The 144,179-nt window shown below is 43.9% G+C and overlaps 1 protein-coding gene across 1 annotated transcript; it reads right to left on the bottom strand.

Annotated features, from left to right (window-relative positions):
- Window positions 1-1,826: 1,826 nt before the first annotated feature.
- Window positions 1,827-72,917, bottom strand: CNMD (chondromodulin). The gene is made up of 7 exons (XM_069972314.1): window positions 72,837-72,917; window positions 71,054-71,194; window positions 61,170-61,310; window positions 41,976-42,089; window positions 25,860-26,013; window positions 16,113-16,303; window positions 1,827-2,542 (listed from the first exon to the last, which is right to left on the bottom strand). The coding sequence occupies exons 1-7, from the start codon at window positions 72,906-72,908 to the stop codon at window positions 2,327-2,329; spliced, it is 1,029 nt and encodes a 342-aa protein (XP_069828415.1). The 5' UTR covers window positions 72,909-72,917; the 3' UTR covers window positions 1,827-2,326.
- Between the last annotated feature and the right edge of the window lie 71,262 nt (window positions 72,918-144,179).

The following is a 144,179-nucleotide window of genomic DNA, read 5'->3' on the forward strand; positions in this document are numbered from 1 at the left end:
CCGTATTCCAACTATGCAGTGCTAAACCACTCAAGAGAGGACAAATCAGGGATCATCCCAACCCACGCCATTGAACATCTCTATTGGTGCCGGACAGTATCCTGAAACAAGAGGAACTGATCCGGATAGAGCAAAGTTGCTAGAAGCCTACGTACTCTATCTCGCAGCGCAGGTGTAACCAGGTTATTTTGGCCACCTTGCTCAACTCAGGTAACAAGGACTGGGGCTTGTGTCACCTGGTTAGTCACCTGACACTGCAGGGCAATAGGTGGTATCAATACAGAGGTTGAAACAACGGCACAAATATTCTTCTACTCTCAAGTATTCTACTTTTTCTTCTAAAGTTCCTGCAGAGCACAGTACTAAACTGGCTTGAGACTCTCGAGTCAAATTCCTCTTCACTACTCTGAACTCACAGCCAACCTAAAATAATATATCTATAGTACCGCTGCAAACCAGGTATACCCCAAAAAATATACTTTTATCAATTCCTGTGCTGTATGCGCATAGACACCATCTAGTTATCTCTGTGTTTTTGCAGGTCCATGATGTATATCCTAATACATTTAGGATGGATAGAGCGTATAACAGTTTTTTAGTTGATTGGTTCCCTTTAATCTAATTTTTCCACCTATTTTGGGTTGACATTTTGGCAACCTTGAAACCAAGTTCCAGATTCAGAAGTGAATTTTGAACCAAAATTCTGATAGAATCTACCAAAATTCTGGAACTAATCATAAGGGATATATTTTATATACACCACTGAAGCAGGGCAGAAAAAAATGCAGAAAATAAACATATTGTAGCTTTTATTGTGGATGTCCATTATTTTCCACACTTTTACACATAGAAAAACTGTGGAATAACCACATTGCATGACAATGCGAGTAATAACTGTGTAAAACTGCTCGCACATCTATAGCAAAAAATCCATATTTGATCCTTGGATTTCTGCAGCAGATTCATTTAAAAATATATGTGAGATTTGCCATAGGCAAAACCTGAATGTGAGAGCAAACCCTACCATGGCAGAACTGTAGGAGAGAGTGAAATCACATTGTAACTACTATAATAATCTGGCTTTTATACAGAGCATTATTCCCACAGAAACATATTTGTTAAAATGTGCTGTGCTGCTCGGTTGTTACATTGTCGTCGACAGCAACTAGAATAATGTCATTCATGTAAGTAAGGTAATGACTGTGGACAAAAGGTGAAATTGTAATTTTGCACAGAATTATACTTTAAAGGGTATTCAGATCTAGCAAATAAATTCAATTCTTTGTACAATATAGAGACTACTATCTAGTATTCTATCCAGTCTAACATGGTGCTCCCTGCTGCCACCTCTGTCCATGTCAGGAACTGTTCAGAGCAGTAGAAAATGGACAGTTCCTGTCATGGACAGAGGTGGCAGCAGAGAGCAGTGTGTAAGACTGGAAAGAATACTTTACTTCCTTCAGAACATACAGCAGCTGATAAGTACTGGAAGGTGTGAGTTAAAAAAAATTAGAAATTTATAAATCTGCATGACTTCCTTACAGATGATTAGAAAACTATTTCCCCCTCCAGAGTGCCCCGTCGTGTTGTAGTCATTCAATAGGAACTTTCAATGTTGATTTCTAAATAAGCAAAAACTCTTCATGATCCTGTGGTAACCACACAAGTATACAAAACTGCACTGTAAGTAGCAAGACATACATCAGTGTCTATTACATGGCCAGAAAGGATCTTGTATAAACTGGAAGTATATAAAGAAGATTCCTGCAAGCAGAGGTCTTGGACACTGTAAGGGTTGGATGCATGAAGTATATAGGAAAACTGTATTCATTACTCAAAGAAGAAGCTTTATTTGTTGAAGCAGATATATTCCCAGTGTTAATTTCTCTTATGACGTCTAGATTTTTTTTTTCCAATTTCTTATCTTATATTTTGTGATAATTACACTCAAATTCTACTGTAGAAACTGAACAATCTCTTTATTACACGTTCATATATATATATACTGTAAATTCTGCATGTCACATTGTCAACTGTTTAAGTTCAAAAATGAACACTTCTAAATTACGTCAGGAAATATGCCTCACAGCTGGACCGGTTTCTACATTAAAACACTAATTCAGAATCTATAAAATGTTTGAAGGATTCCATGGAGGAAGACTATTGCACATACCATACGCACAGAGGATCTAGGAGACCTATGTATTCCACTCAATGACTGTGGACTTCAGTTCTTAACTTAGGTCTTTATTTACAACACAGTATCAATCAGCTTTTGAGACATTTGTTCTTTTCACATAAACAATTTCTTATGTCTTCATCCATGTTACACAACTCCTAGGATTCGTGCAACCCACCAGCTGCAGGGCATGACAACTCTGCATGCAGAACGGCATCCCTGGTAGTTATATGGAAATGGGTAGTAGCCACCAAAAGGCTCACAGATTCGCTGGCAATGGGTGTAGCTTCTTCTGCATTCGATACAGCAGATGCCTTGGTGGTCCAGCATTGGGTCAAAAGTCATACCCCCCTCTCCTTCCAGCTGGTAGAAAGACAAGCAGAAAACTGGTCAGTCAACATGTTCAGTGCAATTGTATCACCAGGATTCAAGACATAGGACATTTGGCAAATTAACATGAAGTTGATAGAAGTTGTGATATTTTAGTAAATGTTTATCTATTTTCTTCTTTAGTGCAAATTGTATATTTTAGTACAATGCCACAGCTAATATTGGTACATTGGATTCCATCTTAACACATGGTGAAACTGAAATGTGTTTGGTGCCGCCTACAAGACTCATCGTCAGGATCTTATCTGGGAATCTTTGATTTACCATCTTCCTCTGAGGAAACATACATAACAGTTCAGAGTATAGGACCAAAGAATTTTTACTTTAATCACTAAGGTAAAGATAAATAAGTTTGTGGGCGCCACTAATGATAATAGTTACAGCTATGTCCCAATTATTAAAATATATAACACAAAGTATGGCAAGTTGTTGGTTGTTCCCAGTACCTACGTATAAAATCAGGAAATGGAAACCAAGACCAAGGAAGATGTCATGTACAAGGAAACAGTGAGCCCTAACTGAACCCAGACCACTGTCTCTGCCATCTTGGACTATCTGCTTTAAACAGCAGCCCCATGTGGGCTATGGTCATTATGCTGCTAAGTACGCAGGGCAGTCAGGGCAAAATATATAAAGACAAAGCAATCTGTTATGTCAAGGGCCAAATCAAAACACAGAAGCAAAGCCACAAAACCATAGACAATATTGAAGAGACAATACTTAAATTCAGGCCAATACAGGTCAATGAAGGTCAATGCAGGAGATCACGCATTATCCAAATTCAAACCTAGAGCAAAATTCAGAAGAAGGCCAGTACAAGGAGGAGGAGAAGAACGCAGGGTAAAAGCTGGTGATGGGCAGAAGAAATGTCCTTCAGTGAGAAATCATGAAATGCTGGCGCTGCCTCTGATTGGTCCGTCACTCATATGGGGTTGTATGTCTGCTGAAAGACCTGGCGAGATGCCAATCATTACTTGAACAGAAAATACACAGGTGTACAAATTTTTGAATTTTTTTTTGACCTGTAGGAAATAGGTTTAAGAATGGTAAAATTTGAAGTATGGTTAAAATTTGTCAATGATAAGGTTCCTTTGCATGTTGACGAAATTGTAACCAGCTTTTATTAAGTCTATACCTAAAATAATTCAGAAAGCCTTCATTGCTTAAGGAGGATCAACAAAATACAAAGGAGGAAAATTTATTATAATTGTATAACAATTTTCTGGCATGCAAATGTCACAACTGTTTGCCCAAGTAGCACGTTTACCTCAATGACTGCACTAAAAAACAACAAAAAAAAGTCAGTGGAGTGGTGGGGCCATAAATGTTAGAGGTCTCTAGCTTATAGCTGGAATTGTTAATAAGTCTGGCGCATGGACGGTGCAGAGATGCACCACACTTATTAGGCTTGTACATCTGGGGCATCTTATTTCAGTGCAGTATGAAGCGCGACGCACTGGTCTATATATATGTTTTTGACGGTGATTCTATCATTGTTCCTTACACTGTGTGATCCCACAATTTTTTGGAAAACATATGCCAATATTTGAAAAAATTGACTTCCATTTATTCGAGGGACGTCTCATGAACGTTCAGCTATTAAACAAACATTGTTGCATTGTTTTGTAAGATGAATTTATGCACAGAGCAGGCTGCATTGGATAAGCAGGTGGTGAGCAGGTGGGCATCTCATTCCATTACTCTTTATACAGCATATGATTGTGCCGCTCTCTTCTCGGCATCTCTGTTGCTAGTCTTTGTTCTATTATTTTAACACAAGATATAGCAAAGTAGAGCAATTTGCATCGTATACTTCCAGTGTATAAACAGAGCATTTTAATCATGGGGAGTATGTTGCAAATGCAAATTATATTATTTCATGAACAAAAAAGGCTTATTGTGGTGAGCGAGTCTGTGTGAGATGATCGGTTTAGTTATTGTGTCTGCACTGCTGGGAATAACATGAGGCACTTTGGTGAAATCATCTAACTAAGCTCTCAGCTTGACTGAAATGTGATGTAAAGCATTACACAGCAGTGCACAAAAATAGCTGACAGGAGTAGCACCTGGGAAAACAAGGGAACAGCAAGGGACACAGCAATAGCAGGAGAGACAATAGGGACTGGCACACACAGATGTACCTTATCACATAAGTGAATGGGGACAGTGCCGTTTTCACACAATGTTGTTTAATGCTCATGACAACTTGGGAAAGCATTACTTTCCTATAAACTAAGTTTTAAAAGCAATGTTTCATACAACCACCAAACCATCATGTCTTCACCTTTGTTGGATCTTTTTTTCTTCTTTGTCTTTTAGACAGAATTTTATTTAATGTCATGTAGGTTTATTACAGATGTGTCTAGGAAGACTGTGAAATAAAGCAGCAAGTGTTTCTATACTACTAGTAAAAAGCTTCAATCTTTGTCGGTAATTCATTCAAGTCCCTAAGTTTGTAAGTCGAAGTTCACACTAGCGTTATTCTCTGTCACAGTTCCGTTTAGCTGTTCCATTTTTAACTAAATTAACGTAACGTGACTTATTCGTCCAAAGGATGCTCTATTCCATCAGTGTTCTGTGGGTTTTTTTTGAATGGTAAAAAAAATCCTGCATGCGCTTTTTTTTTTTGTTCACAAAAACGCAACATGAATTTTCTTATTATAGTGATTGAGGACGGATCTAAAAAGAAGGTATTTCTGTTTACATCTGTTTGCAAGTTATCAGTTTCCATCAGTTTTTTCAATTAACATGCGCAGAAGAAGGGAGAAACCAAAAAAGGAGGAGTTTTTACTCACCGTAAACTCTCTTTCTCGTAGTCTTCATTGGGGGACACAGACACCATGGGGTATAGGCTGCTGTCACTAGGAGGCTGACACTAAGAAAAAATAAAACAAGTCGGCCCCTCCCAGCAGGCTATACCCGCCCACTGGCACTGAGCTAATCCAGTAGTGAAAAGCAGTAGGAGGAGCCGAAGGAAAAAGGAAAAACCAAAGTCCACACTCAAGGTCTGAAAACACAGGCCAAACGGCAACAACAACACAGACAACAAGGGGTGGGTGCTGTGTCCCCCAATGAAGACTACGAGAAAGAGAGTTTACGGTGAGTAAAAACTCCTCCTTTCTCGGGCGTCTTATTGGGGGACACAGACACCATGGGACGTCCCAAAGCAGTCCCTTGGGAGGGAAAGAGCAGAGAAGAACTCAAGGGGAAGAAGCCACCGCTGCCTGCAAGACCAAGCGGCCCAAACTCGCATCAGCCGATGCAAAGGTGTCCACCCGGTAAAATTTCGAGAAGGTATGCAGAGACTTCCAGGTGGCGGCCTTACACACTTGAAGGGCCGAAGCCCCATGCCGGATAGCCCAGGAAGCCCCAACCGACCGAGTGGAGTGAGCCGAGACTCCAAAAGGAGGAGCCTTCCCCTTACCACTGTAAGCTCGAGAGATAGCAGAACGAATCCAGCGGGCAAGAGTCGCCTTGGACGCTGCCGATCCCTTGCGAGGACCCTCAGGGATGATGAAAAGGGAGTCAGAAGTGCGAAATGATTTTGTCCGCGCAAGGTAGACACGCAAGGCGCGAACCACGTCTAAGTGATGAAGCGCCCGCTCCCTCGGATGAGAGGGGGCGGGACAGAAGGAGGGGAGGATAATATCCTCATTGAGGTGAAAAGGCGACACGACCTTGGGCTGGAACGAGGCCACAGGCCGCATCACCACCTTGTCCTGATGAAAAACCAGGAAGGGAGGGCGGCAAGAAAGAGCGGCCAACTCCGATACTCGTCGAATCGACGTGATGGCCACCAGGAAGACCACCTTGAAGGAGAGAATAGACAGGGGCACGTCCCTGAGGGGTTCAAATGGAGAAGACTGCAAAGCATCCAAAACCAGGTTTAGGTCCCAGGAGGGAATTGGACGACGATAAGGGGGGGCAAGATGTGCCACCCCCTGAAGGAAGGTCTTCACCTGAGAGATCGAAGCCAAGGGTCTCTGGAAAAAAACAGAAAGCGCGGAAACCTGACCCTTAAGGGAACTAAGGGATAAGCCTGACTCCAGTCCTGCCTGGAGGAAGGCGAGGAGCCGGGCCACCGAAAAGGAAAGCGGGTGCGCCGCGCAGGCCTCACAATGACGGAGGTAAGCCTTCCAACAGCGATAGTAAATCCTGGCAGAAGACGACTTCCGCGCCCTGATCATTGTCCTGACGACCGCGTCCGAGAAACCCCGGGACTTTAGGACCCAGGTTTCAACAGCCACGCCGTCAAACGAAGCGACGCGAAATGCGGGTGGCAGATCGGGCCTTGACTTAGAAGATCCGGACGGTCGGGCAGACGCCAGGGGGCGTCGACGGCGAGGTTCACTAGATCCGCGTACCAGGCGCGGCGAGGCCAGTCCGGAGCCACCAAGATGATTGGAACCCCTTCCGCCTTGATTTTTCTCAGGACCCGTGGAAGGAGCGGGAGGGGAGGAAAAATGTAAGGCATGCGAAACTGCCGCCAAGGAATCACCAGAGCGTCTGACGCCAGAGCCTGAGGGTCCCGCGTCCGACAGACAAACTTCGGCAGACGTCGGTTGATCCGGGATGCCATCAGATCCACGTCGGGCGTTCCCCATCTGAGACAGATCTGGGAGAACACCTCGGGGTGCAGGGACCATTCCCCTGGATCCACACGCGCGCGGCTCAGGTAGTCGGCCATCCAATTGTCCACCCCCGGAATGTGGACAGCCGACAGGGCCGACACGTTTACCTCTGCCCAGGAGAGGATCAGCGCCACTTCCGTCATGGCGGCCCTGCTGCGGGTGCCGCCCTGATGATTCACGTACGCCGCCGCAGTGGCATTGTCTGTCTGTACACGGACGGGGAGACCTCGGAGCTGCGCCTGCCAGTGCAGGAGAGAGAGCCTGATGGCCCGTAGTTCGAGTATGTTTATAGGAAGCCGAGACTCCTGCGGCGACCAAGTCCCCTGCGCGGTGAGAGTGTGCCACACTCCTCCCCAGCCCTGCAGGCTGGCGTCGGTGGTTACTATCTGCCAGTGGATGGGAAGGAATGAGCGACCGATGGAGAGGCTCTGAGACTGGAGCCACCATTGGAGATCCCTCCGAAGACGAGCAGGGGGACTGACCCGGCGATCCAGGGAAGGAAGAGACCTGTCCCACTGCGCCAGAAGGAATAGCTGAAGGGGACGAGAGTGGAACTGTGCAAAAGGCACCGCCTCTATTGCGGCCACCATCCTCCCCAGCACCCTCATGCAGAATCGAATGGACACCGGGCGATGACTGCAAAGGGCTCGAACCCCGGAGCGAAGGGACGCTAGCTTGTCCTCCGGGAGAAAGACCCGAGCCTGAAGCGAGTCCAACCTCATCCCCAGAAACACAATGGACTGGGAGGGAGTCAAGGAAGACTTGGGTCGGTTGAGGAGCCACCCGAAACGAGAGAGAGTGTCCAACGTTATCCGGAGGCTTTCCAAATTCTGGTCCCGGGACGGGGCTTTGACCAGAATGTCGTCCAAGTAGGGTGTTACTGAAATCCCTCGAGACCGTAAAAGAGCCATGACAGCCGCCATGGTCTTCGTAAAAACACGAGGGGCCGTGGCCAGGACGAAAGGTAGGGCCACGAACTGAAAGTGGTCCGATCCGATGGCGAAGCGAAGAAAACGCTGGTGGGGGGGAAAAATCGGAATATGGAGATACGCGTCCTGGATGTCCACCGAGGAGAGGAACTCTCCCGGCTCCAGGGACGCGATGACAGAACGCAGAGACTCCATCCGAAAATGAGATAGCCGGACATGGCGGTTCAGTCGCTTGAGGTCCAAGATTGGACGCACCGAGCCGTCCTTCTTCGGAACTACAAAAAGGTTTGAATAGAAACCGCGGAACCGTTGGGAGGAAGGAACGGGAACGACAACTCTCTTGTTGAGGAGAGACTGGAGGGCCTGAGAGAACCCGGCCGCCAGAGAGGGAGACCGAGGCAGGCGAGAAGGGAAGAAACGGTCGCGAGGAATGGAGGAAAACTCTATCTTGTAGCCCCGAGAAACCACGTCCCGCACCCAGGCGTCCTCGACATGGGAGAGCCATGCCTCCTGGAAATGCAGGAGACGGCCGCCCACCAGCGGGGAGTCGCACGGGGGGAAACCTTCAGGAGGAGGCGGTCTTGGGAGCGCCTGACTTGAAGGGGGGCCGGGAGGAGTTCGTCCTGGATTGCCAGGAAGGACGGTTCCTGGAGAAACCAGTCCTCTTGTTTTGAGAGCCCGCGTTTTTAGTGGAGGGAGCAGGCGGGAGCGACCGAAAGGAGCGAAAGGAACCCGGCTTGCGTCGGGTATCCTGACGCTTCGGGCGCTGCTGGGGAAGACTGGTACTCTTACCTCTGGTAGCGTCAGAAATAATCTCGTCCAAGCGTTTCCCAAAAAGACGGGAACCTGCAAAAGGAAGACTGGTAAGAGACCTCTTAGAGGCCGGGTCAGCCCGCCACTCACGGAGCCATAGTGAACGACGTATGGCCACGATATTAGCTGAAGCGAAGGCTGAGCTGGCTGCGGAATCCAGGGAAGCTAGACAGATATACTGGGCCGCATCTTGTATTTGCTGAGTAAGGTCAGCCAGGTCATCAGGGGGCGCCCCAGAAAGAAGACCGTCCCTCAGTTGTTTAGCCCACACCGATATCGCCTTGGAAACCCACGTGGAGGCAAAGGTGGGGAAAAGGGAGGATCCGGAGGCCTCGAAAGCCGACCTAGCCAAGGCTTCCACCCGTCTATCGGTGGAATCCTTGAAGGAAGCCACATTGTCAAGAGGAAGCGTAGTGGCCTTAGTCAAACGGGAAACTGGAGGATCCACAGAAGGGGGGGAAGACCAGAGAGACACAAGGTCCTGCGAAAACGGATACAAGGAGTCCAAGCGTTTGGGCTTGGCAAACTTTTTATCCGGGGACTTCCAGTTCTTGGTGAGTAAAGCGTCAAATTCCTTGTGGCTTGGAAAGGAGCTACGGACACGGAGGGCGCTCCTGTTGAAACAGACCTCCCCGGATGGAGGTGGATCCGCTGAATCCTTCAACTGGAAGGTATCACGGATGGCGGCCACGAGGTTATCCACCGTGGCAGCCATGTGAGAATCCTCTGGGTCAGAGGCGGAAGCCCCCTCGGAGTCTGACTGGTCTCCAGGAGAATGAGACCGTCTAGCTGGGGAGATGTGGGCAGGGGCCAAACTTGACCTAGGGGAGCCTGAAGACGACCGGGAAGAGGCCGCCCGAAGGCGTTTACGGGAACGACTCCGACCGGAGCGACTGGTGGAAGGGAGAGGGCGAGCCTGAGCTGCCGCGGAAGTGGATAGACGGTCGAGGGCAGCCGCGACCGACTGGGAAAGCTCAGCCATCTGAGAGACAGAATGACAGAGGGAACGCGCCCAAGCTGGAGCTGGCTCATCCGACTCCTGGGAAGGAGGGGGATCCTGTGCAAGGGACTGAGAAGAGCAGGACTGCATGGAGCAAGCAGTGCAGAGTGGCTGAGAATGGCCAGAAGAAGATTTAGTGTTACAGGATGAACAGAAATAGTAAGTAACAGAAGAAGGAGGTTGCTGACGGCGAGAGGAGTCAGACCTTGACTCAGACATAATGTAATAAAAAGAGAAAAAAACACAAGTGTAATCTCCTAGGCAGACAGCTTAAGAAAAAAAGGTGTCGTGGTGGAAGGATTTCAGCAGAATACCCGGAGACTGGGGACAGCCTGCAGAGGGAGAATAGAAATCCAGTGAGCTGGCAGCAAACAGACAGTAACATAAAGTAAAGAATCCCAGGGAGCTTACCCGGGAGATTCAAAGCGTCCTGAAGATGAAGCAGGAGCAGGGACACGGCGAAGACCGGCAGAAACGGCTGCAGAGCAGGGCACAGTGACGGCGTGTGGACCGGAAGCCTGTATCCTGGAGCCGACGCGCGGGAATGTGCTAGCGCGGCGTCCTCAGCGCAGTGACGTCACCGCGCCTGCCCGCATGTACTGGCGCGGCGTCCTCAGCGCAGTGACGTCACCGCGCCTGCCCGCGCGCATGTACCGGCGCGACGTCCTCAGCGCAGTGACGTCACCGCGCCGGACCGCGCGCGCGGGAAATTCAAATAGGCGCCTGAACCAAAATGGCGCCGGGACCGGAATGCGGCGTACGCCGCCGGTGGAAAGCTAGCAAGCTGCCGCTCGGGACCAGAGGACCCAGTATCCTCCGACACCGGGCCCAGGTGGAGGAGCGGCCAGGACCTGCGCGCTACAGCCGGCGGGAGAGTCGGGTGCGCGCCGGGGTCCGGGTAGCAGCAAGCACGAAGGGGACGCGCAGACGCCGAGACCAGAAACTCACCATCCGATGTCTTCTGGTCTTCTGCCGGCACTGTGCCACGCTGAACGCTCAACTCTGGGAGGCTGAGTGTGCAGGGGCTGGCGGAGCGAGGTCCGCAATGAGGAGACAGACAGCTGAGCAGGTCTGTGTCCTGGGCGCTGAGTCCGGCCGTAGGTGACCTAGGGTAGACAGTCCCTCTATATTTAGGGTCTGTTCCCTGGTCACTTGGGGAGTGGGATCAGGGTGAGTCTAGATTACTCACCGTGCCCAACCTGTAAGGAAAAAAGGGGTTGTTAGTAATAGAAAGGTAGCAGAGATGATCTGGAGCAACCAGACCTGCATCTGCCTCCTACTGACACTAAGCTAAACTGGATTAGCTCAGTGCCAGTGGGCGGGTATAGCCTGCTGGGAGGGGCCGACTTGTTTTATTTTTTCTTAGTGTCAGCCTCCTAGTGACAGCAGCCTATACCCCATGGTGTCTGTGTCCCCCAATAAGACGCCCGAGAAAAGAAAATATACTGATATGCAAATGTATGCTGACTGATGCAAACTGATGCTGACTGATGCAAACTGATAGACAGAAAGCCAAAATGCAAATGGATCATTAAAAAAAGATAATTTTGCAAACCGTTTGCATCAGTCTTCTCAGTTTATGCTTATCCGTTCAATTAATAAAGGCAGTTAGCAAAAAAAAAAAAATAAATGCTAGTGTGAACCCAGCCTAAGGCAATTTAAAGTGGAGCAGGTGTTTTTGAAAAATGTGGGGCTGCAGCCATAGTGTGGGTCTGATGTAACCTTTGCAGAATCTTAGTGGGGTTATCCAGGATTAGAAAAACATGACCGCTTTCTTCCAGAAACAGCAGCACTCTTGTCCTTAGTTTAGGTAGGACTTTGCAACTCAGTTCCTATGGGCTATGTTCACAATGTGTAGGGAAAAAAAGGCAAAAGGCAAAGGGTGTACAATTTAGACTGGAGCAAACTGCCCACAGCAACCAATCACAGCTCAGCTTTAGGCAGTGCTGAAAGGAAAGCTGAGCTGTGATTGGTTGCTGTGGGCAGTTTGCACCTGTCTAAATTTTACACCCTTTGATAAATCTCCCCCATAGTGTATTAAATAGCGGACGTTGTTTGAGCGGGCATTAAATTAATGGTCATGACAGTTATTTGCGGATGTTACTTTGCAAACAACGGGCGTTATTACTGGTTAACACATTTTTTTTTCTCACCGTTCTTTCACCATTTCTCCTGCTAATTTGAATGGCCCTTCAAAAATGAACCACACAAGGGCCTGAACTAGAATAACGTAACAACAGCCGTCATTGTAACTACAGCGCCCAAAACGTGATATGACGGACGTCATTTGGTACTCAAAATAACAAACGTCAATGTGAGGAAAAAATAAATAAAAACAGCAAAACTTTTTAATGTGAACATAGCTCTGAAGTGAATAAGTCTAATTGCATAATACCACCCAAACTAGAGAAAAGTGTTGCGCTTTTTCGTGAAGAAAGTGGCTCTGTTTTTGTAATTCTGGACAACCCATTTAAGTGTGGTAAAGAGTGATTATTTTCTGTGCTATCTTTGAGAAAGACCTAACACCAGTGATGGTTAAATGCTTGATCTATTGGTAGGGTATAAAGACAGGATTATCATGCTGTTCCCCTGCTGAAAACAACAGCCCACTTTTAGGCCCAGTTCACACAGAGCAAGAACGACGGAACTGTTCTTCAGCGTGGGGAGAGGAGCCACGCGCTCCTCCCATAGAGTGTCATTATGACACGGAGGCTGGCGGCATTCCGCCGTTCTTGCTCTGTGTGAACGGGGCCATAGGCTGTTTCTTCTTTATAGAGACTCTTTATTTATGACTAACTGACATTCACATACGCGTGCCATAGGTTTTGCAGAAATTGTGTATCTGGACTCTTCTATAGCATTTGACACTGTGCCAAATAAAAGGTTGGTACATTAAATGAGGATGCTGGGGCTAGGGGACAATATGTAAATTTAGTTTAAAGTTTAGTAACTGGTTTGGTGGTAGGAAAGATGGACTAAACATATATATATATATATATACACACATTGATGAAACATACTCTGGGTCACAGTGGACTATGAAAGGGGTTAGTTTTATAATAGGAGTCAATTTATTTTTAAATGTCTGTGAATTATTATTAGCACAAATACCCTTCAGAGTTCTCTAAGAGAATATACTGGTAGTTTATACAGTGTATAATCTGTAAAGAAGAAATATGAACAAACTGTAAAGAGACACTCTAATAATGGTATTTGGGTACCTGTAATTTTACTATATATAATGCAGTACTTAATATAGTTAAGCTGAATAACTTAATGGATTTACAGCCTGACTAATGTCACCTTACTTGTAGTACCGAGCTCCTAAATAGAAATCTTGTGTTATTTCCGTATAATTATACTCACAGTAAGGGGTCTATGATCTCATGCATTTCTAGAACAGGCACTTCTTGAGTATGTAATATATGTTATATTTTTTTTAATGAAGCTGAAAGCAAAGCTGCGCATAGTCTGCTCCTGATGATACTGTCAAATCCTATACTATTTTTTTAAAAGTCTGTTATAGCAGAAAGTGCGTTGTCTGCAGTGTCTGTGTTCTTTTATTCCAGGGTCTTGTGGCTCGATTGTAAGGGAGAAGTAGGAAGAACAATACTTTATTGAAAGGCCTGACAAGAACTCCTGCAGGGAATGAATACTGATGAAATCTAGAAATGTGAGCTTGCTTTAAATACTCACATGTTAAATCACTCCAATGACATTGATTAGGAAACCAAGCCAACACCATATTGATTTTCCACAAGGCATATCTAGTTTAGATTTCTTCAGAAGGTACTGGAGTATTTTTTTTCATATTCTTTAGCAAGAAATTCTCTTTAAATTCCCTTTAATGTACATTAGATTACAAAGATATTTTTTGAGCAAAGAATAGAGAAAGTAGTGTGTACGCATCAAAGAATTCACAATTTAAATTACTGTTTTTCAGAACATTGTACACCTTGAAAAGCATAAAATGCATAGCAATCTTAAGAAAAGAACTGTTATGGAAATTGCCTTCTACGTGGGCTTCATGCAAAGTGCTGTTTGCAAAAGTTTTGTGCGGAATTATCTGTCACGAGATCTAATGGAAAAACTTCAGCAGGTATAACGTATCTTGTACACTATTTAACATTGACTGGGAACCTTTAATACCCTGTTATTATTGGATGAATGGTGTATATGCCACAGAGGCAGCCGGCACCTATGCTATGAGCCTGGGATATGTTGGCCGCTCATAAGCATTGAATACAAAAACTATACTGTCAGTTTCTAACATGCACAGAGATGGCTGTAGAGAGTACCATATCAGACTGGGAATAATACATCACTTCCTGCAGAACATACAGCAGTTGATAAGTTCTTGAAGGCTGGAGATTTCTTTTATAAAAAAAATTATTAGTTTGTATGACTTTCTGACACCAGTTATTTGAAAATATTGTCCCCCCCCCCTCCGGAGTACCCCTTTCTTACAGGGGCTGGTTATCAGCATTTATAGGAACACTTGTTCCTGATAACTGGCACATGTAAAAAGACCAGTTACCAGCTTTAGGGTCCATTTACACAGAAAGATTATCTGACAGAATATCTGCCAAAGATTTGAAGCCAAAGCCAGGAATGGATTTGAAAAGAGGAGAAATCTCAGGCTTTCCTTTACGACCTGATCTCTGTTTATAGTTTCTGGCTTTGGCTTTAAATCTTTGGCAGATAATCTGTAAGATAATCTTTCTGTGTAAATGGCCCCTAAGAGAAAAGAAAATGCTTGTTAGCTGGGTTATTGGTCTTGTACATCCATTTAAATAATTATCAGCTGTGTAAGCAGGGGATATGTGCGTGACGTGAAGATTTTAAAGGGGTTATCCATTGAAAATCTTTTTCTTTCAAATTAACTGGTTTCAGAAAGTTATGTAGATTTGTAATTTACTTCTATTTAATTTCATAATTAATTTATTTCTGTTACATTATATATAAATAAAAAAAATACACCCCATACAGCCCCGTAGTTGAAAAAATAAAAACATTATAGGAGTCACAATTGGGCAATTTAAATAATAATTTTTTGCAAACTAAAAAAAGCTTTAATTGAAAAAAAATTTGAAAATCTGTGTAGGGCTATGTTCCCACAAGCTTTTTTTTAATTTTTAAAATAACAACCATCATTTTGCATCCAAAATGATTTCCGTTATTTTAAAGATTGGCTGCCCGTGTAATAACAGCTGTTGGTACATTTATCTAGTTTAGGTGGACTACTTGGCCTTTGGGTATGTCTTTAATTAAAATGTCCATTGAATTTTATAGAAAAAACTGAAAAAGGGGCAGTGGAAAAGGAAAAACACAACTAAAAAATAACGTCCACTGCTTGCAAAATATGTCCGAAAATAATTGATATGATCATTATTTTAACATCTGCCCAGACAACATCCATCATTTTATACACTGTGTGCATTGGACATCCGTCATTCCATTGCATTGCAGTCAGGTAAATAATATTTTTGGGGTTCAGTGATACATGTTATGGTAAATTGAAAGGTGCCATTTAGAGATGAGTGAACCTTGAGCATGCTCGAGTCCATCCGAACCCGAACGATCGGCATTTGATTAGCGGTGGCTGCTGAAGTTGGATAAAGCTCTTAGGTTTTCTGGAAAACATGGATACAGCCAATGACTATATCCATGTTTTCCACATAGCCTTAGGGCTTTATCCAACTTCAGCAGCCCCCGCTAATCAAATGCCGAATTCTTGGGTTCGTATGGACTCGAGCATGCTCAAGGTTCGCTCATCTCTAGTGCCATTACAAAGTACATCTGTTCCTGAAAAAAACAAGCCCTTACATGGCCCTGTAGATAGAAAAATAAAAGCGCTAGCGCTCTTAGAAGGGGAGGAGGAAAAAACTAAAATGCAGAGATGAAAATTGGCGCGGTCCACTGGGTCATTTTGGGCTTGGTCATGAAGGGGTTAAAGGGATGCATAAATAATCCAGGATGATTTGCATGGCCTGGCTTGCAGTTCATTCAGCCATTTAGTGCCAATCTTGATTATATTAAGCAGCGTTGACTTGTATTAAAGAGCCTTTAGACTGTACAGTGTACATTGTCTAAGAATTAGATACCTGTGTCTATATATATTTGAGTTTACAGTTTGTGCAATAGTGGAGGTAGATTGGTATAGAACTTACATGGTATGGGTTCTCTGGGTTAAACTCTGTCTCTCTCTCAGAGGATGGTTGGGTTTCATTGACTTTTTGAGCACGTCGGTTTCCCTGGCGCCTGGTGTTGACTTCTTCTGCCGCAGCCTCAAACTGGTCCAGGTTTAGGTTCTGAGCTTGCCTGACTTTCCTTCTAACATCCCTTTTACCTCGTTGACTTTCTAGACAAACAGAAACAGAGTGCACATTTATTAGCACTACATATTATTAGCACTACATAGGCCTACATAATTCTTACATCCCATGCGGGGAGGTTATACTGCAGAAATCCTGGAGAGCCAGTCTGCTGGTTGTGAACTAAATTGCCTTAAAACGGAAATGAATATAGAGCAAATTAAACAGATGAATACATCACATGTCAATTTAGACTGAAACAATAAGTGCTCACATGGTTACTGTGAAAATATAATGGTGTTAGCAGAGCACAAATTTACTAACTATCCAGGTCGGGAACTCTTTAACAGCCTAGCTGGGTCTTCCATGATTTCACACATTCACTATTGCAATTTGGAATCACGTTTAATTATAAATTATAGCACTTCTTTTGTGGAAGTAAACATCAAAGGTTAACTTTTAGGATGTTAATCCGCACAGCAGCTGATAGAATAGTCATAGTCTTGTTTCTAGGATTAGCAACTGACACTGCAGGTCTTTGCAGCAAAGCTCTTCTTCCCAGGAGACACTATAATGAGGTGGGTTAGATGGAAAGCATTTGTGGAAATTAAAATGCATCCTTTGGTTTCTTGGTTTAATTTCACAGATCCAAGAGTAATATTTCAAAGCAACTGGCAGAAACATATTTACTGATCACAGATTCACACCATCCTTATAACATTGGTCCCTCTATCTATCTATCTATCTATCTATCTATCTATCTATCTATCTATTTCTCCAATAAAGCTGATCTTGCAGATCTTAGTGAATGTACATGATGAACTTCAATAAATGAATTCTCACAATTTACTAATATTGTATACTAGAAAATGTACCCGGCGCTGCCCGGGTATAAAGTGTCAGTGTGTTAATTAGATTTGTTCTAAGGTGCCCAGGAGGCCAAGCTAAAGGTATTGTTTCATCTGAGTTAATCAGTGCAATTAGTGTATACCTGTAGTGCATAGTTGGAGGGGTTCTGTATACCCACAATGTATAGTTTTTAGGGGTCTCGCATATCTGTAGTGCATAGTTGGGGGGGCTGTATACCTATAGTGTATAGTTGAGGGAGGTCCTGTATACCTGCAGTGTACAGTTGGTGAAGGTCCTGTATACCTGTACTGTATAGTTCAGGGGTCCTGTATACCTGTAGTATATAGTTGGTGCTGTATACCTGTAATGTATAGTTGGTGGAGGTCTTGTATACCTGTAGTTTATAGTTTGAGGGTCCTGGATACCTGTAGTGTATAATTGGTGGAGGTCTTGTATACCTGTAGTATATAGTTCGGGGGTCCTGTATACTTGTAGTAAATAGTTTGAGGGTCCTGTATAACTATAGTATAGAGTTGGTGGAGGTCCTGTATACCTGTAGTGTATAGTTTGGGGTCCTATATACCTGTAGTATATAGTTGGTGGAGTTCCTGTATACATGTAGTGTATAGTTTTGGGGTCCTGTATACCTGTAGTGTATAGTTTGGGGTCCTGTATACCTGTAGTATATAGTTGGTGGAGGTCCTGTATACCTGAAGTATATAGTTGGTGGAGGTCCTGTATACCTGTAGTATATAGTTTTGGGGTCCTGTATACCTGTAGTGTAAAGTTTGGGGTCCTGTATACCTGTAGTATATAGTTTTGTGGAGGTCCCGTGCACTTGTGTATAGTTTTGGGGTCCTGTATACCTGTAGTGTCCTGTATACCTGCAGGGTTGTATTTACCCGTATGGCAGTGTTATTCAGTCACAGTGTGTCGGTATTGGTCATGTCTGGTATGGGGGTGTTATCCAGTCACAGTATGGCGGTATTGGTCAGGTCTGGTGTGGCGGTGTTATCCAGTCACGGTATGGTGGTATTGGTCAGGTCTGGTATAGCGGTGTTATCCAGTCACAGTATGGCAGTATTGGTCAGGTCTGATATGATGGTGTTATCCAGTCACAGTATGGTGGTATTGGTCAGGACTGGTATGGCGGTGTTACCCAGTCACAGTTTGCTGGTATTGGTCAGGTCTGGTATGGCAGTGTTATCCAGTCACAGTATGGCGGTATTGGCCAGGTCTGGTATGACAGTATTGGCCAGGTCTGGTATGACAGTGTTATCCAGCACAGTATGGTGGTATTGGTCAGGTCTGGTATGACAGTGTTATCCAGCACAGTATAGCGGTATTGGTCAGGTCTGGTGTGGCGGTGTTATCCATTCACAGTATGGCGGTATTGGTCAGGTCTGGTATGACAGTGTTATCCAGTCACAGTATGGCGGTATTGGTCAGGTCTGGTATGGCAGTGTTATCAAGTCACAGTATGGCGGTATTGGTCAGGTCTGGTATGACAGTGTTATCCAGTCACAGTATGGCGGTATTGGTCAGGTCTGGTGTGGCAGTGTTATCCAGTCACAGTATGGCGGTATTGGTCAGGTCTGGTGTGGCGGTGTTACCCAGTCACGGTATGGCGGTATTGGTATAATTATATCACCTGTGTTTGCAGTGAGGAGATTTTCCCATTCATCTCTATGGGGCGCCTCTCTTTCCCCTCCCCCCCCCTCCTGTACATCTGGCGGGGACGGGACCTTCGCAATAACCTTCCCGGGCATCCAATGTATCTGTGTGCCAAATTTGGGGTCAAACGGTTCAGGCGTTTGGAAGTCTATAGAGGACAGACAGACAGACAGAAGGACAGACAGACAGACAGACAGACTTTGATTTTTATGATATAGATGATACATGGGGATTGGGAAGACTGTTCGACTCCAATATCCCTTATTTAATTAGTATATTATTGAGAAGATAACCCTATGAGAAATGTTATGTGAATAGCTTTGGGTGCAGATCATAGGAGAGTTATACTTTTACTGTTTTATTAGACACCTAATTTTAGTTAACATCTACTAGGCAGATGTATGTAACAAGGTGTCCTCCTTATAATGGGATTTAAGATAAATTTTTATTACTATATGCAATAAGCAGTGTGAATAAGGTAGGCTTTATCAGTGTGAGACCTGTTTGGTTACGCAGGGTGAATCACCTGTCATTATTAAAGGGACTGCCACTCTTTTTGATAGGCTGGGCCTCCAGAATTTGTACTCCTGACTTTTGTCCCTGAAACTAAGGGTCATATTAGATGGCCCGATGCCTCCTATCACCTAGGGCTGGACGATAATGGCCTAAATCAATATCGCGGTTAAACGCACATGTAGCCGCAATAATGATAAGTGAACGATAATTATGACATACCCCTTTTTGCAAACCACACCCACTTGCCATGCCAAACTGGCGATATTTTGATTCAAAAAAGTAAAAAAACCTCACTGAGCAGCAACTCGTGGCTGTGCAATTTAGTCTATTATCATTATAATTATTTGTCATTGTAAGGGGGTCTCAGCAGAGACCTGGACATGTGTATAGAGGTATACAGCCTCTACAGGACGTGTATACACAGGGGGTCACATAGGGATAGGGGTGTATGACTATATGAGGGGGGATGGATAGGGGTGTATTACTATACAGGAGGTACATAGGGATGGGGGTACAGGACTTTACAGGGGAGTACATAGGGATAAGGGTGTATGACTATACAGGGGCCACATAGGGATAGGGGGTGGACAGGGGTGTATGACTATACAGGGGGCACATAGGGATAAGGGGCGGACAGGGGTGTATAACTATACAGGGGGCACATAGGGATAGGGGGCACATAGGGATAGGGGGCGGACAGGGGTGTATTACTATACAGGAGGCACATAGGGATAGGGGGCACATAGGGATAGGGGGCAGACATGGGTGTATAACTATACAGGGGGCACATAGGGATAGGGGGCAGACATGGGTGCATGACTATACAGGAGGCACATAGGGGTGTATGACTATACAGGGGGCACAGGCATAGAGATACAGGTGTATTACTATACGGGGGGTGGGGATGGATAGGGTTGTATACGGGGGGGGGGCAGACAGGGGTATATTACTATGCCACATATAGACACACTGCATGCTGGGACCTGTAGTCCCCTCAGTAACAGTACAGGGCTGTAGCATAGGAGGAAAGAATGGGCTCCAGCAGTCTCCTATAAATTATCCTGCCTGCTGCAGCCCATTCATTCCTCCTATGCTGCAGCCCTGTACTGAACTACAGGTCAGCCACCTCCAGCTCTGACATGCCGGTGTCTCTGCACACACAGGACATTAACATGTGCAGCGCTCACAGCCAGGTGTGGAGGAGCGCTCGGACAGGCCTGGTGAGGGGTGTGTGCATCGGACCGGACCGGTAGGGTGCTCGGACGGGATGGGTGTGAGGGGTGGCGCTCGGATGGGCGGAGGGTGCTTTGACGGGACTGGTGCGGGAGGGTGGCACTCAGGCATTCTCACCTGGACCCTGCTTCTCCTCCACCTCCCGCTCTGATACAGATGTCCTTGCATATAATGTGTGTGTTTGTGTGTGTGTGTGTGTGGGGGGGGGGGGCACTCTGACGGGACAGGGAGATAGAAATACAAAAATACCGCAAATACCATCCTGGCTAAGTTGACGTTACGGTATTAGTATTTTTGTGGTATATAGGCCAGCCCTAGGTAAACCCCTTGCCATTAACTGTATACATTACCTTTCCATGGTCCCGGTGTTCTTCTGCCCTATACTCCCTTTCCAGAACTGTCTTTGTAGTTTCAGAGCGGGTCATCAGCCGTCAGCCGTAGCAATGCGCGGTTGGTGGACAATGATTTTAGGTCAGGTCCAAAAAACGCAACCAGCTGATTTTCAGTGTCATCAGCTGATCATTGTCTCTATTAGGGCCCTAAGTAAAGGTAGATTGATAGTGGTGTGATCAGCCATGCAGCTCAGCATATTGGGGGAGGTTTATTAAACATGGTGTAAAGTGAAACTGGCTCAGTTGCCCCTAGCAACCAATCAGATTCCACTTTTCATTTTCCAAAGAGTCTGTGGGGAATGAAAGGTGGAATCTGATTGGTTGCTAGGGGCAACTGGGCCAGTTTCACTTGACACCATGTTTGATAACTCTTTTCCATCGTGTCATAAGTGATCACCTCCTAGCCCCTGAAAAAGAATTTTGATAGTCTTCCATCTTGCTGTTTGTAAATTAACCTTATTTAGGCATCAGGGGGATCGAAAAAAGCTGTCATCGATCACTTACATGTTTGGCAACAGTGCTGGAGGCTTACTGACGCTAAATACATAGCTGCATGGCCTATTTGGCATTGATTGGTTCCCTTTGAGGGTGGCCTCTGGATGATGCTTGACCTCGTTTATATCTTTGGTGGAATTCTCTCATCAGATAGGGAGCACTGATTTTGCCTGCTGGTTCCTTACTTCCTATGAATTATCCTTGGGGCCATAGCCCTGCTATTGTGTAATATCTTTAATCTGATTTTTGGGATCAGCTGAGACCAGGAGTTGTACATAGAATGGATGCAAAAATATTATCCTGGGAATTTAAAGATGACAACCACTGAGCTAGTCCAAAAATTATAAAAGTAAACAATATTTTGGCCGAGTTTAGCTGAAAGTAGATTCTTGGTGGACGGCCATACTCCTTTAGAAAAGATCTGCAAGATTTATTTGCTACTTCCTTATATTTCTCCTGGGCAAATCTTAATGTGTTAATGTGATGTTTTAGCACATCTAAATTCTGTGGAAGTGTTTGTATTCTGTCAGTTACTGCAGGGATAGAGTACAGCATAAATTTGTGAAGAATGGTGTTTGTTTAGTGGAGGACTTCAATAATTAGGAAAGGGTTATAGGTTGAACTTTATGGACTCTTGTCTTTTTCGACCTAATTAATTATGTAATTATTGCATGAGAACTTGCTGTTTTAAGCAAATCAACCCAGTCACCCTTCAAGTGGCAAATATAGCACCATAGTTAGTGCACCAAGGTTTTGTGCTTTGTGCTGAATTTGACCATTTGGTTTGAGATGATAAAAAACATTTAGAAACAACTTTATTCCATAAAGACAGAACACCTTCTGAATTATAGGAATAATGGTCTCTTTTACAGAAGATATTCCAGTGTAATTAATAAAATGCACCGTGAGACAATCAGTCACTACTGGTAGGAATTCCTCCTATTGGTAACTGGTAAGTCAACAATAAAGTCCATAGAGATAGATGATAAAAGATGATATGGCATTGTAAGGCCCCCTTCACAGTCATCTGGTGGTCTGGCACAGTGTCCACCTGGAGAAGTAGTAAAGCGCTGGAGGGAAACCGACTTTTGAACTGTCCCATTCAAGTGAGTGGAATTAGTTCAAAAAAACCAGCACTCAAATTTGTACACCGGATTGTCAGACACGAAGGATGGAAGAACGCATCCTGCAGCGTTCTTTCATCCCTCTTGTCCAGCAACTGATGGGTAATAAAAAAAAAGGCATAGGAAAACTTATGACAACTGATGTATTTTTACCATCAGATGTGGCATCAATGTCATCAAACGAATGATGTACAGTATGTAAACCTGGCCTAGGAGTCTACAATACTCCCATTGGTGAGGTGCAGTTGTGAACATGACACAAATGTTGCAAGTCAAAACCTATTACTTTACATGTTTCTGATAGTTGGACTTCCAAAAGTAGCAGGAGAGAAATTTTTGTGTCTAAATCTCTTTTTGACCTGCAAATTTATAGTCATTAATTCATTTTAAACCTGGCAAATTTTAGATTACTATAGCCATTTGGAACCACTGTTTGATCTGCCCTGATCCTTCAAATGATGATTCCAGTCCTTGTAAGCAGCAGTGATGACTGGGATCTCAGAATCTCATAATTCTTCTCTGAATAGGTCAGACTATGAGCACAATGGTATAGCAAATCTTTCTCACAGTCTTTGAGATAGAATTGCCCCTACTGTACATTCTGAAGCATCCAATTAAAGAGAGTTCAGGGTAAGGATAGTCGCTGTTGTGAATCATGTTTGCGTAGAAGAAAAAGCATCCCATGCTTGAGAAACCAAATGAAAGTTATCCCTTTCTTTGTTAACTTGGTTCTTGGTGCAATTTTCCCGAATAATTCTTATAAAATAAATATAAAACAAAAAAAAGTCTAGTAGCTTAAGTCTCCTATAGTCTTGTGTAATAAGGCTAGCGATTAGCCAACAAACACTCTATCAAATCTTTAAAAAAATTGAATTAATAAAAATGCTGGGCAATGGCCGGAGCATTGTAAAGTCCAAAAGATATAAGAACATATATTTATTATGTCTACAATGTGAACTAAATGCTGTTTTCCATTTATAACTAGGCTTGATCCATCAGCGGAAAAAGCAAGGTTCGATCGAATTTGAACCTAGCCGGACATTCCGCATTTAATTCCTGATGCCTTCATGGTCCGTGCTGAAGGAGGAGACATCCCGGGGACCGCCTGGAATTCCGGGATTCAGCCTAGGTAATAGGCTGTATCCCAGAATTGCAGACGGTTCCTGGGTCCTTATGGACCATAAAGTCTTCAGCAATCAAATGCGGAAGGTCCGGCTAGGTTTGAGTTCAATCGAACCTTGCTTTTTCCTCTGTTCGATCAAGCCTAGTTTTAACTTGCTCTCTTGCAAACCAAATTATATGCACCTCAAAGATCTAATTTACTGTATTTTCCGGTTTATAAGACGACTGGGCGTATAGGATGATCCCAGACTTTTAAGAAGATATTCAGGGGTATGTCTATTATGCCGGAAAACGTTAACCCCTGCCTGATCACAGCAGGGTTTACCAGCTGGAGTCCTGCTGTGGTCAGGCAGGTTTTTAAGTGAGGCTGGAAGCAGGACCCCCCCCGACTTCCCCACTGAAAAAAACAAAACAAAACCTGTTGCATGTTCCTGGCAGCTCCGGAGGAGGAGAGAGGTATAATACCGTGTTTTCCCAAAAATAAGGCAGTGTCTTATATTGTCTATTCCAATTTTTTTCTTCTAAAGAGGCACTATGTCTTATTTTCAGGGGATCTCTTGTTTTTCCATGAGGAATTGACACTTATTGTTGAACAAAAAGAAATGAAGATTTATTATATACTGTATAGTAGTTGTCATCACAAACCAGCCTAACCAGCATAATCACATAACCAGACAAAACAACCACCTCCCCCTGCCTGTGCCCCCCCCTTCCCTTAGCAGCATGGAGGTCTTACTTTAGGGGGATGCCTTATCTTCAGGGGATGCCTTTTTTTTTAACTATCCTGTAAATCCTGCACTATGCCTTATTTTCAGAGGATATCTTATTTTCGGGGATACAGGGTAGTATTGGGACTACCTCCATCGGGTGAATGCATACAGTATGGTGGGAAAAACTACAGAGAAGGTAGGGAGGTGTAAAGTATGGGGGGGGGGGGCTTACTGCTGAGGAGGAATATATACAGCATGGGGGAAAATCTAAGGGGGGAGGCTTTGGTATGCAGTGTGCAGACTACCAGAGGGGGGACTGTATACAGTTTGGGGAAACAGCGACAGAGGTAGGAGGGAGGTATACAGTATCGGGGGCCTACTACAGAGGAGGGATATATGCAGTATGGAGGAATAACTACATAGGGGGAAGGAGGTATACAGTATAGGGACCCCCTGCAGGGTAGGAATAAATACAGTATGAGGGGACAACTTTGGAAGGGGGATGTATACAGTTTGACGGGAATACCTACAGAGGGAGGAAGGAGGTATAAAGTATTGGGGGAATTACTGCAGAGGGGGAATGTATATAGTATGAGGGAGGAACTAAGGAGCAGGAGGTATATAATTTGCGGGGCCTTACGTCATAGGTGGATGTATATAGTATGGGTGGCCGCTCAGCCGGGAACCCGCAAAGCAAGCTGGAGCATGGAGCAGGTACAGTATACTCCGGCTTTCGGGGGGTTAACAGGGCTGTCAGTTACATACTCGCAGCGGGATGTCAATCCCAACATTCCGCTACGATCATGTCCACTAATAGGACCCAACAGGAAAGGATCCGCAGCAGATTTCGCTGAGAAATTCGCTGTGGATCCAGCCTGTGTGTTTGTACCTGTAATCTGATAAAATGAAAGCTAAGCTTTGATTGGTTGCTATGGGCAAATCACTTTTTAAAGATCTGATATATGTGGGTCCCATCTTTGAGATCAACATATCTGAACTGGATGCCCCTTTGCCCCATGCAGACTGGTTGAGCCTGTGTGAACCCATTCATTCATGTAATCCTTAAATCCACTATAAAACAGATGGCAAACATCATATTGCTACACTCAATGGGCTTCTAATATGATGAAGTGCTTATGATAAGAAGTCCTACTCTGCCCAGTTAATGCCCATAGCTCAGTTGATCTACAGCAAGACCATAGCAGCAAACAAGGTGACATATGTAATAGAAGTTTTTATCTCTTCTTGATACAGAAGATATGTCCATATCAGATGTAACAGTAATCCTAAGGCAGATGTAATAGTAATCCATTAAATGTAACATATGGCACACAAGTAAAATGCAAATGTGTTTGTTGCTGTGAAGACTCTGAAAATCCATTTATTTTCTATAGTCGGACCTTTCTTATTGAGTTTATAAGACAACCACCAGTTAAGATACATGCAAAAGTAGTTAAAATCTTGGCAGTCTATATATAGAAAATTCACCTTTGGGATATGTTGGTCGGAGCCAGAAGATTGGGAGATCTGCGCATAGGTCCAGGATCTTTGAGCTCAGGAAGCTGTTATCCTTCACAGGCTGGTCTGCAGCCACCCAGATAAGAGAATTCTCATCAAACTTAGCTGGCATGACTTCATCCTCCTGGCAAGATACAAAGGGCATGCAAGCTTTTAAAATACAATCTGTATATATATGTATGTATGTATGTATATATATATATATATATATATATATATATATATATATATATATATTTCTTGTAGTTTATATTACTGTTAACGTACAATGTGAGTGTTTGTAAAATTAGTATTTGGTCTAATGAGGACCATAATAAGTCCTACATTTATTAAAGAGAGCAAGGGGTTTATGTCTTATCTCCCATTTATGCAGATGGGAATTAAACCAAGGCGTAACATCATTTTTCAAACTGGGTCTTGATATTTTATCTCTAAATTAAAACTAACACACTTTAAAAAATGACATATGAGTTGGTAGAATATAGGTCAAATGAGTCTCCATCTGAAGTATTCAGCGGTGGAAATCCTTGAGGACTGACCTTAATATGTGTGTGCTCTAGATGTGTGTGCATGCACACCAGTTATTGTGATCTTACACTTACATGTACTGTATCAGATGATGTATTACTACTGGGGAAGGGGGGGGGGGGGCTGAGAAATTAACCCTGTCTCCTTAACACCATAAGGTATGACTTTTGTATATAATGTATTATTACTGTATATTTCACATCTCTTCCCCTGCAATAGTAGCATTTGTCCCTGCAAGGTGATGCAACATTAACTCTACATACCCCCCCCCCCAAAAAAAAAATAATAATAATAGTCGAATGTAGTTTATATTAAACCACATTGTGCAGAGCATGCCCAACAGAAAGGAAGCCCATAGTAACATTACAATGGACTCAAACTGGATTCTAGTTCAAACCACCATACCAGAAGGGCTTGATGCATGTTCATGTGCAACCTTAAATGGACAATGTCTTTAAAAACAAACTTTGGGTTTTGGTGCTCAGACCCTCTCCAGTCACTAGAAATAGTAAGGGGGAGTGCTCACTAAGTGCGTCCTTTTCTCTCTCTCCTCATGGCAGGAGATTAATTTTATAGCAGTGTATGGGCCCATCTCCTGCAGTGAAACAGGGAGAGAAGCACTCAGTTCATACTTCTCCCCAATGGTTACAGCATCTGGTAGGTATCTGAACACTCAGATCCTGGCCAATTAAGCCTCTCGATTTGTATTCAGCACATGAGCCCAATTTATAAAACTCTATTACTTTATTATTATGATCCAGAGGGCAGCAAAACAAATGAAGTTGCCCATTGGCTTATATAGGATTATTGTTTTTAACTGCCTCAAAAGAGTGCCATTTCCTTTGATTGTAATGATGTAGTTTTTTTGTATTAAGACTGACACACAAGGTAAATAAAAATACACCAAACACTGCATAATTCCAATGCTTAGTATGTGGGCTGGAGATAATGGATGAATCCTAAAATCACATTGGTCTCTTGTCCAATATGATGCGGTAGCTGCCATCTTTGAGCTTCTAAAACAGGTATCTCAATGAGATATAAGCAGGAGAGGTGGGTTATTGGGTGGGTATCTAATCTGTAGTGGGTATCTGTGATGTTACAGTCTTGTGATTTGCTTTTGAGTTTCCTTGACCATCACATGACTGACTATTGAACCATTTTACATTCATGGCTGGGTTACTTTGAGGAGACATGCACTATAAAATGCCTGCTTCCATGTCTGGTCTCTGCTGCTTGATGTCCTTGATTGACATTAGCTGAGGGCACACCCTGCATCGCATCCTCCTCTGTACTGAGGAACACACAGTGACAGACATACAAACAAGAAAAAGATTTACCGAGAGCCAGAGGCTTCTCCTGACATACTTTTCCCTAGTCCACTACCTCTTGTTGTCATTGTAGACTCTTTCTAAGTACAGATGAATAACAGGATTGACAAGAAAAGGAGCATCTCGTGCATCCCTCTTCTCATATCTCTTTTGATACCTCATGTAAGGTCTTTACCCCATACTTCACTTGTTACTATCTACCTAAAAAAGAGGAAGAAAATCAGTTTGTGCCTGGAGGCCGATTTCCATGTAATCTTCAGGCCCCATAACAACGACGGCCTGACCAGTATATGATGACATGTGATCCTGCACTCAATGTAAAAGGCACTTGTGTGTTATGTCTAAGTATTGGTCTTCACTCTACCATCTTTACACACTATTGCATAGAAATGATGGACTCTCATCATACCCACTTGACATATACTGTATGTTTTGTGTATTGTTACATTCTTTTCTCTCTAGCTTTCCTCCCAAGTGCCTTGAATACAGGTTGGTTCCTGTAACCAACTCATACAGCTCAGAAAATATCCTCACTCATGGCTCATCTGGCTTGAGCTTGTTGATCCTACGTATTGTTCCAGTGTTTGTGTTATTTGACAGATACTATAGCAAACATACTTCTTTGTTTGGTAATAATAACTCCACTCTAGTACCATTAATAACTCCACTTCACATGAGGAGCGGCAGGGAAAGTTATGCATTGTGTCCTAGGTGTCCTTGTGGATCAAAGTGATGTGACAATAGAAATACTGACTATACCTTTAAATACTGTATGTGGTGTTTAAGTTGCAATACAGTAGCTGTTAGCTCAACCCCACTGTGAATATGGGTGCTTATTTCAGGTCAGAATGCTAATGTGATCAATGGACAATAAACTTATCTAGTTGTTGTCAGGGGCGTAACTAGGATTCACAGGGCGGGGACCCCTCTCCCCTACCCACAACACAAAGCACAGCGCATATATATATATATATATATATATATATATATATATATATATATGTTAGGGATGAACAAACTTTTGAAAAGTTTGGTTCGGTTCGATCCGGCGAACTTTAGTGAAATTCGTATTCGGCCAAACCGAACCTAAAGCGAACCTTACATTAACGGCTGAATAATTGCAGCTACAATAGTGGGAGTCTGATAGGGTATAGTTGTTTAGTTGCAGTTGCTATTACAATAAAAAAAGTGGGAAAAATGTGCAAAAGTTCAAAAGTGCAAAAATAGTGAAAAGAAATTAGCCAAGGTGTAAGTGATTACACGGGACATAGGACACAAAGTTCCATGGACCCAGTAGGGTGGAAAACAGACATTTGACAGTGGAACCAGCAGCAGTAATAGTACTGTATTGGACCCAGTGTGGAGGAGGGGGAGGAGGAGGCAGTAGCACTTGATTGCAAACAGCCCAGTATGGTTAAAAACTAGACTATTTGAGGAGGAGGAGGCAGTACCTGATTGGAGGCAGTACCTGATTGCACTCAGGCCAGTATGATTGTGAACAGACTGGTCATGGAGCAGGAGGATGTTCATCCTTGGAGTGGTGGCCTGGGATTCCTCGCTGATGATGTTGGTTACCGCACTTTCCAGAATACGGACGAGTGGGATGATGTCCTTGATGCCTGCTCACAGAATCGTGTCCTCAAAAGGGATCAACAATTGGCACGACATGTTCAAAGAAACCTGTGCATTATGAAGTTTATCACATGTGCCATACAAAGTGTATGACTGCCTGCTGCACTGCAGAGACCATGTTCCTGCCATTGTCGGCTACTACACTTCCCACCGTTAGTTGACCTGGGGTCAGCCATTCGTATATCTCCTTCTCCTCCCTGATGGTCCGGAAGAGCTCCTGCCCAGTGTCGCTTCGTTCACCCAGGCTCACAAAATGGAGGACAGCCTCAGAGCTCCGGGCCTGACATCTTTAGTAAGACACCGGGACAGGTTGGACTGCAGTCAAAGCGGTGGATGGTTGCAAGCTGGTGGAGGAAGAACTTAAGCAGAACTGGCCCCCTAAAGCCCCGGGTAGGTGACAGTGGCAAGAATGGGCTAACTTTCTGGTGGTCTTCTGGGGGAATGTTGACCCAATGGGCAGTAACAGACATGTACTGCCCTTGCCCATAATTAAAGGACCAGACATCAGCACTGGGGTGCACGGTCTTGAACACCAAGATACCCAATGAGTCGCCAACATTTTTCTACACAACTGTGCAGTGATGGGACAGGCGATGGGACAGCTGATGTGACTTTTTGGGGGGATTTTTTTTGTGTCTGGGACAGTGATGGGACTTTTTTTGTTTCTGGGACAGTTATGGAACTTTTTTTTGGACTTTTTTTTTTAATTAACTTTTTGTTTTTGCAGCTAAACGAGATTCTTCTATTTTTTGAACCTGATTTTAAAGATATGAACTGATTTTACCTTAATAAATTTGATAAGTTTGAACTTTGAAGTTGCTTTCATGTGTCTTGGTTAATACTCACAGACAGCTGTCACATTACATTTTTGATTAGGCAGCACCCAGGTATATCTGAGGAGACTAATTTAAGGTCTCACCCTAACAGGGGTGACGTAATTCATCTTGATATTCACACAAAACCTGGATACAAGGGATTATAGGAGTAATAATCCCTTGTATCCTGGTCTTTTCTGTGAAAAAAGTAAAATTTTGCGTCGCCGTTGTAACTTTTAACAGATTCGGAAGGAACTTTCTCAAAGTTCGGTTCGCTACTGAACTTTTTGCAAAGTTCGTAACGAATCTGGTTCGTAACGGTTCGGTTCGCTCATCCCTCATATATTATATATATATACATACATATACAGACACACACACCACATAGATACAGTGTATGCTCTGTGATGTGGCCAAAAAATGTAATCTCTTGGGGCCAGACTGGCAGAGCAGAGAGCCAATCGCTGCTTGCTATGATAGTCCCCATTTTTTCCTATAAGGGCCCATTAGGAGCTTATGGTTAAATACATAGGTGCAGCAGCAGACTACCTTCTGCTTAACCCCTTATGTACTGCAGTGTGTAAGTGACCCAATGTTCAGAAGGAGATATCTGCCTTACTGCTCTTGCACTGATAACCCCTGACCTCTGCACATTTTCCTTTCCTACTTGATTGTGCAGCTGGAGAACAGAGGTCAGAGGTTATCAGTTCAGTGAAGCAGATATCTCTGTCTTCTGCTTGTTAACCCTTTTTTTGTGTTGTAAACAGCATGTAAGTAAACATTGGGTCACTTACATGCTGCGGTACATAAGGGGTAAGGCAGAAGGACACATGCTCTTACCGTCTGCACGGGCCCCATAGCAACTGCCTACCCTGCTTCTATGGTAGCTACTACACTGGTTGTTGTTTATTCTCCAAATGTTCTTTTTGCTGACATCTGTATTTAGGGAAGTTGGGGGACCGTATACATGTCAAATTATCAGCTAATCCTGACAATACAGCTAATTCACCATCTTTTCTCTTTACTGTTGCTTTAGTTATACAATTTAAAAAGGGTTTTGTAATTCAAGCACCTTGTGATATCAAAGTCTGCTCTATATGTTTTCCCACTGACCACAAGTAAATTTCTTAGTTACTTACCTAACTTATTTCAAATTCACATCTGCATTGGAGATTCTGCTTGGTCTCCATCACAGATAACGTCATGTTTGACAGAAAGATTAGCACAGCATACAGTTCCTCCATTGATTTTAATGGGATCTTCCATGCAGACACTGTTATTGGTACACTTTTTCCCTGTGTCAACATGCCCTAAGATGGATGGGGTGGGATCATCAGTGTATCAAATACTTATCTTCCCCACTGTATATGACCCCAGTATTATAAATAGCAGACAGAGTTCCCTAATACAGATTTTGCATTCTAGCCCATGGACTATACGTTGCATGGCTGGTTTAGGGCTGTTATGGCTGACTTGTATGGGCTGATTTTTTTGGAAAACAGTTACTTTCCATTTATATAATTACTAGAGATGAGCAAGTAGTGAAATATTCGACTTTCAAGAATTCGAATCGAATAGGCACCAATATTCGACTATTTGAACGAGTATTCAATCCCATTATAGTCTATGGAAAAAATTTTTGCGGCACTTAGAAATCAAAATTCAACCACTTGGAGGTCATCAAGTCCCTCATAAAACCTCCATAAACGATGCAAACACCTCCAGAATGACACTGGGACATTAGGGGGAGAATTCCTGGGTGCCCCTAACACCCCAAAATCGCAGTATAATGCCACTCTCTGCAGTTGTGAAGGAAAAATATTTGCGAACGCTTTACTAACATTTATGGCAATGTTCACACATTTCGTTCGTATTTCTTGCGCAGTGTTACATACATAATTCCAATGTGTGTACTGGGCTACTGAAACAGTATATATCAGGTGCCCTTAGTGGGCTACTGGAACAATATGTATAACGTGCCCTTAGTGGTGATAAACAGGGACACTATAAGTCACTTGTACACACAGGGTACTGGAATGAATACACCTGCTGATGCTGCTGTTATATAATCTATTTGTTAGCACTGAGAAGTGCTTTTGATTCAGAGATTACTTTTTCGCTTGATCTTAGCCCTGAAAAGGACTTTTGGGTTCTGTAGTAACCCTGCCTAACCAAAACACTACTAAAATCTATCTCCCCCTGCTGCAAGATCCTTCCCTGGCTAGGTTGAAAGCTCATCTGCGGTCGAGAGGCGGGAGCCAAGTATTTAGGATTCAAGGTCATGTGGTTCAGCTATCCAATGAGGGTAGACACCGTTTTCGCGGCCTCCCTGCATGGTCATTGGATTAAACAAAGCGCCAACTGAGATGGGAGGGCTTTCGAATGTTTCTCGCGTATTCGCCTTACTACTCGATTGAATTTGAATCTTTCGAATACCGCAATATTCGATCTAATACCTACTCGATCGAATCATATTCGCTCATCTCTAATAATTACATCATTCATTTACCATTTAAAAAACAAACAACAAAACAGAATGAAACAAAAACCTGATACAATTAGTTAGTGTTTTCATAACCCATCAATGGGGCATATGGAGGAGTGGGAATGAAGAGTGGCCTCTATTCTGAGGTGTGAAAAGCATGCACATTGATTATTTATATCTTAGTAAGAGTGCTGGCAGGCATGAGACATGTAACACTAACTAAACACACTAGTTAACCTTCTCTCACAAGTATGCGACAAAGTAATAAGCCATAAATTTTTTTTTAATTTTTTTTTGTGAAGCGAAGATCAACGTCCACTGTGCTGCCATCTGTGTGTCTCTATTTATGTCATTGTACTTGGGAAAGGATGGGGCTTGATGTATCTCACTACATATGTGTAGCTCCAGTGAAGCAAGCGAGAGGGAATTGATCAAGAACAGAACCTGCACAATAATACATTGTGCATCTAATATATATGATAAATAGAAAAAGTTCTGTAACCTATATATCAATATTTTCCTTTATAACAATGTACATTTGTGTTTAGTTGCACAGCAGGGAGTAAGAAATTGGAATTGCTACTATCAGACATTGTTGAATGAAGGATTTGTACAAAGAACTAAAAATACCACCTCTACTCAATAAAATCATAGAAAGTAGAAGAATATATATATATATATATATATATATATATATATATATATATGCTTTATTTTTCAATGTAATACCCATCTCTCCACCATAACACTGAGGCATAATGATAACATCAGTGGGTGTAGGGAGAGCTCTATCCAGGCTGGTGAGGTAGGGAGAAGCCACCAGGGGCTGCCCCCTTGTCTGATGGTTAGGGCAGCATGAAAGTGATGACAGCCTCCATTTATATATCTTATTCTTTTCTTACTAGAGGTGATAGGCAGGGGCGGTCTTGGCATTTCTGGGGCCCCAAGCAAAGTTATGTCTGGGCCCCCCCCCCTCGACATGCGCTCCACAACAATAGACCGATGTGTGCTGCCCCCAGTAGTATATACCCCTTGTGCGCTACTGCCAGTAGTATATACCCCTTGTGTGCTGCCCGCAATAGTATATACCCCTTGTGTCCTGCCCCCAGTATTATATACCCCTTGTGTGCTTCCCCCAGTAGTATATAGACCCCTGTGTGTTCCCCAGTTATATATAGCCCCCCTTGTGCTCCCCCAGAAGTATATAGACCTCCTGTGTGCTGCCCCAGTTGTATATAGACCCCCTGTGTGCTGCCCCCAGTCCTATATACCCACTGTGTGCTGCCCCCAGTTGTATATACCCCCTGTGTGCTCCCCCACTAGTATATAGCTCCCCTGTGTGCTCCCTCAGTGGTATTTAGCCCCCTGTGTGCTCCCCCACTTGTATATAGACCTCCTGTGTGTTCCCCCACTTGGATATAGACCCTTGTGTGCTCCTCCAGTAGTATATAAACCCCTTGTGTGCTCCCCCACTAGTATATAGCCCCCCTGTGTGCTCCCTCAGTGGTATTAAGCCCCCCCTGTGTACTCCCCCACTTGTATATAGACCTCCTGTGTGCTCCCCCACTTGGATATAGACCCTTGTGTGCTCCTCCAGTAGTATATAAACCCCCTGTGAGGTTCCCTCAGTAGTATATAGACCCCCTGTGTGCCCCACCAGTATTATATAGACTCCTGTGTGCTCTCCCAGTAGTATATAGACTCCTGTGTGCACCTCCAGCAGTATATAGACCCCTTGTGTGCTGCCCCCAGTAGTATACAGACCCCTGTGTGCTCCCCCAGTTATATATAGACCCCCCTGTGTGCTGCCCCCAGCAGTATATAGACCCCCTGTGTGCCTCACTAGTATTTAGACCCCTGTGTGCTCCCCCAGTAGTATATAGCCCCCCTGTGTGCTCCCCCAGTAGTATATAGCCCCCCTGTGTGCTCCCCCACTTTAATATAGACCTCCTGTGTGCTCCCCCAGTTGTATATAGACCCCATTCTGATGCCCCAAGTAGTATATAGACCCCCTGTGTGCTGCCCCAATAGTATATAGACCCCTCTGTGAAGCCCCAGTAGTCTATAGCCCCCCTGTGTGCTCCCCCAGTTATATATAGCCCCCCTGTGTGCTCCCTCTGTTATAGCCACAGTGTGCTTCCCCCATTTATATATTCCCCCGCTGTGCTCTCCCCCAGTTAAACATACCCCTGTGTGCTCCCCCTTCCATATAGTCTATAACACAATAAAACAAACACTTATACTCACCTGGGTCCGGGCGTCTCCTCTTCTCTTCGCTCTTGTGGCCGCAGGAAGGGTTTTCCCTGCGATCACAAGAGGCTGCACTCCCCTTGTTCTGGCACTGATGCTCCAGTGATGTCACTGGAGCGTCGGCACCACAAGGACAAAGTGGCCACTTGTGACCGCAGGGAAAACCCTTCCTGCGGCCACAAGAGTGACTGACAGGAAGGGGGCCAATGGCTCCCGCCCTGTAAGTGCTGCTGCTGCATGTAGCTATGAGCACTCATTACAAGTGCTCATAGTTACAGTTCACATCGCAGCAGCGAGAGGGGCAGCGGCCCTGTCCAGCGGTCTTGGGCACAAGAGCAGGACGTGGGGGCCCCCCTGGATGTTGGGGGCCCCAAGCGATTGCTTGGGGTGCTTGGTGCCAAAGACCGCTACTGCTGATAGGTACAGGTTGTCTGTGAGCAGAGATTCTGTGCTGCTGCACTTTGTCAGCTAAATGTTATTATAAGAACGCTTGGCATTAGGGCGACCAATTAGAATTCTCCTGCCCAAGTAAGGGCCCTATTACACGGAGCGTTATCACTCCGTGTAATAGACACAACGATCCGCTGATGAAACAATCACATCCATTGTTACACGCAGCAATGCGCGGCCGACGGCTGATGATTGAACAGTTCATACCTTACCTGTTAACGTTCCTGGTGTTCTCCTGCGCTCCAATTATGTCCCAGCATGGCACACTGCAGCTTCAGAGCAGCTTGTCTGAGCTGACAGGTCCCTCAGCCAGTCACTAGCCGCAGTGGCCCGGCCTGCTGGGAACATAGCCTAAAAGGTAAATGCACACTAGTCTGAATTGCTTCATGTTTTCAATGGGGAGGGTAAAACTCATGCCAAATTAGCCTAATGTGCACTTACCCTAAGGCACTGGATTTATTATGGTGGCTCCGGTTCTTTGATAAATCGGTTGTATCTTTAGGGTGCCTTTACACAGAGATTTATCTGATCATTGGAGCCAAAGCCAGGTATGGATTTGTGGAGTACAAATTCCAGTCTTTCTTGTATGACCTGTTCCCTGCTTATAGTCTGTTCCTGGCTTTGGCTTCAAAAATCTGTCAGATAAATCTCTGTGTAAAGGCACCCTTAGATTGTCTAGACTAATGGTGTGTTTACACAGAGATTTATATGACATCTTTTTGAAGCCAAAGCTAGGAACAGACTATAAACAGAGAACAGGTAATAAAGGAAAGACTGAGATTTCTCCTCTTCTAAAAATCCATTTCTGGCTTTGGCTTAAAAAAATCTGTCAGATAAATCTCTCTGTTTAAATGCACCATAAAGGCCCTATTACACCGAGCAATTATCAGCCTTAGTGGGTTGACAACAATCAGCTGACATGGTTTTTAACATGTTGAAAAATCATGATCAGGGGGAAGTGAGGACTGAGCTGACAGATTGGCGCTTGCTTCCCTGGAACATCATTAATATGGCCTTCAATTTAGAACATTAGTTGGCTTAAAGTGGTTATCCAGAGCTACAAAAACATGGCTACTTTCTTCCAGAGACAGCACCACTCTTGTCTCCTATTTGGGTGGGGTTTTGTAACTCAGTTCCACTGAAATGAATGGAGCTTAACTGCAAACCGCACCTGAACTGGAGACAAGAGCGGTGCTATCTCTGGGAGAAAGTGGCCATGTTTTTGTAGCGCTAGATAACCCCTTTAAACTGTGCCAGATTTTTGGTGCATTTTGGTGCATCTTAACCTATGCCGCTATTTATTGAAGCCGTGCTCCCTTTATTAAAGCTGCACCATCCCTTCATCTGACACAGCTGGAGAAGTGTTTAAAATCCATAAAAATTTTGGTGCACAGAATGTTGCAAATTCAGTAGTAAATCTGAGCTAATATGTTCTTTGTGGCTTTTTTGGGGGCCTTTCCATTGTCCTATTTAAACACAGCAAGCTGTAGGTATGGAGTTTATCTTGTAGAGTTTTCTAATAGTCTTCTTTATATGACCTAAAAATCGCTGAAAAAAAATATGCGTAACAAATGTAATCAATAAAAAAAGTCACCAAAAATGCTTGTAATAATGCAATAAATGCTTGCAATTCATGATGATTTTTTTTTACAAGTGGAGAAAAACACCCCCATATTTTTGAAGTATGCATAAAGTCCATGGAAAATCATGCACTAAAGCACCATAAAGTATAATACTATGGACCTCACACTATTTTCTCGTGGCTTCTACATCAAGGTGCCTTCATGGAAATCTTTATCATTCTTTAGGTTCCATTCATCTAGCCATGAACACTGGCCATAAGCATGACTACATCCTCACGCTGAGCACTGTTACCAGTCCCTCGCTGCTTCAGCTTCCTTGCTATAAACTAGCTGATCATCAGATGATTTGTAACGTGTACTTACTCTAGGGACAAAAAGGGATCCATTAAACTGCTATGTGTTTACCATACAGTAATACAGGATGACAGTAAGATTGGATATTATGTTTCATTATTCAGGTGACTGCAGGAATGCATGCCGCAAAAATATAAAAGCAATTTGTGTGCTATCATTGGGTAGGACAAGGTATTACACCCTGGTGAATAAGCGGTGTTACTATTCATTAGAAATGTGACAATACTACAGCATTTGCTCTCATTCCCATAAACATGACATTGGATAACTCAGCAGCGCACGCTGCCACAGTCCATTCTGTGTAAGGGATGGAAAAGTTTAGGTTGGTATGACTTTCCTCTGTGCAAGTTAATGTTCCAGGGGGTGGGGGGTGTGGATTTCTTTGTTGTACGCAATGATCCGCATTCAGCCATTAGATGAATAAGCTGGTATTTCTCAGAGAGCAGTGCATAATTCATATCCCTTTTGGTTTATGACACCATTTGAAATTAGCTGATGTTGATTTTTCTGAAATATAAATTGACTGTAAAACATTTATTACACAGATAAAGTCCCTTGGTAGGATGAAAAGACATGGTAGATGGGGAGGGGTAGGAACATACAGTTGTGCTCAAAAGTTTACATACCCTGGCAGAATTTTTGCTACTGTGTTTTCTCTTTTTAAATCACAATGACAACCAAAAAACGTCCAAATGATGAAAAGTTCACATACCCTGGTAATTAACATGCACAGAAGTTAACACAAACTGACAAACATTTAGGCCACAACTGCCAGGAAAATTGTTTGGGATGCAAAGAAAAACCCACAAATAACATCTGCTTCAATACAGGACACTCGGTGTGGCTGTTTCCGGATATACAATAAGGAGGAACTTGAAGAAAAATGGGCTGCATGGTTAAAGAGGACCTGTCACCCCCCGTGCCAGGGTGACAGGCTCCTGGACCCCCCGTTACAGCCCCCTATACTCACCTGATCCCGCTGGGTCCCGCTTCCTGATCCGATCGGGTCACGGATATATGAGCGCCCGAAGCCCGGCACGCGCGCTCACAGGAGAGTCCGATGCCCATAGAGAATGACGGAGCATCGGACTCCCCATTCATTCTCTATGAGCGTCGGACTCTCCTGTGAGCGCGCGCGCGCCGGGCTTCGGGCGCTCATATCTCCGTGACCCGACCGGATCAGGAAGCGGGACCCAGTGGGATCAGGTGAGTATAGGGGGCTGTAACGGGGGGTCGGGAGCCTGTCACCCCGGCATGGGGGGGTGACAGGTCTCCTTTAAGTCGCCAGAATAAAGCCATTACAGCGCAAATTATCTCACCTACAAAACGCCAAACAGCACAGAGACAAGCCTCAAAACTTGTGGAACAAGGTAATCTAGAGTGATGAGACAAAATCAAACTTTTTGGCTACAACCATAAACATTACATTTGGCGAGATATCAACAAGGCCTATGACTAAAGGAACACAATTTCTACTGTAAAGCATGGAGTTGGATCGCTGATGTTTTGGAGTTGTGTGAACTACAAAGGTAAAGGAAACTTTGTCAAAGTTGAAGGAAGGATGAATGCAGCAGGTTATCAGCAAATATTGGAGGCAAATTTGCACTCAATAGCTCAGAAGCTGCGCATGGGATGTACTTGGATATTCCAACATGACAACAATGCAAAAACCAAGGCGACCTGTCATTGGCTACAGCAGAAGAAAGTATAGGTTCTGAAGTGGCCATCTAAGTTTCCTGTCGTGAGTGGATTTTTTTTTTTACATGGAATCTATAAAGAGGAACACTGGCATATATATGATCCCTTAACTCCATATTCATTCTAGAGACTGTCTATTTGGTAGGTCCACATTTGCAACCAATTGGGTGTCAATATATGTACATCACAGGATCAATCATCTTCCTGCACTATTCTTGCCATCAAAAGTCAAAGACCTGCCAACAAAGGCACTGAACATTGCCATAGCAGATACAGGTACAGGTAATACTTAAGACAAAAAATGCCTCGGCACTAATATCACTGAGGGACTGGACGATGTGAACTGCTGCTAGTATGCCTGCATGCTTTGAGTAAAGACAAGTCCTTGTTACCTCCAATGATGTGACTATTTGTAATTCACGGATTGGTGAGTGCTTCATCTTTATACCATCTTTTGGATGTTATTGATTACTCACTGGTATGGGTAACAATGCTCCAAAGCTAGTAAACTTTAGAAAGCCAAATTTCTTTAAAGTGTCTGATCTAACTGAGGATCCAAGGATCCAGCATACCACTATACACTGCCGTATACATAAGATAATTGAGGGGTTCAGCTGACATCTATGCGTACAGTCACCTGAAGGATTCAGACAATCTCCTCTATCTCAGCTTCCTGAATGCACATGAGTGTGAGACAAAAGGTTTGGGGAATATTAGCATTAACTGTTCTCACATCTACATTTTTTAGCCTGTAGAACATGTTCTTTCAGTATCTACTACCAAATAATAATATACATTTTCTATACATTTATGTAGTGCATTTTATTCATGTTCATAGTGGCGTCAATTATCCTAACTATATCTCCCCCCCCTGTATGCATCAGCTATGAAAAGCAATCTTGTACAAAAATGCTTGCAAAGATTTTGAGCCGTAATTATGATTGAGAATATCACCTAGTAATTGGTTTTGATCTGTACAGAGGACAAAATAACCATGACACGTGTCTGGAGTATGAATGATGTACAATCCATGCATATCTGGTAAGAGAATCAGAAAATAAGGGTAATAAACACAATAATGTGGGTACTAACATGCCTTATGCCGTCTAATTTTACTGCTTAAAGCTGCCACTGCAGAAACATCTCTGAGATAATTTATCCAGCAAAGAAGTGATATGACCTAAAGGCAGCAATTTATATGATTTATTACACAAGCACATCAAGTGCATAAGAATATCCTTGAAAGATCAGGAAGCCAGTGGTCTGTCTAGATATAATAGACTGATTTTGCAGTACAGTGTACTAAACAGGCTCCTGACTCCATTAATTATTGCTGTTTGTGAATTCACCTGGTTCATGGTCTAAGAAGCAGTCATCTGATGTAGAAAGAAGTAAGCTCTTCTCTACACCAGGGGTCTGGATCAAGAGAAATTATCTGAAATAGCAGAAAGATGAATCTCCTATATGTTATTACTGCAGAATATGCCTTAATGAATGTAATTGCCTTTGATGTATTCAGGCTTGAACTCTCTCTCCAGAGATGGCTTAAGGAACTTAGAAAACTTTGACATGAAATAATAGTAAGTCAGATTTTTTTTTTTCATATATCATTCATCTCCATTCATACAGTCTCATTCTATTTGTAAAAATCACTCACTGCTAATGAAAAATTAGGATTCTCATTAAAGGACTCAGCAAGGTTGGTATGGGGGCCCAGCCACAAGCCCATTCCAACAAGAGAGTTGTTACTTTATTACAGTATAGAGATATACAGTATCCCAATACATTTCCTGCTTCATAGATCAAGTTAGTTATTGTGTGATTGTAGTACTGTTACAATGCTTTATTGCCTTTATTTCACATTGTGATTTCCTATATATGTTTGTGTGAATACTGTGAATTGTGGTATTATGCTGCCACCTAATGATAAAACTTTGTAAGTGCATGTGAGTTAGGTTCCCATTCCCTGACATTACACCATATACATTGCATTATAAAACTTTCTGATATGTTACAAGAACTTTATAGCATATCTGGAATCTAAAAGGGCTTTAGGTCAGTCTCAGAGCACTGTGGCTGTCTTCTCTACAATATATTTTAGGACCTACACCCCACAAGGTGCTCACTCTCCCACTAAACTCAATTATGAAACTGTATTTGAAAGTGGATCAAAAACAGCAATTGCAGAAAGGGGTATTACACTCAAAAGTAACTTTTCATGTGTCAGGGTCCTGAAACAGCATTCAGGACCATGCCCTGAATATAACCAGGCAACATTAATCAACAGCAACCAGGAACAGCCCTCAGCAAGAAGGTACCAGAAGATCAAGGCAAGAAAGAATCCAGAAACAAGTTTTAGTTGGGAGCATAACCGCAAGTCATCACCAGGAGAGCAGTCAGGATGAAACCGAACAAGGAATGCCTTAATGCATAATTATTTTGCATAGTATCATTCGTGTTAATCACAGCATCACAAGAGTTCAACAGCCAGGATCAGAGTTCTTTCCAATCATGATTGATGCTATGGCTGGTGAGCACAGTGAATGGGATGGAATGTGTGCTGGAAGGGGTTTCATTGCCCACAGTAATGACAGAAATCATCTGTACATACATAGCCCTTGATTTTATTGAAGTCATTGCTTCCCTGCAGCTAAATGTTCCCCAAATGTTCTTTGTTTTTACATTAAAATGCAAAAAAGTCCATGTTCCTCTCAGTGATTTTCTACAAATGAATAGACAGACAGAAGAGTGCAAATTCTGACCCTACCAGACGGATGTGTTATTAAAAATGAACAATGCACTTATGCCGTGTTCATACTTTTGACTTGGCTGAGAAAGATCAATTGACATCTTATGCCTAAAATTGCCGAAATCAAATGACATGTATATAAATATTTAAACGTCTGGGGCACAATGGGTTTAAACTCTGACATTTTCATTTTCTTTTGTTTGGTTCTTACCAGCTCGAATGAAAGGCTTTCCTTTGTCACACTGTCAACATCTGGAATATGAGCTTTAGCCTGGGCTTTAATGTAACACTTCTCTCCTCCAGCAAAACGAATTCCAGTAATGCCCTAGAAGAGATACACAAATTATATACAGTGGTCATATCCCCGCACAGAGCTGATACTCGTACTTCCTGAGCATGCATGTGTTATCTTTCTCCGGTGCACAGAAATGTTCAAGAGATCTCATTTAGAAGAATGAAATTTAAACAGACTGTGAAGCAGTATGCATAATGCAGCATGATGAGGAATGTAAGACCAAGCATCCATTTTGAAACCTTTTTTGTACTTAGCGAGCATTCTGATTTCTTTCCTGAATTTCTATAGAAGCAAAGTATCCATGGCTCCAGGAGCACAATGTATTGCAAGACAAGGAGGAGAGTTTTATTTTTTATCTTTTATTTTAAATAGTCCCTCCATGTAATTGTTATATATGTTTTCTAAGCCTGGGTTCACACTACGTTTTTGCAATCCGTTTTTTTTCATCCGTTTCTTTTAAAAAACGGATGAAAAACGGATGCATGTGTGTGCATCCATTTTGATCCTTTTTTCCATTGACTTCCATTATAAAAAAACAGATCAATTTGTTTTTACACAAAAATAAGGTCGACCACGTTTTGCATCCGTCAAAAAAAAAAAAAAGGATCTGTTTTTTCTTTTATGCTGCAACACAAACAAAGGGTTAATGCAGGAGACAATTAGCTCTCTCCTTTGCTACTCCTGCACTGATAACCCCTGACTGCAGGAGCTCAGAGGTCAGAGGTTATCAGAGAGCTGATTGTCTTGAGCTTATATTAATCCTTTTTTGTGTTGCAGCATGTAAAAGAACACTGGTTCACTTACACACTGCAGTACATAAGGGGTTAAGCAAAAGGACACAGGAGGCTCTTATCTTCCCTGGGCCCCCTCCCTCCATGGGCCCCATAGCAACCGCCTTCCCTGCCTCTGTGGTAGCTATGCTACTGGTGTGAACTCAGTCTAACATATCTATAAGTCACTTCATTTTCAAATATGACTACTAACCCCAGAAAAACACACACTTGCACAGTGCCAGTCTGTTCAGACCTGTACGTCTTCTCTAGCACTATGTCATGGTAGAGCAAAGAGGAGTAGGTGCTGTCCTGTGATTGACCAGTGTGATTGACCAGTGTGATTGACCAGTATTGCCAAAAAGGTAAGCTCTGGTCCCTCCATATAAAATTGAGAAAAAAATAAATAGCTTTGTACCATAGAAAGAACTTTAAGGAGCTCATTAACAGTAGTGAGTACACTAAAAGCAGCTTGTCATCACTCTGGAGGGTTAATTTGACAAAAAAAAAAAAAATAAATAAATGAAAGAAAACCGATAGATGTGCTCACCTCTACCAATGCCGAAAATCCCAATACCATAACCCATGGCACAGACCTACATAGCCATCCCACAGAGAATATATGCATGTAAGAGACCTGATCTCCAGCAATCAGATAGATAAAAGCAATGATATGCTATATACTTACCTCTTGCAAAGTAAAGAAAAAGTCTAGAGCCTTTTTTCTTTATACAGTTACACCTGTTCTAATTGTAATCCATAATAAAGGGCTGCTTTTCTATATCTGATTGCTGGATACCAAGTCTTTTATACATACTACATGGTGCCTCATGTTTCAGATTGTGCAGTATGTCTTTAATATGCATGTGGGCATACACAGTTATGAATTTCGTTTGTCAGTTCAAATCAATAATGTATATTATCTATAACTGATTATCCCAACACAAAGTCCTGCATAAAACAACAGAAGACTAGAAGACTAGTTGGTAATTAAAAGTTGCATAGTATATTGTAATAGGGAAAAAGTCAACGAGGCAGGTGTACCAAGACTGTCTAATACCTCGACTAAGTAAACTTTAACCAGGCATTGTAAGTATGGAGTCACATGTATCTGCTGTAATTGGTGGCAAACTGCATGTGTTTTACAAAGAGTTACTGTAGGTTTCTGTTGAATTGCTATAGCAGAAATCTGTATTATGTGCTTGGGAAGTCCAGAAACAACAACCCTGTGGATGCCTAGACATTTCTGTGACTGTCCCATTCATGTGAATGAGGTGTTCAGAGATCCTTGGACATGCAGCAGAAACAACCCAATTCCTACATATGGATTGGGTTTTCAGTTAAATCTTCAGTTAAATTTTGAATGTTTAGCTAGTGAGTGAATACAAGGGACCTCAGTCTTACATTTTCCTCTTTGCTCCTTTCTTTATATGATCTTTTTGTGTCAGATTCACTGCACAGCTCACACTCATGCTGTTTGCTGGCTGTAATAACTAACATTTATGCTGCTTATCTAACCACTTCCCACCTTAGCTGCTGACTTAAAGGGGTACTCCAGCGGCAGGCACAGACGGGCCCTCCGGAGGACAGAAGGTTGCCCTCAGCTCAGAAACTGCAGTGTATGACCCTAACTGTCCTGGTTGTGGTAACATTGCACAGTTAGTGAGTGCCGGGCCCCCTGCTCCTGACCTTCCACTCACTACCGTACCGCTGCAATTAGTGAGCATACTGAGCATGACACTGTTTTAAGCTGCCAGAGTCTTACACTGCTCATCACTGTGGGCAGTGGCTGCGCACCCTCACACAACAAGAAGAAAGGACTGCTTCACTTAGGTAAGTATGCTTTTTTTTATTACATAGGGGGATACCTTTAGGGGTGCTAAATAGAAGGGGATGAACTACCAGGTAGTATTACATTCAGGGGGATGCCTATACATTAACTACAATATAGTTACTTGGAGCGGCAACTAACTACGGGGGGGGAAGGGTAAAAGTACCATAGGGGATTACCAAAAGAGAGATAACAGCTACCTGCACAGAGATCCCTAACTGGTATGTGGATACATAGAGGGACACCTAACTACTATATGGAGATGCGATGCCCTGGCCCCTGGGGGCCACTTCCGCAGTGCTGGTGTTATGAGCGGGCAATGACCGGGGCAGCTGCAGGGTGTATACTTGTCACGGTATAGGCCTGAGGGCAGCACAGCTGTAGGGCCGGTCTGAGGAATCTGCGGGTGATGATGGGCATGCGATTCTTCGCTGCACTTAGTCAGGGCACCAGTTAGTGGACACCAATGCCAGGGTTCAGTAACAGCGGTTTTATTATAGATGAAGTAACTAGTAGCAACAGTTCTGTCCGGATGCAACCGGGTATATAGCAGGCTTTGACAAATAAAGCAGGAGTGGTGCTGCATAGGCTGTGCGAATACGTGCCGGATGATGGGAGTAGGAGTATGAGAGGAATAGCGTTGCTGGGTGGATTAGCTTGAGAATAATACTTGCTGTGAATCCTTGCAGCGATGAGGAGAGATAACGGAATGACACCCAGATGAGAGAGAAGAATCCGGTCACTTGAGCAGGCAGAAACAGCTGAAGACTGGTATATAGCAGCAGACTTAGTCACTCTTCTGTGGGAGAGGATAGAACCACACAACCTCCTTGCTTGGAAGCAGGGGGGAAGACTAACTTGTTAGGAGGAAGTGGGAGGTCACATGGTTGCTCCTGGCCAGAGCTAGTCGGCCATTGGAGGAACCATGGTTACAGGTCACGTGATCAACAGCCTTGCATACCACTGTACACTGTAATACACAGGAACACATGAGAATACACATGAAAATGCACAATACCAGAGAATACTAGGGTAAAACCAGCAGCAGTTGCAGTGCAAACACTTACCAGAACAGGCATTGACACAGCAATAGAAATGGCCATAATAGGAGTAGTAGTCTGCATGTTCTGGGACACTGCATACCTCCCTAGCAAATTTGAGCCGACCTCGGCGAATCTAGAAGTCAGCAAACATGAATAGACTGGACAATCAAACAACAGGAATGAATGATGAGAGTGAGTGTGATGAGGTGTGTGTTTCCCACGCCCAAGGCACAGGTGAGAAGAGAGAGAGAATGAGAAACCCTAGTGGCAGGACTTCACCTAGGGGTGCCTAACGTACTCTGGCGACCAGGTAGCTAGTGCGTGAACCATCTGACGTGTAAGCCAGGACAACTTAACTGCTGGCGGGTGACCCTCAATATTCCAGCCAGTTAGACAGTAGGTTTTCTGTTAAATGTGTTACCCTACTGGAGGAGAACGTGAAGACCTGTGTACTATCTTGGCGTGTTTGTGAAATGTCTTGGATACCTGAAAGAGAATAGAACAAAATAATAAAAGCAAGCATACATGGGGAGCTCCCTTTCATACCACTCAATCACACACGCAAGCACTCCACAGGCCAAACACACGAAAAGGCATCCAAGGTGCAATATGTATGAACCAGTGTGAAGGTTAGGTATGACTATGTGTGATAACTACTGTGTTGGGACAAGACAGAGGCGAACAAATACTGGAACCAAAAGGAAGGGAAACACAAGGGACCACAAATACTGCGACGTCTTGAAGAGAACTGGCTCACATAAATCTGAATGAAAATCTGAGAAAAATCTGAATGAAAATCTGAGAAAAATCTGAATGAAAATCTGAGAAAAATCTGCATACGAACTGGCTCAACTAAATCTTTCCAGCTATAGATATGATAATAATACACAATAATGAGACTGGATGAGAAAATACACTCCTACATAAACTGGACTTTCTCTGAGGTATATGTATATACTGACTTCTCTTACTCAGAGGAGGAGCTATCTGTCTTAGACACTGGAAAATATACTGTTTTACAAAAGAGGCACTCTACTCTGAGGCAATCTAAATAACCTTTTGCTTACTCAGAGGAGGAAATACAAATGACTCTGATAACACTGAAATGCAATAGTAGAAAAAGTGCAATAATGAAATAAGTGCAATAATACCCTGTGTGGAACACACAATCACAGGAAAGGGCATTAGGAAGGAATGGATTAAGTGTCTCTGTTAGGAAGAGTCTCTTTTAGGCAATTAGACATCGTCCATGTAAAAGGCTCTGGGACAGGCACTAGAGAACCTTTTTGTTATGGTAAGTGTCCATCAGCTCATGGCTGGTTAGTACAGGGAACTTGGTCAGGAGGACCAGGCACGAACCTTGAACGTTGCAGGAACTGGAACAAAACAGTCATATAAACAGTTAGACAACAAAACAGTTTAAGGGCTCTGGTCTCTGTAGCGAAGTGGAGGAATTCCTCTGGTAGAGCGCTCAGACCGTCTCAGCGGAGGATCCTCTTCAACAGTGATTGGTGCAGGTACCGGTGGAAGATCACCCCCAGTGTCTGGTTGTAGAGATGGAGTCGTTGGAGGCACAATTGGAAGTGGAGAAACCGCTGGAACGGGTACAGGGAATGCTGGATAGCCTACGGCCATGAGGAACGGTTCAACTTGGAACATTTCTTCCAGAGAGAGAGGTTTAGCTGGAGCTGCTGGGGGAGCCGGAGGCGTGGATGCAGGTACCGGACACGGTGCTGTAAGGCCCTGTAGGTCCTCCTTAGTGCAACGTTTTATCCTATTCCGATGCACCGTCTGTGGGGCTAGCCCAGGCTTTTTGACTTCATACACATCAGTCTCTGGGTAAGGGATAGAGGAGATGACATAGGGCTCAGGCTCCCAAAGGCTTTTAAGTTTGTGAGAGCGATGATATTTCTTTAGCCAAACTTTATCCCCCACTTGTAGTGGTGTGACATTCGCCCTTAGGTTGTAGGCATCCTCTTGGCGCTGCTGAGCCTCCCCCATCCTCCGGTCAACAATTTCCCGGGCATCCTGGATTCTCCTCTGATGTTCCCGAACCCAGTCAGTTTCAGGTAGGGGGTTGAAGGGGTCAGGAGCTTGGACTCCAAGAGCACGGTCCTGAGGAAGTTGGCCTTGGCGGCCGAACATCAGGTAGAACGGGGAGTAGCCAGTGGAACAATGAGTGGTATTGTTATAGATCTCCACTAGTTCATCCAACAAGTGGGGCCACTCTACTCTCTTGGTCACTGAAGCCGTTCGGAGCATGTTGATAAAGACCTGGTTAACTTTTTCACACAGACCATTCCCTTGAGGGTGATAGGCCATGGTGCGGAGCTTCTTACATTCATGGTAGGCACACAGCTCCTGGAAAAGTTGCGACTCGAAGGCCGGACCCCGGTCCGTCAGCAGAGACTCTGGGCACCCATAGTGCTTTACGTACTCCTTGTAAAAAGTAAGAGCAGTGGTCTTGGCGGTCAAGTCCCTGACAGGTACCACGACTACCCACTTGGAGTAGTGGTCAACCATGGTGAGGGCGTAGGTATACCCGCATCTTGTAGGGGCTAGCTTCACATGGTCCAGGGCGACTAGCTGATTCGGCCGGTGGGAGGTGATTGGATGCAAAGGGGCCCTGACTTCTCTTCCCCCAGCTTTGGAGATATTACAGGCAGGGCACTCGGCACACCAGTTCTCGATGTCAGCCCTCATCCCGATCCAGTAGAACCGCTGTCGGATAGTGGCCTCCGTCTTGTGTACCCCGAAATGACCGGACCGGTCATGGTAGGCATCTAGCACCATCTTAGCGTCTCGTCGGGGAATGAGGATCTGGTGACACCTCTCCCCGGAGACCGGGTCAAGAGAGTTCCGCAGGATCAGTCCCTTCTGTAGGAAGAGCCTCTTTCTTTGCCTCCAGAGTCGCCTTAGCTCGACATCAGGATAGGTCCTCTTTATCCGCATGGGGACCCGACCAGTAGAGAGGTAGTCATAGATCTCCCCAGGACGCGGGACTCTTCCTGGATGGTCTGCCACCTGGCCAAGTCTTGCGGGGCCCTAGGTGGAGGCGAAGGCGTTTCAGGCCTAGCTGCATCAACAGCACTCTGGGTAGCGAACCTTTGGTAGAAGGGAGGCATTTCTACATCTTCCCAATCGCTGTCCTCTGGGGCCTCTTCGCCCTTGGGTAGTCGGGACAGGAGGTCTGCATTGACGTTAGCCTTGCCACTGCGGTACTTAATTTCAAACTGGAAATTGGCCAGTCGAGAAGCCCACCGCTGTTCCAGGGCGCCCAGCCGAGCAGTGTTGAGATGCGCCAACGGGTTGTTATCCGTATAGATGGTAACAGGGGTGGCAGCCAGGTAGTCCTTGAACTTTTCGGTGACGGCCCACACTAGGGCTAGTAACTCCAACTTGAAGGAGCTATAATTGTTGTCGTTCTTTTCCGCGCCCCGAAGACTCCGGCTGGCATAAGCTACAACTCTCTCTTGGCCATCTTGAACCTGGGACAGCACAGCTCCCAGGCCTTGGAAGCTGGCGTCCGTGTAGAGCCGGAAAGGAAGGTTATAGTCTGGGTAGGCCAGGATAGGAGGCGTAGTCAACAGGCGTTTCAGGGTTTGAAAGGCAACCTCCTGCCGTTCGGACCACTCGACGGGGAGCCGTCGGTTGTAGCTTTCTCGAGGGCAACCCCGGAGTAACTCATTGAGGGGCTCGGCCACTTGGGCAAAGTGGGGAATGAAGCGGCGGTAATAGCCGGCAAATCCCAGAAAACTTCTCACCTCCTTGACGGTCTTAGGGGTATCCCAGTGTTCCACAGCCGAGATCTTCTCTGGATCGGGTTGTATCCCCTCAGCACTCACAACATGCCCCAGATAGTTCACTTGGGGTTTGAGAAGGTGGCACTTGGAAGGCTTGATTTTCAGGCCGTGATCGATTAGGACCTGGAACACTTCAGCCAGATGATGGACGTGATCTTCGTAGGTACGTGAATAGACAATCACATCATCTAGGTAGAGCAGGACACTCTGAAAGTTGAGATGGCCGAGACACCTTTCCATCAAGCGCTGGAAGGTAGCGGGGGCGTTGCACAGACCGAAGGGCATGCTGGTGAATTCGAATAGTCCCATGGGGGTGGTGAAGGCCGTCTTCTCACGGTCTTCGGGTGCCATGGGCACCTGCCAGTACCCACTGGTGAGGTCCAAGGTGGAGAAGTAGGCGGCTGACCCCAAAGCAGCAATAGACTCTTCGATCCGGGGCAAAGGATAGGCATTCTTGTGGGTGATTGTGTTTATCTTCCTATAATCCACGCAGAACCGGATGTTACCGTCTTTCTTCCTCACGAGGACAATAGGGGCAGCCCACGGACTCTGACTTTCTTGGATAACGTTAGAGTCTTTCATCTCCTTGAGCAGTTTCTTGACCTGCTGATAGCTGGCAGGGGGAATTGGCCGATGTTTCTCTTTGATAGGCAAATGGTCCCCTGTGTTGATCCGATGCTGGACCAGGTTGGTCTTCCCGAAATCGAGGGAGTGTTTGCTGAAGGCCTCGTGATACCTTTTGGCCACCTTGAGGATGCCGTGGAGGTATTCAAGTGGGGTATTGGCATCGCCAATATGGAGTTCATCCCACCAAGGGGCGAGAGCCCTGTTTGAGTCCCTTTGAGTGCCACGGATGGAACTCTGATAGGCGATGGTCTCCTCACAGATGATGTCCTCAGGATCGAGTTGGTATAACATGGCCACGGTGGTGAACTTGGGTAGGTCAGCTGAGGAGTCTCCAAGGTTCACCAGACGGACAGGGACCTGACCATTGGAGACGGTCACCAGGCTTCTAGCGGCCCTGACAAGAGGTTGCCCCTCAATTTCAATAGCATCCAGAAGGGCCACATAATCAGCATTGTTGAGGCCTGGACGGACCCTGCACCAGATGAGGAACTCACTGTTAGCTGGGATGGTGATCGGACGAGCATCTCTAGTGCGGACACGGCAGATTTCTCCTCGAGGATTGGCAAATTTCCGCTGAGCGGCGAGCACCTTTATGGTCTTCTGAACGGCTTGCCTGTACTGAGGAGACATAGCACAAGACATAGAGGCATTCAAGGCATCCAACACTTCAGTGAATACATGACGGATAATATTCATGCCTAATACCACGGTCCCACTATCTCCCTGAGCCTCAGTAACAATGATACCCTGACGCGCTAGCTCCCGCCTCCCTATGCAGACAGTGGGTTCCCAGTAACCTAGTTGCACAATAGGACGACCATTACTAGCAATAAGTTTCAGACGGTATTTTTCAACTGGACCTAGGGTTCTCAGATCCCAATGTTCTTCAAACACATGCCTCGGGATAGTGGTAACCTGGGAACCTGTATCTACCAGAGCCTCCAGGGGGACTCCGTCCACCCAGAGAGTCACATGCGGGCATTGTGAGAGGAACCTTGAGAACCACTGTGCTTCCTGCGGGCCTGGATCTCGACCTCCTGGGTGTTGGCCCTCGGACCCAGGGGTAGCCCGTTTAACTGATAGCACTGAGAGCGGTAGTGTCCATGTCGCCTACAGTGGCGGCAATAGGGGCGCTCAGGGGATCTAAGTCTTGGTGGAGGAGGCCGATCGGGAACTGAATACTCAGGGCAGGGGTCCTGTGGTGGTGGAGGTGTTGGATAGGCCCCTTGTAGCCCCCTTAGGGCTTGGCAGAGAGAGTCAACCACTTGCGTAAGGAGAGCAGGGATCGCTGGTGAATTAGCCGGGATAGACTGTTGGGCAGCTTGTATAGCGGAAACTGGTGGAACCATAGTGGGCACTGGAGGTGGGGGTATAGGTCCCACCGGATCCGGGCAATCTGAACCTGGAGTACAGCCGGCACAGGGATTGTCAATGCCAACCACCCTCAGAGCCAGAGTCTTGAAGTCCAGGAAAGGCATTGTAGGGTTTTGGGCAGCTAGCATACGCAGTTGGCTCTGGATGAGTCTAGAGTCCACCCCCTCTATGAAGCGGTCAGTGATCATACTCTCCACAGCCGAGGGGTCTATGGTATCAACCTGTCTCAGGGCCCGGTAGGCAGATTGGAGTGCTAGTGCATAGTCTCTGAGGGTCTCACCTGGCCTTTGTCGTCGGTCATAAAACTTAAGGCGGACCTCCGTGGGTGACTGTACCTCAAATTCTTTACTCAGCCGGGTCAGGATCTGTTGTACATTAGCTTTCTCCGTAGCTGGCCATGACCGCACCTCCTCGGCAGCGGGACCCTCAAGTTGTCCTAGCAGCAACTGCACCTGCTGAGTGGGAGAGAGTGAGACAAGTTCAAGGGTGCGGGAAATTTTTTCCTTGAAATCAGCCAACGTGTGGGGTTCTCCTTTATAACTGGGAAGATTGTTGGGCCCAATGAAGAATGGGACCGCTGCGGTAGCCATAGCAACGGGAGCCGCGGGAAGCCTTCTTCGGGCCGTCGGCGAACTGCCGGACTCGTCAGAGTCACTGTGATGGCCGGTGGACATGACGAGGGGTTCTGGTGTAAGGCGCCTGGAAGAAAGTAGGGGCGAGGAGAGCTTGCGGGAACAGCAGGCACCGATAGGCAGGGTGTCCGGGACCGGAGAGGAATAGGGCGGAAGTCAGCATCAACACTTCCGGCGGTCCGGGCACAATCTCCTTCCCTCCTGCAACAGAGGCTTGGATACTGCAGGGCCGGTGCGGAGCGCGCGCGTGCGCGAAGACAGTGCGTCACCGGCTGACTTGACCCCTTAGCAGGCCGCAGCGCGGCAATAGCAAAGTCTCTGGGGGGATTAGCAGTACAGTTCTGGGGACACTGACAGTTGGCACAACACAGTCTGTATCCTGTTCGTGACGCCAAAAATGCGATGCCCTGGCCCCTGGGGGCCACTTCCGCAGTGCTGGTGTTATGAGCGGGCAATGACCGGGGCAGCTGCAGGGTGTATACTTGTCACGGTATAGGCCTGAGGGCAGCACAGCTGTAGGGCCGGTCTGAGGAATCTGCGGGTGATGATGGGCATGCGATTCTTCGCTGCACTTAGTCAGGGCACCAGTTAGTGGACACCAATGCCAGGGTTCAGTAACAGCGGTTTTATTATAGATGAAGTAACTAGTAGCAACAGTTCTGTCCGGATGCAACCGGGTATATAGCAGGCTTTGACAAATAAAGCAGGAGTGGTGCTGCATAGGCTGTGCGAATACGTGCCGGATGATGGGAGTAGGAGTATGAGAGGAATAGCGTTGCTGGGTGGATTAGCTTGAGAATAATACTTGCTGTGAATCCTTGCAGCGATGAGGAGAGATAACGGAATGACACCCAGATGAGAGAGAAGAATCCGGTCACTTGAGCAGGCAGAAACAGCCGAAGACTGGTATATAGCAGCAGACTTAGTCACTCTTCTGTGGGAGAGGATAGAACCACACAACCTCCTTGCTTGGAAGCAGGGGGGAAGACTAACTTGTTAGGAGGAAGTGGGAGGTCACATGGTTGCTCCTGGCCAGAGCTAGTCGGCCATTGGAGGAACCATGGTTACAGGTCACGTGATCAACAGCCTTGCATACCACTGTACACTGTAATACACAGGAACACATGAGAATACACATGAAAATGCACAATACCAGAGAATACTAGGGTAAAACCAGCAGCAGTTGCAGTGCAAACACTTACCAGAACAGGCATTGACACAGCAATAGAAATGGCCATAATAGGAGTAGTAGTCTGCATGTTCTGGGACACTGCAGAGACACTGAGTGGGCCTAACTAGTATATGGGGGCACAGATGTGCTTAACTACTATATGGGGTCACATCAGGGCGCCTAACAACTATATGAATGCACAGAAGGGCCTATCTACTATATGTGGCACAGAGGACACCTATACTGAGTTAGAATTCTTAAATGTTTGTCTGGCAGATTCTGCAGAGATGAGTTGTGGCTGGGAGCGGTCTTCATGATGGACGGGGCAGATGGAGAAGAAAATAAAAAGTAAGCAACTCCAATGAGAAAAAAAGCCCCCTGTGAGTAACTGCAAGGTAATCACTTACTGTATATGGTGTGCAGAGCAGGTGAACCATTAGTATCTACCTCTATATGTACCAGTGTATGGGGAGATACTGGCCTTTATATAGTGGATAATATTTAGTAATGGTATGGTGGTATTAGTCACTCTGTGGTGATAATATTTGTTTATTCTATACTGGTATCATTGGTCTTGGTATATTGGATTTTAGTAACGGTATTCTGGACAAGTGAAGGTAATGGTGGTGGTCACTATGAGGTAATATTTTTTCTCATACACTAGTGCTAGTAATATTGGTTTTGGTTTACTGGATTTGGTCAGTAATAGTGTGACGGTGATAAAGTGATATATGGTAACGTTGTACATATATATTTATTTATTCTATTCCCTATTAGTGCTGTTCTGGGGTCACTGAGCCACCAATAATCTATGTATTCTGATCTCATACAAAGAATCCAGTGAAAAGTGCACCTAGGCTCTCCAACTACCACAGTTGCAAACACTACAACTCCCAGCATTTACTGGCAGTCTGCAGCACACAGGATGTGCTGGGATTTGTAGTTCATTTGAGGGCCCAAAGGATCACTTCCTCTTGTGGGCCCCAGGTACCCTAGTCTGAAACTGCTTCAGAGATTTTTTTCTTTCAAATCAACTGTTGTCAGAAAGTTATATAGAGTTTTCATTTACTTCTATTTAAAAATATCAAGTCTTCCAGTACTTGTCAGCTGCTGTATGTCCTGCAGAAAGTGTTGTTTTTTTTTTCTTTTTTTCTGACACAGTGCTCTCTGCTGCCACCTGTGTCCATGTCAGGTAGTATCCAGAGCAGGAAAGGTCTTCTATGGGGATTTGCTGCTGCTCTGGACAGTTCCTGTCACGGACAGAGGTGTCAGCATAGAGCACTGTGTCAGACTGGAAAGAAAACACCACTTCCAGCAGCTAATACTTGAAGACTTAAGATTTTTAACTCTTTGAAGACCAAGCCCAAAATGACCCAGTGGACCGCACCAATTTTAATTTTTGCGTTTTCGTTTTTTCCTCCTCCCCTTCTAAGAGCTCTAGAACTTTCATATTTTTATCTACAGGGCCATGTAAGGGCTTGTTTTTTTCTGGGCATAGAAGTACTATGTAATGGCACCTTTCATTCTACCATAACATGTATGACAGAAACCCCAAATATTAATTATGAAAATATAAATTGGTGAAATTGGAAAAAACAATGCAATATGGTAACTTTTGGGGGGTTCCTGTGTCTACGCAATGTACTATACGGTAAAAGCGACAAGATACCATTATGCTATAGGTCAGTCTGAAAACAACCATATGCAGGTATACACAGATTTTCAGATGATTTTTTTTTTTTTAGTTATAATCCTTTTTTTGTTTGCAATTAGTTATTAATAAAATGGCCCTATTGTGACTCTTATAACAGTCTTAGTTTTTCACCTATGCGGCTGTATGGGGTGTAATTTTTTGCGCCATGATCTCTAGTTTTTATTAATACCATATTTGTGTAGATCGGACGTTTTGTTCGCTTTTTATTAACTTTTTTTTATATATATTGTAACAACAAAACTGTAATCCTGGCGCTTTTTCCCCCTCTTTGTTTACGCCGTTCGCCATACGGAATGAGATTTGTTATATTTTAATAGATCAGACAATTATGCATGCTATGGTATATAATATGTTTATTAATTTAATTTTTATATGTTTTATTTATCAAATGGGAAAAGGGGGGTGATTTTAACTTTTATTGGGGGAGGGGCTTTTGGGTATTTTAAAATTTTTTTTTACTTCTTTTCACACTTTTTAAGTCCCCTTGGGGGACTTTTACATACAATTATTAGATAACATACACTGATCACTGCTATGCCGTAGGCATAGCATTGATCAGTGTAATAGTCATTCTGGTGATTGAGCCTGCCTGTGACAGACTCAATCAGCAGAGCGCCCATCGGACCGCACGGAGGGAGGTAAGAGACCTCCGGTGGTCCTTTAAAGCGATCAGGACCCCCGCAGTCACACTGCGGGGTCCCAATCGGTAAGAGAGAGGAGAGGCCCCTGTCACTTAAACGCAGCGGCGTTTAAGGGGTTAATGACCAGCCTGTCAATAACGGTGAAGCGCGCTCCTCTCCGGAGAGCGCTTAATAGCTCCCTAGAGACCCAGGACGTAAATTAACATCCAGGGTCATCTGGTGACTTCCAGGACGTACATTTAAGTCCAGGGTTGTCTAGCGGTTAAATAGAAGTAAATTACAAATCTATATAACTTTCTGAAAAATAAGGAGGTAAGGAATCCTTAAGATATAAGCCATATCAGCAAGGGTGGGTTCACACTACGAAATTCTTGCGGATAAAATCCGCAGAATTCCTTCGGCTGGCCGCGCGCACGGCCTTTCCTCCATAGACACCATTCTATGGGCCGGCGTATTCCGCTATTCGCCGAAAGAAGTGACATGTCAGCTCTGCAGGTCTCCTGGATGTTATTATGATGTGTGCACCTAAGAATCACCTGCATGTCCCTGTAGATCCTGAAGATGACAATGGCAGTATAAAAGCTTATTTTGTCATTGTTCGTCATCTTCTGTTGCCAGTAGCTACATAATATAACTGCTCTACACCATCAACACCAGTAACAATTCCATCTGCACTGGGGATCCCTTTATCAATATATTGTGTGCAGCTACACATGCAAGAGACTTTATCACACACAGTTATATGCACTAACCATGCAGCAAACACGTTTAGTTCAAGTAACAGTTTTGATCTCAGGAATATCAACAATAATAACAATATTAACTAAACAAGATTAATAAAAAAATATTTTTTTCAGGGAAATTTATATTTTTCATTTAAAAAAATCTTTAAAAATCCAGTTTTCACACTGGTGACTTGTGTAATCACTTAAAGGGAATCTGTCAGCTGCAATTCCCTAACTGCTAACACTGTTAGATAATGGTTAGATCAGGGAGACACAAGGATCCTTTCATATATCTGTCTGTGATTCCAAAGCATAGAAAAAGGCTTTTATTATATGGTAAGACGAGTCAAAGAGGCTCTCCTAAGCTCCTGAAGGGCAGCAAGCTGGAAGACTTAAGATTCCAGTTGTCAGTCAAGCAGTAAGAGAAGAGAGGATACATTCATGCTTACAGGTATACATAATAAATGCATTTTTTTAACATTCAGGAAGCACAGCTGGATATATGAAGGGTACATTGAGTCAATTTGCACTGACAGCTATCTATCATAAGTTTGAAACGTGAATAACAGCTGATAGATTCCCTTTAAGGCTGATATTGCACAGCTTCACTGTGTAGACTATGCCAGAGTGAGCAGAATCATCTCACTATCATTAGAGAGACCAATATTAATCACACCTCTATTATACTGCAGGAGTCCTACAAAGGGCAGGATAGCAAGGCCATTCATTATACAGACAAATATCAACCTGTATGTACAGTAGCTCCCCTGTCACTTCTGAACCCTGATGAAGTCCGCTGGACACAACGTGTGGGGACTCTAGCTCCATCCAGCTTTTGAGAGCAGTATTTCTTGATTTTGGGTCGTTGCACATTTGCAAACAATATATATTTTTTATCATGTCTGTCACTCTTCTCTATTTGGTTCTTATTGTGCCAGGTCTTCAGTAAGAAATTAACTGATCTGTGGAATATTATTACTATGCCAATACATGTCATCTATGCCTATGAGCAGCTTGATACAATAAGAAACTATCCTACATTCCAGGATGTTTAGAATTACACATGTCGCATCTTTAGATGAGTTCTCTTCTCATACACTGAAGTGACAGCCCAGCTAATAATAAAAAGAGGAATAGTCAGTCCTAACCTATTTCAAAAGATGTACACCACAATGATGTGCTGCTAGGTAATCCCATATTTATGCCATAGCTCCTCTCGCATTTGCTATACCCATAAGGGCATATCCTGTAGCCTAAACAACACAAGTATAAACTGGATTTTATATTCACACTTGATAAACAGCAACAGAAGCAAAAATGGGATGCTGAGTGCTTCTGGTTGTCATCAGAAAAATATAATTCCATTTTAGCTGACATCTCACAAATATAGCTCCAAGTGCATCTTGTTTGTGATGTGTAATTGAAGTGGAAGTTTAATCCCGGGGCTCATAAATCACACAGAAGCTCTAGGCCCTCCCTCATGGCTGATACAAGTGAATTATCAGTTTTTTAGCTTGTACCATGCCCAAGTTCTTTCAGAGTGTAGCAGACCATTAACACATTCTAAGCCTCCTAACATAGTGCCAGATTGGCGCTGAAACCATTTATACTGCCTCCTTTTACTGACATGTAATAGAAGTAGGTGACAGGTGCAGTGAACCCATACGGTCACTTGTGCGCATAGAAGTGACTTAGGCTGCATTAATGTGAGACCTAAAGGAGCCCATAGCTAATAAACAGACTAAACCCTCTGTAACCTACTACGTATTCTAGATTTGTCCATTTGTATCTTTCAGTACTTTGTAGACTTCATTACTAGAGTATAGTGTGCCGCTGGTCTGAGAAATAACATTGAATACGTAATGGTCCTACATTATTGGCAATTTCCTAATATATTCCAACAATCACTAGGAGCAGAACAATTAACAATTGTACGATGGAATGTTTCCCACAATGCATTTTCCTGTTGTAAGCTTATTAAAGGGGTATTTCCATCTCACCTAAGGGCCCTTTTGCACTGAACAATTATCGACCAAAGAGTATGGTCAAACTGAGTAAATCAGGCAGAAAGCTCCGCCGCGGAATCCCGCCTGTCTCACTGCTTCTCTATGTGAGAGCATGGGCTCATCCGCTGTAGCCGCTCTCTGCTCAAAAAAGGGACATGTCACTTCTTTGAGCAGAGAGCGGCGGCAGTGGAGGAGTGCGCACTTTCCGATAGACAGGCTATGAAACACTGAGACAGACGATATTCCGCGGCGGATCCACCGCGCCTGATTTACTCGGTGTGAACATACCCTTACTTGGCACAATGCACATGCACAATGTTGGCTGATCGTGGTCTTTCAATATGTTGAAAAGATTAGCAATGGTCTGCAATGCGCTTTTCCGTGTAATAGGAGTGGCGGAAACAGCCCACCACTGACTGTGTGTAATAGCACAATGCAGGGAAAGAGGGGGAAGCGAGGGCTGAGCTGACAGGTCCGCACATCCGGCTATGTAATACGGCCCTAATATAGTTATACTTAAAGGGCTCACCAAGTTAAATATTTTTGCAAATACATTAATTTGGCAAGCCTGCCTCCTTCTTCTAATATGTTTACTCTTTCTTTAAGTTACAGACCACCACTCTGCTGTAAAAGCAGTGGTCTGGCTGGTGTGTGTATAACTTTGGTGTGTGTGTATATATATGTATGTATATATCAGACAGTATACATTTACTATAGCTCTATGTCTGCTTTTAGAGCAAAGTGGTGGTTGGTAACCTAAGCAACAAGCTGTCAGCAATGGAAGGCAAAGAGCCGACATATCAGGGGGAGGCAATTTTGCACAATAAATGTATGTGCAAAAATATAAAATTTGTTGAGCCTTATATGTTTATCTTTACACCTTTTATCAGTTTGTCTACTTTTACACCAAAAATATACATGAAAAGGTGGAGCGTAGCATTTGTGACCCTTTTATGCCCCATTTTCTACAGTGTCTGGTAAGTGTCTAAAAAATTTGTAATACACATTGAAAATGCAGTGCAAATCATGTCAGGCAGTTTTATGGTGCAAATTAATGTCGGGATCACACACTGTAAAACACTGGCCGTTCTTTGACCCGGTCACAGAGCGGCTGGTGTCAGTGAAGATCATCCCGGCTGGTACTGCAGTACTGGCTGGCTAAACTTAATTTGAGCTGAATTGTGATGCGGGCGCATCCGTGTGTGCCCGCATCCCAATTCACCATAGCACACAATGGAAAAGTAAAAGTAAAAGGTGGGGTGTGTGATCTAATCTGATCCATGTTAAATTTTATGGGAGAATCCTGCTGTCTCCCGTCCAACACAGTGATAAACATGATAATAATAAACTAAGATACATAGTACCAAACTAATATGATTTAAGAGAAAATGATGCGAGAGCTATTACATATAGATAGAACCTGACAGAATATTGATCCAACATCATATGTGGATAGCGCTTACTGCAAAGAGGAAGGATTTCCTTTGGGTAGCCATAATCTGTGTATTCCATGTGACAGCTTTTTTTCTGTCTATGCTGCAGTGTTTTAGAGAAGTCATTATGTGGTAGTAAGTAATGGCGGTGGTCATAGTGTATTGGAATTATTTGTCCCTTGTATAGTGGTGTTAGACTGTGTAGGGACTCTACAAAGGAGGCAATATATTGTGTGTGTGCAGGGCCGTATTTACTATTAGTCACCCGTGGTCCGGTGCCTAGGGCAGCACCTTGCAGCGGGCAGCACCAGAGAGCAGGGGGGAAATTTATTTTATTTATTTATTTATTTTTTTAAGTCTCCCACCTCCCATTCAGACTTGTCAGTAAATCTGGTGTCTTTTCGAGTGGGGATGGGAATATGGTGGTATTGGTCAGGTCTGGTGTGGCGGTGTTAAATGTGACGCCTGGAGCCATTACCTACCGTGAAAAACCATGAAAAACGTGATTCAGACAATGTTTCTACATGTGGAGAAATGCATGTGGCCGGAACCACGCTCCCATTTCTTCATGATGCTAACTGGTGAGTGTAGATGGGGCGTCTTCAAGTTTAGTGCCTAGGGCAGCAACAGCTAGTAATATGGCCCTGTGTGTGTGGGGCACCTACAGGGCATTATACTCTGTGGGGACACTTAGAGGACTAAATATTGTTTCCTTGAAGGGTAAAGCAGAGAACAGAAATTATTAGCGTACTCCATGTAGTATATTAGGAGAGCGGTAAGTGACTCGGGAGACCTGTTGCTGGCTGCATTTACAGCTATCGTTCCTCTGAACACTGCAGTGTAAATCATAGTTTATTACAATAAGGAAACCACTCCCTATTTTTTGCTGCCTGTCATTTGAGCAACATGAAACTCCCTTGAAAAGCTTCATATAACATGACTTATTACAAAACTGTGTGCTGTAATACAATACACAAAACGTTTAATAATCTGAAAGTTAACTGCTCAGAATTCTGGATAATTCAATATACAATATTACCAAAGCCGGATAGAATAATATATAATATATTTGCTCACCTGAACCGTAAAACATTCACTCTTACCAATGTGGATCTGGACCCTAACATTCTTAGCAGCATAAGACAATTTAGGGTTAAATTATATTTTGGTTGTATATTGTGTGGATATAATTTTATCCTCATACTTAAGCCATGGATGACTGATGGGATCTGAAGGTATAAGGCCAGCTGTCACTTGTCACTGTAAGATTTATTGAAAAGCTTACTTTACACTGCCTTACTACCAGAACTGTGAGAGATAAGAGAAACAGCAATACTCACAATCTGGAAATCATGCACCTCTACCGCTTCATCATTACCAGTTCCAGTCTTGAATGTTTCTAGATTGTTCCCAGCGTCAATTTCCATTGATCCTTCTTGTATTTTGCCATTGATGCTCATAGTGTAGTGGACATTGTAAACCTGCAGATAAAATGATAAAAAAAGCATAAATTATAAAAGATAATGGAATAATATTAGGGCCATGGCGACCTTCCTATTCTGTATCACAAATATTGTTATATACTTCTGGTATATTTTAGAACATTTACACTTTGTTTTTTACATTTTCTGTTTACATTTAAAATCTACAGTAATACATTCCAACTATGACTGCTATAGATAATTTCTAAAGCTAGATATAGCTATAGATATATCGCTGACCAACTCTCTCTACAATTAAAGCTAGATATGCAATGGGCATTTTTTTTTGGCCCAATAGAATAACTAAGCTGCTGGGAATTGGTGTGTTGAACTCTTCTTGTATCACTAATGTTAGTTTTCAGTGATTTTAAAGCAACTCTGTGAGTAGGACCGCTCACTTGACTTCTTAGCCTCACTCGACTACTATGTTTGCTCAGCTGCTCCTGCTCTATAATATGCATTTTCTACAACAAAAACAGATACATAATCTTTCTTCAGTGTTTCCCAACCTGTGGCTGTTCAGCGATTCTAAAGACTATAAAAGCATTATAGGAGTTGTCTCTTTCCAACAAGTGGAGAGCCAACATTTGGGAACACTGATCCAATCAATAGAAAAACCAATAATTCACTATAGTAAACAGGGTTATAAACATTAAATGCTGCCTGAGGCTTTGTTCACACAATGTATGTTTTGCATAAATCATGTCCCTTGTTGCAATTTGCAACAACGGCTGTAATTCATACAAAACATACGTTGTATTGGAATGAATGGAATCCTGGCCGAGGCATACACACATAGTGACATGTCAGTTTTCTGCGGCCACTATTCATTGAACAGAAGCTGCACAGGCAGGTCAGTTCACACAATGGAGCCTGCGGCTCCGGCCACACGCTCCATTGTGTGCAGCGGTGAATTGGGATGCGGGCATCCGTAATGATCTTAATTAACACCGGCCGGGTCACAGAACGACTGGTGTTATATGTAGTGTTAACCTGGCCCTATAATGCACAATGTGCAATGTATCCTTATTTACATATTTACAGTAGGAATTTCAGTGGGGAAACAATTGCAAGTCCTCTCAGCATGGGGCCTTTTGGTAATTTATCTGTGCAATAGATTATGCACAATCTCAGGCAGGGGCTGTTCACCAAGCCTGGGCCCTCAAACCCCAATGTAACTATGGCAGCACTTCATAGTACAGGATAGATATTGTCACAATGCCCTGATTTGCATAAAATTGCAGTAAAAAAGCAGTGATTTTTTGCAAATCATGGCAGAACTGTAGCCAGGAGACAATACACCACTGAAAGTATGTCTTTTTGGGTGGCCGTGAGCCCCCCAGGAGCTTAGGGCCCCGGGCTACCGCACGAAAAGGACCTATTATAATCCATTACTGATCTCAGGTTTCCTACTGAAATGAATTGTTAAAGATGTTTATGCCACACTTCTCCACTCCTTCCTCCTCCTTCCTCTTCATTAATAATAAATGCTGCCCGGCCTCCTGCTCGCTCAGCTGTCAGCCAGTGTCTCTGATTGCAGATCAGTTCTCTGTAGACAGTTTATGTCTGAAGGAAACACTCAGATATAGTTGAATCTCTGATCCCAAATGTGCTAAAGCTGTGGTCTAGGGGTAACTCCCCTGTCTAGAGACCTGCCAGCAGTTCATTCTCTGGTTCAAATCCCCTGATGAAAATGAAATAGAGGTCTTTTTTTTTCTTCTTTTTTTTTTCTCATTATTGTACCATTTTAAGGCTATGTTCACACACAGTTCAGTTTTTGCTCAGTATTTTGGTCAATATTTTGAAACCAAAACCAGGAGTTGATTAAAAACACAGAAAGGCTATGTTTAAAAACTGAAATTGAGTGGATGGCCACCACTTAATGGGAAATAATTACTGTAATTTTTAAACAACGGCTGTTATTTTAACGATTTCAACAGTGTTAGAACATATCCTTTCTGTGTTTTTAATCCACTCCTGGTTTTGGTTTCAAAATAATGACCAAAAATACTGTGTGTAAACAGAGCCTTAAAAATTATACAATTAGACAGGCGAATTACCCCTAGACCACAGCTTCAAGACTTTGGGATTATAGATTCAACTATAGTTGAGTGTTTCTTTCAGACATAAACCACCTACAGAGGACTGATCTGCATTCAGAGACACTGGCTGACAGCTGAGCGAGCGGGGGGGGGGGGGGGGGGGGGGGGGGGCAGCATTAATTATTCATCGAGGAGGAGGAGAAGAGGGAGGAGGAAGAAGTGGTAAGGTGGGCCAGAGTGTGGCACAAACAACTCCTCTTTGACTCTTCATTACAGTAGGAGACCTGAGATTGTACATAATCCACTGCACAGAAAATTACAAAAAGTCACCATGCTAACTAGGGGACTGCCAGCTACAGCACACTGTCAGCACCTTAGGAGGGGCCAGTGAGCCAACTGATTCCCTTCAAACAGCACTACTTTACTTGGCAGTCTCTTAAGGATACAGTACAGTATTTTCCAAAGACTGTGTTCAGAAGGTGCATTTGCGCTTGGGAGGTAAATTTGCAATTTTCTTTTAAGAGGTTCTCTTAAAGGGGAACTCCGGTGATCCCATAAATGCCGAGACAGAGTGAGGGTTTTCAGCAGCTTTAGGGTGTGAGTAAAATGTGCTGCAGACAAATGGCCCAAATCATGTAATAGAAACATATTACAAACAAGCTTAGATTATAGCTGGGGATTGAACAGGGTTAAATCTTTATTAACCGGAGTTCCCCTTTAAGGACTTTGCATTAGCAGTTAGACTGAGAATAGATAATACTTGGGTTTTGAAAAGTATCTGGAAGTTTTAGCGAAGACTTGTACTTGGGGTGAGGAGACTTCTTGTAGGGGGAATCTATCCATATATAGCTAAACTCGAACTGCAACACATGACCCTCTCCACCAGACTTATTAGTGAGGCCTGGGACTTGAATGCTATAGGTGGATAGGCCCAGAGGTAGGGAGACAGCTGGCAAATGTCCACTCAAGCACTTACGACTGTCATATATACACTTAACCTCTAGCATCCTTCGGCATGTGTATGCTATAACAGAGACATCTAGTGGTCAAAATACAGTATTAGCAACTTCATCCACAGATTACCCTGTAGTTTACAACATCAGTGCCAACATGCATACCCAGCAGTGGTACACAGGTTTTGTGACACTGCACTACAATGTAAACTGTGGTTGTCCAAGGCACACAACTTTTTTTAAAGCTAGTCCTGACTTCATGCATTTATCAGTGACTGTGACTGATTGTCTTTGCAATATTTGGATATTTTTATTTATGTATTCAAAGGAAAGTAATAACATAACCATTTGTGGACACCCTGTCATGGTCGTGAGTGTTAATGGCCTATGTTCAGTCAGGGTGCAATGTGCATCATGTGAAAAATACACAAAGCCGGCAGTAAGATATCTCTGTGCAGTGTATTCTAATGCTGTTAAATATGCGTGAAAAGTGCTTGAAAAGACAATGGGAGATAAAAAAGATGAGTGGAGGAAGAAAAGACAGATATGTGCTATGATTTGTGAAAAATAGAATATTTAGACAAGTTGAATAGTGCACAGAGTAAAAAACTTGTTTACTTAGCATCTAATACATAAGGAAGAAAAACAAACGGAAGACCTTTGACTCTAAAACTTCTGCATTTCCATTTACATTTTTTCTGCACTAAATATTTATTCCAATGACATTCACCAGCTCATATGCTTTGACTGAAAAAAAATATTTTGTAATGTTATGTAAGATATTTGTTATAAGAAAAACATTCATATGTATGACATTCGTAATGCCTCAGAGCCAGACTTTGGGTATTAGCTTACTGTCTTTTATTACCCATGGGTAGGTCTATGGGTACTATTACTTGTAGCAGTTGGATTGTAGCAGTGCATTACCCCTTCTTAGGGTCCTATTAGACAGGCTGATGATGGCCTGATCAATATTGTAAACCAGCGACGATCTGCTATCTCTTTTACTGAGCTTATTACACGGCTTGATTATTATTTTGCAAGGCCTGCATGCACATAGTCAGTGATGTCCGTGCATCCTTTGCCCAAACAGTAAATACATTACCTGTCCACACTCCCAGTCTTCTTCTTCACTCTGCATGCTTCCTGGTTCCATGGCTGCAGCTTCAGAGCCAGTCTCTGAGCAGACAGGCCGCTTAGCCAATCACTGGCTGGGACCACCACAGCAAATGATTGGCTAAGCAGTTTGTCAGCTCAGAGACCGGCTCTGAAGCTGCAGCCGCAGTGCCACATGCAGAGCACAAGAGGAGAACGGGAGCGTGGACAGGTAGTGTGTTAAATGATTTTTTTATTTTATTGTAACTCCCAGTCGGCACCCGATGATTTTAGGTCAGAGTCTAAAGAAATGATCAGCCGTTCAACTGATCGTTGTCTTTATTACACAGCAGGGAACCATAAGCTCCCGCTGTAACAGTATATCTTGTGCCTGCAGGCAGTATCTGCCTCCAGCCACAAGGGGCCAGTCAACTGGTGCGTGTGATGTCACTCATGCAAAGCAGGGAGAGGAGTTCCTGGGGGACTAGACAAATCATACAGGTGAGCTTTTTTGTTTTAATTACAGATGAAGGGGGTAGTGGTAGGATGATGAAGGGGTAGGAGGATGATGAAAGGGATAGTAGTATGAAGATGGAAGTAGCAGTTGGTGTAAGTAGTTTGATGATTTGGCCTCTATTTATAAATCTGGTCAATGCATATATTTAATATGTACACTAGGAGCAGTCTTGACACATACAGTAGGTTATGTATAAATGCTGTTATGTATATGTTTAATATAAATGCTGCCCTAAGCAGTATAAAAGATTGTCGGCAGAAAAAGACCACTGGGTCCATCTAGTCTGTACTTTGAGAATCTGACTGTAGCCATGATGTGTAGTGGAAGAATAGAGGAGAGAATCGGCAACCTCCCACCCTAACATGCAGACTTGATGTTCCCTTGCCGGAGAGCAGGTACAAAAGCCATCAGATGTGTAGGCAGGTGCATTCTTGTCCTAGAGCACAGATGTCAAACTCAGGCCCCCCAGCTGCTACAAACCTACAATTCCCATCAGCAGCCAAAGCTTAAGGTGATGTTACGTCGAGGGCGATGTCTCCGTATAGACCTGCATGCTGCTATTGGAAACTGCAGTGCTCTAATGTTACATAACTCACTCAGTGAAGGTCAACCAGTGAAGATCCCGTTAGTGAAGCATTTCAGAACCGTTTTCAGTAATATGAATAGAAAGATTGGCGGTGAGAAATATACACAGTTAGGCTAGTAAGGGATATCTCCTTACATACATCATTGCACTACTGTATACAAGAGACTGTTCTTACAAAATCGTGTAAAGGCTTCCTACTGCCAAGTTTACCTCAGTAAAGAATTTCTCATTTGTTTCGGTAAATCTGTGCTTGGCTACACCATTGCACCGTTAACACCACTGTGGGCAAAATTTTTACCATCCACCAAACATACTACATATGGTGTAGTCAGTTTTTGTATAAAAAGCAAGATGACTATTATAAAGCCTTATAATAGATGACTATATACAGCCTTAAAAAAACATGGCCGCTTTCTTTCAGAGACAGCGCCACTCTTGTCTCTAGGTTGGGTGGGGTTTTGCAACTCAGTTTCATTAAAGTGAATAAGCCTAATTGCAAAACCCCACCCAAACTGAAGACAAGAGTCATGGTATTTCTGGAGGAAAGCAGCCATGTTTTTCTTATCATGGATAACTCCTTCACAAGTGTGTGAAGACTTGCTCTTTAGCAATCAGGGAAATACAGGTAGAGCAGAATAGCCTGGACTACGTATTACCAATGTATAATGGAAATTGTAGTCTATCACCCACATGGTCTGTGGTTTAAGCCATGTCTTCTCTTACTGGAAAAGATCACGTAGGGAACAAAAATGTGACCATAAAGGTAATGATACTGTACATGTACATGATGTAGGATTTGTGTTATACTGCAGAATGTAAAAAGGATTTTTCTATTTGAATGGGACAGCCAGGGCATTCAGCAAGCAGGCTCCATGTACTCTTCAGGCCACAGATATGAACATATGCAACAATTCTTGTGCTTTGCAGACAATTCATGAAAAAATAATACAATTTGAAAGATAAAAGGACTTTATAATAGAAATACATTTATTTTCTTAGATGAAAACAATGTAAAAAGTAATTGTGTATTATGGTTGCATTTTCTGCTAATTATTATTCCTACTTAGGCGAGAGTTTAGTTAACTCTTCCGCCTGAATTTCAAATTGTCTCTTAATTCTGTTAGATTTTTCTGTTTTATAAAGAAACAAAAAGAACTATACAATAGAAGTAGAAGACAATAAATAGTTTGGGCAGAGGCGTCAGACTAACTAACTTTAGTTAGAAGAACTTTACTAATGGTATGCATTAGTATATTAGTAGACTTTTGTAAAGCGTTGTTTTTTTGTCCTTCAGATTTGCCGGTTCTACAGATGACTGTTTTAGGGCCAGTTTGCTTTTATTTATGTCAGTGCCAAAACTGTGACTATAAACTAAGTTCCCATTGATCAACCTAAAACATAGTTGTGAGATATTAAAGGGAACCTGTCAGTAGGATTTAGGCCCTCACTGACCACTTCTCCTGGCTTTATTGTTTGCCCACAAGTATTTTTGGCACAAATTATGCCCAATTACCTGTTGCTCATTGTGTATGCTTGTTCATACCTTATTATTCAATACAGTTTATGCTGTACTTTGTATACACAGAAGTTACTAGTGTGTCTACTGGCATTGCTATGTGTTATCATGCACTTTATATTCTTATGATCCATTTACTAATATAGAGACTATGGCCCAGATTGTGTCTGATTTCTGTCTCTCAGAAAGAGCTGTGATTGGTTGGTATCTGTTTGAGACTAAAATCAGACCTATTTGCGTTGCAGGAAGATTGATAAATGTGGGCAATATATTCTTGCACTATTGGTACTTGCCCAAGTACAGTGTCTCAGGGATATGTCCCACCCCCATTCACATGTTTTTAATTGTTTAATTCTATAGTTTCTTTGTATTCAATAAAATGATGTAATTTTGTAGTAAGACCACATTTACATATCTATGGTCCTACCCATAGCCCCTAACCCTTGGCTACGGACAGGACTGCAGATATACATGTGCAATCCACAACCTGTCTAAAGGGGCACAGACCCCTTTATTCAAAATAGAGGATCCATGCTGCAAATGGGGGCCGTATTAGGGTTTGCCAGTATTTTTTGCAGCACAGATTCCCGCCCCAACATACAAATGGGTTTATGGGGCCATAGAAATGAACGGGTCTGCATGTATCCAAATTTTTGGATCTGCAAATGTGGACAGATTTAACGTATGTGTGAAAGGGTCTTCATTTGGCGTTACATAAAATCTTTATTATGAATTAGAGATAGAGATGAGCGAACCGGGTTCAAGTTCGAGTCGATCTGAACCCGAACGTTCGGTATTTGATTAGCTGGGGCTGCCTAACTTGGATAAAGCTCTAAGGTTGTCTGGAAAAGATGGATACAGCCAATGACTATATCCATGTTTTCCACATAGCCTTAGGGCTTTATCCAAGTTCAGCAGCCACCACTAATCAAATGCCGAAAGTTCGGGTTCAGATCGACTCGAGCATGCTCCAGGTTCGCTCATCTCTAATTAGAGATGCTTAGGAGTAGTAGTAGTATTACAAACAGAAGCCCTTGCGTAGGTAAAAACAAACATGTAGATAAAGTGTAGATAAACATTGGGGCAGATAATCAATGGGCAATGGGCAAATTTATAACAGTGGCTCAGCCTGTTTAAAACCCGGCACATCTTTAGACTGTCTAGTTTGAATTGAACAGTCTATTAGTTGGCTTGGTTTTACACCAAAAGTGTGTGCTAAAAAAGTGCATTTTTGTGCACATATGCTAATCCCCACCTTTGTTTCCAAAGCCACTCCCATTTTTTCAGTAAACCACACCCCTTTGTTAAAGGAGTGTGTCTAAAAAATGTCTAAAACCCTTTTTAATTGTGCAGACGGTTATGATTATCTGCCCCCCATTACCATGCAATCCTGTGGCATATGGTTATATTTTTATAGAGTGTCACTTATTAATATGAGGCCTGGGCTGTGGGGACAGTAGAAGTAGAATATTGCTATATCCTTTCCTTACTGTATCTTTGCCGCTGATAATGATATAATTTTTTACACACAGTTTGGGGGCAGAAAATCCCGCTGTCCCTAGTCTTTGTGTGATAGTGACCTTAGGTATAACCTCTACAGACAGTAAACTTAACAAGTAAATACCAAGTGAGACAGGTAAACATGAAGTGAGTAATTCAAGCTCATTTGGTTGTAAATTATCCCCTCCAAGTATACACAGTGTCCTTTACCCACAGCAAACAAAGACTGCAATGATTTATGAACGTCAGTGGAACAATGATCCGTTAAATAAAGAAGGTAAAATGTCAAATTAATTGTATTAATGGGTTACCATACTGGTGCAGTGTATTAGAGCTCTCTAATATATGACAATGTAGGTTATAATGAATGACTTTTCACACAATTATAATACAATGTACAACAGTTCCGTACAGTTTTCAGTGTATTTAGTTTTGCATAGTATAATGGATCCATTAATGTGTTTTCTTTACCTTGGGTCCCTGATTGTGAATATGTCTAGTTTAGTATGCAAGTCACTTGATAAATAGCTATGTGAGGGCAACAGCAAATGTTCCATGATATTATCAGAAGTGTCAGTGTAGGTCTATGCACAAAAGACAAAATGCACATTAGTTTGTCTGGTTAATGAAAACACATCCTGGCTGGTTGAGAAATACTGAACTACATTTATAGCATGCTGCTGAGTGAGGTAGTGCTGGGGGAAGTAACTGGCCGATATACAAGAGCTGATTGAGTCCGACATAAAGGGGCTTTTGTCTGCGAGCAGTCACCACTGACCCCAGCTCAGCCTACTAGACCATAAGCAACAGAGCCAGAGAAAGCTACCCCGGCATATATCCTTGAAGGCACATCAAAAGCTCTCACACTTTATATGAAACAACACAATCACTTAGTATAAAAAAAATCATTTTAAATACTGGATATTTTTTATACTGAGAAAGATACAGCAGCATTTTACTTGTGGCTAATTATTCCTCTAAAGCCAATTATTGTGACAAGTTACACTTCTCTCTCCGCTAAAGCTATAATGATCCATTTTAATAATTTATGTATTTATGTTGCCGCCAATTAAGCCTGCCATCTGTAGTCAGGTTAAACAGTCAGGCTGAAATATTATTATTTTATTTATTTCTACATCTCAAAGAATTCTCAAATAAATAAGAAGTCTAATGGAAAATCTTGTCAGAGTGAATAACAGCACGGTTCATACATCCAGTTCTGTGCCGCTATGCACATGCATCAGGAGATTAATTCTATATTAAAATAGCATAATACATTTCTGCATGTCAAGTACCTATTCATTTCCTGCGGAATGTTGTTCGAGCCATGTGGGATCTCATTCTCATTTATTATGGCAGTGTCACTGCTGCATGTAACAGTCTACATGTTCTTGGAGTCAGTTCAGAGAAAGTCATTGTCTCAATGGCTTAGGAGAAGGAAATGCATCAGGCACCTTTTTAAATAGGCACCTGGTGAGCATGTGGCTGCTACTCACCTGGCATTTTGTGCTTAGACATAAATTATATAACTTACATGTTTATCATTTACTTTCCAGAAGTAGAATGCACCAATTGCTCCAAAGAGAAGCAGAAGAGCACCAGAGATAAGCACCACGGCGCCGATTCGGAGTAGGCGGCCACTGTTGGATGGCTTCACTGTGATTGCTGTATAAGCCTACAAGTACATGAGACATGGCTATAAGTAACATTCAGCAAAGCAATAATTATATTGTTAACACACAACTTGACTTGTCTGTCATCAATTCAAACTCCTGGATGCACTATAAGAAGACAGTTGTAGCTCCGCCAAACTGTATATACAAGATTTCTTAAATCATCTTAATATCAAGTGGAAATGTCTGACACAGACACCAGTTCAGAAAAAACATATTTGAAGGAGGGCTAAGACATTACCAGGTTTGCATCCAGAGGGTAAAAATCTATTGTATTTGTTGTTTTTTTTAGCACCTGGGTGTATTACTGACAGAAAAACATCTTTGTTTAAGACTAGGTAACCAATGTATGTGGCATGGTAAGAATGGTAGGGGTAAAAGTGCAGAACTTGTGCAGCCTTTTACATTCTTTTAAACGATGGTTTCTGCATTAAGGTGTCAAATGCAATGCCATTGTCTGCTTGTGGTTGCAGTATATAGCACCACATTATGGTTCCTACTGTATATAACAGCTTCTAGGTTCATTTACTAGATTTTCCTATTGAAAAAACACAAAACTTTTTCTCTTACTCCCCCCTCCCACAGTTTTAGTGATTAGTGTCAGCTCTCTGAGATTATATGGCTGTTCCCTGCCTGTACTGATGCATACATTGCTATTATACCAGTGCTGTGTAGGTCATCTTATTGCAAAAAGTTATGGATTTCCAATTATATGGAAATAATCATCCTGCAATGTTGTACTGAATATTGAAAGTTTGTCACATTGCGATATGGCTCCCAACTATTAATATCAATCCTGTTCACATTTTTAGTTATAATCACAACAATAATAAAAAAAATAAATATCCACAACTAAAAGTGTATATTAACAGGAGGAAGATACTAATACTAATCTCTACATATGCAGACAGGCCAGGAAGGGATCTCATTAACCTTTTCTGGAGGTAAACAGAAATCAAACCCCAATCCTGTGGAAAACACCTAGCAAAATCCATCCAAGCCCACTCCTTGCAAACTCCTTTTTATGCCAGGCATATGGGGAATGTGAATTTACAGTGAAATTAATTGCTCTAACCTTTCCAAGTTAACGTCTTTTCCCCTCACAATCCAAATCCCAAATAACCGAGCCATTATTTCATTTTCTTCACAGCCGTTTCTGTGCAGATGCTCAAATATTTTACACACATTTGAGACCTCTGAGCATTCATCATCTAACATTGTATTGCTGTACCCTGCTATAGGAGAGGCAGTCTTAAACTTTTTATTTGCTTAAGTAAAAGAATGACAACCAGGCTGAGACTTACAGTTCCACAGCAGCTGGACAGTCAGACAGAAGCTACTAGAAGCCTTACAAGGGATACTATAGAGGCCTGTGGATATCTATTCTGATAAATAAAGCAGTACTGCCATTCAACATTTATGGCCAGATATCAGTAATATACCTGAACACATCAGGAATCCCTAAAGTGTAACATAGGTCCTGATGTCAGTACAGTATATCTTTTAGCTTCGATGTAAATAGAACGGAACTGCATATGAATTAATTAACCTCCTTCACCTCAATCACATTTTTAGATACATTTTATGAAAACAAAGAAAAAGTACTGAAAAAGTTTGTAGAGGTTCTGATGTGGGACTACTCACTGGAGGAAGGCACTGCTCCACATCCTCAGGTCCTGCTAAGGCTATAGGAACTTTCTCCGAAGTCTCTGCCATTGTGTACTGCTGATCCCAATCTGAGCCCCCAACCCAGCTGTACAACTTGTGCAGGACAGGAGAGAGTCATGTGACCACCGCCTGTCCATCAAAAGTGCAAACAGCACCTGCCCACCTACCAGAAGCCAAAAGCATCTCCTCCCTCCTTGTGCCGCATCCTGTGCATTCCTTCTTCAGCACCACCCTCCCTCTGTGGTCTTCCCTCACCTCTAGAATGCAGCAGACACACATATATGCCCTATCCTTCATTTTTAGTTCCCCAGAAAGTTTCCTCCCACATGTTTCTAAGAGTCAGATGTTGTCAAGAATATACAGAGCCAAGAGTTTCTGAAGTCTAGACAGCAGAACCATTCATTCACTGGTTTCTGCCTTTCAGCAAACATAGGCCACATTGAAAGACCCCTGTTACAGAGGCAGCTCCCGGGGTTATAGGTAGCATTTTACTACACAAGCAAGAAGCATCAACATTGATTTTTCTTTACTAGAGAAGGAAATACTCTACATCAAGAATACACATTAGTATTGAAGAAGAAGAGAACAATATATGGCTTTTGTCAAATAACGCAGATCAGTGCTATCAGTGACATCTGTATGGTGATCCCTTGTTATTCCTGAGCTCACTGTAGAAAAAAGTTCATGCCTGTAAAATTTTGGCCAATCAAATTGCAAGGAAGAGGCAAAAATAGTGTATTGGAATGGATGAAAAGAGGCATAGAAGTTCAAATGAAGGGTTTCATCTGAAGTAATGAACATTTCTCATAAATACTATTAAGATATTGATCTAAAGCTGTCTGTACATGTAAAATATAATTTGTCTGCAATGTTTAATTGCGGCCAACCATCGTTTGAACATGTTCAACCTTTTGTCATTAAAGGGATAGCTGCCCAGGTTGGTCCATCTCCTAGGTCAGGGGTGGGGAACCTCCGGCCCGCGGGCCGCATCCGGCCCCTGAGACCTCCCGATGCGGCCCGCGGCCCGCAGCTCCCCTGTGATGCGCGCCGCTCTGGAGGAGGAAGAAGCCGGCAGAGACATGCCTGATGGGGGTGATAACTAGGCTACCAGGGACATGCCTGATGGGGGGGGGATAACTAGGCTACCAGGGACATGCCTGATGGGGGTGATAACTAGGCTACCAGGGACATGCCTGATGGGGGTGATAACTAGGCTACCAGAGACATGCCTGATGGGGGTGATAACTAGGCTACCAGGAACATGCCTGATGGGGGGGATAACTAGGCTACCAGAGACATGCCTGATGGGGGTGATAACTAGGCTACCAGAGACATGCCTGATGGGGGTGATAACTAGGCTACCAGGGACAAGACTGATGGGGGTGATAACTAGGCTACCAGGGACATGCCTGATGGGGGTGATAACTAGGCTACCAGAGACATGCCTGATGGGGGTGATAACTAGGCTACCAGGAACATGCCTGATGGGGGGGATAACTAGGCTACCAGAGACATGCCTGATGGGGGTGATAACTAGGCTACCAGAGACATGCCTGATGGGGGTGATAACTAGGCTACCAGGGACAAGACTGATGGGGGTGATAACTAGGCTACCAGGGACAAGACTGATGGGGGTGATAACTAGGCTACCAGGGACAAGACTGATGGGGGTGATAACTAGGCTACAAGGGACATGCCTGATAGGGGTTAACTAGGCTACCAGAGGCATCACTGGGGGGGTTAACTAGGCTACCAGGGACATGACTTGGGGGTTAACTAGACTACAAGGGGCATCACTGGGGGTTAACTACAATAGCAGGGGAACAATACTTTGCCTTGCCCCACGTGCTGCAAACCCACGCTACTAACTGCCGCGCACAGTATGCGGCCCTCGAATGATTTTATTAATGCCCGACCGGCCCTCGACATGGAAAAGGTTCCCCATCCCTGTCCTAGGTCATATACTCCAGTTCGGTAAATACAGGGGTGCTGATGGAGATTAGGGTTGTGTATCTCTGTTCCTATCATTGCACACCGATCATACATAGTGTCCTATGTTAAAAAGCAAAGCAAAAAAATAACAAAACTATGTGTGGTATACATTTTTCTGGATTTGGCATAATGGAATAGCACTTTATTATATCATACTGTGCACCTAGTGTGAAATCAGCCTAAGCCATAAGGATGTCCATACACAGGTTCAACTGTCTAGTATGTGGGGACCCTCCAAGTCTCCACTGATGATGGCAATTTATTGACTAGCCCCTTTGTTCTTGGAGAGATATGTTGTCACCAAAACAGTCTGGTGGTGGCTTACCCCATCCCTCCCCATAGAGAACGCATGAATGTTTGGTCGTGAAGGAGGTTGAGGTGTATGGGGAGGGTAGGAGACATAACTGTCAAACGATCATTTGTCTAACAGTTATTGAAGGTGTATAGGCACCTTAAGTGCTGTACTAGATTGCAGATGCTACAGCTTTATCCGATAGGAGAAAGAAGGAGTTAACGGGAACGTCTTCTCTGACCGTAGATATTCTCTCTATTCTCTCTCCTTATCTTCTCCATCTGACCCAGAACGCCATGATGATTTTTCCTAACAATGACTTGTATACACAGAACCTGTTGGACAAACATCTTAGGCTCTGCACTTTTTTCCAACATCATCTTCACCTTTTCCTTACGCAAACCACCTTAAATGGTAACACGCCTCTTGGAAGATAGTGCCTCTTTTAGGTATCTGTCACCCCCAGTAGGTAGCTATGCAGTGTTGGACTGGAGTACCTTGGGCCCACCAGGGAATTTAATCCTAGGGGCCAACCCTACATATACCAGATATAACCAGCGTCAAGCCTTTCACATTACTATAGTGACTTTGCACAGAGCTGTGGATGTGACCAGTAATACTAGCTCACTGCTAGTAACTTGTCAGTCACACTATGCAAACAGTATAGTGTGCCACTTAAATTTCTTGAATTTGAAAGTGTCATGAAACTAACAAATCTGAGGCAGCCAGGGGGTTGCGGGAACATAATAACGAAAGTATACTTACCTGTCCTTGTGCCCTCATAGCGCTTCCTTAACGATATCCGACAGAGGCAGGCCTCCTGCAGCTTCTCCAGCTGCAGTGCCACATACTCTGCTAATGGATCACCGACTCAATCAGGGACTGGGACGGGACACTGCTGCAGTCACTGACTGGCTGAGCAGGCAATCTACCAGCCGCTCCTTGACATTGCAGCTGGAGGAGCCAGGGCTGAGATGTACGCCGAACACGGGCGAAAAATACTTCTGGCAGCTGTGAGAGAGACCCAAGAGCAGTGCTATGGGGCATAAGGACTGATGAGTATACTTTATTTACTATCTTCACATACCTTACTGCCTGCCTGTCAATTGTTAGTCTCACAAAACTTCTTCTTTAGGAAATCTGTCAGCTGTAATTCATGTTCCAAACTGCTGACACTGTTAGATGCTGTTAGGTCAAGAAGACACATGGTACCTTAAATATATTTGTCTGTGCTTCCGTAGCATAGAAAATGCTTTTATTCTATGGTAGAAAGAGTCAAAGAGGCTTCTCCCCGCTTTAGGCTGCGTTCACACTATGTATATTTCAGTCAGTATATTTCAGTCAGTATTGCAACCAAAACCAGGAGTGGATTAAAAACACAGAAAGGCTCTGTCCACACAATGTTGAAATTGAGGGAATGGCCGCCATATAACAGTAAATAACTGCCATTATTTCAATATAAGAGCCGTTGTTCTAAAATAACAGCAAATATTTGCCATTAAATGGCGGCCATCCACTCAATTTCAACATTGTGTGAACAGATCCTTTCTGTGTTTTTAATACACTCCTGGTTTTGGTTGCAATACTGACTGAAATATACATATACTGACTGAAATATACGTAGTGAAAACGCAGCCTAAAGGAGAAGTCCGGCGAAATTTTTTTAATTAAAATATTATATTGCCCCCCAAAAGTTATACAAATCACCAATATACATTTATTACGGTAAATGTTTATAAAGTGCTTTTTTCCCTGCACTTACTACTGCATCAAGGCTTCACTTCCTGGATAACATGGTGATGTCACGACCCGACTTCCAGAGCTGTGCAGGCTGTGGCTGCTGGAGAGGATGATGGCAGGGGATGCTTAGTGTCCCTCCAGTGCCCTGTGTCCCTCAGTGTCCCCCTGCCATCATGCTCTCCAGCAGCCACAGCCTGCACAGCTCTGGGAGTCGGGTCGTGACATCACCATTTTATCCAGGAAGTGAAGCTTTGATGCAGTAGTAAGTGCAGGGAAAAACACTTTCTAAGCATTTCCTGTAATAAGTGTATATTGGTGATTTGTATAACTTTTGGGGGGTAATACAATACTTTAATAAAATTTTTCACCGGACTTCTCTTTTAATTGACACTTGGACGCTGAGTCCCCGGCAGGTTAAGTATGGGAGGGGGAGTTACAAATTAGTGAACATAATGTGTACATACATATTACATACAAATATGCACAATATATTCACATATCATGCACAGATATAAAGAAATACACATTACCTATATGCATACATAGTACACACACGCACGATACATACATCAAATCCTTAGGGATTTTATGAAATCCCTGCTTTTATCTTTTCCCTGCAACATATATATGATGTATTTTTATGGTGGTGTCCATGCTGCTATGATATACTATGATTGGTGTGACCCTGTCACTTGACAAACCTTGCAGATGGAGGTATAAACCCTGCTATGCATGTTTTTTCATCAAGATTTGAGTGCCCCTTTAGTCCAGGGATACGTACATACAGGCAGGAATTCTACTGTCCACTGCTCCATCCTACTTGTACGCATTGTGCAGGTAATAGATCTGTGTAGCAATCTAGGTTTATGTTTTTGCAATATGTAATGGATCACCAACTCCCAAGCATAATAAGTTATACCAAAGAATGCAAAATAAAGACACAACACATTGTAATCAGATGTCAAAGGGGCCCAATTTTATTTTAAATTACATGACACTGAAAATGGCAGACCCCCGACTCACGAAGAATCACCCTCCAGTACTCAGGCAAGGAAAAAACCCCTGTGGGGGAAACCTCGAGGGAGCCATGGCTGGAGAATTGCCCCTTCCCTGGGCTTAGAGGGTAATACCATACTATAAATATAATAAACTGGATGAGAGAGATATGTGGCTGCAATATATGTCACCTTATTGATGGCTAGGCGGATGTATCTCTTCTCCCTCACAGATCCAGGTTCACTTCTCAAAAAGATGGAGACTTGATTGAGGGGTAGTCTAAAGCAGACCACCCCTTTTCCCCTGCTAGAACCTCCAAATTGCATCTAGGGTCAGGGGCAGTAAAGTAGTCAAGCTCAAGGTCTTCTGGCACATCCAAGATGGCACTGATCAGGGTGCGATGCATTGCTTTATGGAACCTTCTTTATGACATAAGCGCTTGTCATCACAGTGCACAGTTACCATGGTTACTGCAGGTAAACACATCTGAAGCATTAACCCATTAATGACTGGCGATGTGCTTTACTGCAGAGGTCACTAAACACACTTGTGACCAAGCAAACAGCTTATGGTTAGGCCACACTAAGAACACTAAATAATATGGGTTGATGTGGCCCATAGCAACCAATCACAGCTCAGCTTTCATTTCTCAAATTACTCTGGTAAAAATAAAAGCTGAACTGCGATTGGTTGCCATGCGCAACTTAGACAGTATAACTTGCCCATAGCAACCAATCAAGGCTAAGCTTTAATTTTATAAGAGCTTGTTAATATATGAAAGGTGAGCTGTGATTGGTTACTATAGGTGAATCAGAGTGTTTTGTCTCTGGCAGGTTGATAAAGCTGCTCCATTGCTGTAAAGCTGCTGCTGCTGATGAGAGGCAGTAAGGGACCAGGTGAAAGGCATGTGCAGCAGTGTTGGATGATAATATGTCATCCAGGAGCTGCCAGACAGGGAGGCCCACCTTCTGTTTGGGGGCCCACCAAAGGGTAGGGCCCACCAAAGGGTAGAATCCACCGGGGGATTCCCCTGCTCCCCTGTGGGCCAGTCCGAGCCTGTAGCTATGTACACCTCAGGGGCGGACACAGACTGCAGAGGGTCCCTTTGCAAAAAATGTGCATGGGCCCCCCATAAGCAAACCACGCCACCACATACTTCAACATACTCACCTGGCCTAGCGCAGTCCCCCCACATGTCACTCATGCACCTGGGAGCTTGGAGAACGCACGAACGCTGCACTGGGCAAAGTGAGAATGTGTATGGAGAAGGCTCTTGTCGCTGAGGAAGAATACTAAGAAGTGTAAACAAAAATTTAGAATATATAAAATTACATATAATGATCATGGAAACAATAAAGTACAATAAAAGGACAAAGATACTAGTAAAAATGCCGCCAGGCTCTGGGGGAAAATAAATAAATGAATATTTGGATAAATGAGTAAAGGTACCAGAACTGCGGGTTAAGTCTGTAATGGGGGATGTCCGAACAGCAATAGGCAGAGGAGCTGTAGATTAATAGGCAGCTATGTGCCACGGAGTTTGCTGTGTACAGTAGATCAGATGCAATCACGTAGTTGTGGCGGGTGGACTGGGTAATAAGAAAATCCAGACTGGATCTGGCATGTTATCCGGCAATTCTTATGGGAACTCTTATAATCAGCAAGAATACTGCCTCCAGCTGCAAGAGGGCTATATGTATGTATATGGCTGCAGGCGTTCGCTATACTAGCCAGTGTGATTGGGGAAAAGGCCCCAGAGAATTCCTCGGGGCTGTTCTGCTACCTCGATGCAATAGGGGAGGCATATCGGGTGTACGGGGGACAAGGGTGGCTCCGCTATGACGAGCAATTTCGTCAGCGGAAGGCGCTGCGGCCCGGTATTCGCTGGGACCACAAAGATATTAGTCTTTGGTTGAGGGTCACGGCGCCGACGTGCCCTGGAGGGAGTTACCAGTCCTTTCCCGGGAGCGCCGGTGGCTCTTCACAGTCCGGGCAATCGGCGGCACTGCAGAAGGGGCTGTGCTTCATGTTTAATGATGGGTCCTGTAAATATGGGTCAAAATGTAAATTTAAGCATGAATGCTCAGTGTGTGGTGGGGGGTCCCACGGGGCTTCTCGGTGTTTCAAGGCAGGACGGGGGAGGGGTGGCGGTGACAGTGTTGCAAAAGGGGGAGACGCCGGTTCCAGTGGAAGAGATGGCCCCCTTTCTAAATAGATATGCGGAAAGGGCGGCAGCTGAATTGTTGGAGAAGGGGTTTCGGGAGGGGTTCCGTATTCCTGGTGTTAAAGGGGTGACGGGGGGGGTTAGGCGTAACGTGCGGTCGCCAGTTGAACACGTGGCGGTGGTGTCCGCAAAGTTGAGCAAAGAGGTTTTGTTGGGCAGGATGGCGGGCCCGTTCCTTAGTCCGCCAGTACCGGATTTGCGGGTATCCCCGCTAGGGGTGGTACCAAAAAAAGAGCCTAATAAATTCCGGCTCATCCACCATTTGTCTTTTCCAAAGGGGGCGTCGGTCAACAATGGGATCGACCCCGAGCTTTGCTCGGTGAGGTATACATCGTTTGATGCGGCGGTTGAGTGGGTTCAACGGTTTGGGGCAGGTGCTCTTTTGGCCAAGACAGATGTGGAGGCGGCGTTTAGATTACTGCCGGTTCATCCGGATAGCCAGCCATTGTTGGGTTGTTTTTGGGAAGGGGGTTATTTCGTTGACAGATGCTTGCCAATGGGGTGTTCCCTGTCTTGCTCATACTTTGAAGCGTTTAGCACGTTTCTGGAATGGGTAATCAGGGACACGGCTGGGTCAAAGGCAGTCATTCATTACTTGGATGACTTTCTTTGCATCGGGCCCGCGGATTCGAACGGCTGTTCGGTTCTGCTACACACTGTGCGCCAGGTTATGGGGCGTTTTGGGGTACCCTTAGCTGAAGAGAAGACTGAGGGGCCGTGTACGGAACTATGTTTCTTGGGGATTGTACTGGACACGGTTAGAATGGAATGCCGGTTGCCGGTGGGCAAGCTAGAGGATCTGAGGGCGACGGTGAAGTTGGTTAGACGGTCTCGGAAGGTCACCTTACGTGACCTGCAGTCGTTGTTGGGGAAACTCAACTTCGCCTGCCGTATTATGCCCATGGGTAGGGTGTTCAGTCGGAGGTTGGCAATGGCGACGGCTGGGGTGCGGGCGCAGCATCATTTATCATTAAAAGATGATCTGGCTGTGTGGGAGGAGTTCCTAGACCGATACAATGGCAGGTCGTTGTTTGTGGAGCCGGGGCGGGATGTGGCGGATTATGAATTGTTTACGGACGCGGCAGGCAGTGGGAGTTTCAGCATCTATTGTCAGGGGCGTTGGTGTGGGGAGTTGTGGCCGGAGGCTTGGAAGGAGGCAGGGTTAGTTAGGAACCTGGTATGTATTGAGTTGTTCCCCATAGTGGTGGCGCTGGCATTGTGGGGAGAAAGGTTTAGGAACAAGAAGTTGCTGTTTCACTGTGACAATTTGGGGGTGGTGTCGGCGATCAATCAGGTGTCAGCTTCGTCCCCCCCTGTAGTGCGCCTGTTGCAGCACTTGGTGCTGCTGTGTCTGTCTGCAAACATCTGGGTGGTGGCGGTACATGTTCCGGGGGTGCAGAATTGAATGCCATTTCTCGTTCACAGTGGCAACAATTTCGGGAGCTGGCGCCAACGGCCGAGAAGGTGGGAGAGCACTGTCCGGCGGAGTTGTGGGATCTGCCCTTGAATCGGCGCAGCTCCTAGTTCAGCAGTCTCTGGTGGAAGGTACCTGGGTAGCGTATGGTGCGGCCTGGGAGGAATGGGTTGGTTGGCAGCGCACTGTGGGGGAGGTGGGGGACGGAGGGTCTTTGTTTTTATTGCTGTTGGGTCACTGTGCAGAGCGAGGGTGGTCTGTGACGAGAATTAACAAATTGGTGGCTGGTGTGTCGTTTGGCTGCAAGGCCAGGGGGGTGCTGGATGTGACAAAAACCTTCCTAGTGCGCCAGGCGCTGAAGGGCTATAGGAGGGGGGGAAAAGGGGTTGATAAGAGGAGGCCCGTGTCCTTTGGTTTGTTGCAGCAGCTTGGGGAGCAGTTGCGGTTGGTCTGTTTATCGCGCACTGAAGTAGTTTTGTTTCAACTGGCTTTTTCATTGGCCTTTTTTGGTGCCATGCGGCTGGGTGAGCTGGTGTGTGCTTCTTCCCGGTGTGTGGGGGGGGGATTGTTGGCCGAGGACGTGAGTTTATATCAGGATAGGGTTGAGTTTCGGCTGCGGAGGTCCAAGTCGGATCAGCAAGGAAAGGGGAGAATGGTGGTTTTGTTTGAGGTTCCTGGAGTGGTCATGTGTCCGGTTTCTTGCCTCCGTGCGTACTGGCAGCCTGGTGCAGCGTGGGGAGGGCCGTTGTTGGTGCATGGGGATGGGTCTTTCTTGTCCCGGTATCAATTCGTGGCTGTCTTTAAGAAATGTGTAGTGGGCCTGGGCCTTGATCCGGGGGTGTTTGGGGGGCATTCTTTCCGTATAGGGGCCGCCACGGAAGCCGCACGTCTGGGTCTGGGAGAGGAGGTCATCCGTAGAATTGGGCGCTGGGAGTGGGTTTCCGGTCCTATGTGCGATTGGATGGTTAACCCAGGAGAAGGTTAGGGGTCGGGGTGTTGTACGGGTATGATGCTAGGGCGTAGGGCTTTGTTTTTTCGGGCATGGTGTTGGTTATTGTTCCTTGTGTTTTTCAGATGGCTCGCCCTGTTTGGTGTGGATTGTCGGCCATTCCTACGTAGCCTGGGGAGCGGTGAGGGCCGATGTGCGGCCGAATGGTCGTCAGCTTGGATTTGACAGGCGTCGGGCGTTGGTCCGGTGGATCGGAAAGGGGGGGATGGTTTGGCATCAGTTGCTGCCGGAGGTACACAAGTTTGTGAGGTATGATCGCCCCCCGGATGTGTTACTTCTGCATTTAGGGGGTAACGATTTGGGTTCCAGGCCTTTTAGGGAGCTGATCAGAGATATAAAATTTGACTTGCTACGCCTCTGGTCTTTATTTCCCAAGATGGTGACGGTATGGTCAGACATAGTTCCCAGAAAAAAATGGAATGGAGCCAGGTCTGTGTCCCGTATTAATAGGGCTCGCATTAAAGTAAACAGGGCGATCTCCCGGTTTATGGTGAGGAATGGTGCAATCGCAGTGCGGCATGTGGATTTGGAAAAAGGCCAGGGAGCATACTGGCGCAAGGATGGAGTACACCTCAATGCAGTAGGAATAGATATGTGGTGCCTAGCGTTGCAGGAAGGCCTGGAGGTGGCGGTCAATGTGTGGGGGGACGCAAACGCGTAGGTTTTCCGCGTTTGCTCTGTGGCGTAGGGGGGTCCTCGGAGTCGGTTGGAGATAATTCAGAGTGGAGGGAGTTCTGGAATGGAACCAACGGTGGGTTCCCTAGTTAAGCACTTAGAGTGCGGGTTGGCGGTCACAGGGAATCTCTGGTGGCTTGTGGAACGTAACCCCGGACGGGGTAAAATGGATTTTGGGGCCCGCAGGTGTTAATGTTATGCCTCCGAGCAGGTGTTTACCGGCTGGAGGTCCAACCTGTGGGTGGGTGTATTTGGAGGTGACCGCCAATGGCAATTTTTGGGGCTTCGAGGACCACCCCGCCGTAGAATATTATGGTGAATGTTATATAGTTATTTATGGTTATGCATTCTTTGATGTCTTGTTTGTAATAAAGATTCGGCTGCTGTGGCCGATTGAAATCCACATGGTGTCGTCTTTATTTGTAGGGGGTTGGTATATTATAAGGACTCAATAATGCACAGTCAAGTAATGGCCGTACAGAAGCAGAATGCTCAGGGGAGGCCAGCATGACTGTGGCTTATTGGGACAGTGGTGAGAGGTTCTGAAAGAGGTGGGGGGAGGACTTATGAGGGGGTGGTAGGGTATGTGGGTCGTGATGGCAACAAGGGATCAAGGGGTGGGGGGTTAGAGGGGGTAAACCCCAGGCATTGGTCAAGAAAAGGTGGGGAGAGGGGAAAAGGGGGGGGTTTGATAAGGGGGGAAGACTGATATATAAAAGTAGATAGAAGGGGGTGTGATTACTCACTTTTAGTCAGTAACCAGAAGAGCTGACAACCCCCACCCACCCGCCCGGTTGTCAGGTGTAGTGCATGGGGTGGAAGGTGTTTTGGTGTGTGGTTTTGATCGGGGCAGCGGGGGGAGTCTTGTCGCAGCAGCTGGGGCGTAGGGGGGTCCTCGGAGTCGGTTGAAGATAATTCAGAGTGGAGGGAGTTCTGGAATGGAACCAACGGTTGGTTCCCTAGTTAATCACTTAGAGTGCGGGTTGGCGGTCACAGGGAATCTTTGGTGGCTTGTGGAACGTAACCCCGGACGGGGTAAAATGGATTTTGGGGCCCGCAGGTGTTAATGTTATGCCTCCGAGCAGGTGTTTACCGGCTGGAGGTCCAACCTGTGGGTGGGTGTATTTGGAGGTGACCGCCAATGTCAATTTTTGGGGCTTCGAGGACCACCCCGCCGTAGAATATTATGGTGAATGTTATATAGTTATTTATGGTTATGCATTCTTTGATGTCTTGTTTGTAATAAAGATTCGGCTGCTGTGGCCGATTAAAATCCACATGGTTTCGTCTTTATTTGTAGGGGGTTGGTATATTATAAGGACTCAATAATGCACAGTCATGCATCTTCAAGGGGGTTGATACGGAGGAGGGTTGTGGGTCGCTCTGATCCGCAGTCACATATATCATACACTCCTTACCTCATCACACATAGAACAGTACACTTACCTCATCACTCATATTATACACTCCTTACATCACGCATAGCACAGCACACTCCTTACATCACACATAGAACAACACACTTACCCCATTACATATAGCACAGCACACTTACCTCATCACACATATCATACACTCCTTACATCATCACAGCACACTCCTTACATCACACATAGCACAGCACACTTACCCCATCACACATAGCACAGCACACTTACCCCATCACACATAGCACAGCACACTTACCCCATTACACATAGCACAGCACACTTACTCCATCACACATAGCACATACCTTATCACACATAGCACAGCACACTTACCCCATTACACATAGCACAGCACACTTACCCCATTTACACAGAACACTTACCCCATTTACACAGCACACTCACCCCATTTACCCATAGCAGAGCACACTTACCCCATTACACATAGTACAGCACACTTACCCCATCACACATAGCACAGCACACTTACCCCATCACACATAGCACAGCACACTTACCCCATTTACACAGCACACTTACCCCATCACACTTACTCCATTTACACAGCACACTTACCTTATCACACATAGCACAGTACACTTACCCCATTTACACAGCACACTTACCTCATCACACATAGCACAGCACACTTACCCCATTACACATAGCACAGCACACTTACCCCATTTACACAGCACACTTACCCCATAACAAAGCACACTTACCCCATTTACACAGCACACATTTACCCCATTACACATAGCACAGCACACTTACCCCATCACACATAGCAGAGCACACTTACCCCATCACACATAGCACTGCACACTTACCTTATCACACATAGCACTGCACACTTACCTTATCACACATAGTACAGCACACTTACCACATCACACATAGCACAGCACACTTACCCCATTTACACAGCACACTTACCCCATTACACATAGCACAGAACACTTACCTCATTTACACAACACACTTACCCCATTTACACAGCACACTTACCCCATTACACATAGCAGGGCCGTTTTAATACATTGGTGGGCCCAGTGCACAGCCCTCAAGAGTGGGCCCCCCCTTCCCTTTCGGCACATTGTATAATGTACTGAATTTGCCCCAATACATACAGTAGTTACCTTATAACACTATTTCCACCATACAGTGATTACATATTACATAAAAACTGCACTGAACAAAACAGAAAGATATCACCAATGATACCATTACATAATACCGCCACATCATGACCCCTAACATTACAACCCTATAACAGAGTGCAGTTACATCCAGTGACTCACCGGGGGCGTCTTCTCCGATCAGAGTCTGTCACCTTTTCTTTTTCTCTCCATCCAGCCTGGGCCACCTTGAAGTCTTCTCCTGGCTGTGAATCTTCTCTTGAGAATCTGCCAGACAAATATTTTAGGCTCCAACACATACAGTAGTTAGGTCCCTTGTACCCCTATACAGTAGTTACACCCCTCTGTACCCCTACATAGTTACACCCCTCTGTGCTTCCATAGTTTTAAGGTGTCCCTGTAGTATATAGCCCCTCATGTGCTCCTCCAGTTATATACAGCCCTCCTGTGCGCTCCCCCATTAGTATATAGCCCCCCTGTGCACTCTCCCCAGTAGTATATAGCCCCCCCTGTGCTCTCCCACAATAGTATATAGCCCCCCTGTGCTCTCCCACAATAGTATATAGCCCCCCTGTGCTCTCCCCCAATAGTATATAGCCCCCCTGTGCTCTCCAATAGTGTATAGACCCCTATGCTCTCCCACAATAGTATATAGCCCCCTGTGCTCTCCCCCAATAGTATATAGCCCCCCCTGTGCTCCCCCCAATAGTATATAGCACCCCTGTGCTCTCCCCAATAGTATATAGCCCCCCTGTGCTCTCCATAATATATAGCCCCCCTGTGCTCTCCCCCATAGTATATAGACCCCTGTGCTCTCCCACAATAGTATATAGCCCCCCTGTGCTCTCCCACAATAGTATATAGCCCCCCTGTGCTCTCCCCCAATAGTATATAGCCCCCCTGTGCTCTCCAATAGTATATAGACCCCTATGCTCTCCCACAATAGTATATAGCCCCCCTGTGCTCTCCCCCAATAGTATATAGCCCCCTGTGCTCTCCCCAATAGTATATAGCCCCCTGTGCTCTCCCCAATAGTATATAGCCCCCCTGTGCTCTCCCCCATAGTATATAGACCCCTGTGCTCCTCAATAGTATATAGCTCCCTGTGCTCCCCAATAGTATATAGCTCCCCTGTGCTCCCCAGTAGTATATAGCTCCCCTGTGCTCCCCAGTAGTATATAGCTCCCCTGTGCTCTCCATAATATATAGCCCCCCTGTGCTCTCCCCCATAGTATATAGACCCCTGTGCTCCTCAATAGTATATAGCTCCCTGTGCTCCCCAGTAGTATATAGCCCCCTGTGCTCCCCAGTAGTATATAGCTCCCCTGTGCTCCCCAGTAGTATATAGCCCCCCTGTGCTCTCCATAATATATAGGCCCCCTGTGCTCTCCCTCATAGTATATAGACCCCTGTGCTCCTCAATAGTATATAGCTCCCCTGTGCTCCCCAATAGTATATAGCCCCCTGTGCTCCCCCATAGTATATAGCCCCCCTGTGCTCCCCCATAGTATATAGCTCCCCTGTGCTCTTCCATAGTATATAGCCCCCTGTGCTCCCCCATAGTATATAGCCCCCTGTGCTCCCCAATAGTATATAGCCCCCTGTGCTCCCCCATAGTATATAGCCCCCCTGTGCTCCCCCATAGTATATAGCTCCCCTGTGCTCTTCCATAGTATATAGCTCCCCCATAGTGTATAGCTCCCCTGTGCTCCCCCATAGTATATAGCTCCCCTGTGCTCCCCCATAATATATAGCCCCCCTGTGCTCTCCCCCATAGTATATAGACCCCTGTGCTCCTCAATAGTATATAGCTCCCTGTGCTCCCCAATAGTATATAGCTCCCCTGTGCTCCCCAGTAGTATATAGCCCCCTGTGCTCCCCAGTAGTATATAGCTCCCTGTGCTTCCCAGTAGTATATAGCCCCCTGTGCTCCCCAGTAGTATATAGCCCCCTGTGCTCCCCCATAGTATATAGCCCCCTGTGCTCCCCCATAGTATATAGCCCCCTGTGCTCCCCCATAGTATATAGCCCCCTGTGCTCCCCCATAGTATATAGCCCCCTGTGCTCCCCCATAGTATATAGCCCCCTGTCCTCCCCCATAGTATATAGCCCCCTGTCCTCCCCCATAGTATATAGCCCCCTGTGCCCCCCATAGTATATAGAACCCTGTGCCCCCCCCCCCCATAGTATATAGCTCCCCCTCACATATAACATTGAAAAAAACAAACACTGTTACTCACCTGGGTCCACGCGTTCCTCTTCTCTTCCCTCTTGTGGCCGCACTTCCTGCGGTCACAAGAGGCTGCACTCCCCTTACCCTCGCGCCGACGCTCCAGTGACGTCGGGCGCTAGAGGGAGAGTGCGGCCTCTTGTGACTGCAGGAAGTGCGGCCACAAGAGGGACTGACAGGGAGGGAGCCAATGGCTCTCTCTCTGTCAGTGTCGCTGCTGCAGCAGCGCTGAAGCGCCTCAGCAGCAGCGGACGGGGGTAGCGGCGAACGCCGGGGGGGCCCTGCAGGGGGCGCCATGGAGGGGTAAGTAGATTACCCATCCATGGCGCTCCCCCCTGACAGGCTGGTGGCCGGAGCCCTGTGCGACCGCACTGGTCGCACATAGCAACGGCCGGCCTGCTCGGGGGGCCCCTTTAACCAGTGGGCCCGGTGCACGTGCACCATGTGCCCTCTGGTTAAAGCGGCCCTGACACATAGCACAGCACACTTACCTCATCACACATAGCACAGCACACTTACCTCATCACACATAGCACAGCACACTTACCCCATTACACATAGCAGAGCACACTTACCCCATCACACATAGCACAGCACACTTATCCCATTACCATGCTGCATCCCAGGTGAGGGTTTGGGGGGAGGGGCTGCTCTATTGTGTTGTCAGACGGGGAGGGGGGCTTCTCTGATGAGGGGGGATGTGCAGACCTCTCTACTGCTGTAGGAGGGGAACAGGGCAGTGGCAGCTGTGCACAGTTCCTGGGGCAGAGAGGGGGATATGGGTGGCCCCCTCTGAAATGCTGTGCTCTGGGGGATGGGAGTGGCAGTACCACTTGCAGAGCGTGTGTGCTACGTACAAGGCAGCGCCAGCCGTGCATACTTCCCTTTAGCTGAGCTAACTGATCAGGGGACACAAGTTCGGCTGCAGGGATGTGTTTCCTGTATAAGCAGCCCCGAGCCCCCTGCTTTCAAATCTTGCCTGGCAGGTGGCAGGGGACAGTGGCCCCAGCAGGTCCCTCTCCCCCTCCGGGCCCCTGTGCAGCCGCACCGGCTGAACATGTGATAGGTCCGCCACTGGTACACCTATTAGGTTTATGCCCCAGTAGGTAGATAGGTGCATCCCTCACTGTGTAGTTGCCTCCCAGTAGGTAGCCAGGTGACCCCAATAGGTAGATAGGTGCCCCCCATTATGTTTTTGCATCCCAGAGGTAGATAGGTGTTTCCTCCAGAAGGCAGCTTCTTCCCTGTAGGAAGTCCAGTGCTCACCAGAAGGTAGCTGCCCCCAGAAGGACATTTTTCCACAGCATGTAAAAATGTACCCTTTCCCAGTATGTAGTTATTCACCTGTAGGTAGCCAGGTTACTCCCATGGGTAGATAGATGCTAGGTAGCTGGTTTCCCCAGTAGGATCAGAATGGTTATAACTATGATTTTCGAACATATCCAAACTTGCAAACGTTTATCTTGTGATGTACGCAACTACGTAATTTACGATTTGCGCTTGACAATCTGTGCGCATGTGCGCAACTCTAGACCAAAACTTACGCAACAGCGGCGTTTACGGTTTGCGCTTGATAATCTGTATGCATGTGCGTAGCTCTAGACCAAAACGGACGCAATCTGTACGCAAATGTTAAAATAAAATGTATACACAACTGCGTAATTTATGCTTTGCACCTGATAATCTGATAACTCTGTACTTTTAGTCACAGCCAACTTTTTTATTTTTTATTTTAAAGGCTTTATTTATGCATTTTGTTTTAAAAAACAAACAAACAAAAGAGGCAACACAACATCAAGGCACACAGCAATTCCCGGATAACCGAGAACCACTGAATAAGGCATACTTTGATAAAACTGAACAGAAGCTAATTTAAGAGTCCTAGACAGGCGTGAGTCCGACAAATCAATGCTGAATCAGTAGCAGTGTCCAAGAGGCCAAGTCCTGTCTCATGCCCAGCAAAGATTTTGTTGCATGAACTGAGAGGGCATTAAGTACTGCCTGATACCTAGGGCCACCGATAGGGAAACCCCGAGCACCAACTATCCAGGTTATCCATGCACCATACACACTCACCATCAATCACACTCCGCCGCTACCGACCCCCCTCCACCAGAGAAATCGGAAGAGAAAGCTATATTCTTCTAATCTTGCATAGGTGTGGCTGTATCTGGTACCGCAATCCATTGGGACCATATTTTGTTAAACTTCAGGGGGCAAGCCACAGCCTACATAACCCAGCATCTGCTGGGCTAACTAGCAACTACATTACCTGTCCTCTCTCCAGGCTGCTTCTCCGGCTCCTGGCTCCAGGGTCACTGCATCACTCCTGGCCAGCTAGGGGGCGCTGTGGCAGCCAATCAGTGGCTGCTGTGGGACAGAGCACTGATTGGTTGAGCGGGAGCTGGAGAAGCAAGCTGGAGCGTGGGCCAGTAATGTATTAGCCCAGCAGTAGTGGGTTAAGTTGGCAGGGGTTACATTCTTGCAGCTGACTGAAAATCCTCTGTGAGAATGTAGATACATAGAAAATGACAGGACAGGGCATTGCAGCTGATATCGCTGTAAAACTCGCTGCATGAAACCTGATGCAACATGGTATGTGTGAAACTGGCCTAGGGGTATGTTCACACGGCCAGAAAATCTTTACCCCTAAATGCCTCAAATAAACTCCAAAAATGTACCAAAAACATGCAGTTTATAGCTCCCAATTACTTCAATTGGGAATGTTCAAAACAGCATAAAAACTGAAATCAGAGCTGAACAAAGAACAAATATTGTTTCTTTTTTAATTTTTTAAAGCCACAGAGAGCCCACTTGCGAAATAATTATTCACAAATCAAGCGTTTGTAAATTAATTTATATGCAGGTGGGTCCTCTGCGCCAGAAAATGCCCTATGCACCACATGATAAATGTCCTCCTTTGTTTTTATTATACATGTGGACATACCCTAACATAGAAATCCTAGTTTCTACCTCAAGTTTTTCCTGTGAATTCCTTGCAAACTATAATTCGCACTTACCATATGCAAATACGGAACACAAAATACAAAAAATGTTTTACTAAGGTAAGTAGCTGTGATTATGCATAAGAATGGGTAGTGCCAAAGCAATATTTTGGTTCCCCATGGGACGTCTAAAAAGTGCCTTTGTATTATGCTGCTTGGATATGTGAATTTGCATGCAATTCAAGTATGCAATCCAGGGCCGGCCTTTGGGGTGTGCGAGCTGTGCGGTTGCACAGGGCGCATCACTCCTGGCCAGCTAGGGGGCGCTGTGGCAGACAGTCAGCTGCAAACTGGTCTGGCAGACAGACGTTCTGTCTGTCAGAGCGTCCCCCTAGCTGGCCACCTGCCCTCCTTGCATAGGGGTTGGTTTGGGGAAATCCAGAAGATAGAGGGGCCAGGGACCTGGCAGATTATTGTTCCGGGTTCGTCCCGGTAAGCTCCGCCCCGACAAGCCCCACCCCCTGGCGCCCACCGCGGGTGGGATACTGACTCAGTACTGACCCAGCCATGTGCCTCCTTTCTTCTCCTCAGCAATTCGTGCAGCATCCGGAATCCTCTGCCCCTGCTGTAAGTCTGATGCTTCTTCTTTCCCTTTTCTCTAGCTCTTTTTTCTCCCTCCCATCTACCTCTCTCTCTCCTATCTATCTATTTATCTATCTATCTATCTTTTTCTTTCTCTCTCTCTGACATTGCAGAGTCTGTATATACTGTGGCAATCTACTTCATGTACATTGTTCTGACCCTGGTGCTGTGTATACATGCACTGCCACAGTATATACTGACACTGGCATCTCTCCTCTCCTTGCCTTCTTGGAGTTTTTTTGTAAAATAAAAAGATTTAAAAAGAGAATTATCCATAATGTTATAAAACAGTGTATAACTACTACTCCCATCATACTCCGACAGCTAAAACAGTGCATAACTACTCCCCTAGCATCCTCATAGCTGAAACAGTGCATAACTACTACCCCTAGCATACCTCCTAGTTGAAACAGTGCATAACTACTGCCCCAGCATACCCCAACAGCTAAAACAGTGCATAACTACTGCCCCAGCATACCCCAACAGCTAAAACAGTGCATAACTACTGCCCCAGCATACCCCAACAGCTAAAACAGTGCATAACTACTGCCCCAGCATATCCCAACAGCTAAAACAATGCATAACTACTCCCCTAGCATCCCTCATAGCTGAAACCGCGCATAACTACTGCCCCAGCATACCCCACCAGCTAAAACAGTGCATAACTACTGTCCCAGCATAACCTGACAGCTGAAACTGTGTATAACTACTACCCCATCATACCCTGACAGCTAAAACAGTGCATAACTACTCCACTAGCATATCTCATAGCTGAAACAGTGCATAACTACTACCCCCAGCATACCCCAACAGCTGAAACAGTGCATAACTACTACCCACAGCATACCCCAACAGCTAAAACAGTGCATAACTACTGGCCCAGCATACCCCAACAGCTGAAACAGTGCACAACTACTACCCACAGCATAATCCAACAGCTAAAACAGTGCATAACTACTGCCTTAACAGCTGAAACAGTGCATAACTACTGCCCCCAGCATATCCTCATGGCTTAAAGGGGTTATCCAGCGCTACAAAAACATGGCCACTTTTCAGCTTCTCTTGTCTCCAGATTGTGTGGGGTTTCAAACAGAGTTCCATTGAAGTAAATGGAGCTGAATTGCAAACCACACCTGAACTGGAGAAAAGGGGAAAATTGGCCATGTTTTTGAAGCGCTGGATAACCCCTTAAAACCGTGCATAACTACTACCCCGCGCATACCCTAACAGCTGAAACAGTGCATAACTACTACCCCAGCATACCCTGATATCTGAAGTGATATTGTCTGAACTATAAAATGTTCACATATAAATGGTGTAATCGCAAAAAAAGCCAATTCACATCCCAGACAAAAATTCAAAAAGTGATGAAAAGGTCACGTATATAACAGTCGGGGGTGGCGCTCGTTGTAGTAGGATTTAGTCTATCATATCTAAATACTACAGCCTCCCATCTTGTTTGTGGTTTTATTGTGGGAGATGCCTGGAGGGATGGGAGGCTGTAAGATTTAGTCTATGTCACTATTCGGGGGTATCAACAGGAAGGGGGGCGCCAAAAGAAAGTTTCGCACAGGGCGCCATCTACCCTAAGGCCGGCCCTGATGCAATCCAAATCATCAATATGTGGGATACTTCTGTGGCTAATGATTGCCAGCTGATCAGGCAGGTTCTTCTCTAATCTCTTGTCTTGGAAGCACGCAGACAAGAGGACTGTAACGCCAGGAGTAGTGGATCCTCTGTACCGTCAAATCTGAGACAGCAGGCGCGCGCGCCCTGTGAGGCGGGGGCACGCGCGCCGGCCGGCACAGCGAGAGACAGGAGCGGAGGAAGGTGAGGCGCCCCCAGGGGCCGATCTAGCAGCAGCGCTGGGTCCCGGTACTGGGACACCGGTGGCTGCCAGCAGCCTGGAGCGTGGGCCGCCGCCGCAGCCGTGACAAGGACCAGCATGAAACTGCAAGGAAATTCAATATATCAATAATTTTACAACACCGGGTTATCCCTTTAAGCAACTTTTATGTTTGTTTATAGTTACTACAGCAGAACTGGCTGGTGCCCCAAGGTGGTAAGCAAGGATAGCATTGCAAAAACAATAAATAACTTTCCTGCCGTGGCACAACCTCTGTCGGTCTCTAGTATAAATTCCATATACAAACTAAAGAATGCAGCATGCTGGCTAAACATAAATTCCCCCAGCAGCTCCAAATGATATTGCTGGAGTGTTTCTGCAGCTGAAAGGACAAAGTAATTCTCTTATATATCCTGGATTGTGCATTAAAGGTGAATTTGCATTTTAAGCAACCCAAGAATTCCTGATCCCTAGGTAGAGCCTTTCCATGCAAACAATGATATAGTTTGACCATAGATCACTGTCAGTGCAAACAATGGAATTACTGCATACATTGTATAATTCAGGAGTGATTTGCTTTGAGTTGTCACAGGGATCATTCTGGGTTTTATGAATGCAATGTAAAAACATAAAATTCACAGTAAATCCATAACAGAAACTCATACATTTGGACTGTTTGTGTAAAGCTAGGGCTACACAGTGACTTGTGGCTGCACAACATTAGGTTGAAATTTAGTAGTAATTGATGTAAAATGGAAATCCAGAAAGCTTGAAGGCTTCTTCGTTGTGTGTTGTTGTGATATTGCATGCAGTAGGCCTAGCCTTACATACATAAGCACATATAAATTTCATCTCTATTATGCTATCTTTCTTTCCATTTATTCTTTCCTAATTATTCTTTCCTATTTTGTGTATAGTCTTTGACATTTTTTCAGAATGCTAAAGGCCCTATTACAAGGGTGGTTTTCCTGCTACATCAGACTGATATCTCCCTACTTAACCTGCCAAAAATTAATCTGCCTTCGGCCGCACATTCTCTATTACATGAGACATGTGCGGCCGAAGACTGATTAAAGCAAATCTGGAGATTCTTCATGAATCTTCATCTCGTGTTCATGCTGCTCTAGACACTTTGAGTAGTGATACCCTCCCCCCCTGTTATATTTACAGGGTGTCTCCTTAGGCACTGACCATTGATGCCTAGTGGCCAATAGTGCCCTGGTCCTGGCAGGGAGCAGTGAGGGGTGATCGGAGCGACGGCCACTATCATCGTTGTTTTGACAGGTCATGTTTTAAGACAACGATGAGCTGACATTGTGCATGTCGGCTGATTGTTGCCTTTTAACATTACCTATTCAATCAAATGATTATCCTCCGGAATGGCTGGTAATCGACCAAGTATAGCCAATAATGGTTTGGTGTAATAGGGCCCTAAGGGTCCCCTAGTCATAGTACAGTGTTTACCAAGTTGTGGCTCTACAGTTGTTGCATAACTACAACTTGTGGGAGTGGTAGTTTATCTATAGCTATAGTACCACAGCTTGGAGATCACTGACTTAGTGTAATGGCCCAGAACGGTATTTATTGTCAGGCGTCTGGAAATGTATTGTTGCTATTGGCAACCTCAGACAGTCTGTATTAGGGCCTATGTATTTGCTGCTCTTCCTTAGCTCTCTTGTAGTGGTATTGTTTTCTGCTATGTATTTATTTAATATGTTGTTATGTATTAATCCCTAATAATACAAGTGTTGAGCTTGATCAGTGTTCCTCCCCTGCAACCTATCACACTTTAGTGATTGGCCAGGGGAAAGCTAGCTCCGCCCACCTTTTACCCAGAAGGGCTGTGCGGCCTTGTCAGTGACAGTTGGTAGTCTGGCATTGCCAGAGTCACATCTAACCACCCTATGTCACCTCAGTAATCCTGTCAGACTCCATCTTCAACCCCCTAACCTGTTTCCAGTCAGCCATAAGGACTAATATGTGTCTTCAAAGTCTCAGCAGGACATTCTCTGTATTTATTAGTGCCTGCTGTCGGATTGGTGAAGTGATAGAGGGTCTCCCATTCACCATCCACATCTTCCTGGCTTCCAAGTCAGTGTGTCCATGCGTCTTCATACTACATGATAGTGAGCGTCGACAGCGTAACTTCGTCGACTTCAGTAACTTCAAGTAACTATTCACACGTACCTTATAAAGGCGGAAAGCTATAAAGTCTCTGGAACAGGTCTGTCTCTTTGAAATCCTATTTATCCACCAAGTCTAAGCTATAGTAACCAAGGTAACCCTCCCCCTGAAGCAGAGGACTCTGATCAAGTCATAAGATGCCCCTGTATTGGATTGTATATCGTTATCCTTCAAGTAAAGTCTTGATATACTTTCACCGATATTGTGTGAAGACTTTTATTAAAAATGATATGTCCCTGCATGTATGCTGAAGAAAACAAGGGCCCCAGCACCCTCGGACCCCACCATGACAGGAAGGTTTCAGAAGGTGAGCCCTAAGGTTGCACTGCACCACCCAGCAACACAATACCCTCAGCATATTACAATAATACCACCAAAGGGACATGATAATTTTTCTTGGCGTCACGCATAGGACGCTATATTAGCATTTCATTTTACACTTTGTAACTGAGTAAGAAAATAACATAGGTTTACCCTTAATGAAGCTTTTTTGTTTAAGGTTACAAACACACTTGGCGGGTCTGCAGCGAGTCTCCATGCTGCGTTTTTGCAGCGAGACTCGCTGCAGATCCCGGCCCTATACTTTTAATGGCAGACAAACACGCAGCAGGGATGTACATCCCTGCTGCGAGTTTGTCTGCAGCCCACCCCATTAACCTCCTGGCCGCTGATACTTCACCTGATCCCGTCTCCGGCGGTTCCCGATGTCTTCAGCAAGCCGGAGCGGGGACCAGGTGAAGTATATGCTCCAGCCAGCCGCCCGCAGCCCCGGCCGCCCGATCGCACGCCCCCCCGCAGCACCGATCGCACGCCCCCACCCAATGGCCCCCCCCCCCCCGCAGCACCGATCGCACGCCCCCACCCAATCGCCCCCCCCCCCGCAGCACCGATCGCTCGCCCCCCCGCAGCACCGATCGCTCGCACGCCCCCCTGCAGCCCCAGCTGCCCGATCGCCCCCCCCCCCCATGGGGGCTGCAGGTGGGCGATCGGTGCTGCGGGGGGCGATCGGGTGGCCGGGGCTGCGGGGGGGGGGGGGGGCGATTGGGGGGGCGTGCGATCGGTGCTGCGGGGGGGCGTGCGATCGGGCGGCCGGGGCTGCGGGCGGCTGGCTGGAGCATATACTTCACCTGGTCCCCGCTCCTGATCAGGTAAAGTATCAGCTCCGGCGGCCGGGGGGTTAATGGGGTTAATGTACATCCCTGCTGCGTGTTTGTCTGCCATTAAAAGTATAGGGCCGGGATCTGCAGCGAATCTCGCTGCAAAAACGCAGCATGGAGACTCGCTGCAGACCCGCCAAGTGTGTTTGTAACCTAACTGTTTCAGTAACTCCTACAGACTCAATGAAGAATACACTTTGCCATGCACTTCTTAAAAATGGGGGGAAAATACCTCTAGTTTTTAGAGAAACAAATTGTGCCAATAGTCAATTCCTTTCCATAAAATCCACATTGCTAAAGATGGATTCTTAAAGTTTCATTTCCATTAAAATTAAAGCAGGTCATACAAAGTGCTTTGTGCAAATCATTTGTGCAAAACACTGTTGTTTTGTGTTACTATAATACCTCCTCAATGCATATTAGACAACAGTTGTTCACACACTGAGTTTTTGCTCCGATTTTTGGTTGAGTACGGTAGCTTAGGGTGTAGTTTAAAAGACGGGTCAATGTATTAGTGTTTTAGGTTAGAAAGGGCAAAACTGTTGGATGGCAGAGCAGTAATTGACAACCCTAACATGCCTGATGGCAATGTTAATTAAACACTATGTCCCACATGATGTTTATGTAGCTGTAACCCAGCAGTGTCCCAATACTTACGAATGGTGGATCCGCTCAGGTTCCACTCTTGCTCACCACCTCTGTCCTGTTTGTTCCTCCGCTGCATTCCATGCTGGTCCCAGGTCTGCTTTGGTCCTATGCATTTGCATATCTCCTGGCATCTACTTTGTCCGCCACCACTGCACTGCCACATCTCTCTACTAGGGTGTTTGCCTGGCCACTTGCTGTGGTGTGTCTCCACCTGTTCCTGCCTTATGCCAATTTAGTTCAACCTGCCCCTATTTGCTAAGGGTACAAACACACACAGCAGATACGCAGCAGATATGCAGCAGATACGCAGCAGATTTGATACTGTGTTCTGTTATTTAGATCTAATCTGCTGCGTATCTGCTGCGTATCGCAGCAGTAAATACGCAGCGTATATGCCGTGTGTGTTTGTACCCTTAGCCTGTTCCTGAGTCCTAGCATTCTAAGCGAAGGTGGTTCTGCTGATATTCTGAGTGTCCTGACCCATGCCTATTTCTCAGATTATGCTTCTCCTGTTTCTGACTGTCTTACCTGCATCTGAGGCGCCCTGCTCTGATCCTTTGGCTGATTGACTATGCTGCTGCCTCATCCCTGGTACTGTGCTGATTCTCTCGTTAATGAGCCGGCTTGCTGACCAGCCTTAAGGTCCTATTCCACGGGCCGACTCCTCGTTCTCCGCTCACTGTCGCCGCTATTCCACATGGCAGCAGCGAATGGGTGAGTCCAGGGAGGGCCGGGGGGAGCTGTGGGGGGGCTGCCCTGGTGATCGCTAGAACGTCTGGGCAGCCCATAGCATACAGCAGCGTCTGCTGCCGATGCTCCTATTCCTCGGAGTGACAGCAGCAGATCGTTGCTGTAACAGTCGTTTGTTTTTCAACATGTTGAAAAACAAACAACTGCAACGATCAGCTGACATGAACGATGTCGGCTGATCGTTGCCTTCTATTCCACGGGACGATTATCGGCCGTAATGGCCGAATACAGCTGATAATCGTTCCGTGGAATAGGGCCTTTACTTGGCCTGTTCTCCAATGCCTCATACCAGCACTGTCTGGTCCTTGAGGATCAGCTGCTACCCATACTGGGACCATGTTTGTGGAGTGTCCTTGCGTTCCCTTGCTGTAGAAGTCCAGATGTATATCCTGGAGTAGCATAAAGGGGGAAGACCTAGAGGGCACTTGTGTGGATCCACTGGACCACTGCTAGTGATGACATATGCCGCTCCAGGGAGCAGATTCTAAGGGGTCGCTGGTCATCACCAGAGCCTGCTGCAAGACATAATGGACTTGCTACAGTAGGCGACTCCCAGGTCGCTACCTCTGGCTAGGCTTGCAAGCAGTGGTGGGTGAGATGCAGCTGGAGACGATGTAGGCTGCTCAGCAGGCAGGACAATAGCAGGTCTCACGGGCAGGAACCACAGGCAGGAATCAGGGGCAGGAAAGCAGGGTCCACAATGATAGGTAGCTATACAGAGGCTCCAACAAGTAAGCCTGGTTCATGCTGGATTTAATAGGGAAAAGGCTGCAGCCTGCAAGCAATTAACGGTGCACTGGGCCATTACTTCTGGAGCAGCTGGCGTGCATGTGCCCTCAATGGCAGGGATGTGTGTGCCAGGCAGGGAGACAGGAGGCAGGAGAGCAGAAAAGTGAGGTGCTTGCAAGTGGGCTCCGGCATTCAATGTTACAGGGGGGTGAGTGCGGCGGCTAGGAGCATGGGACGCTGTTGCGGCGATAACATCTTGGACTACGTTCCAAACTGCTTGGGTAGCACAGCGGGCCCACATACGCTGCACAAACACACACACACACACACATATATATATATATCCCCCCCCAACTATATGCCAAAGTTTGAAGTTGTAACGAATGGCAAATACAACATGTTTCGGGAGGGAGACTATGAAAGCTGATGCCCGAGGCAATGTTGCTATTTCAGTATAGGTCTGTAAGTTGGTTGGCCATGTCACAATAACTCAGTTCATTTGCAAATAAATATAACAAAACTGAAAGCTTCAATAGAAAACAATGACAAATATGTGCTCATCCCTCTAGGGTACATGGACAGAGTTTGAACAACTGCACTTATTTAATCAGAGAAATATTAAAATGTTTGTTAAATATGTTGAATCATAATTCTCTGCACTATCTATGTTGTAAAGCAGCATGGTATCCATTATTACTGCTAATAAATTGTGAACGTGTTGCCATAGTTATGTGTCAGACAGGCATATAATACATTTATCAGAATTTTCCATACCAATCAGATTGTCATATCTCATGACTGGCTGGATGGACTTGTTGAATATGTATTAGTTTCTGCCATGTAGGTAAGAATTTATTTTGAGCCCATCCATCCATACATGCTCAGCGGTTGTGAAATTAGATGAGTCTATGTAAGCCGATTTTAATTGACTGTGCAGGAGGATTGTGACTGGAATATGGTCCCACTTTATATGCAGAACTAAAATATTCATATATGAATATATATATCCCCACAAATATATATCAGCTATAGCATAAACCTGACAGGTGAAGGGAATAACATTGGTTATTTCGTGACAATGGCACCTGTCAAGTAGTGCAGCAATAGTACAGCAAGGGAAGTTTTGGTTCATGAAGCTGTTACATTCAACTTTGAAAAATAGGCAAGCATAAGAATCCGAGTCACTTTTAGGCTATGTTCACACGTAGTATTTCCTTCAGTCTTTTGGTCAGTCTTTTTTTAACCAAAATCAGGAGTGGAAGTGTGACGGGAAAATTATAATGGAAACATTTTCACAGGGTCCAAATTGTTAAGGATAGGTAACTGGGTTGAGAATCTCTAATGGCAGGTCTTATGGGGGTTCCTGATATACAGTGGTTACTACAGAGCAAAAATTGCCCAAGAAAGAGCAGTGTCCGGTGTCCTAGATACAAAAGTGTAAAGTTGTCATGTGGCTGAGGAATCTCCCTCCAAATGTCTAAGTTTGCAGCTGTGTATCTTGAGCTTAACATAAAAAGGTCATATGACCTTTTCTCAGCTTCGACTGGAAGACGGAGCATGCTTCTAGGTTAAACCTTTTTCCTAGGTTAGAACCAATCACTGCACACCTAGTCCAACCCTCTCTCCCCAGAGGGCTGGATCATTCAAGTCAGTTCTGAGCCTGGCCAAAGAAGTGTGAACATCTAGTTAGACTCTGTCTTTTTAGGCCTTAAGGGCGGATTAACACTACGGAATTCTCGCGGACAATGTCTGCGGAATTCGGTCAGCTGTCCGCCCGCACGGGCACGCGCTTTTCCGCCGGCTCCATAGACACCATTCTATGGGCCGGCGTATTCCTCGATCCGCTAAAAGAAGTGACATGACACTTCTTTCAGCGTATAGCGGAATACGCCGGCCCATAGAATGGTGTCTATGGGGCCGGCGGAAAGGCGCCCAGATGTGCGGGCGGACAGCTGACGGAATTCCGCGGACATTGACCGCGAGAATTCCGTAGTGTGAACCCGCCCTTAGTCAGTAACCAGTTTTCAACCAAGCCTGTTGCACCTTGACTAAACCAGAAGCCAGAACCAGAGTTTCACCTGAGTCAGATCTGGGTCCGATCACAGTGATCACAGCACCATGTGAAGTTTTAGGAGGTGTCACCCAAGACTGTCTTCAGTCCACTCTAATGGTACTTTTACACGGAGCGATAATTCGCCCGATCACACGATTAACGATTTTGAATGAACAATGTTTTTTTTTATAACGATCAGCGTTTAGACGGAACGATACATCATACCGAAAAATCGTTATGCGATCGTTTTGCGATTGCTTAAGCCTATCTCACACATAGGTCAAATCGTTGAAAGAATGTTTACACTGAACATTTTGCGAATTTTTTGCGAACGACCAACGATAATTTGAGAACATGTTGAAAGATCAAAATGAACGATTTCTCGCTCGTCCTTTGATCGTTTGCTGCGTTTACACATATGATTATCGTTCGAATTTGATCGTTATCGTGCAAAAAAAAACGATAAATCGTTCCATGTAAAAGGACCATAAGAGGGCCATCAAGTCTAAAATCTTGATTGCGAAAAGGAGATTAGTTCCTGGTGGGAGTTCTCTAGCTAGTTAAGAGCAACCTAGAAAGACAGGTACTGCTGCAGTCAATAAAGACTATGTAGAGACATCAGCTCACCCTTGCTGTCTTGCACCAGTTTATATTAAGGTCCGGAGCTCCTGCGGCTTGAAGCTCGTGGTGATATATTGTGGGCCGCTCATCCAATTAGTCCATAGAAATGAATGTGCTTCCACAGCTTCTTTAAAAATATTCTTTACTTTATTGCAATGTCACAAAACACAAAACAAAATTGCTAAAAACACGCCGACGCGTTGCAGGGTGTCACCCCCTTAATCATGGCACGATTAAGGGGTTGACACCCTGCAACGCGTCTGTGTGTTTTTAGCATTTTTTTTTTTTGTTTTGTGTTTTGTGACGTTACAACAAAGTAAAGAATATTTTTAAAGAAGCTGTGGAAGCACATTCGTTTCTATGGACCTGCTGCAGTGAAGCCAGGGCCTGGCATAGGCCAGGACCCTTGTCAGGGACCAAGAGACTTAACTTCTTTTCCCTATGCAAGTAACCAAAATCATGCATTGCTAGTCCACTCAGGAGAAAAGGACGTCCTCTGAGGATCACCTTGTCCAGGGATACTCTGTACACAGTAACCCCAGTGGAACATAGTTGCAGTTAGCCTAAGTATTCCTCTGCGTAATGCATGGCTATCCTGGAAAAGTTCGGGAAGTCTGCTTCACCCAGCTCAAGGACCAGGGACCTCGTACTACCCTGCCAGGATGGTTACCCTGAAACTGTAGGGCATTAGGTGGTCAGTAAACGTGAGTACGAGTATCTTCTCTTCTCCTCGGTACAGTGCTACATTGGACAGGGCCCTCAATAAGCTCCTCTACTCTGCTTTCTTCTGGTTTGCAGACTACTTTTTCTGTTTCCTACCTGCACCTGCAGTTATTGAAGCTGTATTTTTTCTGTATTGCACTGAAGCACTAAGTTAACGGATGTTATTCTGGTTAACTCACTGGACTCTGTCTATCAATTTACATTAGCACATAGTTGAGCTTTCAACATGTTGAAAGACAATGATCCTAATTGTGAGTATACAAAAACATGAAATATTGTTGGGTACACCTAAGGCCACGTTCCCACAGCTTAAAACACCGGTTGTTTCGTGACCCGGCTGGGTCATAGAAGGGCCGGTGTCAGAGAAGATTATCCTGGCCAGTACTGCAGTGCCGGATGGATGATTTTTACTGCTGCTGAATTCGGATGCGGGCGCATCCGTGCTTGCCCGCATCCGAATTCCCCACTGCACACAATGGAGCCGCACGCTCCATTGTGTGCACTGACAGGTTTTCTGTGGCCGCTTTTCACTGAATAGCGCCTACAGAAAACTGACATGTCAGTTTCTTGTGGCGCCGCTAGTGATCCCGGCCAGGGTCTAAACTGTGTGTATACACTCCGGCCGGGATTCCTTAGAAGGCAGCACTTTGTAAGTTCCATAGTAATCACGGCCATTGTTACAACGGTCTTGATTATTATAAAAATTACGTAGTGTGAAAATAGCCTACCACTAGAAGCTATGCGGATGCAATAGCCCAACCATTATATCTCCATGGACGCGATCCTATTACCCTGAACCAGTAGCTTAGAACTTAACCAAAACTACTCAGAAACCAATAAACAATAAGTCCTCTCGTGCAACTGTATAACCAGGGGCAACTAGCTTAAAGGGAAATACAAGCATACATATGCCAGAAATTGGCCTGAGATATGTTTCTCGCCCTATGGGGCTGCCCTGGTGATCACTAGGTTTTCTGGGCAGCCCTTAGAAGATAGCGGTGGTCTGCTGACGCCGCTCAATCACACAGAGCATCATATCGCCACTATCCTTATTGTTGTGCTTTCAACATGTTGAAAGACAATGATCAGCTGACATTGTGCATGTCAGCTGATCATTGTTCTCTACTACACAAGACGATTATCGGCAGTTATGGACCATAATCCCTTTGTGTAATAGGGCCTTAACTGTAGAAGCTGTTTATACATTCTTGTAATGGAGACCAGTATTATTGTAGGATTTAATCTTTTCTAAAGAGGTGGCTTTTTGGGGTTTGGAGGTTTCGGTTGTAGGAAAATGTCTAATGTGTTGGAGTAAAGAACACTAGATTATTGGCTAAAGCACAGAAGAAGAGATTGTGATGTAAGAGGAGACTAGAGAAAAAGGTTTTTTTTGCCAGAGGAGGCAGGACAGAGATGTATGGAGGGGACAGGTTGTGCACTGCGTTGTCAGTATTATTTCAAATAACTCGGAAAACTGAGGTTACCTTTGAAGTCATTATTATCATGTTTTACTTTTTCTTTACAAAGGTGGACTTCCTATAGAAGACTTTTTATTTTTTTTTTTAATTATCAGTAGTACTCAAATAATTGCCTTGTATCCCATTGATGGCTTTAAATGTCAGGATGGAAACTGGTTTCCCCTTTTGCTATCACTGTCTTTATAGTACACAGTGAAGCTATCAGTTCAATAATTCCTTTCTTCTACATTTTTCTATTCCTAGATGACCACAAAGCAACGTTTGCAGCATGAGTCTTTGAAGGCTGCTCTGTCTCTTCAAAGAATACAGGTATTTTCTGTGAATAAAGGATGCTTAGCAACCCTGGTGCACCTTTTGACCAGCAGATTTGTTAAAGTAGGAATGAGGTAGACAGACTCGATTGCAGATAATATTGTCAATATTTGTACATGTTCAAGTGAAGTGTTATATTGTGTATTATCCACATATATTTTTTATAATAAAAATTACATACAGTAGGACAATACTTAATTATTTTACTTTTTCCTGCCTCCACGCTTTATATCATAATGCTTGCTTGCTTCTGGATTTCTTTTCTATTTGCATGCATTTGTACTTTAATTAGAATAGTTTAAGTGGGCTTAATCCAGTTTTACACAGGCTGATTATTGACGATGAGCATTGCTAGAAACGCTACTTCAGCTGATAATCAGTCCATGTAAGAGTGTCAACAATCTGGCGAGGAGTGGGAAAACGCCTGCTGGTCAGCTGATTGAATTTTTTTTTTTGCTAGAATATGACTATTGGCAGAACATTTACAGCTGACAGCAATATTTCTAAATGGCCTCGCGAACGATACAGTGATTGTTCGTGTGGCCTGGAAGCTCGACTGGTCATGCGCTTGTTTCTTTCCTTAGACAGTCCCTTATTGGCCTGCACCCGATCAGATCCAGATAGGATAAGAAAATCAAAGAATATAGCAAAACAGAATTAGGAAAAAGAACCCTACCCAAGGTCGGGGGAATACTAGACTCTATTGATATGTAATTAGAGGACCCTTATGTTTCAATCATTGTATCTGAAAACACAATCCTTTTCGCTTTTTATATTTTACTATAATCCTCATATCCTGCTTTTTTTATTCTGGCCAGTAAGCACAATAATAAGCTGATACTAACTGTTCTTTAGTCCCATCATTAGTTTTACAAGCCTTTTGGAAAGATTTTTGACTTGGCATATATATATATATATATATATATATATATATATATATATATATATATTTTAGTCAATATTATAAGACTCCTAGCTGGAGTGAACCATTGACTTCCTCAAGTTGCTGTGAGAGAGCCAGGGGCATAACTATCACTGTAGCCGCCATAGCTGCCCGCCACATCAGGTTGCCCGGTGGCTCACTCCTGCAATACACTGGGCCCCCTGAGCTACCATCTTTTGCAGCACCTGGTGGCATATTATAGGGCGGGTGCTAAAAAACTTCGGAAACAGACTGGAGAAGCGAGAATCTGCGGGCGCCACAGATGTTGGGGGGTGCAGGGGCTCAAAAATGGCCGCATCCTTGCTGTATGCGGTGACCGTATAAAGGGCAGAGCAAGCTGCAGGGGTATATAAAGAAGAGACATGGTAGAGTGTCGCTGTGCCCAGAAAAAAACACCTCTGGCCCAGCCTTGTATCCTTCTGGTATCACTGTATCTCCTTTTCTGCCGCTCAGATTTTCCTGCTGTCTGATGTTTTTATTAATTTTTATTTGGTGTATGTTGGAAGAGGGGCAGTCTTATACGGCAAATATATTCCAAACTGGAAAAGTTGGGGGTCATCTTATATGCCCAGTTGGCTTATACACTGGAAAATACAGTATATACTTAGGGTTTGTGGGTTATAATGTGAATATTACATCTGGAAACCACATTATAGTAACATAGAAACATAGAAGATTTTCGGCAGAAAAAGACCACTGGGTCCATCTAGTCTGTACTTTTAGTATTTCCATTCTTATTATCTTAGGATAGATATAGGTTTATCCCAGGCGTGTTTAAATTCTGTTATTGTAGATTTACCAACCACATCTGATGGAAGTTTGTTCTAAGTATCTACTACTCTTTAAGTAAAGTAATATTTTCTCACGTTGCTTCTGATCTTTCCCCCAAGTAAGTATGTTTACTTTATTTTCCCATCACAACATTGAAGAAACTAGAGCTTTTATCCTGGTTTGTAAGAGTCACCGGCCTGCACCGCTCTGTAACACCTCTGCGACTTCTTCACGCCATTCAGCCTGTCCTCAGCCTAGCTCTCGGAGCCCATAAGCCATGAGATGTGATGGCGGCATACACGTGGTGAACTTCACAGCTTCTCTGGCAACTTCTGTGTCTCACCGGGTGAGATCTGTCATGTCCTTTCTGGGTATTTTTGAATGTGACACATAGTAGTAGTAGTTAGTGACTGGGAGTCCGAGATGATTAGGATCCTATAAATGAGGTGCAGGCCAGTGGGGGCACCAAAAGAAAGTTCTGCACAGGGCGCCATCTACCCTAAGGGCGGCCCTGTTTCTGGATGTATGGCTAATGCTAATCTGGGGAGTGACTACAAAGATTTTTTTTCTAGCAAGTATGTTTCCAAATTTTATTGTTGTGTTATTACATTTATTTTATAAACTGATATAAAAAATGTTTCCTGCATTTAAAAGGAGTTCCGATGTTTAGCTCTTATCTGCTTTGAAGACATTAAGAGTGTCTTTGTTTAAAGAAACACTTAAAAAATGTCTGCCCGTCTCCTCACAATGAACTCATATATTTCGTTGCTATAAACAATTCACTTCCACAAGTCGTTTCCCTTTCAAGCAGCAAAGATGTTTTTTAAAACATTATCTAAAGGTCCTAAAAAGGTTGGCACCACTAAGAAAACAAAGACATGGTAATAAACACAACTTCTGCTTATCACCTGCACGTTTTCTCATTCTTTAGTAGGAATTGTGCTTTCGGGTTGAAGGGGGGCATAATATAACTGTATATTATGAGTGCCTTTATGCTTTTAGATATGTCTATATGATCAATGAGGACTATAGGGTTTGTTGACAGCCAAGAAGACCTACATGTGCTGAGACCTGGAGTTCCACTTAGCATGTACTATTAGTTAAGATTCTGCCAATGAAACCATAGGTCATTTTATTCAACATCACTCATGTGATGATGTGATGAGAATCTATTACCAAACATATCAAAGAAGGTGGTGTGAGAGCTACTTTGCATATCCTTTCTTCCCAGTCTTCCCTGTGGAGCTATAATTGGCCTTTAATTCTCCACACGTCTTTATTATGCTCTCCTTAAGGAGAATTAGTATCCCTTTGATCCCAAACATATCAAATAAATTCTTTACCAATAATAAACTTGAAGATGTTATTGTAGCTAGCAAATACTCAAAAAACTTCTTAAAGGCTGACCTATCCTGGTCAATGCTGTTTCCCTGAGGAGCCTGAAAGCTGAAATGGTAAACCCCTCTGTACAGCGCCTTCTGTAGAGCATACACTAGCTTATACATACTGGAAGTCTTGAGTTTTTAAATAGAAGTCATAAAACTTTAACTTAATGTTCGGATTCAATTTAAACCAAGTCTAAACAAACTGCATTATAATAACAGAACGACTGCAGCTATATTAGTGGTAGTATTACAGAGAATTGGTTCGAGAGGCAGCACTAGCTATTTCAGCAAAAAAAAAAAAAGAAAAATTCATAGTGCGAAAAATGTCAATCCTCAGACAGGGTATTTAACTTTCAGAATATCTGACACGTTACAGCATTGAAGCTGTCAGGAGCAAATAGTATTGACCGTTTTGGTAGATTAGTGTTGCAAAATGACTCTTTCTCTAAGGACAGCAGTGGACATGGTGGATCACCAGCATAAAATTCTTCCAGGATAGAAGTTGATGTTAGTGGATCAGCTGCATAAAATGAAGTTTTCTCCATAGACAGCGGTGAACGTTGGTGGATCAGCGGCACAAAAGTTTTCTCCCAGGACAGCAGCGGACATTGTTGGATCAGCAGTGTAAAATTACGTTTTATCCCTGGTCAGCAGTGGACATTGGTGGATCAGCAGCATATCAGAGTGGCAGCACCATGAGGGGCAATCTATTTTACCAAGAGTGGCTGAGAACAGACACCTGGAAGTGGGAGCACCAGCACTGGCACTTTTTTAGACCCAAAAGGGTCTATCACAAAGATAGGTGGAGGTGGCAGCAACAGCAGTAGTAGTATACTTCTTGATTCTGAAGGGCCTAGTACCTAGACCTGGAGGTAGTAGCAGTAGCAGTAGCACTCTCTTCGACCCAAAAGGGCCAATGATGTACAGTGGGATGTAGCTGCAGTAGCACTCTCCTCAACCTGAAGGGGCCAATGACATACAGTTGGAGGTGGCAACAGCAGCAGCAGACTCTTCGAACCGAAGGGGCCAATGACATACAGTTGGAGATGGCAGCAGCAGCACTCTCTTCAACCCAAAGGGGCCAATGACATACGATTGGAGGTTGCAGCAGCAGCAGTATCATTCTCTTCGACCCAAAGGGGCCAAAGACAGACAGGTGGGGGTGGAGGTAGTTTTTTGTTCTCACAGTGTGCACATTGCATCTCGTGAGTCTCTTTGGGTGTTTAAGCTGTCTCCAGCTTGTTTAAACTGGGAAGGTGGAAACACCTGATGGGTTTTAGGAATGACCTCCCACCCTCGCTTTGGTCACTCCCAAAAAAAACTCACCCTAATGGTGCATTCATATGTTGTTCCAGGGCTGCTGCTTAAAACCTACAACAGATCTATATGCTGGTCAGTTCGGAAATATGCAGTTTCAGTGTTGAACTAGGTAGTTTAACCAAAAAGCAATCATTTACGAATGAATGCACAACAACTAAGACAAAGTAACCTGCCTTTCAGGGTACAAACCCACTTGACGTATTTGCTGCGTGAATCAGTCTTAAAAATAAGCAGGCAAAACGCAGGTTGGCTTTATACAATTGTTCTGCGTTAAAATACGCAATTGCGTATTTTTGAAGCGTGAAGCTTGTTTTTAGCAAAGCATCAGTTGTTAACAACCTGTGCGGAAAACGCATGTAGCTTCACGCTTCAAAAATACGCAATTGCGTATTTTAACACAGAACAATTGTATAAAGCCAACCTGCGTTTTGCCTGCTTATTTTTAAGACTGATTCACGCAGCAAATACGTCAAGTGGGTTTGTACCCTCAGCCACAGATTGCTGCTGGTAGTAGCTTTAGAAGTTTCTTATAGAATAGTTAGAGGATAGCATCCTCAATGATATATACCCCATCAAGACCCCTTCCTTTACTACAAGAGCAGTTAAAACCTCACATAACAATTACCCTATCAGCAACCATTGTGCCACGTCTAACTACCCTTGCGATATCTTAAAATCCCCAAGAACAGTTATTAGCCAGTCACCATGTCTGATCGAAAAAATGGGATACGAATGGTAATATTCCTTGGCACAAGTACCAGGGATAGAACCCCACGGCTATAGTTACCAAGAAGGGTGCCTGCAATTATGGACAGAAAAACGGATGTGTGAATACAGCCTAAGGTTCCCACTTGATCCACAGCTCGCTTTCTGTTTACAGAGTGAGCTCACTCATTGATTTCCATTGTTGCTACTATCATAAAAAAATTGCCAAACTTTGGAATGGTATTGGTGGTTCTTAGTAGCAGGTGGAGTGCGCGCTGGCTTTTGACTGCTGCTGCTGCCTAGGGGTTCCCATCGCCTAACTGGGTATTCCTTATTACTAGTTGACAGACTAACTGAGGGTGTGTGCCTACCCCTTTTTCCTTGTGGAGGTTCGCTGCTCGATGATCACTTGCTGGCAAAACCACACCTCCATCCCCTGATGATGACAATGATTCTGCCAATCATGGTCTGCAGCATCATCATCTTGGTAATCGGGGATAAATGTTTCCTTTCAGTATGATCCAGAAGGTGCTTCCAGGCTCTCCTTACTGTTTTGAGGGATTTCAGTGGCTGGAATCTTAACGCTGCCTTCCAAATGCTGACATCTGGACATTTTTCTTCCTTGTCTGAAAACATCAGTTGAGACTCCAAAGGTAGCGCTAGGCTTGACAGAAGTTGGTGGGCTGATGGTGCTCCAAAGGTGTCTGGCATAGTAAATACAGGAGAAGCGACCAAGGATGATTCCACCGATAGTTGGCTTTGAGTATGGCTACTGCATGGCGTGGAGCTCGAACTCTGGAGGAGACAATCCACGACTGCAGGCTGGCTGGTCACAACTTGACCACTGGCTCGTACTGGTATCTGCACCCTGTTGCCACACCTGTTGCTTTTGGCACCACCATGACCATTTGTTCTGCCACTTCTGCCACCTTGATTGTCACTTCTGCTGCTGCCACTGGCCATACCATAGAAAGGATCAGTTGTTATTTGTGATATCCTAAACAAAAATGGATGTAATGTGCCATGTGCCTCTGTGGGTTACCTTCACCCAAGATGGCCAGAAAGAATGTTATTTGTTGATAAGACACTTATGTCAATGCCAAAATATATCCAAACAGGGAATGGATGTAATATGCCACCTGCCTTGGTGGGTTGAAAGCCACCCAAGATAGCAAGCAAAAAGGTTGTTGGGAACAGTGATACAATTAGCACTGTGCAACACTCGGAACACAGGGAAATGATGTAACCTGCAAGTACCATAAATAAAGTTCCTAAAGTTTGGACTGGACCCAGGTTTGCCAGATTTCATTTTCTCAACTATAAAGAGGCAGAATATCGACATCAGCAGCAGTAGTATCTGAATTTACCTATTTTATAGCAAACTAGGCCTTTCAGTACAATATGCCTATTTGTATAAATCATTGAAGCCTATACTGTGTACGTTTTTCCCTCGGCCAGTTTAAGCATATTTTATCTGCTCCTGGACAATACAGTTTTTGGTTACAAATTAGAACTGGCCCCTTGGAGATGCAGCTTTGAAGAGCCTCAATCCACATGCAGCTTCTGCTTATTATCAAATGTTTGTGTTTTACTTTCAATTACTCGACTGCATTCCAAGCCCAAAAGCATTCCACAGTCCATTGAGTCAAGTACCCTTATGTGACATTTACTGTAAATTTATATGCTAATTTTGTCACACTGTTTGTTCGGACTCCTCCATGCAGTAATTATCAGTAATGTTTCCCTAACCAATTTCTTATCTGCGCCTAAAACATTTATTTAGCTGCTGTGACGCGCTTCTGAATAAAAGCCTTCATTTTCCTTTCATTACTCTATGGATTAATACCTTGGTGTCAATGACACACTGTAAAAACCTGCACATCGAATATGTATTGAAGGTAAAACAGCAATCTAAATTGTGCTGGATAAGAATAAGCCCAGTGGAAATGGAAAATAATCTTTGGTTATCCAGTTATGTTTTTGTTCTCCATGGAATTTAAGGAAGCATAAGAAGTAGCAGCCAACTGTGCTTATAGGGAAGCTAAGGTATTGTGGAGCCTTGCCAATGTCAAGCATTCGCAGGAGAGAGGAGCCAGCACTTTGTCATTGTCACAGGCAAATGGTATGAAAGCCAAGCCCATTACTCTCTCTGCAAGGCCTCATGTTTTTTATATTACCAGGAACAAGCTTGTGACAGGCGACAGCAAACCTACTCTTAGAACTGATTTCAGATATAATAAAACATATTCAGCTGTATGCAGATGCCGCCTCTTGTTAAATATAAGGCATTTGCTTCTACATTTGCACCTGTTATCCGTAGTAACGCGATACGCTTTTTGTCTGCAGGTCTTTTCATTCATCTTGTTGAAAGTGCTGAAAATAGCAAGCCTGAAATCCTTGGTAACAAGTAAAATAAAAAAACGCAAACTTGGGAAGATGTTTTCTTAGCAGTAAAAGACCCTTTTTCTAAATTAAAGGCTGGAGAGGGATTTTAATGCTTTGTTATCAGACACAGAATCGCATTCACTGTAAGTGAGCATTCTGCTATAATAAAGAGTGATTATTAGTTCAGGAGAATGAGCAGCGTGTTCATTTACTAATTTATTTAATCATGGCTTCCAGGGATGACCTCAAGCCTTAAGCTTAGAAAGATTCACAGCTCTGCAAAACTCAATTAGGATGTTGTCAAGATAGGACCAGATCTTTAGTGACAACTGCAGCAGGAAAGTTTCTAGCATGGCAGGATGTCCAATATTTTATCAGATATTACAATATCTTTTTACTAGGAGAAAATAAAAGCAAATCCACTACCCTGCCACTAACACTGCAACATGTAAGGAGCTGACAGAGGCTTGGTATACTTGCAGGGCCGGCAACAAAGCCTCAGCAGGCCCCTCATCCATCCACTATGCACCCAACATCCACACTTTATGCACAATCCCCACTAACATACACAAACACACCACATGACTGACACAGACACTGACTGACTCTGACTGACTTACTGACTGTAACTGACGCACTCAGACACTGACTGACTGACACTGACAAACAAACTTGGTAAGCCCCTCCTGCTGCTCCCCACGGCCCCTACAGCTGCTATCCGCTGGCAGTCTGTGCATGTAATAATACAATACAATACAGCAAGCAGGGACCGAGGGGAAGGCGATCGCTGATGTGACAGGACGGCTCACGTTTCCCCTCATTTTCATGCTTTCTAATATGGCCTGGTCTGGTATTGTTAGAATGTGTAGGGACATGTCTAAGTGACAATAGGAATGGCAATTATTCATATATTGCCAAGACAGTTAACAGAGGAATACTATAAAATTTACACAAATGATGCCCTAGCACTGATATCATGCGAAAAAATAAAACAAAGTAAAAGTAAAGGTAACAATGTTTTAAACCACAAGCAGCATATGCATCCTGCTGTAAGCTGTTTAGATTGTAGGTTTTTTCTAGCCTTAAAGTGACACTGTCGCCCCCTTTTTGCGTTATGACTTCTCTACACAGGTGTAAAGGGTCAATTTAGCAGTTTTCATCCCTTATTTTATTTCATATGTCATGGTGCTTGTTCCAGTAAAAAGTGATCTTTTATCATCTATTCTGTTCCAATGGCCCTTGAGGGGTGGGGCCTATGCGTCAGTGATGTCACAGGGGTGGGGCCAATGGTGGTGTTGTGGGCGGGGCTACGTGGTGTAAAGCCCCACCCAGATAGCACAATCCGCAGATGATAAAAAATTACTTTCTACGGGAACAAGCACCATGATGTATGATATAAAATAAGGCATTAAAACTGGTAAATTTACCCTTTACACCTGTGTAGAGAAGTCATAATGCAAAAATGGGGTGACATTGTAAAGGAAAAAGCAAGTCAGTTAAAAAATGTGATGTGAACAGGCCCTTATGTGCACAGCAGCTGACACTGCGCAGTTCTGCTGATCACCACAAAGAAATCTGACCTTACAACTACAATAAAAAGAAATCTCTCATTTTCTCCTTTCTGTAGCTTTTAAAACAAAAGACTAGAAACCATTGTGTGATTTCTCTGTGTAAATATTAATTGAGTTCATAAAAACGGCTTAGCTATACTTTTGATATGACTTTAGGAAAGCACACAAGAGCTTAGGTTGTGTTGTGAAAGGATCCACTGACCCCAAACTTGTGCGGTAAATTATCATTTCTACAAAGTCCACAATAATATTATGCAGAGTGTTTTAACCAAGGTTTACAGTTTAAAAGTTCTACTTTCTCTCACCTCTGTAACTTCATTTCTGTAGAAGAGTAGTATGTTTCCTTCAGCCCTCTCCTGTGAGCTTGACTTCAGCCTAAGGCATGACTCCAGAACTAATCAACTAAGAGCTAATTAACTACCTTGGAGGAAACGTATTCAGAAGATGTCACGCATGACATCACGCTGGATATAAGAAAGGCATTAACATGGATGTATAACTTGCTGTTTTTCTATTTTTAAACACAAAGGATATTCCTTCTCATCAGAAATCATTCGCTATAAAGTAGGACAATTATCAACATCTTCTTTTGTTATGGAAACATCTAAGATATATTTTTTGAATAAATTAATCATATACTGCATGGCTGAAAACATGACGATACAGGGCTTTGGCATTTAAAGACTCCATTACACACACTATTTTTTAAGCCTTTTAAAATCCTTGTAAAACATGCCTTAACCCTTTCCCGCACGAGGACGTAACTGTACGTCCTCGTACGGGTGCGGGCGTTCAGAGCGGGGCTGCTCTGAACCGCCACGATCCCGGGTGCCTCATGTAGCCCGGGATCGTGGCTATTAGCGGGCTCGGTCCGATCGCCGTGCCTGCTAATTAGATAATCAATTACCGGATTCAGACGTTCCCTGGTGTCTAGTGGGGGAGATCGCTCCTCCGAGACGTTGTCCTGGAGCAGTGATCTCCGTTACTGAAGCCGGCCAGAGACCGCTGCAGCAGCTGATAGCAAACGAGTGCCGATCTCATTGATCTTTGCTGTATAAGTATACAGCAAAGATCTCAATGAGAGATCAAAGTGTATATACTAGAAGTCCCCCAGGGGGGCTTCTAGTACGTGTGTAAAAAAAAAAAAAAAAAGTGTTGTTGTCAACAAAAAGCCCCCTCCCCTACTAAAAGTCTGAATCACCCCCCTTTTCCCAGGTTATAAATAAAAGTAAATAAATAAATAAATAAATAAACATGTTTGGTATCGCCGCGTGCGTAATCGCCCGAACTATTAATTAATCACATTCCTGATCTCGCACGGTAAATGGCGTAAGCGCAAAAATATCCCAAAGTGCTAAATTGCGCATTTTTTGTTGCATCAAATCCAGAAAATTTGTAATAAAAAGCGATCAAAAAGTCGCATATGCGCAATCAAGGTACCAATAGAAAGAACACATCATGGCGCAAAAAATGACACCTCACACAGCCCCATAGACCAAAGGATAAAAGCGTTATAAGTATGGGAATGGAGGGTTTTTAAGGAACATATATTTGTTAACAATTGTTTAAATTTTTTACAGGCCATCAGATAAAAGAAAAGTTATACATGTTACATATCGTTTTAATCGTAACGACTTGAGGAACATATAAAACAGTTTTTCCATAGGACACGGTGTAAAAACACAATCCCCCCAAAGAAAAAGAATTGTGTTTTTTTCTCAATTTCACTGCGCATATAATTTTTTTCAGGTTTCGCAGCATATTTTATGCAAAAGTTCAGCCTGTCATTGCAAAGAACAATTAGTGATGCAAAAAATAATGGCTCATGTGGGTCTGTAGGTGTAAAAATGCAAGTGCTATGGCCTTTTAAGCACAAGGAGGAGAAAACGCAAAAACGAAAATTAGCCTGGTCCCGAAGGGGTTAAAGGAGAAGTTCGGCAAAATTTTTTTATTAAAGTATTGTGTTGTCCCACAAAAGTTATACAAATCACCAATATACACTTATTACGGGGAAATGCACATAAAGGGATTTTTTCCCTGCACTTACTACTGCATCAAGGCTTCACTTCCTGGATAACATGGTGATGTCACGACCTGACTCCCAGAGCTGTGCGGGCTCTGGCTGCTGCAGAGGATGATGGCAGAGGGATGCTCAGTGTCTCTCCAGTGCCCTCTGTCCCTCAGTGTCCTCCTGCCACCATCCTCTCCAGCAGCCACAGCCCGCACAGCTCTGGGAGTCGTGGCGTGACATCACCATTTTATCCAGGAAGTGAAGCCTTGATTCAGTAGTAAGTGCAGGGAAAAAAGCGCTTTATGTACATTTCCTGTAATAATTGTATATTGCTGATTTGTATAACTTTTGGGGGGCAATACAATACTTTAATAAAAATTCTCGCCGGATTTCTCCTTTAAATGTTTTTGCGACAAATGTAATATATATATATATATTTATTTATTTTCCTGGGGTCTTTCTTATAAAGCAAAATACTGTTTATGGGAAGCTTCACACACACACACACACACACACACACACACCGTATCGCAGCTGATTTTATGCTGCAGATTTTATCTAAATAACTGAACACAGCATCAAATCTGCTGCGGATCTGCTGCAGATCCTGTACGTGTGAATGCACCCTAAATAGGTATCCAGCCTAAGCCCTGGCTAGTGCTTACAAGTGCATGCTATCAATGGATCCAATACTGACCATCTTTATCCTAAATGCACGGCCCATTTCATTAGTAACAGGTTACAGTAAGTTGTAAATTAATTTTGTCTACGCTTTGTATCTTCCTTTTTCTTCTTGCTTCATCTTCTTCATCTTGCTACCTAGTACTATATTGATTATGGATTTTTAGGAGTCATAGCCAATTTAAATGTAACAGGCATCCCTTGTTTGTTGTGTATTGTAATGATTGCAGCTACTACCAACATTTCTTCCCCTGACTAGTCAAAAATAATTATGCAAGGAAACATGTCGGAATGGGATGTTATTATTATATTTTTTCAACTTGTTGAATGAAAAACAATATACAAATATAAGCTTGGGTATAAAAGTACATATGTACATACAGGTCATATCTTTCCATGGGACTAATGGACACTTGTTAACAATGCCTTTACAAAGCACGATTAATCGCGTGCCTGGGCTGCACAAACAATCACTGTATCACTTGTGCGGCAATTAACATTTATTGTTATCAGCCACACATCTTTTGTTTACACAGAGACATATACAGCCGGTAAGATCCAATCAGCAGACAAGCAGGCGTTTTTCCACTTGCTGGCTGATCGCTGACACTTTTACACTGGCCGATATCAGCCAAATGAGCATTTCAAGGAACACTAGTTGCCTATAAGTTTCCCATTTAGGTTCCAAACTGCTGACACTGTTAGATACTGTAGCTGTTAGAGCAAAGTGACGCATGGTACCAAATATCCATGTGTGCTTCCAGAATGCAGAAAATGCTTTTATCGCATAGTACAAAGTGTCAAAGAGGCTTTCCCAAGCTCTTGATTTGCAGCAAGGTGTAACACCTTACTCCTCCCTCCCATACCTGATCCTGCTTGGGACTCTGCTTCCAGGTGTCACTCATGCAGGTAGGGGGAGAGAGGAGACATTCCATCTTGTAGCAGATCAGGAGATCAGGAACACCTTTTTGACTCTGCACCAGAGAATGAAAGCATTTTTCTACATTCTGGAAGCACAGTTGGATAGATGAAAGGTACCATGTGTCTTGTCATAACAGCTATCTAACAGTGTCAGCAGTTTGGAAGGTTAATTGCATCGGACAGATTCCCTTTAAATTGGTTTAATTATTCTCCTGTGTATTACTGACCACCATATGAGATTTTTTTTGTATTGGGTCACCAAGAATATCCTGTTATTTGTGTTTGTGGAGTTTTTCCTGACTTTTAGCCTAGATAACTCATTAAAAGTTAAAAGGGTTGTCTGGGAACTTTCAATAAACTAGCATTACATTGACTTTTGTGGGTGTTGTATGTTCTATATACAATTTCATTATTTATTTCTAGCTTCTCTTGTATTCTCAGGGTTAGTCACATGACCACTCTGCTTGTGATTTGTTTACTTCCTGTAATATCACATTTAATATCTGTTTCCTGTTCCTTTCACTGCACATAATCACAGGTGGAGTCATTAGGTGGGTGGGTCGGGTGTCCCCTCCATATGCTGGCTGGAATTCCATATTGATTTTAGCCCTGCCCCTGTAGGCGGAGCTAATAGAAACTGCAGCAGTAAGGGCAGAATGAAATGGGAGAGAGCAGGGGCTGATAGCTACCTTGTGGGTAGCACAGAACTTGAACCTAACATTACAGGAAGTAAAGAAATCACAAGCAGAGTGGTTATGTGACTAAGAACATACATCACTCACAAAAGTCAATGCAATACTAGTTTGCATAGTATAAAAAAAAAAACTACTATTCTGTATGATCTTCATGCACAATCATCATCAGTGGAATTACATAACAATATTTTAAGCCAAGGGGAAGTACATATTTCATGGGGTAAATCCTCTCCGTTTTTATTTATTTTTTTAAAAATCCCAATTTCCCTTTTTTAAAGAGGGAGAAGCAAACTCAATGGGCACAAATTTTACTTTTGGGTAACCCTTGGACTGTTTTGATCCGTGATGGGCAATAGGGGTGTCTAATTATTTATATCACAGTTATTCCCCAGTTCTATGCCTAATTGCATGTTCACTAATATGTCACCTCATCAACCATTTCATACTCCCAGAGATGAGTTGTGTAAAGGTCTTTAGACTGCCTTTTATAGAGACATGCTAAACAATTACCACTCTTAAAGGTCCCCAATGATTTACGATCAAGCTATGTTCATTTTAACATTGGAGTTTTATAATTGCTGTGAAGGGATTGGTCTCCCAAGGACTTTTCATTTCTAAACGATTTGCTAGAACTTAACTGAGATCTGGGTCAGTTTATAAAATCCCACAATATTTCTCCAAAGTATTAATTATCTTCAAATCTAATCAACGCTATTATTCATGTCTTCTATTTGGTATAAGTGGTTGTTCTCTGATACCAGAGCATGCCTATAGGCTGAACTAATTACTTGATATTGATAATTTAGTTTCCAAGAAATGACCTTGAAATTGTGCTGCTTTTTAACAATAATCATCAAAATTTGTCCTTCAGGTAATTACTTTCCTAATTTAATAGATTATTTGTTGCTTGGAGAATATTTGGTTCACAAACCACCCTTTATATGCATTTCAAATAAAGGGTTAGAAAAGTGGATTCATATTTTTAAAGGGATACTCCGGGGAAAATCTTTTTCTTTCAAATCAACTGGTTTCAGAAAGTTTTATATAGATTTCTAATTTACTTCTATTTAAAAATCTCAAGTCTTCCAATATTTATTAGCTGCTGTACGTCCTGCAGGAAGTGATGTATTCTTTTCAGTCTGACACAGTGCTCTCTGCTGCCACCTCTGTTCAAGACAGGAACTGTCCAGAGAAGGAGAGGTTTTCTATGGGATTTGCTACTACTCTGGACAGTTCCTGTCCCAGACAGATATGTCAGCAGAGCGCACTGTGTCAGACTGGAAAGAATGCACTACTTCCAGTAGGATATACAGTGGCTGATAAGTACTGGAAGACTTGAGATTTTTTTTAAAAATAGAAGTAATATACAAATTTATAAAACTTTCTGACACCAGTTGATTTGAAAGAAAAAAAATTCACTGGAGTACCCCTTTAATCTCAAATTTGATAGAGCCACATCCGCAGGATAAAGATATCACCAATCAAAAGTCCCTCAAAACAAGATCTCGGGGCAGGTCCACAGAATCTCCAAATCATTACATAATAGTGTATCCTCTCACCAGTTTAGGACCAGGATTTTGTATGCAAGGGAGCAAGGCTGTGCCTTTGGTTGTGGTATACCCTGCACTCTAATAGAAAATAATTTTGATATAGAATGAAAGTGAGTAACTGTAGAGTAAAATTATTGTGATTCGCAAACTGGTTTCCCTGGGTGTTAAAGTAATTTTCAGCTGCCTTAATATATTACTCATATATGATACTCTTGTAGAGTGCCTATACATCAAAAGATGCTAATTTAGTAGCATCAGCTCCAGAAATACTCTCAATTTTTCTTAGCAAGTCAGAAGTGTCCCAATGGTATAATGGGAGTGCAAGCATAAAATTCTAACAACTAATCTACATATACACTTGTGTTCTGTGTTACATAGTCAATCCCCGAGACTATAGGTCTGCCTTTTAGTGGATTAAGACCATTATGTATCTTTGGCAATGCATAAAATGTAAGAATCTGGGGATTGCTTGGTAACATAAAGTTGAACTAGTTTCTAGAAATAAGACTTATTACTAGAACCATTATTATGATATCTTCAAGTTTCTTCAAATATAACACTGTTAAATCCCTGAGCAGAATAGCATAGCTTTTTTATCTATTGGTGGTGAAGGTGGTGGTGGTGGGGTGAGAAGATTAGAAGGAAGGGCAGCAACTAGAGACACTACTGGATTAATATTTGCTTGTCCCTTTCCCTGAGCACAGCTCCAGAGTGAATTGAGAAAGGCAACCTACAGAGGGTTAAACAGAAGAAAATGCCATATAAGTACAAAAATTTATCCTGAAATGTTAAAGGGGTTGTCTTAGTTTGGAAAATAATTCCTTTTTCCTTCATTGTCACAACTTTTTTTGCATTTATGTCCCTGGGCTTACTTTACTGTTGCCTTTCAGATGTGTGCTTGCTTATTTACATAAAAAATTTCCTTTTGACATATCTGGATGACAATCCCTTTTGCAGGCCTCCAGGTCTACACCTTCCTCTTTGAATGTTTCCCTGCCTACTCGACCCCTAGGACCCCTGCTACTATAAGTGTATGTCTGAAGGGCAGCATGGTGACTCAGTGATAAGTACTGTACACTTAGGGTACTATTACACGGAACGATAATTGGCCGAATCGGCCCGATTCGGCCGATTATGGCTCCATGTAATAAATACAGCGATCAGCCGACGACAACGATCATCGGCTGATTGTTGATATAGGTTTTGACCTATTTCCGTCGGGCGCTGACCGCGCACCGCTATTACACGTAGAGGTGCGCGGCCGGCGACTGACAATATACATTACCTATCCACGTTCCAGGGCTGCTGCTGCGGTCTTCTTCTCCCCGGGTCCCGCTCACTCTAACTTCAGAGTGGCCGCCCTGCCGACCTGTCAGCTGACAGGCCACTCTGAAGTTAGAGCGTGCGGGACCCGTGGAGAAGAAGACCGCAGCAGCAGCCCTGGAACGTGGATAGGTATTGTATATAGTTAAGCAAGGGCGTAACAATGTCCCTGCAGCCCTTGTTTAACGATTATCGGGCCTTGTAATAGGTCCAGTAAACGAGCGACGATCTAGCAGATCGCTGCTCGTTTACAGGTATTATCGGGCCCCCAGCGGCCTGTGTAATACCACCCTTACAGTGGTGTCAGCAGTATGGTCGCTCAGTGGTTAGCACTAGAGATGATCAAAGTGACTCTAGCAAAGCTTCTGGGGAGATTTATCAAAAAGAATAAATAAAGTCAAGAAATAAATAAAGTAGAATTCACCATGTTTCACCTCCTTCCACTCTTCATTTCCCAAGGAATCTGTGAAAAGTGGAATCTGGTAGGTTACTAGGGGTAACTTAGCCAGTTCTACTTTATATCCCTTTGGTAAATCTACCCCCCATCTTTAAATGTATTGCCCATACCAAAACATTTCCAACATAGCATACATTATCCACACCTTCTTAATGTCTCGCCAAAGTACAATGTGCAACCCATGCCCCAAGAACTGGATTATCAAGACACAAATCCCCATGACTATGGTCACAAAGAGGAGATTTCCCTTCCTGTTAACAGTAGCAGTGGGGTTGCAACCCTGTCACTTGTGCCAAGGAATCCTACCATTGGTATTCAATTTTTCAGGACACACATGGTTTCTGATCAATAACTGTTCTTAGGATATCACAATAGCCCCTAGAGTTCGCGCAAAGGTTCCTGATAGGGTTCTTGATGTGTGACGTTTCAATGGTTCTTGTGGTTTCTTGAGTGGTCTAAAGCTATAGGAAGGGTTCTTGATGGGGTATATATTAAAGAGGATGTCCTCTAAATGTGATATAAGAAACTTCTAAAGCTACAACCAGCAGCTATCTGTTGCTTAAAGGCAGGTTACCTAGCCTTATTTGTAGTGCATTCATCTATGAATGGTTGCTTTTTGGTTTCTGTTGCTTAAAACCCTTAGCAGGTAAGCTGCTGTTTTTCAGCCACCACCAGTACCAGGCATAAAGATCCGCTGATGGCTTTACACAACAGTCCTGGAGAGACATGTGAATACACCATTATTAGGGTATGTTCACACTATGTACTTAAAAAAAAAAAAAGAAAGAAAATGGCCCACTGTTTTCAATGAAAATAGCAGCCGTTCTTTTCAGCCCATACGGCATTGCATTGAAATCAATGCAATGCTGCCCGCTCTATTCTCACACCGTACCGAACAACGGCCATTGTTCGGTACGGCAGTGAGAATAATTGTAATGTCAATTATTAAGTTTCTGTGCACACACGGACTGCCCTTTCTGGCAGTCAGTGCATCTGTGCTGTGCATGAAAATCTATGTTAATTGATTTCCATATACACCTCTAATGGGCAGTATGGAAAACAATGTTCCTGATGGTCACATGAACATGTTTTTAACTCTGTAACAACAACATCTGTTGAAAAAAAATCACTGCTCTGTAATAGTCCCACTATTGTAGCTACTATAGTTTGGCTGTTTTAATGAGATTCATTTGCATGTGGTTTGTGAATATTCGCTAATCTGACACAAAATTTGCGAACCTTGCAAAACAAATTTTCGACTGATTGGCTCATCTCTCGTTGAAACCGTTGCCTTCCAGCACAAGGATTCCTGGTTTATACCCCTGCATCTGTAAATAGCTCCTGTAAGTGCATACATGTTTTTATTTATTTATTTACAGATTTTTTAATGCATTTTTGTCTCTTTAATAAAATATTTTATAAACCAGGGAACCATATGCATATAGACAGGGCTAGATTATGGTTGTGCAGACCACAAGACAAAAAATCTGGTAGGGCCCCCTATAAGTTTATATCCAATGGTATCTGCCACCACTGCAGTACCTGCAAAAAAACATATCAAATAAATAGTGATGAGCGAGCATGCTTGTCCGAGCTAGGTACTCGTTCGAGTATTAGGGTACTCAATGGTTCTTGTTACTCGGGCGAGCATTTAGCAATACTCGAGAATATGGCATCTTCCTCTTCCTGCATGTTTGGCGGCATTTTTTCAGCCAGTCATCATGCAGGAGAGTCTTTGGGAGTTCGTAGCATTACGTGGCAACCCTACATGTTGATAGCAGCGATTGGCTGGCCAGATCAGATGACCTGGGCATACAAGAATTAGGTCCTGCGATGCTCGCTTCAGACGCAGGCTGAAAGAAATTAGGGAGAGAGCTGCTGTCTGTCAGGGAGAGTGTTAGGCAGGGAATTAGTGTGCGGTTAGGCAGGAATCCGACATGAAGTACCCAACATTCGTTCTAAGGGCTTAACATTTTTAAACCTTTTTTTTTGCTACTCTTGGCCGCTGGCTTGGACTTGTAGTGCAGCTGTCAGTAGTCAATTTGTCCTATTGCTGACATTCTCTTGGCTGGCTGGGATCTGTAGTTCAGCTATACCTATACTCACTGTGCAGTGTCCTGTGCAACCGGTGCCTTAAAAAAAAAAAGCACCAGTTACACATGGTCTGGGTCATCATTGAGGGTATTGAGGGCCACCACCCGGCTGTTGCCCATAATTTGGCGTAATGTTGCGATTAGCCAGCCCCAGAGGCATCAATGCATTCTGCGCCTTTCCTGTCCTGTCCTGTTCCCTGTCTATTTTTGTGTTGTTTCCATCATTTTCTGAGGTTTCCAGGTTTTCACACAACCTTCCCTGTGCAGAGCTTTGGTCTCCTGCAAAAATGCTTGAGTTTCCCGTTGACTTCAGTGGGTTTCGTTACTTGAAATGAGCACTCAAGTATCGGGAAATATTTAACTTGAGTATCGAGCACCAGAGCATTTTAGTACTCGCTCATCTCTACAAATAAAGTATTTCCCCTGTGTCTTTAAACTTTAGGACTACAGCCCCCACCATGTACATACTAGGAATTGTAGTGCTAGAATACATACACACATGCACAAGTCTGCAACTACAGTACATTTTTTATCCGAGTGGTATTCTGAAGTGCGTCCACTTTACATTTTATATAGGAATATTAGGTTATGCTAGATGACTGCGTAAGGTTATGACAGACTTGAAATGACTTTGAACATTCAAATCAGATACCATCAACTGAAGAACATTCATATACAGTATATATTTCTCTGGGAGCTATATACTGTATATGTTTCCCTGGGAACCATAAAGAATCTTCAGGTAGTGTCCATCCTCTGTGGGCTTTTAAAGTGTTACTGTCCTTATTACATTTGAAAATCTAAATCAACAGTAGATGTGATTTAAAGCAAGTTTTCAATTTTTTTTAGTTATGATAGAAAACACAGAACTTCCTGTTTTCTGACTTTTTTTTTCTCAAAAAACAGGAAACAGTTAGAAAACAGGAAGTCCTATGTTTCCCATGCCATCTGAGCGCTCACAGAGAGAAGGCAGTCATGTGATTGATGGACACATTGAGCCGTGACTCTCTGTACTGGCCGGGATTCCTGTGTTTAGTCAGTTTTTTTCCACCAGCACAAGTCAGAAAATCTGCCTTCAGGAGACTGGACCTGGATTTCTGGTAAGTTCAGCTTTGTTTTACAGCATGATAACAACAACAAAGAAAATATTGAATGTATATTGCAAACTTGCTTTATTTCACATCTACTTTTGATTTCGATTTTGAAAGTTATAATGACAGGTACACTTTAAGAGTTGTGAAGAGTGAAATAATTGTTTTCTATTTCCCTTACTTATTTCCTTAAATTTCTTGAAGTCCATAAAAAAGTTTTAAAAAGACAACTTTGTGCCTGAACTAGTGTGCGGTAACTCTTGAAACTAGAGCATACAGCCGGCTTCAAAGAATGTTCAAGTGAATAAACTAATCCTCTGGTATGGGGCCAGTCCTGACACACTTCCAGTGTTGCATGTGCCTGACAGTTCTACAGATTTCCTGCACCCATGCCACATTTCTAACACTAATTCTGGCATCTGAATGAAGTAAGCGCCTTACAGCGCTCTCCCTTAAGGATTATATGCTCCTTATTGGAACAAAAGGATATTTAATTATACAAGTGGATGCAACCAGAAGACTTAAAAAATGTAGATAGTAAAATTATTGAATACAGCACCTGAGACCAGTGTTCTGTCAGTTTCATAAGATTATTAATAATCTAGGGAAAAAAATGTAACCCACTAAAAGAGCTATGCAGGTTAGCGGATAAATGCTAAGTAGGTTAATAATGCAGCTTCTAGTCTCTTTTCTGCATTTCCACCCTTGGACCCTCGGTTCCAGCTTTTTATTGGGATTGTTTTCCATGATCCTCTGCTATATGGTGAAGTTCCACATTTTAACCATCTATTTCAAATCAATATAGTAATTAAAGGGCTAGAAATTATGTTATGGACTTCAAATGTGGGCATGATTTTGTTTGCATATGATGCTTGCAACTTGCTACCTGCTCCTACTTGTCTTAAAGGGGTATTCCCATCTCAATTAATATAGCTAAAGTTGTAGGACTTGTCTCCTTATCCTCATATTCCAAATATTTTCCCCCATGGGTGACAGCCCTTTGTCTTGGTTACAGACCACCACTCTGCTCTAAAAGCAGTGGCTTGGCTGGTGTATATATAGCTATAATGTAGATGTATAGAAAGAAAGCCTAAATATACTCTATAATATATAAAAGTATGTATATTTCAGCCATAAATACACACCACCCAGACCACTGCTTTTAGAAAAGTGTGGCGGTCTGCAACCTAGACAACAAACTGTCATCAAGTGGAGGGAAAGAGCAGCATATCAGGAGAAGGAGGCATATTTGCTAAATGAATGTATTCTCTGTTGTATCAGGCAGATATCTCCCCGTGTAATAGAGACAGCGATCAGCCGTCTCTAAGGGCCCTATTACACAGGACGATTATTGTGAAAATCGTTATATCGTTGTTAGAAATGTGACTTTGCGCTCCTCAGTCCGTGCCGGGCGGCCGAGGAAGCGCTGAATTTCTGTCTGTGTTTGCACTGAATGAACTGTGTTTTACTTTCCAGCCACACCTACCTTGCCTGTCAGACTTCTGGCAGTGCAGGGGTTACTGCACTGCTAGATCTGTTCAGCTGAGCTTGGTGCTGGGATCAGGGCTGGTCCAATCAGCTGCTGGACCTAGTCTCTGATCCAGGATAAAAAGCAGTCAGATCCCTCAGTTCCCTGCTGGCTATTAGTTGTTACTAGTCCCAGCTCCCCTGCTCCTTTCCCAGCGTGCCCTGTCCTAATCCCCTTGCTATTGCTCTACCCGTATTCTGACCTCTTGCCTGACATTTGACTATCCGCTCTCCTTCTGATTTTGTACTGCGTTGTCTGTTTGGTTTTGACCCTGCTAGTTGACTATCCTCTATTGTGTTTTGTTTGTCTGTCTACGTTTTGTGTATTCACCTACGCAGTGTAGGGACCGACTCCGTGGTTGTCCACGACCGTTTAGGGTCGTCTGAGGCAAGTAGGCAGGTGACAGTGGGTGGGTTCAGATCTAGGGCCCACTGTCTTTTGTCTTGTCTATGCCTGCCTGTCATGACAGAATAGCCAGCCTCTAAAAAAAAAAAAAAAAAATTTTTTTTTCTTTTGCGGATCATCATGGATCCTGTGAAAGCTCTGGTTGAGCAAATGCAAGGTCTGAACAGGCTAGTTCAGAATCTTGCAGAACAGGTGCAGGAGCAGGAGTCCACACCACGGCAAGTGACCATGACCGCGGCAATGCCTCTGGAACCTCCGATTCTGCTCCCCGAAAAATTTAAAGGGGACAGGAAGGCCTTCAGGATCTTCAAGGAAGGTTGCAAATTATTTTTTCGTTTACGTCCCCGCTCCTCAGGAGATGAAACCCAAAGAGTCGGCATTGTCATGTCTCTCTTGCAGGGTCCTCCTCAGGAGTGGGCTTTTTCGTTACCCCCTGATTCTATGGAATTATCTTCAGTGGACCAATTTTTTGATGCCCTGGGGTTACTATATGATGACCCAGACAGAACCGCTGTGGCAGAGCGACAGCTGACTTCTCTGCGACAGGGTAAGAGACCTGTAGAGGAGTACTGTGCAGAATTCCGTCAGTGGTGTGTTCCTTCAGGGTGGAACGATCCAGCATTGAGGTGTCAATTTAGGATGGGGTTGTCTGACCAACTTAAGGACCTATTAGTGGTGTACCCTACCCCTGACACGTTAGAAGGGACTATGACATTGGCAATAAGGGTTGACAGGAGACTCAGAGACAGACGTGGGGAAAAGAGCGCCTCTGATGCTTCTAAACCTCTTTCTTTCCCTAACTCTACTCCTAAGTCTAATCCTTCTGTTCCTCTGTTGTCACAAGAAGACCCCATGCAACTAGGTGCTGCTGACACCCAGACCCGACGAGCTCTTCGGCTACAGCACAATCTCTGCCTGTACTGTGGCAAGTCTGGTCACTGGGTGAAAGAATGTCCATCCAAGCCTGGTCAACCGGCGAAAAGACTCCAGCGTCTGAGTGACTGTCGAAAGAGTCACTCAGACGCACAGGTACCTCTAGAAAATAAGAACAAATTGATGTTGCCCATCTCGTTGTTTTTAGGTAATAAGTGTATTTCTGGGTATGCTCATGTGGATTCTGGAGCTTCTGCCAATTTTATTAGTTCTGCATTTTGGTCATGCTTGGGAATTTGCCCTCTTCTGCTTAAATGTCCATTAACTATTACTGGTGCTGATTTTACCCCTTTGGCCCGGGGTAAAATCCAGTACATCACTCCGCATCTTGAGGTGCAAATTGGATCAGTTCACAAAGAAAATCTTGATTTTCTGGTTATGGATAACTTATCCTCTGACATTATTTTGGGTTTGCCCTGGTTGGACCAGCATAATCCTGTGTTTGACTGGTCTAACAGGGAATTGATTAAATGGGGGCCGAATTGTGCTTCTCATTGTATTGCGCTGAATGTCACAGATTGTTCTCCTGTGGAGGGAGCAATTCCTGAGTTTTTATCTGACTTTTCTGATGTCTTTGATGAGAAGGCTGTGGAGGTGCTACCGCCACACCGACCTTATGATTGTGCGATTGACTTGATGCCAGGGTCCAAGTATCCTAAGGGAAGAATCTTCAATCTGTCTAGACCTGAGAGGGAGGCCATGCGAGAATACATTCAGGACAGCCTTCGCAAAGGTCACATTCGTCCCTCTTGCTCTCCCTTAGGGGCTGGGTTCTTTTTTGTGGGGAAAAAAGATGGTGGTCTTAGACCGTGCATTGATTATCGTGAACTAAACAAGATTACCATTAAGAACCAACATCCCCTTCCCCTAATTCCGGATCTATTCAATCAGATTGTGGGCGCCCAGTGGTTCTCTAAGATTGACTTACGTGGGGCCTACAATCTGATAAGAATAAGGGAGGGGGACGAGTGGAAAACTGCCTTTAATACGCCTGAAGGGCATTTTGAATATCTGGTTATGCCATTTGGGTTAAGCAACGCGCCGGCAGTTTTTCAACATTTTGTTAATGATGTTTTCCGTAAATATCTTGGTCAATTTTTAGTAGTTTATCTGGATGACATTTTAATCTTCTCTCCTGATTGGGCCTCACACATAGGTCATGTTCGTAAGGTTATGGAATTGCTCAGATTGAACCATCTGTACGCTAAACTGTCCAAATGCCAGTTCGGGATCCAAAAGGTCTCTTTTCTGGGTTACATTATCACCCCTAACTCCTTCTGTATGGACCCACTGAAGGTGGCTGCTATTGAGAAATGGGAACGACCTACTAGTCTAAAGGCCCTGCAACGATTTTTAGGATTTGCCAATTATTATAGAAAATTTATTAAAGGCTTCTCAGTCATTGCCAAACCACTGACTGACTTAACCAGAAAAGGAGCTGATCTTGTGAACTGGAGTCCCGAAGCTGTACAGGCATTTGGACAGTTGAAAAAATGTTTTTCTGAGGCCCCAGTGCTTATTCAGCCGGATTTAGATCAGCCATTCATCATCGAGGTAGATGCTTCAGAAGTGGGGGTTGGAGCGGTCCTCTCACAAGGTTCCGAGACCCTCACTAATCTTAGACCTGTAGCCTATTTTTCAAGGAAGTTCTCTAAAACTGAGTGTAATTATGACATTGGTAACAGGGAGTTGTTGGCCATTAAATGGGCCTTTGATGAGTGGAGACACTTCCTTGAAGGGGCTAAACATAAGATCAGGGTTTTAACTGATCATAAAAATCTCTTATACCTTGATAAAGCTAAGCGCCTTACTCCTCGACAGGCAAGGTGGGCGTTATTTTTTACCAGGTTTCATTTTGAAATTACCTTCCGTCCGGGTTCTAAGAATGTCCGAGCGGATGCTCTGTCTCGCAGCTTTGAGGCCAGCAATGCCCCCAGGGAAGAACCTGAGACTATTTTAGCACCAGGTGTGGTCGTTGCCACCCTCCAACCTGACCTTGCCGCCCAGGTGGTAGATTCACAATCCCTAGCCCCTAGGAACATCCCGGAGGGAAAACTCTTTGTACCCCCCAACCTTCGACTCAGAGTTCTTGAAGAGACCCACTGTTCAGTTTTAGCAGGTCACCCGGGCATTGCTGGCACAAAGTATCTGCTCTCACGGTATTATTGGTGGCCGTCTTGGGCCAGAGATACTAAACTGTTTGTTGAGGCCTGTGAGGTCTGTGCCAGGTCCAAGGTTCCTCGTAGATTACCTGAAGGTCTTCTACATCCTCTCCCTTTGCCTGAGAGACCCTGGACCCACATTTCAATGGATTTTATCACTGACTTGCCATCTTCAAAAGGGAAGACTGTTATCTGGGTCGTAACTGATAGATTTTCTAAAATGTGCCATCTGATTCCCCTTAAGAAACTCCCTAATGCACGTACGTTAGCATCTCTGTTCATCAATCACATTTTACGACTTCATGGGGTTCCAGAGAACGTTGTGTCTGATAGAGGGGTGCAGTTTGTCTCTAAGTTCTGGAGGGAGTTCTGTGGTCGATTGGGGACTTCATTGGCATTTTCATCTGCCTTCCATCCTCAGACTAATGGGCAGACTGAAAGAGTCAACCAATCATTAGAACAATTTCTAAGATGCTTTGTTTCTAGTGCCCAGGACAAATGGAAGGAGTATTTGTCCTTGGCAGAATTCGCCCTCAATAATAGAGAAAATCATTCTACCAAAATGTCGCCGTTTTTCTGCAATTATGGTTTTAATCCGAGGTTTTCATCTGCGCATGCTGCTGAATCTGTTAACCCGTCAGCTGAAAAAACCTATAGAAGACTGTGCACAGTCTGGGCCCAAGCTCTTGAGAACTTGGTTAAAGCCCAGGAATTATCGAAAAAACAAGCTAACAAAAGACGCATATCTGGCCCAGAATACCTAGTGGGTGACAAGGTGTGGCTTTCCACCAAAAACTTGAAACTTAGGGTTCCGTCTGGAAAACTGGCACCCAAATACATTGGGCCTTATGTCATTACTGAGATAATTAACCCTGTTTCTTTCAGGTTGCAATTGCCAAGAGTCATGAAAATTCATAATGTGTTCCATAAGGCTCTATTGAAAAGGTATATCACTCCTGTGTTGCCGTCTATTCCTCCAGATCCCCTGGTCATTCAAGGGGAGCTTGAGTTTGAAATTGAGAAAATTCTGGACTCTCGCCGGGTGCAGAACTCCGTTCAGTACCTCATTCATTGGAAGGGGTTCGGCCCGGAAGAACGGACTTGGGTGGCAAGCCGAGATGTCCATGCTCCCCGTCTCATTAGACAATTTCATAATTGTAACCCCTCTAAGCCTCGTCCTTTGAGTGAGGGTCCTGAGGCCCCTCATAAGAGGGGGGGTACTGTTAGAAATGTGACTTTGCGCTCCTCAGTCCGTGCCGGGCGGCCGAGGAAGCGCTGAATTTCTGTCTGTGTTTGCACTGAATGAACTGTGTTTTACTTTCCAGCCACACCTACCTTGCCTGTCAGACTTCTGGCAGTGCAGGGGTTACTGCACTGCTAGATCTGTTCAGCTGAGCTTGGTGCTGGGATCAGGGCTGGTCCAATCAGCTGCTGGACCTAGTCTCTGATCCAGGATAAAAAGCAGTCAGATCCCTCAGTTCCCTGCTGGCTATTAGTTGTTACTAGTCCCAGCTCCCCTGCTCCTTTCCCAGCGTGCCCTGTCCTAATCCCCTTGCTATTGCTCTACCCGTATTCTGACCTCTTGCCTGACATTTGACTATCCGCTCTCCTTCTGATTTTGTACTGCGTTGTCTGTTTGGTTTTGACCCTGCTAGTTGACTATCCTCTATTGTGTTTTGTTTGTCTGTCTACGTTTTGTGTATTCACCTACGCAGTGTAGGGACCGACTCCGTGGTTGTCCACGACCGTTTAGGGTCGTCTGAGGCAAGTAGGCAGGTGACAGTGGGTGGGTTCAGATCTAGGGCCCACTGTCTTTTGTCTTGTCTATGCCTGCCTGTCATGACAATCGTTCCGATTTAAACAATAGTCGCCCTGTGTAATTACAGACAACGATTGAAAAATAGTTTGTGTTGTTAATCGTTGATTTAGATCTGACCCTAAAATCAATGTTAATCGCTGGCTAATTGTTTGCTGTAATTCCACATTCGTTAGCTGAAGTTGTTCACTAATCATTCAGTGTAACGACTATCATTCTGTGTAATATGCTGAGCGATTTCAGGTTAACGAGAATTAATAGTTTATCGTTAATCTCTTTGTCTAATAGGACCCTAACACTCACTCATCGGTTGAGTGTTGTCTTTCATGTCAAAAAATCATCTGGAGCTAGCCGTACATCTCTACTTGTAATAGGCGATGGGGGGGTCGACCGCTTATTAAAGCTAGCACAATTTTTGAGCCGTCTAATAGGCTCGGTAAGCTTATACCATGCGCCGGACTGTCTAATGCGGCCTTCAGAAGGTATACTCCCAAGAAATCCAACAGAACAGATAAGAACTTTTCTGCTCTGATCTAGATTACTTCTACTGTAGATGTTTCGATTGACATTATATTGTTCTGTTATCTTTGTTTGACTTTGTTTTACTCATTATGGCCATTGAATATTTTAAATCAAAGAAAATATTTGATCCCATTTGAGGCTACAGTAAATTGGTACAATGTTTGCAGAGTCTGTTTGCCACAAGCAGCAGTAAAGTTTTCCAACTTTTTTCCCCCCATGCAATAATCCTGTCTGCTATGCTTCTGCATACAGGTGAATGTGCAAAAAAACGGTACTGCATTGGATATGGTTTCTAGCATAGCAACCTGGCAGTCATGCATTGGTTACATGGAAATAATCCAGTGGATGTGGATTTCAGGACTCACTTCCAATATATGATATAAAACACAATGTGGGTAACTCCTAATATTTAAATAGACAGTCAACAATTTTTTTTAAATATATCCAGGTGCTGTAGAGCTTTACTGAATAACTGGATAATGCGTAATATATTACAAAAATGATTAAGTGATATGGCTCTGACCATAGTGTTACCTGGCAGTGATGCTTTAACACATGTTCTCATAGTATATAATATTATCCATACTTGCCAATAGCTGGCGAACACTAACTAACATGTACCGACTAGACATCTGAAAAGCCCCTTTACTGGCATGCTGCAAGGATACCAGTGTTCACACACATAGTAGTGAGGGCTGTTACTGTGATATATATGGTGATTTACAATAAAGATTCATGTTTTCAGTGTGTAGCTATTTCAGGTTCAGTGGCATTTTGCAAATAATGAACATGTAGAAAGTGATGGGTGAGCGGTCGCACCTCATCATGGTTGTAAGTATTCTCAAATTAATTTAATGAACATAAAGAGAATCAACATGCAATTGTTCATGCTTGATTGTATGCATTTAATGAATGTGCCCATTGATTTTCTTCTCCCAAGAGCCACAGTCTTTTACACTTGTAATCTTATTTTCGCTCGAAATCCAATAATTTATATGGTAGCTAGTGGATTACTTTTACGGGTTTTGTTGTCCATATGACTTAAAGAATGTGGTGACATATTTTGTATTAACCTCAGTAAACAACATACGGTACACTTTGTGAGATGAAGTCTTATTGACGAATGTACAAGATATGTGGCAGTTACATGGATTGCAGACTACAAATATTGGTCTGAATTGAATGTTGTGACACAGAGTTTAAGCCATGGTGACTGTAGACTCCAAGTTGTCTGTTTCATATACTATTGATATATCATGAGGCTCAACCGTAGGTTTTCTACAATTGACAGCCAACTTCTGCATAGAGTTTTAAGCCCAGATTTATGAAACCATGTTAAATAGAAACTAGTGTAAATGGCCCACAATAAGCAATCAAAAATAGTTAAATGTAAGCTGAGCTGTGATTGGTTGCTGTGGGCAGCTTACACCAGTTTCTATTTTATACAGTTTGATCTGGGCCATAGTCTTAGAATAATTGGGCATCACACAAGAATTACCCATAAACCTGCCGAATGATGTTAGAACGTAACGATTTTTTAACGTAACGATCGTTTTAATAACGATCAGCGTTTAGATGGAACGATATATCGTACAGAAAATTCGTTTTGCGATTGTTTTGCGATCGCTTAAGCCTATCTCACACATAGGTAAAATCAGTGAATGATTGTTTACACGGAACGATCGGCGAATTTTTTACGAACGACGATTTAAGAACATGTTAAAAGATCAAAATGAACGATTTATCGATCGTTCGCCGCGTTTACACGTACGATTATCGTTTGAATTCGATCATTATCGCGAAAATTCGCCCGATAATCGTTCCGTGTAAACATAGCATAAGTCTTTTGACTGACTTATCCAATGTGGATCCAGACCGGGCTCTTGGTCATCATAAAAGAAAGCTAAGCCAGTCTCCCAGGGCTGGCTATTAGGTTTTATACCCTGGTCCCAGCTCCCTCTGTCTATTCCTGCGATTCCCGTCCTAACTCCCTCTGCTTGCTCATCTTTGTTACCTGACCTCTTGCTTGACTTTTTGACCAGCTGATTGTAACCTGATTTTGTACTTCGCTGCCCATGTGGTTCTGACCTTGCTTGTTTGTCTATCCGATATTGTGTTTGTCTGTCTTGTTCTGTGTGCACATATCTAGTACAGGGAACGTCTTTGTGGTTGTACGTGGCCGCCTAGGGTCATTTGTGGCAAGTAGGTAGGGAAAATTGGTGGGTTCAGTATTAGGGCTTACTGTCGTGTCTTGTCCCTACCTCCCTGTCCCTGACAATGAGATTACAAAGCCATAAGTGTGAAAGACCATACAGCAATGACAAACATCAAAAATAATATGCACAGAAAAAACAAACTTCTGTCTAGAAATCTGTCCCCCTTTGTAATATAGAGCAGCTCTAAGGCTGAACATACTAAGGGTATATTCACACGGGCGGGCTCGCAGCGAGATTCTCGCTGCGAGCCCGGCAGGTCCTGTCAGTTCCCATAAACTACATACTTGCTGCGGTCTAAACGACCGCAGCGAGTATGTAATTATACCGCGCTTAACCCCTTCTACTCCCGCCGGCTCCCCCGCTGTAAGCAGCATACATTACCTGTCCTTGCTGCACGGGTCCGGCGTCCTGCTCTTCCGTCCGGCCAATCAGTGGCTGCGGCTGGGCAACACACTAATTGGCCGGACGGGAGAGCAGGACGCCGGACCCGTGCAGCAAGGACAGGTAATGTATGCTGCTTACAGCCGGCGGGAGTAGAAGGGGTTAAGCGCGGTATAATTACATACTCGCTGCGGTCGTTCAGACCGCAGCAAGTATGTAGTTTATGGGAACTGACAGGACCTGCCGGGCTCGCAGCGAGAATCTTGCTGCGAGCCCGCCCGTGTGAATATACCCTAAGGCTAGATTCACACGTACCGTATTGCAGCAGATTTCACACAGTGAAATCCACTGTGGCTTTTACTACATTCTTGCAGCAGAGTGAAAATCCATTGTGAGAACGGAGGGCCATAGACTTTAATTGTAACAAGTATTGCAGCGGATTTCACAGCAAAACTGGCAGCGTGAAATCCCCTGCAAATGCGGTACGTGTGAATGCATCCTAAATGGAGTTTGTAATTGCTGAGCAGATTTATTATGAATTAACCCTATTATGTCTGAATGTCTACATGTTATTTCAAATGGCTGTTATTAACCTCCATGGTTTTGATACATTAACCATTGAGAGTGGTGACACAATAATATTACTGTTATCAATGCTGTTTTTGAACTATTTCTCATTCTATATGAGAGGGTAGAACCAGAACTGGGCAGTTTGAAAGTAGAACACACACAGGTACTTCCTTACCCTAAATTCTCTGGCAACTAATAGTCCAGTGCATATTCTTCTTTGCTATGCTGGTGAAAGTGCACTGATGATGGCACTTGGGGCTCATTACTATAGATCAGGGGCGGACACAGACTGCAATGGGCCCCTGTGCAAAAAATGTGTTTGGGCCCCCCTAACCCAGTAATTTTTCCACCTTTCTGCCTTGAAGGCGTACACATATATACGCCCGGGTATCCGGTACATGTGTTGTGATTTCTCGGGAGGGCCCTACAGCACAGATGCCAGGGCCCACTAAAGGACTGTACTGCAGTCTGCGCAGGCCCCAGGGTGGGACTGGGGTACCTGTGGCCAACCAATAGAACTGATCATGGGGAGCACCCAAATAAAGAACCAGTCAGAAGCAACATGCTTACCTGGTCCCATTGTGCACTGATGTATCTGTGACCTCAACTCCCGGAATAACAATAACTACAACTCTCAGAATGCCTTACACTTAGGAAGCTCTCAGAGAATTCTGGGAGTCGTAGTTTCCGAGATTACAACCACTTGAGTTGTCTATTCTTTGTACTTCAAATCCCAGCACATCATGAGGGCTGCAGACTGCAGTAAATACTGGGAGTTGTAGTGCTTGCAGATGTTGTACTTGGAAGGTCCTAGGTGCATTATACACTGGATGCTGTGTGGGGGATGAGAATATATAGCTCAGAGTGTGGAAGTGACCCCAGAACAGCACTAATAGGGAATAGAACAAATGGGCCCTAAATCACTGTTGGGGCTCAGGTGGAATACATGTACTGTATGTTGCTGCACAGGTGGGAGACATGTACTGTCTGTGGCTGCACAGGTGGGAGACATGTACTGTCTGTGGCTGCACAGGTGGGATACATGTACTGTATGTGGCTGCACAGGTGGGAGACATGTACTGTATGTGGCTGCACAGGTGGGATACATGTACTGTATGTGGCTGCACAGGTGGCAGACATGTACTGTATGTGGCTGCACAGGTGGGAGACATGTACTGTATGTGGCTGCACAGGGTAGGAGACATTTACTGTATGTGGCTGCACATGTGGGAGACATTTACTGTATGTGGCTGCACATGTGGGAGACATGTACTGTATGTGGCTGCACAGGTGGGAGACATGTAGTGATGAGCGAATACTGTTCGATCGAATAGATATTCGATCAAATAGTGAGATATTCGAATATTCGATATTCGTACGAATATCCAGCGAATATTCAATAAATATTCTATAAGCGTTCAAATCCCCAAGCTTCCGGTTTCACCCTCCAAATAGTCAAATAGATGTTTTCCACTAATCGAATACTTGTTCCCATAGACTTTAATGGGATCGAATATTCGATCGAATATTCGCGGGATATTCGTACAAATATCGAAAATTCAAATATTTCACTATTCGCTCATCACTAGAGACATGTACTGTCTGTGGCTGCACAGGTGGGGTGCATGTACTGTCTGTGGCTGCACAGGTGGGGTACATGTACTGTCTGTGGCTGCACAAGTGGGGTACATGTACTGTCTGTGGCTGCACAGGTGGGGTGCATGTACTGTCTGTGGCTGCACAGGTGGGAGACATGTACTGTATGTGGTTGCACAGGTGGGAGACATGCACTGTATGTGGCTGCTTAGGGGGGAGATAAAAGAGAAAAACAACCATGCTGTTGGGGGGAGGGGGGTACAGATATAGGCTAAAAGGCATAAACTTACAATAAAACTTACAGCATCACAGAGGGGTGTGGGAGCTCTGTGCTTTCTCTTACACAGTCCACCCTCTATCTTACAACTTCCAGCAGCCTTACAAACACACTGACAATAATCACTCACTGTCAGAGCTGCTGCTGTTGCTCCTCTTCACAGTCCTGTCCCTGGCAGCCATAACCCTGCAGGATCCCTCCAGCCCCTGTCATCACATGTTCTCTTCCCTCTCCTCCTCACACAAAGTATGCTGGACAGTGGAGTGGAGGAGGGGGTGTCAGCAGTAGTAGCGTGCAGGAGGAGAGGAGAACCAGCCCCAACCGGGAACAGCATCCAGTCACTAAAGGGGCCCCACAGTAGCAGGGGGCCTGCACTTTGCGGGTGCTGATGCCACCTGGGGGGCCCACTACAGACATGTGCCATGCTGAGCTGACACTTTAGAGTCTGAGCCTGGTGGGCCCCTCTCTTGGCCTGGGCCCCTGTGGAGCTGAACAGGCTGCACAATAGATAGGTCTGCCTCTGCTATAGATAGATGACAGAAGGGGTTACTTATGCACTGGCTTGGCAGGTGTTTTTGTGAGCAGAAATGGAAGAGCAGTAGGACAACAAGGAAGGGCTTACACTAAGTAATGAACAGCTGGTGATGATAATGATATTGAAAAGTTACAGGGAGGAATGGGGGGGGATCTCACTGCAGCACTGTAGACATATAACAGAAGGAATGCTGGTATTTACACAAGGGACAGCTGCCTTTGTAGGTGGTGAGAAATGAGAACGGAGCCTTGATTTAACTTTTAGAAATAGTTTGGATCATCTTTAGCAGGCAAACTGATTAAGCTTGCAGGTTTTCTCAGTCTGTATTTCTGTCATGATCGTGTCTGAAAAGGCATCAGTGCCACCCTCTGCGGTGAAGATCTGACCTCTGCGCCAAAGACTGCGCTTTTGGCATTAATCCGTTCCTGGTTTTACTGTGTTCTCTGCTTATGTCATCTGTGTTCCGGTCCATGTTTTCTTAGTTCTCCCTGCACTTTCCTTGCTGTGGTTTGTTCACTGATTGTTATCTGCTGTGTTGTGATGGACAGGTTTCCTCACCTCTGGCTTTCTGTGATTTCTTGTGTGTTTCTCCTGCTCCACCTATCAGCTTGGAGTCCGGGACTTCTTATCCCTTATACCTGTGCCTCTCTCTTCACTCAGGGCTCTTGATAGCGTTGTTCAGCTAGTCTGTCAGCTAGATCCTACCTTTCCTCAGATTGTCTGTATTCCTAGTTCCTGATCCCTTTGCTTGTTTCTTGCCTTTGTCTTTTGGTTCAGTGTTCTCCTTTAGTCCTCAGTGTGCCTTGCCTTGTCCTCTAGTTACCTGGTTATTGTCTCTGGTTTCTGTTTCACTGTGTACCTTGTTTACTGTCTGTTATTGCGTATAGTTCCTTGTACCTCTTCCTTTTATCTCCGTTCCGTGTTTATTAGTGTTTCTGACCTGGATTTCGTGACCTCGACTTTGCTTGTGGATTCTGACTCTGTACTTCTGCTGTCCATTTGTTGCCAACCTTGCCCGCCGACTATTCTTTATTGTGTTAGTTTGTCTCATCTTGTTTTGTGTTTGCACTTACTGCAGCATAGGGAACGCCGCCCAGTTGCGGACGGCCATTTAGGACCTGCACTGCAAGTAGGTAGGGACAGTGTGGGGGTGGGGGGGCTGTTAGCCATAGGGCCCACTTGTCCTGTGTCTATTTCCTGGGGCCCTGACAATTTCTGAATTATGTGCACATGGCACATGTTACTGCCGGACCCCACTTCCAGCGTTCTGATCTAGCTTTAAAGCGACTCTGTACCCACAATCTGACCCCCCCCCCCCCCAAAAAAAAAAAACAGTTGGATAGCTGCTTTTAATCCAAGATCTGCCCTGCGGTCCATTTGGCAGGTCATGCAGTTATTGTCAAAAAAATTACTTACAAAAAATTGAAGCTCTGTGCCCTACTAGCGTATTTGTGCCCTAACTTTGCACCACCCCTCCGTCCCTCCTCCCTGCCCTCCTCATCATTAGGAATGCTCCAGGCAGATTGTCTACTATTCACCACCTGTGTTACCACAGCACATGGGCTGGATCATTAAGACACCTGTGCAATGTTCAAACATGAGTAAATGTTCCAGTGGCATTCCTAATGATGAAGAGGGTGGGGAGGAGGGACGCAGGTGGTGGTGCAAAGTTAGGGCACAGATATGCCCGTAGGGCACTGGGCTGCAATTTTAAAAGTAACTTTTTATGACAATAACTGCATCATCTGCCGAACGGACCCCAGGACAGATCTTGGATTAAAAGCAGCTATCCGAAGGTACAAGTGGTTTAGGTGGGTCAGATTGTGGGTACAGAGTCGCTTTAAGTAGGGATTTTCCTAACATTCAGCGGACAGCAGATTGTGGGGAAGAAGGCACCTAATGGCCAAGACTTTAGATTTCAAACTTCTTTTTTACCTGGAGGGGTGATTTCTGATAAAGGAAGTGATTTACCAATCACAAAACATTGAATGGAAATTGAATGGAAATAAGGTATTTGAAAAACAATGACAATTGTAAAGAGGTATTCTGGGAAATAGAAATGATTTATTTTTACATCCCCTTAATAAAGCTATATAACTTTGTTGAAGGGGGGGGGGGGGGGGGAATAAAAATAAAATAAAAAAATATATAACATTTTTACATTATATTTTTGCAATAGACATTAGGGAAGGCTCAGGATAACTATTGCTGCTAATGCTACCACAACCAGGGCATGTGCAGACCTGTAGTTCCCAACAGAGTTATTTGTGGCAGCAGAGGAGCCATGCCACCCCTTATTGCTGTCACTCAGTGTTAAAGTGTTTAAAAAAAATTACATTTTCTGTAGTAAAATTTATATTATATAAGTTATTAAATGTTATATAACTGTATTAAAATAATGTAAAAACAAAATAATTTTTATTTTAAGACGTGCCCCTTAAAATGTTATCATGTACCACATCAGAAAACTATCGTTTTGTTTGGTGGTGTGCTAACGTTTTCCAGCATCTTTTGCACACACACATATGTCTACTGTATATTGTATGTCTAATTGTACTCTATCCATTGCTTGAGAAAGGGATTACCTTGATCTCTGATCATCTTTGTCCCTGTTTAGATACAAATCTTTACGCTTTCAGTTCGAGGACTCTCACTGTTTTGTTGTCGGTGGAGAGAACCACTTAGCACCATATGGCAGATATGTAACTTGCACTTTCTATTAAAGATGTTGTTAAGCTTTGCCTCATCCTGTTTTTCCTACCATCAGACTACAGAGAACAGAAATATCTGCTTTATTAATAAACACGAATAGTTCAACATAGTTCACCTCATAAAAAATAAAAAGCTTGCAAGGTTTAATTGTAAGATAATGGCTATTCTTTTATCTGCTGGCTGAGTGCAGCTGGGTACCCTGCATCATTCATGATCAGCCTTGTTTTGGAAAACTAATGAGGAGGTTTTCATGTAAAGCTGGCTCTTGTATGTAGACGGTATGCCATCATCTGTTAACCCTTCTGTTTGTTTTTACATTCCAGCGATACGACACTAGACAAAGGTGTTTCATTCCACATGTGTCTGATATACCACATACAGGCCTGGAATGTTTGTTATTAGAGCCAAGAAAGAATGCACAGGAATCACTCAGCCTCAACAAGAATAAAATGTTTTACTAAGCTTATATGTTTGTTTAGTTTTCCAGCTACACTTTCAATATATTTAAGCTTCCCTCTTTTTTTTTTTTTTTTTTAATAACGTAATGTTAATATAGAAATCATGGCCAGATTTACTGTTCTGAATATGTCCGATTTCTGGCACCTAAAAATTGGCGCTGATGTCTAACACCACAATTAATATGGGTTTTAGACACTTTTAGGCACATCTGCACCTCTCTTGACAAGAGGTTTAAGTAACCTGGAAAGCGGTATGGCTTCATTATGAAGGGGAGTGGCTGGAGTGTGACTACTGTACAAAAAATGAGCCCACAATTTTGGCATAAGGTGAGCCTAGCCAGTTTCAAGATTAGTAATCAATCACTGAAGAACACAACCACATTGGGGCATTTTAAACGTTAATGATAAATATTAAAAGTATAAAGCCCGGGAAAACATAGAACACAGACACAAGTGTCACAAAAATCAAAAGTGAGTATTGTGTACTGTACCTGCCGGTAGTGGGGAAATTGAAGGACCAATTGAAAGGACTGTATACACACTGTATATACAGTGTGTATACACTGTGGCCAGGATTCCATATGGGTTAATTCTATAAGCCACAGCCAACGGCTGTTGTTTAATAAAAAAAATACATAGGATGAACTTGGCCTAATTTGACCTAATTTCTAACATTTTCCCAGGTAGTGAAATATACTTGTAGGAATGAAACCAAATGAGGAGTTTACGTTGAATAGGGTATAACTAGAGGAGAGGCATATACAATTTAGAAAAATGTAGAGAGAATAGAGTGGATAAGAGAGAAATCAGGTAAATGGTTGTCAATAGTCCAACATGAAGAATAGTGCAGTTACACTAGCACTCAGCAGGAAAATCTCCAGTATTTCCAATGGTCAGTGATCACTTGTATGTATCCTCAGCTCAGCTCATACAAATTTCAAACCAATTTCACATTTAATCCATACAGTATGAAAGAAATCCTTTGTACATACAAAAAAGTTGTAGGCCAGTGGTGACACTATTCTTCTTTTAGGTACTTTGTGGGGGAATGTATCTGCCTCTTCTGTATCAAGGCTCTTATGGCATTGAAGGTTTTGTAAGTTATCAAATAGTTGTATGGGGGTTTGTAAAAGGTTGGGTATGCATAAATTCATGCTTTGAGTTATACGTTTGTGACAGGTTACATAGCACTTACAATCTCAAACAATTCACATAATAGATGCAATCCTAGTTTAAGGTATGGTGGAAATACAAAAAAGATGATAATTAAAATAGTTCTACAATACATTTCATAAAATATACATTTCTATTGCAGGCAGTAAGCAATGCTGCATCTGTAAGTGTAATGTAATAGCACCTCTTGGAATAGCTCTTTAATAAAACTTTATGGATGTGTTTTAATTGTCCTGCTCAAGGAATGGCATCTTTTTTTTCTTACTGAATACAGTTCAAAGAATTGCCTCTTTTTTGTTTAACATATTGAAATAATCAGTTCTCCTTAATCCTTCACTTACTGATTCTTTTTCAATTGACTTGTCAACCAGTGACTAAATGAGTGACTAGATTGTTAAATACTGTCATATTAAGAGAAGGAAGGTGTTAGCTCATTTAGTAGAAAATGATGCTATTATTTACAATCCTTTGTTCTTGCTCCATGTTTTCAGGATTGATCGGCACATTCCAGTGTTTTCTTGCAATCTTAATTAACAGTGAGAAGTAAAGGTTTACTGGTGTAAAACAATAGTGCTATAAAACATAGCAGCTACCAATAGGTTTATGGCATTCTATACAATTCTACTGTAAAGTACTCAGCTCCTCAGCAGTCTTTACTTCAGAATAAGTTTCTTCCATATGTTAAATTCTGCATATAACTTTAGGGAAATGTTTTGTGCTTATTATTTCGTTCTTTCTATGAGAAATGTAGTTAATAACAGAAGATATTCCAGAGAATGTTTTGTGTGTCTCTTGCTTTCAAAAATTTAAATATTTGGAAAAACTGAATTCAGAACACATGCTTTATCCATTCACGTGGTTATCCATTCACATTTCTTTAGCCCCACCCCTGTAGGTGGAGCTAACATCTGAGCTCAGTAGAAACTGCAGCAGCAAGTCATGCAGCATGACATGGGGGAGACCAGGAGCTGATAATTATGTTGTGGATGGCACAGAGGTTAGCTACTGTATGTTGCTTTGTAGTGTTAAAGTCAAATGCCACCAAGGATAACAGCTACTGATTTATGTCCTCCAATATTTGCATGGATTTATTTTTACATTCTCCAAAACACTGTGCGCCCTATTGGGAATAGGGACCAATATGAGTGACTACAAACTCTGTTTAGCCCTGCAGAATAGGTTGGAGCTATATATAAATAAAGGAATAGTATTGTTATGATTGTACTGTACAGATCTCCAGTGTTAGGGAAGTGTAATATGGAGAGGAGGGTTGCTACTTCACTGCATGTCAGTCACCATTCTATTTGTTGCTGAGGTAAACTTAAAAAAAAAAAAACATAACTCATGTAAGCCCCCCCAACTAAAACCCCACCCACCTGCAGGTTGCTGACCCCTGTGACCTGGAAGTTCTTTATGTAAATAAACAGATCCAAAACACAGTAACAAAAGAAGCCCAGTGACACAGGTAAAAAGAGATGGAGGAAACAACTAAGGAAAGATGACAGATTGCAAATTATTTCAACAACAAAAAATGGTTAGACAACCTCTTTAATTCCCAGAATCCCATGCTTTCCTTAAGTCATACTCAATTGCCCCAGAAATCAGAGACATTAGATGGTATATACATGGTCTTCAGATAGGAGCATACCTATGATGTTCTCTCCTGCAGAACTCATGTGAGAAGTAAGGTGGACTACTGTCATTTCTGCAGGTTTACAAAAATACATTTCAGTCTCTACTGCTTCACACACATAGGGACAGCTAAATGACTTATTTTCAACATGTGTCCTCAATACATAGATCAATGCTCCATAAACTATGTGGGTATAATTTGGCTGACTGGGTAGTATTAAACTTATGTTTAGCCAGTTATAATGATAGTTAGAGATGAATAAATTTACTGTAAAAATGAAGCAAAATGCTTTGTTAGCTCATCAGTTGGCTTATCGGCTTGTTGTCTTTGAAGTCTGTGCAGCTCCAGGTGCTTGGAAAAGCTGGATCCAGTCATGGGAAACTAAGAGAAATTTCCCGGGACTGGATCCAGATTTTCCAGGCACCCAGGAAGGAGCGGCACAGAGTTCAAAGGCAGCAGGCTGCAGAGATAATGAAGCAATCTGCTTTACTGTAAATTTGCTCATCTCTAAAGATAATTGACATTAAGGGGACATTTTAAAAAGGGCTAGCTTTTCCAGGAAAGAATATAGTGCTTAATAAGACAATGATTAAAGGTGTATTAGGCAGGCAGTGTATTAGGGAGTGTTTGCCCACCTCATACAATGCAGTCCCTGGCTGCTTTCATCAGCTCAGGGCTATGGGTAGTAGCACGCATGGCATGATCACCGCACGTGCTATTAACCTCTGCCGTCAAACTGAAAGCTGGCATTGAAACATTGCGGACGGCTTGGTTGGCAGCAGCGATGTCACAGAGGGCTGATCTGTTGCTATAGCAGCCAAGGGATCCCTCTGTGCTCCCATGGTGGTCCTGTAAGATCTCCTGTCACCACTTGCTATGAGCAGACAGTGACAAGAGATCACTGAGAAATCCATTCACTGCATTGCTGTAGAATAGTATAAGCAATCCGATTGATTTTACATGTTTCCTAAGTGTTAACAAAAGTTTAAATAAAGTTTGTTTAAAAGTAAAAAAAAAGCTCAGATATTAAAAGTTCAAATTACCCACCTTTCCTATTTTCCAAATTAAAAAGTGTAAACAAGCAAAGAAGTTTCCTGCTGCCGCCAGATAACCTCATTATAAAAGTGGGTGGAGGATGGACTATGTTTAACATAAAAAGATTAATTAAACAATCCTTTCTGATGACACATTCCCTTTAAATTCCCCAACTAAAGGCAATGAGTCCACACTGCCCTGCCTTCTTTCTTCTTCTTGTCTCTAAGCAATCT

The sequence above is a fragment of the Dendropsophus ebraccatus genome, chromosome 5, assembly GCF_027789765.1.
Source record: "Dendropsophus ebraccatus isolate aDenEbr1 chromosome 5, aDenEbr1.pat, whole genome shotgun sequence".
In the NCBI taxonomy this organism is placed as follows: Eukaryota; Metazoa; Chordata; class Amphibia; order Anura; family Hylidae; genus Dendropsophus; species Dendropsophus ebraccatus.

Bases quoted from the DNA above. Each gene is read 5' to 3' on its own strand.
- CNMD (XM_069972314.1), bottom strand. From the start codon at position 72,908: ATGGCAGAGACTTCGGAGAAAGTTCCTATAGCCTTAGCAGGACCTGAG. The intron at 61,311-71,053 runs GTAAGTTATATA...TTTTATCTGCAG, and splicing joins GGAAAGTAAATGATAAACAT to GTTTACAATGTCCACTACAC. The intron at 42,090-61,169 runs GTGAGTATTGCT...TATCTCTTCTAG, and splicing joins AGGTGCATGATTTCCAGATT to GGCATTACTGGAATTCGTTT.